Below are 144,179 nucleotides of genomic sequence, written 5' to 3' on the forward strand. Positions count from 1 at the left end.
AAAGAAAATTTGAAAAAAAAATATTAATTGTTATAATATATAAATTATTATCTTTTGGTTTAATTAATTTTTAATTAATTTTTGTATATATTTTGCAGCATTTATAAAAAATGTATTTATTTATAATAAATTATATAAATTAAATTTTTTGACAAATGATATCTATCCTAAAGTTACTAAAACTTGTGTCTTATATTTTTACAGCACTAATACGTGTTTATGCATATGAATTTATTTTCTAATTGTATTAACGAAAATTGTATATTATTTAATTGAAGTCATAATTATTATTTCTTGTTTTAGTTATTTATGAGTCAGCTTTAAAGGCTGAAAAAGAGGCTGTTGCTCAGAATCTGAAAATGATCGGGAATTGGGAAAAAGAAAAGTTAAATCTAAGAAATGTAATGATTATGTCGGTCCTCCAAAATTGATCTCATATACGTACAAGAAATCAAATAACACGGCAGGTAATTTGTATATGTATTATATATTCATATGTACATGTAAATTTTGTAATAATATCTAAAAGTTTATATAGAGTTACAGAATCGGACCTTGAGTCCAATATTGTATTCTATATGCAGCTACAGATAACTACTGATATCGTTAACTAACGACAGTTAATAACAATGACGAAAAAAAGAAAAAAATGCGTCTCTCATTGGCTGTTACTAAACGATACCGATAGTTATCGGTAACCGTGTACAGAATACAAGAATACCTAAAATACATCGCACTGTATTTCATCTTGCGATCTGTAACTACGTTCTACGTCCTGTATATATCGAGCTTAAGGCTCTTGAATAATCGCTGCAGCCAGGTTGGAATCGTGACGTCAAAAGCGATAAATGACTCGTTAATTTTACGTGTCATTTATCGCTTTTGACGTCATTATAAATAAAGATGATTTGGATAAATGTAAATGAGGTCGCTTTAAATACTTGTAAAAATGGACAAAAACTGTCCTTTCCTCTTTTGAAAGTCAGTAAATGGTCGTAAAAGCACGTAAAGTGAACCTCTTTTCGGACAAGAAACACGGTTTGACAGTTGTTGAAACAAGTGAAAAATATTGGGTCATCTAAAAAGTATCCGCGGTTTTTTGTCATTAGATGTGTGATGGTCATATATCTAGTAACAAAGTACCGCAGATACTTTTTAGATGACCTAATATTATTAAAAATCGTCGTTAAATAAAAAATCATTATTAAGCAAATAAAGTAATGGTGACACGTTATTGTCCATCCCTGAAAATTAATAACAATGTGTTTTGGAAGTGCATCAAGAAAATAGAATAGAATGATATTAAACAATGTTATGCCATCAAATTTTGTATCAAATTGAAAATAATAAAATAAAGATTGAAAAGTTAGGAAAGAGATCAAAACTTATCCTATGTATAAGTTTCTCATCCTTCAATAAACTTCTTATGCCATAAACGGAAAGTGCATGGGATTGGACTCGGTCATCATATAAGCCTTTTTTAACTTTTCAAATATTTGTGTAATACTTTCATTGAGTTTAACACAAAATTTGATAATGTAATATTGTTCAATATATTCTTTTGCTTTTTTGCTACGTTTTCCGAAGAACATTGTCACTAGTTTTGCAATTATTTCTTATACAATTAGCGAATAGAAACGCGAATAATCTCAATGTGTTTAGGATGAATCAGATTGTAAAAAGATCAGATGTAACATTGCGCATAATGATAGCTGAGTATAATTTAGAGCAATTTTTGATTAGTGGAAAATTTCTAATTGTGACTATGTGTTAGCTTAATTTCAGCCAATTTCTGATTGGTCACAAACGTCTTCATTACTTTGAACGTCTGCACATCCTTAAATTTAGATTATTTAACCTTCTTAGATTATTTGATCTTAGATTAAGCTTATGATTAATGAAATAAATTGTTTTTGTATTCTGTGCTGCTAAGTTTTAAAAAATTGGTTTCAGAAAGAGAACAAACCATTACATGTACATACATACATGCATACATGCATACATACATTGTACACGAAAAGAATTTAATATCAATTTATATTTTTGACACAGAATTTCTATGAATGAAATACATTTTATAAAATTTTTTGGCAGGTATTGATGAAAATGTGGCAAGCAATTCATTGGCGGAGCCATTGGCAGTTTCATTGACAGACAAAAACCAAAATCTGGAATGTAAGTGTAATAATGCGGAACAGGGATACGGTAATAAAAAAATTCTTTTAATAAAAATTTATATTTGTATTTCATTTATCTTCTAGAAAATGCTGTTTTAATTGATGTCATCAACAATGCAGATATAATATAATAATTGAAGAGACAAATGATTTCACTAGAATAATAAATGATACGAAAAAAATTATAACCGATATTCATTCTGAAATAGAAAGTTTGAAAAACAAATAAGAGCAATCATTTTCACTGATTCAGGAAACTGTTAATCTCATTTTGGCTAAAATAAATAGTGAACGATATTCAAGAGAAGTTATAATGAAAGATAATAAAATTGGAAAATATTTTCCACTAACTTCAATTGAAAATTTCCTCGAATTCGAGCATATATTGAACAACGATTAGGAAGTTTTAATATAAGTCGTGAGTAAATCTATCAAATATCATTTATTACATACTACAGATTTATTATTTTAATATTTTTTGCTAATAAAAGAAAAATGTAATTACATATTAACAAACAATTCGATATTCAATTATATTCTTATAAGCAAAGTAATGTGTAATTATAGCCAATTTGAGCCAGCACAAGATTTAAGGTGCGAATTACAAATCATTTAATTACAAGATGCGTAAACGTTTCGATCACTAATTCGGATCCTCATCAGTACAATTAAATAGTCAATAAAAAAGGAGTAATAACGTGTGCTGAGAGAGATGATATGTGTCTTATTCACATGGATGCAGTTAAATGTGGTATATCCGATGTGTTTCTCGAATATCAAATTTTCTTATTCGCTAAACAAACGATGTATTATTGAAACAGAAGTTTTTAACGTAAATTATTATGTTAGTTATTACTCCATTTTTATTGATATTCGACTTAATTGTACTGATGAGGATCCGAATTAGTGATTGAAACATTTTCACATCTTCTAATTAAATGATTTGTAATTCGCACCTGTAAATCTTGTGCTCAAATTGGCTACGATTACACATTACTAGATTTATTCATTATCTGATATTTTATTCATTACTTACAAGTAGAGAGTTTCTCAAATTATTTTGATGTGGTAATAATTATAATTATAATATTTTAATAATACAACAATATTTTAATAGTACAATAATTTTTACAGATGAATAAAGTTTTGCTAATTGGAGGAAAAAATGAGAAGGATTTTATTCGAAAGGTGCAATTTTTACTGATGTTTTAGCTTCAATATGTTAATGGACAAGACAAAAACAAAAATTTTAAAGATACACATGTTATAATAGGTATCAAAAATAAGTGCTTTTGTGACAATTATGACAAACACACGTGTGCATACACACGCTATACGCACACATGCACGCACGCATACATGTTTGTGCACAGATTATGTTAGCAATCCTGCAACTCGTTATGATTGATTATTTTTGACTTTATTTTTTTCTCTACTTCAACTTTAATTGACTTTAACTGAATGCTTTGCGTTCTTTCAGTCTAGAATAACAGTTCAAAGTATTAAGATATATTTGTGTTGTTGTAATGAAAATAAAATCGCATAATATCTCACAGCGACATGCCACCTTTTAGTGTCTTATAACTAACTTATAAGAAGTTTTATCAAGCTTTTTTTGCCAAATTGTCGAATTTTATTTAAAAAAAAAATGACATTTTTGTACGATATAACGCAATTTCAGACTGAAAGAATGCAAAGCCTAATCAATCGAAGTTGGAGTAAGCAATAATCGAAGGTGAAAATTAGTGACAATCGGTTGCAGAGTTAACTAACACAAGAGGAAAGTAATCTGTTTACTTTATTATCTGACGTATATTTCTATCGTATTTCAAAATGTATCAATTAGAATAAAATAAATCACATACAAATAAAAGAGATATTCTGTTATTTTGTATTCTTGGTTACGATTCAATTATCAAAGAGGATTATTTTTTCATTTATTTTTCTTATTGCATAAACTTTTAGAACAGTATTCCCTCGGATCACAAAAAAAGATTTCGAATACTTAATAATGGAATACTGAATAATGGTTTCGATTTGCCAACGTTCGTAAACGTAGAAAACAAATTTAAAAAGGAAAACAAGACAATATATAAGGATGAATATGTTACAGGTGCATTCGGGGAGACGCTATTTGTACTATTTATATCATATTCTAACTTTATCATTAAACATAAAATAAGGACAGAATGATGCAAATAGCGCCAATGTGCTAGTATATTTACCTTTGATTATTGGTCTCTTTTTTTATTCCAGAATTTTCTTTTTACTCTCTGAACTGGTGCACTTGATGCAATAAGTTAAAGTAAAAAAATATATACGATTGTTTTTTGCAACTTATTGGCTGCATTCAGCAGAGAAAACTGATCAGCGATCACTTAGTGATTCTTTATATGATTGGTTTTCGCCTCTAATTCTTCGCTGGACCTAAGAGCAAGAATCAATCATATTAAAAAATCACTAAACATCAGGTTTCTCTGCTGAATGCAACTATTGCACCGTGTGTGCAGAATAAAAAACGGTTTTTATGTGTTTTAATTCGTAGCTAATTCTTTTATTTTAAATTTAATCTCTTCTGATTAATATTGTAATTTTTCAGGACAAAATGTAGAAACTTTAATATTATAATTTCTAATTGTGATTTTCTTATATAAATATTTGATGGATCTCAAACCTGATAAAGAAAGATTAGTTTCATTACATATGACATAGTTTTATGTCATTTATATTCTTTAATTTAAAATATATATACATGTGATAATATCGTTTAATGATATACTTTTATGTTTGCAAATGTATAATATAAACTTTTAGTTTACCTTAAATGTTCATAAAAGATTTATTATCACTTTTAAATTTATATTTAGTCGTAAAGGTTTAATTTAGATTAGATACAGTTAGTACAAATATATGCAATATATCTAATACAGTATAATATTTAGATTTAAAATATTGGTATAATATAAAATATTATATTGTAAATATTTTATTAACATAACTAGTGTATACATTATTAACATATTAGTGTATACATTTTATTAACATAATCTAAATTAAACATTTACGATTGCATTTATAATGTTTATCTACAGACAGTTTATATTAGTAATACATATATTTGTACCTCTAATACACATATATAATAAATAATTTAGATATAAGAAAACTAAATGATATAACTTGTATCAAAATAAAACATTTGATAATTTCGATTTTCCTTATATTTTATATGTCCATATATTTTATTTCCTTATATTTTATATGAACAGCTGTTAAAAATTTATAAAATTTTTCATCCTCTTTTATGTATCTTTTATTGCGCTTTTTTAGTGCGTTTTTTTAGTTTGTGCAAAGTCGATCGCGTTCAGCGGAATATTTATTTTGCAATAGTTGAAAGTTCTCTTCGCCGAGATTGTACTATTTTTATAAAAGTATAATGATCTAATCAGTGAAAAAAAAACTTCTGACTGTTGTAAAACATCTTGTTAAACGCAATTGACAGCCACGTGCAAACCGGTTGCTTGCTCGTCGAGCGATTGAATTTGATTAATTAGATGCATAGGAAATATATCAATAATTTCATTGCTCGATGAACAAGATTACTACTTTATCAGAATGCACATAATGACTTGCAAAAATAACATTAACAATTAATTATTATCGCGTTGTACTAACGACAACAATTTTAATTGGAATGTAAAAACATCTCAAGTGATCGTTTGCGTATAAAAAAATCAAGCATCTACTCTTGGATTAGTGGACAGTCGATATATCACGACTCTTCATTTTTTTTTATCGTACTATCTGATGGTTCAATAAATCTAAATTCATATTTTCGATCCAAAAATAGAAAATGATGTACAGAGCCTTGACGTGCTATCGTATACTCATGATTCGATAATTAAAGACTATAAGTCGTTCTAAATATCACCAATTAATTCTAATTTACAAATTTGTAATTCTAAACTACTTTCATTTCGAGCCAGTAGATAGAATAACTGTATACACCTTCGTCGAGCAACAGTTACTTCGATACGTTCACGAGTTGCAAATTATAAGCATTGATCAATTCGTAGATATTAATAATTGGAAATAATGCGACATACGCCAAGTTACTCGTATCACCTCATACTACCGCCGTTCCCCTTCAGGGCCACCAAGCGAATGTCGAAGTCAATCATCGCGGAGTGTCCTCACCTCTCACTGTCCGCTGAGCGCCATCCGGATACCCAACCGCGTATAAAAAATGTTCACGGTTTATTTTCATTTATTCGTATTTTACATGATTTTTACAAACAGGTTGTACATTTCGCACTTTGCTTTGTGGCATTTTTGACTCTTGTCAATTCTACATTACTTTCGCGATTTTATTAAACGTAATTAGTAATTATTCGCGCATGTGTAAGATATTTTTGATTGTAACTTATATCAATTTTTATTATTCTTTGTAATAATTCATACTTAAATAAAAATTGATAATATTCTGTCCTTTGATAACATCTTTTATATCAAAATACATGCAAATTATCTTAACTTTTAGTACACATCTTAGTTTTAGGCACCTCTACTACGTATACGTTCGGTTACTCATGTTATGAATTAATTTTCATCACTTTAACAAGTATATAAAAATTATTAAATAATTTTTACTTTCATATCTTTATTAGAAATAAAGTCTTTTTAAAGTTGTGAATCTTTGTGAAGTTGTACAATATTGATAACAAATTGTATATAAATTGTCATAACTAAATATAATTAACAAAATGAGAAAAATGAATTTTTTCATACAAAAATGTAAAATTCTAAAACAAAAATATTTAAAGGAAAAATATGTTTCAATATAGTAAAGTTGAGATTCCAAATTACAAAATTTCAAACTACAAAAGAAAAAATAGTTCAATTATCGATTGTCCAAAAAATTTTATTTATAGTTATTTAGTTAATATTTTAGTTATTTAATTAATACTTGAAAATGATGTTTTTTTTAATATGCATAAATAGCTATAAATTGAAGATATATTGCATTTAAATTTCAAGCAATACGTTTTATTATTGCTATTGTGTTAACAAATTTATAATATAGAGAGTAGGAAAATGTTCTTTATAACGTTACAGACAACATAATATATATTAGGTGTTGGAATTAATTCGTAGCGTTTTACAAGAGATGGGAAGTACTTTCATTAATGTATTTTTTAATGCTCATGTGAAATAAATAACATTCTTTCATTAAAAAAACGCTACGAATTAATTCCAACACCTAATAATATTAAAAAAATATTAAATATAAAATATAATATTACAGACTTTAACACAAGGATGCTAGAAACCATTGTGTTTATTAAGGGTTAATAGGTTGTTCTAGAGTTAAATTCTTTTTTTTTTTTTATATAATACAATATAATAATTCGCAAAATATTTCCGCAATATAAATAAAAATTAGTTAAGAATAGAGAAAAAATAAAAATTTTTTTAGTTACAAAAATGTACACTTTACATACACGATGGATCATTTGTGACTCAGAAATGAACTTTGAAGTTATTCTAGTTAAAGGATAAAGCCGACAGGAAACTTATTCTCTAGATGTCAAACATTTTTTGGAATAAAAAAGAAATTGGTATTGGATCAAGTACTCTTACAATTAATATTTCAAAGAAAAGAAATGCGCAGGACATGAATAATTCAAAGGTGTATAGGGTTAATATTATGAAACAATTTACGCTAAATATACTTTTGGCTACAAGTCTTAAATATCTTATTAATCATTATTTAATTTTTCAGCTAAAAAATTAATTTATGGCGCTATTATAAGTGCAAATTATTTTGTGTTTAAAAAATTTTTTAAATTTACGTATTATAATACAATACCGATCAATCATGATTTAGTAAAATAACTGTTACAACTTTTTTAAAATAAAAAATATAAAAATAAATTCCGAAAACTTATTTAAAATATAAAATCATAGGAATCGACATAAAATTGATACGACTTATTTAAAATGAAAAATATAAAATAAATTCTGGAAATTTATTTAAAATATATTAAATAAGAAATAAGTCAGAATATAGTCATTTAAAATAATAAATTCTAAGTAACTATTTTATTTTTTTTATTAAATATATATACTTTAAATTATTACAATAAAATTTATTTAGGGTCATTGTCCACACACACTAACTGTCCATTAATTAGTACATTATTTAATTTACAACTTATATTTCAGAGACGTGTCTTTTAAAATATATAATTAAAATACTGTATATGCTATGTGTGTGTGTGTGTGCGCGCGCGCGCGCGTGTGTGTGCGTGCGTGCGTGTGCGTTATGAAGAAAATTGCATAGCATATTTGAATTTAAATTCAAATAAATAGGTCTGTAAACATTTAAAACACTTTCAATTATTCGATGTTAATCGCTATTTTAACTCTTTATTATTCACATGCAAGGCAGGGTTCGGTTCTATTCAAGAAAAAATTATTTAACATGTACATTTTAAGACGCCTATTGTTAATTGATATCTTTATATAAAGAATGTTTAGAATATCGTAAAAAGTTGAAGGCAACTACATACAAGTTTAAGATAGGGGAGACCGAGGTCAATTGATTATAGAGGTAAGTAGAATAATCGAAGCTACATTAAAAACAAAACACGTGGCACACGCGTAAATGTGTCTGAGCACGCAGCAGTGACTGTCGCTAAGTCTGCTGTAATATCTTGTTGCGAACACATCTATGATCGAAGTTATACAATTTTAAAAAAATTGTACACCGAAGTAAATATTTTTATTCTTAAAGTTTTTGTTTTACAATCGTATATGATTATCTGAAATATTTAATTTCTACTTAGATAGTAAGTGTAGTTCTTACTTAATATAGTCCAACAGTTTTTTTTTATTTATGTGTCTTTGTTATCGTATATTATTAATGTTTTTAAAAAATGAACGGATGGGGATAGTAGACTAACCACATGGATTGATTTAGTGACGATTCTTATAGTACTTACTCAAAATTTTATTCCTTTAAAGAGATTTTCAATGATAAATGTTATAAATTTAGTTCCCTTATGTCCAATCTCGAAAACTAGGTTTATTTGACGTGTTTTTGCACAAAATGAACAAATTTTGCAAAAAGAAGTATTGTTTTGTCCTGCGAAACGAATGTTTGTGTTTAAAATATATTTTTATAAAAGTTTTATTATAATAATATGTAGCCAAAGATGTAACTTAAAATACATTAATCTTTATTTTAATAATCTTAATCGAATTACCCCGGTCCCGGGGCTAGTTGAATCAGATGGAATGCATTAGAAAAATGCATTTTTTTCATATTAGTTATTAGTTTCTTCTTATTATTAGATAGTCAAATGTATGTAGTAACTGGTGTAGAATTCATTTTTTCGATAAGTCTCTTAATTTCGTCTGTAAAAATTCGAAACTGAAAAATGAGTTTATTAGTTCCGGTCTCCTCTACATATTTTCTACATTTTTGACGTCATTAAGTGATTTATTAATTTATCCAGTTTATGTTTATTGGTATCTAACAGCGAAGAGAAAATGTCTTATGTCTGCTCTCTGCTCCTTCTCTCTCTCTCTCTCTCTCTCTCTCTCTCTCTTATTTTCTCTTCTTTTCGCACTCCTATCTCTCACTTCGGCATATATTATTATAGATTTGTTCGCGTCGCATGCTCCAAATTAACAGAGAGTACTTGGATCACAGGTAAGGTGGCGGTTGGAGCAGTTACATGTGCTCCAATGTTCATAACACGAACGGATTTAGGACAAATGAGCACCTAGACCAAAATGAGCATGAGTCACCTAACCTAATCCGTGAGATCACTCGAACGGATCGGACATGTATTTCGTTTCGTTTCGGGTATTTTGTGTTACCTATTATTTGAAAAGCGGTTTTATATAAAATAAATATATGTTTAATAAATATAAAAATTATATAATATTTTTATATTATATTATATTATATTTCATTGTATTAATATTATTTTATTTTATTGTTTTAATTTTTCTAATTTTGTTTATTTTATTTATTTATTTATTTTATTTTATTTTATTTTATTATTTTATTTTAACAATATTATATTGTTATATTATATTTTTATATTTATATTAAAAACGCGTATTTATTAAATTTTTATATAAAATAAATAAATAAATAATCTGAAATACTTTATTCGATATAATATTGAGTCATCTAAAAAGTATCCGCGGTTTTTGTCAATAGATGGTGTTGACCATCAACACCATCTAGTGACAAAAAACCGCGGATGACCCAATATAATGGTTTTCAACCATTACGCATGCATGCGTAACATGCCCAATCATATCACCTTCTGAGGTGGGCAAATGGAGCGTGCTCTTAATTGATCCATGCTCTAACGCGACACATCTAGCCGGCATATTGGTTCCGATGACGCGACGTATTAGAGCGTGTTGGGCATGTTGGAGCGTACGACGCGAACAAACCTTCCGTCTTTAGTCGCAATGTTTCGCGACAGCCAATCAGAAGTATCAATAATTACTGTGAACGTTACTGATTGGCTATCGTGAAACATTGCGACTGTGACAGGGTGTTGTGACTTATTGCAGATTGCCTATTAAAAGGTCTCTAAATACTAAAAAATCTGGTACTGGCTGTTAAAAAGTACTTTATTCTTGTGATGCGATGCCAGAGCGCAGATTTAATTATTATTTAAAATAACTTAGAGAATTATTGTTAAAACCTATCAGAACTGTAGAACTCATCGAGAACTATAAAATTTTATGGTTTCAATTGATTTTTTCGAATCTTGCGGTATCACGGGACGTTAGCACCTCAAATTTTCAAATGTTATTTTTTTTAGTTAAATCAAATCAGAACTATTTATAAAACCTATCAGAAACTATAGAATTATTGCGAGTGCCAATGGAACTCTTCTCAAAACTTGCGATGTCAAAAGATGAGGTGCTAACTTTATACACGTCAAGATAACAAGTTGTTCTCCACGTGTGAATGATCCTGTAGAAGATGATACAGATCAAGTTGCTAACGTGTTGCCAATCATATTTTAGCTAATCATAGAGATTAATGGTATTAAAATAATAATATGATATTTTGTTTTTATTTTTTGATATATCAAATTGTTAATAATAAGTCTAATTAATTTTAAGTGCTTTAGGTTCGATTGCATCAATGTTACTTTGATTTTAAGCGAAACTTAAAACTCTCTCTGCCTCGTTTTAAAATTGAACAGAGACAAAGAGAGTTTTAAGCCTCGCTTAAAATTAAAGTAATGTTGGTGCAACCGAATTTTAATCAAACAATAATATATTAATCTAAAAGACTCAAAATTCAAAATTAAATGTAGATAGGACAAATTAGTGTCAAGTGCAGTTAGTGCGTAAATAGTACGTAATAATTCATACTGAAAAAAGATTTATAAAATTTGAATAAATATTTCTTTATTGATATCCCGGTGATTTCATATATAATATTTTTATATAAATATATGTATATGAATATATATATATATATATATATATATATATATATGCAATTCTATATAATTATATATAAAACATTTTTTTTCGGGTAGTATCTACCAATGTGTGGGACCATTTGCTTATAAAAAATAAATATTTATTTAATTCAAAAAATAATATTTAAATTTAAGTATAATTTTTTTAAACAATTATTTATTTACTGCAAGTAAATGATCCCATTGATATGTACTTAAACAAATATGTATTTAAACAAATATTTATTCAAATTTCGTAAACTTTTTTCAGTATACGTATTGGGTATTCTTCGAGCTATCATTAATAAAAAATACAATGTAAAACGTTATTTTAACAAAAGATAGTATAAAAGAAGGGCAAAGAGCCAATAACGTATAAAAGAATTATAATTTAAATAAACAAAACTAATACAAAACAATTAAAATAAAATAAAATAGAACAAACGTTTCAACTCCAATCGAGTCATTTTCAATGCTCTTACAATAATATAAATATCGTTCTAAATTAAAAATTCGTACATAATCTTACAATATTCTTACAATTCCTTAACAAAAAATTTCTTCTTTCTGTGTAATACGCTGCGAGTCATTTTTATCAAGAATTAACAAAGTCATAAGAAAATTCTGGAAAAATAACCGTAAACAAAAAAAATTAATATTAATCACATAAAAATTAATAATATGATAATATACCTTAGTAAATCTGTTAAGAGTCCAATAATACACAACGAGAAAAAAATATGGTCCATTTCGTGGTACAATAAAATAGTCTGTTTAATTTAATAGGTTATTATAAGCAAATTCGCAAAGGTACGAGCATCTGACTTACACGATGTCAAAAAACGAAATGTCAAGCAGAAAAACATTATCGAGAACGGAAAACGGAAAAATAGGGGGAAAAGGAAAGATGTTAGAAAGGAGAAAGAGAATGTATAATGTCAGAATACAAATCCGGCAAAGACTCCGTGTCATTTTGTCTATTAATCCCATGCTTCTGTTTTTTAATATGAATCATTTCTGATATCAACCTTTTGTTGTATGAAGGCTCTATATCCAATATTTCTACTTTATCCCATTTAAAGTTATGATTCTCCACCATACGATGGTTGGAAATCACTGATGGAGATTTTGAACTTATATTGATATCGGAAATATATTCATGCAATCTGGTCTTTAATTGTCTTTTAGTTTGGCCAACGTAACTGGCATCACACTCCTCATAAGATATTCTGTAAACCACATTTTGATTCTGAACGTGTTCCAAATCATCCTTTCCTCTCCTTATAAAACTTCTCAATGTGTTAAGAATAATAAAAGCCAATTTACAATTAAACATATTAACAATAGGTATAAATCTTTCTATCGTATTAACATATGGAATCGTAAAAAACCTCTCCTCAGTGTCATCCTTATTCTTATTCAAATTATTAATCTTATTAATGTGATATTTTATTCTATTATGAATAGTCGAAAAAATAAAACATAACGGATACCCATTCTGTAAAAAAAATCTTAATAGCGTCAATCAAATTATTTTATTGGAATTTCGGATGATACAAACAAAAAATCTTATCCACGACTCCATAAATTACACCTCTTTTATGACAAAGTGGAAGGTGTGAATGGGAATTAAGAAATCTGCCGGAAAAGGTTGCTTTACGGTATATATTAAAAATGAGATTCCGTTTTTCGATAATCAACATCGTATCTAAAAAACTTATTTTTCCATCAAGGCCAATCTCCATGGTGAACTGCAATCTAGTATGTAACGAATTAAAAATATCCAAAATATCATAAACACTCTCGGAAGGAGCGACTAAGATAATATCATCGACGTATCGGTAGTAAAACAGTCGACAAGGCAGCATTCCAATAGCCATTTTTTCAAAATCTTGCATAACAATATTTGCAACAATAGGTGACAAAGGTGAACCCATAGGGGTCCCAAAAATCTTGTATATTTTTTTATTAAAAATAAAAACTGTCGAATTCAGAACCATACGAAAGGCTATCAAAAACTCGTCCAAAGGAATTTTAGTCTTCTTGGACATAGCATCCCACCTTACAACCACACTATCAGATGCCAAATCTATAGGTATATTAGTAAATAGGGATACCACATCCAAGGAAACCAAAACAGAATCTGATTCCAATTTAACATTTTTAAGTTTATTAATCAAGCTGTTTTTTATGAAACTAGGAAAGTTATTTTAACATATCTCCAGTTTCATAATAAAATTTCATTATTAAAACGATTTTGACAATGATTACCCCATCAAGTTTATTTTTAATACTATTAACTATCGATTTAGATCTTTATTCAAACAAAAAACTGAGACAATCAAATAAAAAGAAAGATATTAAAATAGATAAAAAAAAACGTCATGGTTTACTTTATCATTCTTACTACAATATTTATGAAAAGTATAAGAACATCATTAAAAATCTTGATATCAGGTTATCTTTCTTTCTAATCTTAATAAACTTGATGGGATTTTTTTTTTATTAAGGCTCAAAAGGATTCACTTGATTATGATTCAAAGAGAAATGTAGTATACAAAATAAATTGTAAAAATTGCAACGCATTCTACGTAGGACAGACTGGGAGAAACTTGAATACTAGGATCAAGGAACACCGTAATGACAAAAAAATTGAAAATCTGTCAGTCATCTCGGAACACAGATTACAGTTTGGACATGAATTTGATTTTGATAACATCAAAATATTAGATAATGAAAGATATTTGGGGAAAAGATCAGTGTCGGAAATGTTCAATATCAAGCTATAAGATAATCGTTTAAACACACAAAATGATACCACTGAATTTTTACACTATTGTTATTTAAGCATTCTTAACAAGTTTTGAAATCATATTAGTTTTATTAATAAGGTTTTCATGAAAAAATAGAGTATGTTGACTTCAATTTTAATTTTTTGACAAATTAATTGGTGACTTGTCAAAAACATCATTATACATCAGTACATCATTATAATTTTTTAATCTATGACTTTTGAATATGTACATAATATAGACTACCATATGTGTGACTACCTTTATATATTCATGATTCAAGTGTCTTAAATGTTTATTTTATTCTATGACTTTCCTTCACACTCAATATAACGTTTTTAATGCTCATTTTTGAACGAATGTTGTTTAATATCGAATTGAATGGCTCTTGCTTAATTCACGTTCTGACACATTATTATAATGTTTTACAGTGTGCAGTAGGTAAGTCTTTTCAAGGAGTGCAGTAGGTAGTCTTTTCAAGATTCGCTTTCCTCTCCATCACTGTCTTGCTCTAATTCTTTTTTATCCTATAGCAATCGTTCAGTCATACAACAATTTGATAGTTACACTCTCAAATTTGATATTGAGAGATTCTACTTGCTACACTCTTTGATTTAATATATCACATGATGTACAACTAACAACATTAGATGTAATTACTTCATCATTGAAGATGACTCGAATGGAGCTGAAACGTTCGATCGATGTATGTGAGAATTGAAATATATTAGTGTGAAGATCAAACGCACCGACTTCTGAGCTATTATTGCTCTCAATCGTCCGGATATTTCTGATTGATGATTAAATTACATATAAAATTCTATATAATTGTATAGAATTATAAATAATTATATATAAAATATGTTCATTTATATATTAGGTGTTGGAATTAATTCGTAGCGTTTTTAATGAAAGAATGTTATTTATTTCACATGAGCATTAAAAAATACATTAATGAAAGTACTTCCCATCACTTGTAAAACGCTACGAATTAATTCCAACACCTAATACAAATATAAAAAAATTATATATAATTTTATATAATTTTATATAATTTTATATAATTTTATATAATTATATATAGAATATTTTTTCCCAGGAAATTGTTGATTTTTTAATATTTTTTAATGTTTTTATGTGTAAAATAACTGGAAGAATTAGGTGTATGACTTTGCTTATACCGTTTTCGTATAGATAGCTTTAGCGGTAAGTAGTGATCGAAATAAATAGATCATAGACTTCACACAATAAACTTGGGCATCTGTCAACATAACCCCATAGAAACATTAGTCGATTTGTGTCTGCATCATAAAGTTATTCTCGATTGAAAATATCAGTTTACGAGCCAAATTCTTGTCATTTGTGGGAGGTTTTAATTTTCTGCTTCAATATGAAGAAATCTGCGGCTGAGGCTCATCGAATGCTTTCAAATATTTATGGTGAAGCCGCTATTAGTGAAAGAACATGTTGTAAGTGGTTTCAACACTTCAAGAACGGTGATTTTCACGTCGAAGACCAGCATAGCGGTGGAAGAGAGAAGGTTTTCGAAGATGCAGAATTGAAGGCATTACTTGATCAAGACTCTTGTCAAAATCAAAAAGAATTGGCACGATCATTAGGAGTGATTCAATCAGCCATTTCAAAACGTCTCAAAACCATGGGAATGATTCAGAAGCAAGGAAATTGGGTGCCGTACGAGTTGAAGCCGAGAGATGTTGAACGGCGTTTGTTTGCTTGTGAACAGCTGCTTGAAAGGCAAAGACGGAAGGGCTTTCTGCATCGCATTGTGACTGGGGACGAAAAATGGGTTCATTACGATAATCCCAAGCGCAGAAAATCATGGGGAGTTCCCGGCCATGCTTCCACGTCGACGGTCAAACCGAATATTCACGGCTCCAAGATCATGCTCTGTATTTGGTGGAACCAGCTCGGCGTAGTATATTATGAGCTGTTAAAACCGACTGAAACAATCACAGGCGATCAGTATCGAACGCAATTGATGCGTTTGAGCCGAGCATTGAAAGACAAACGGCCGCAATACAATGAGAGACACGATAAAGTGATTTTGCAGCATGACAATGCTCGATCCCATGTTGCGAAAGTGATCAAGACATACTTGGAAACGTTGAAATGGGAAGTCCTACCCCACCCGCCGTATTCTCCAGACGTTGCTCCCTCTGACTATCACTTGTTTTGATCAATGGCACACGACCTGGCTGACCAGCACTTCCGGTCTTATGAAGAAGTAAAAAATTGGATCGATTCGTGGATCGCCTCAAAAGATGACCAGTTTTTTCGACGCGGGATTCGTATGCTGCCCGAAAGATGGGGGAAAGTAGTGGCCAGCGATGGACAATACTTTGAATCATAAATGTATAACCAGTTTTTTACAATAAAGCCTCGAATTTCGGAAAGAAACGGTATAAGCAAAGTCGTACGCCTTATATATTTTATGAAAAATTATATAAAATTAAAAAAAAGGAGGTAGCTAACCTAATTCACAAAACAGTTATATAATTCCATAAAAAAATGGATGCGATTTTGGTGATCTTCACTTGCAAAAATAATCAATATGATTAAAGTATCTTCTATTTTTAGGAACATAATAATAATAATGAGGTGAATCAATCGGTGTAAAAAAAATACTTATTTAAAAAATTATCCATTTTGCTCGCGTATTTTTTTTAAACTATTGGTTTTCTTTACACCAATTGATCATCAAGTGCATTGCATATTACATTATAAAAACACATCAAATTGAATATTCTGTACGCTTCTTTACTTTTTTCACTTTTAATATTTAACAAAATAAGTTTTTTACATTTATACATTTATTTTGAATTAGAGCTAAATGTTATTCGATTTATCTGACAAAGTATAATAGTTTCTTTCCCAACCATAAATACAATGATTTATTTTGCAAACATTAATAAATTATAAATATAAATTTTAAATTTTAAATTTAAGTATTAATTGGTAAAACTTTTACATTTATTAAAAGTAACATGTTTCGCTTATTAAATCGGCAATATACAATAATTGTAACATTAAATATTAATAACTCTATCACTTTTTCTAATTTTTAAAGTGACATTGTATATGAATACAGATCCTCGGCAGACGCTTCATGATGATCGGAATAAATATTATCGGAACAAAATGGACTGCTCTGCCTAATAGTCTTAATACTCATACGGATGTGGCAGAAATCTAAAGTTTATAATTTCTTTTGATCTTGTGGAATAAACCCTGACGTCCATACTCGAAAATAATTATGTTATATATAGTTATTATGTATAGTTGTATTTTGTATATTAATTATCACATTGGTAATTTATAAATTAGCTGGATATACACGATGTTTAAACCTTTTTAGTTTTGTAAATTTAGTTTTATGATCTTATTTAACTTGTTTTACTACGTGTATATAATATTATATAAGATGTTATTACGGCTTCTCTCGTATTTTCAGAAATACTATATAAAAATTGATTCACATTAAGTTAGATAATACTTTGTCATTTATTTGAAAGTTGACGTATACAAATAAATAATAACTTAAAAAAATTAAAATTATAAAAAAATTAAATTATAAAACAAAATGCCTATATGTGTTCTCCTTAAAATTATTTAAAATTTATAAATATAAGGTTGTCATGTGTGTGTGTGTGTGTGTGTAAAAAAATAAGTAAAATCAGTACATTAAATAAGTACAATTACATATGCATTGATTACCAAATAATTATTTTGAATTCAAATAAATTAATGTGACCTAATATAAATATGTTTCAAATAAATAGATACATTAAATAATTTCTTATTAGTTATATTATTTATTAAATATATGTAAAAATGCTCATAAAAATTATTGATACATATCTATGATTATATTAAATATTAAGTATTTTTATAATTAAATTCGTTTTTTTAAATTAATTTGATTTGTACAACTCGCATTATTCATAAAACGTGCATGTGTATCAAATAAATCATACTAAATATTTTATTCGTGGACAAAAATCGTGATATGTACATTAATTATTAAAGACATAAATATATACTTTTGCGTACTGAACACGAATGGCCAATTGACTATCGTCAATTTTCGAAAGAAACTGAGATGGGGATACTGATAAGTGAGGATCAAATAATATTGATTATCTGGTAAAATGATGAAATAACATTCAACAGGTATAAACAATATAAATTAATCATTTAAATCGTAGATCTCTTTCTAAATAATTACAGTTTTTGCTAAACTGCGATAATTAAACATGCGATAATTAAACATTAAAATTAATTAATAATTATATTGATATCACTTGTCATATTAATCATCACATAATATTATATATCTTTATAAATAGAATTACATGATATTTATAATTAATTATGATAAATAATTAAGAGTTAATTTTTAAGTATATAAAATATGTTCGCATATGTTAACATGATGAAAAAAATCTATATACTGTCATTTCGAAAACGGGAGATTATTGTTGAATATTGCATTGTAAAAATCGTAAAGCAGAATAGAGAAAGAAAAGCTACAATTCTCGCAAAAAAAGGAGGACCTACTAAGCTTTCTATATATGATTTAAATGTAAATAATCAAGATGTATAATTTTTGTGAATAACTATATTTAAAATAGATATATTTAGTACATTTAAATAAATATATGTAAAATAGATCCTATGAATCAATTTTTCTAGTTTCCTTCAGTTATGAATAGTACAGTATGAAAACATCAATATCGTTGTAACAGTATTGTGGGTGATAGAGCAAATTTGACATTTTGTTGTTTTTTTAATTTGTATTAACAAATTCCTATAAAATCAATATAAATTTTTTAAAGCAACTTCAAAAGTTTTGACTTTGTTTTCCCATTATTAATATTTAATATTCTTCTACACTTTTTATTTATTATTTAGTTTTTATTATTTATTCTTTAGTTATTCATAACTGTTTCTTTGGTATCTGAAAATGTAACTAAATTGAAGTTTTATAATAACGTCTTAATTTTTTACATATCCATTTGATAGAATTTATGCGAGCGTCCAAGTTGTCGTAAATAATAGTTTGTAATTTACCATTTATTAAATTATCTATGTTGAATAGTTTTTACACGTTATATTGCAAATAAAACAGAAGTAAAAGTTGGAATGGGACTTTTCCACAGGATATAATTAATTCCATTTGCCACGTATGTCCTATATACAGGGTGAATCAGAATAGTTGATACCATTTCTTTATCCTACGAGAAAATTATCGATGAGTGAAAAAATCGTCGATTATACACCTAATTGTGACTTAACGATACAGATCGGATGGATGGATAACATCGTGCGAATTACTGGGCGCACTGAGAAAAAAAGTACATTTTTAATATCTTGTCATAATTTTCACAACTCAATATCAAATATGTCAGTTTTCGCTTCAAATCAGCAGTTGGCATGATGTTATCCATGCATTCAATCAGTATCATTAAGTCGACAATTAGGTATGTAATCGATAATTTTCTTATAGGGTAAAAAACTGGATTAACTACTCTGATTCACCCTAATATTAAATACAAGTGTATAAACACGTAGTAGAACGTACAATAATAGAATAATCATGTATCCAATCTTTCACAAATTAATACATAAATGTCTAAATAATGTCATAATATCTAAATCATTTCTCATTTGACTGAGTTTATATATTTTTCAATGTTATTTTATATATTCAAGATCTTTTCTTACATTATTGGTTTCCAATTTAATACAACTATTTTCGTTAAGTATAATGAAAGCATTATACCTCTTTCGGTTGTAATAATACAATTTTGATCATTGTGGTAATTTTAATACAGATATATAATCCGTAATAGATCTTCTATTCTTTCTAATGCATGAGAAAAATAATTTAATTATGGTTTGACGTCAACTTCTAAAATTAAATGTATTTTGGTTAAACCATATAGAGTTTTTGATGTTATGACCAATTCAAAATTTTACAATTAGAACGTTTGATTTATATTATATTATAAGGGGAACAATATATTCTATAATATTATAAAAATATGTTTAATACTTTTCAGATTTATTAGATTGCATTTAGATAGACGCAATATTATCAGAATTTTGATTAACATTAACTTTAGCACAATCCGGCAGTTCAATAATTGTGTTCAACATAAGTCGAGCGAATATGCTGTATTCTTTTATGTCGTACATGTTGTATCCTGTAGTATAATGGAACGAAGTGATATGTGTTATAACGAGAAAACATCTTTTCGTGTCTGTCAATATAGTTTTGAGTAGTGTATAGAAGTTATTGCAATGAGTTAATTTGAATTTCTGTATGTCATATTGCTTTGTAATAAGTACCTGATGCACATAGATGATGATATATTCTGTTTCATCCATAATGCACATAATGTTCCATTTAAACTTGTTTACATTTGATGAACTACATAGATAACACATGCATTATGCATGAAATGAAAAACGTTCATAGTTAACAGGAAAACATTATTTGATAAATAATTCTGCAAATATACATGATGACCAACGGGAATTGAAACTAAATAATTATTTCTTTGTAACAAGTAGGTTAACAGGAAAACATTATTTGGTAAATAATTCTGCAAATATATATGGTGACCAACGGGAATTGAAACTAAATGATTATTTCTTTGTATTATAACAAGTAAACCGAACAAAATGAATCAAACGCGACTTTGTGGAGAAAACTTGTCAATTTTATTATCACCATATATATGAAAAAGATGTGTAATTATTTAACAAATGAAACATTATAAAAAAAAGGGCAAAAATATGTTTGCGCGCATGAATCAATAGTCCGATACGGATCGCGTAACAGAAATAACTCTCTCTTATAAACAATAAGAACTTTAATAATAGAAATCAAGCATAATGCCGGGTTCCTGTCCTGAACCACGAACGTGAACATAAGCGTCAGCAGAATTTTTTTATGACGGAGGAGGCGGGGGCATAAATCACAAACTACATAAGCACAAAGTACATAATGTATTTTGCCATTTTTTGTAATATTTCAATTGTTAAATAACTAAATATTATATATATATATAATATATATATATGTATATATATATATATATATATATACAGGGTGTCTTACAATTATCGAAGTTTTTAAGAATTTCTTTTTAAAAACATATTCTTAGGGGTAATCACGAAAATCAAATAACAAAAATCTAATACAAAAATGTCGAGGCTACAATAGCACACAATAGTTTTTAAATTATAATTGGTTAAAGAAGAAGTATGTAATTTGAATACTATTATAGCCTCAATATTTTAGAATGTTCAAAAAAATCCAGAAATAATAATAGAGGCTCTAAAAGTAAAATGATTTTTTATTTATAAGCATTTAAAGTTAATTTATAATTCAAAAAATTATTGTAGCGACATTTTCATACTAGAATTTTTATCTCAAAATTTTCTCAAGAATATGTCCTTAAGAGGAAATTCGGTAGTTGTGAGACATCCTGTATATATACACAGTAAAAAAATTTTTCTGAAATTTAATACGTTTTATATATCCTAAACGGTCCACTCAAATTTTTATATTAATTTAATATAAGATGAATATGTTAGAAAATAACACAAATATTATGTAAAAAATTAATACATGAAGCGGAATACTATAACACAATTTAAAAACAAATTTTATATTAAATTGACACATTTATAATGTTAAATTTAATTGAAATTAGATGCTGTTTTAACGTTTTTAGTTTAGACGATGCTTTTGTGATATTTAACATATGCAATATATAGATTTAACAAATATTATTGTTACAAAAAGAATATAATACAAAATATTTACAACATATACAAATAATACAAAATTTTTTTACATATCAAATCTGTAACTAATAATTATAATACAGAATATATTCCAGAATATATTCTCAGTTCAAGCAATGTTGAAAAAGGTATGAGATAACAAATTTTATAATATAAAAAGTATAACTTAATTAACGTTTTGTAATGCAATATTATTATTCGCATTAGAGCTAATTTGGAATTAATTTCATAACTAAATTATTGAAGCATAACTGACAGGGATTTTATATCGTTGTGAAGAAGGATTTTATTCACTTTATTTCGATGTGTCAATTTTTCTTTAAGTCTGGCGTTATTATAATGTTTGTTTTTGATTTCTACAAAGTAAAATAAGGCCTCTCTTACTGCAATTTTTGACCGACTCGCCCCGATTACTTGTAGGCGTGTTTCTCGTCCTCCCGCACCGTGACTGAATGATGCAGTCGGACGGCTCATTGAGCTGAAGAGACGTGCCCTTCTTACATATAGGCGATCTCAGTTTCCTGCGGACTGGCAGCGCTATAAAAATTGAAATGTGAATATTGCTATTCGTCGTGAGAAAAAGTCCTTTTCTACCTCTCTTGCAACTGATTCCTCGCTTCAATTCTGAAGAAATCTCCATATCCTTGGCGGTGCACAATCCTCCTCTACTTCTTCCTCTGCACCTTAGAAACTCTTCCTTCCTGAATAATCATTTTCTTGATACTCTATCTGCTTTGTCTTATTCCTCTAACTCTTTTTTTTTCTCCTTCTTTTTTTCTCTCCTCACGTTCCCTCGATCTTCAATTTTGCTTCAATTATGCTCTTATTGTGCCTTCTTCAATGTCTTGATTCTCTTCTCTATATGTTAAATTTCTCCCTTTCTCATAGTATTTTCCCCTCCTCCTGGAAACATTCAATCATTCTTCTCATTTCTAAAACTAATAACCCCTTTTTTCTTTCATCTTTTCGCCCTATCTTGCTTCCCCCTTTCTTCTCAAAGCTGCTTGAATGTATCTTACTCAATCTGCTTCTTACAACTTAGTGCCTTTGTCTCAAATTTTAATATCTTTCCTTCCTGTCAGTTTGATTTTCCTTGATCTCACAGCATGACGACAGAATTGCTTCATCTCTGACGTCGTGCTTCGTAATTTTGACAATAGCCGCCTTATTTTTATCATTGCGCTGGACTTTACAAAGGTTTCGATACCGTCAATCATGACCTACTTTTAGTCAAACTCAAGTTATGCGATCGTTCTCATTCAGCTCTCTCGCTAATCTGCTCGTTTTTTAAACAAACAACACGCATCCTCGCATATATATATATTCCTTTTTTTCTTTCCTCCTCTACTCGTGCCATTCTCTCTGATGTTCCCCAGGACTCATTTCATTCTCGGACTCTTACTCTTTAATATTTTTGTCTCCAATGTTTCTCTGTTCTCGTCATGTATGCAGATGACATAATTCTTCTCAAATTCTTTCATCCATTCGATGCTTTAAGCAATTTATTCTGCTTTGAATATAGGCTTAAAATCTATTGCCGAATTGGTCCATTAATAGTGCCTTGCATCTAAATCATCCTTCTAAATCATCCTTGCTGATTGTCGGTTCCTCAACATTGTGTTATGTATTCAATCTTTCGACATTTCTTTCCAATTCCTCGCTCCTCCTCTATTAAGATTCTTGGTGTCAATGTTAACTCGTCATTCGAGTCACACGTGGCCATCAAGTATCGGGCTGCTTATGCTCGTTTACATTTTCTTTATCCTCTTCGCCACATCTCTTTCTGTTCTCAAAAACTCCTCCCTTCTCAATTACTTGTTATTTCTCTATTTGATTATGCTGATATCGCTACGTTCCAGCTCTTAACCAACATTTGCTAAATCGTATACAGCGTCCAAAATTCTTGTCTTCGTTTCTCCTATTGTGTCCGTAAATACGGCCATATATCTCTGTATTACCAGAGATCTGGCTGGCTTAAGATTTGGCAACGTTTTATTCTGTACCTGTGCTGTCTTATATTTTCTCTCCTTCGCTCCAATACTCCTCTATTTGCGACGTCTCCTTCAGTTGAACTCTGAACATCATTCCTTTTTTAACTGTTTTGTCACCAAGTACCAAGATTACGTCTATCCTTCCTCATATTTACAGTCCATTAAATTCTCTGCCGTTTTTTCTTACACTTTTGTCAAATATTTTAATTCCTTCCTGATTCAATAAAAACCTCTCCTTGCCTGTCCTCCTTTCATTTCGCTGCCTCGCGTTTCATCGCGTCACTCACAGTATTTAAACGAGATTGATGATGTAATTGATGTTTGCGAGTGTATATACACGCGCGTGTGTATGATTTCAGCTACTGGTTTACCTTTTATTGCATTATTATCTTTTTCTGGTTTTGTTACTAGTAAGCTTTGTAACAGCAATTTTGCTGACGCCTATTTGCAAGTTACTATTGTCTATTGTATTTATGTTTATGTTAACTATAATCTATTGTATCATATTTTATGTTTATTACTTTGTTAACATGTAGTCTTTTACATAAAGCTTTACAATAAAAAAACAATATATATACATATACATACATATAAGAAAATGTAGAACTAAAACGATCCCCGAGAGTTGACGAAAATTTCTACTCTTCTTTAGTAGCGCCACAACATTTGCACAATGATATTACATCACTTGGTCTGTTCGAACTTTTTTTTGTGCTTTTATAAACTTGCTATGATGCAGCTACAGCATCGATCAGAATCGATCTGAATGAAATACTATATTTATAAACATATGCTCTCAAAACACGTCGATCTGTAAAAAGATAAAAATTTACCATTATATAATCCCTATTTATTTTAGTCAAGTTATACTTTAAGATTTTTATTAAAAGAGGTTGTATTTTACAAATTTTATTACAATAATGATTAACTAACTACATTAAAAATTATTAAGCATAACATTTACCACGATTACAATTAAATCGCGATTAGTAATCTAATACAAACGCAAGAAAGAGATAAGAAAAATTTAATTACCAACTTTAATTTTTTAAACATTATTGTAAGTAATATCTGCGATATTATGCTTTTATTGCAAACGATATTACACAACAATTTTATTATTTTGTATTAATTTAATATTATATCAATAATCTAGACTCAAAAGAACAAATTGCTCTGTCATATGGTAAATGAATTATTAGCTTTTTGACAATCAATTTCGAATGATAACTAGTCCCGATTTTATAACAGTAACATTATGTTATACATACGTTTCTTTTCCATAATCTATATAAATCAGTACCTGTGTCATTTTTGTTTTTCATTCGATATACTGAAAGTTAAATTTTAATAATGAGTTACAAGACAAAAGGCAAATCGATTTAAATCAAATTCTGATAAACGTATTTTCTTACTAAATAAATAAATAATTATTTATATCTTATAGGACCATATATAAGAAACACAATCTATAGAAATCAATACCTTAAACTAAAAATTCTAAACTAGAAAGTTCTAACTAAAAGTTCTAACTAAATCTAAAAGTTCTAATTAAATCTTAAGTGCTTGTATGACTCTTTGTGAATTTAAATGTAAAATACTTAATTAATTTAAAATGCGCGCCGAAATGATTTTTTGGTTTTCAAACACAAACTCTACTCTAAACTACTGCAGTAATATATTAGGTGTACAAATAAGTTTCCGCCGTTTGACAAAAGACGGCGCCACTAGCAAGCTATGGTTAAAATTGTCTGATGTAAAACATTATATCGTAAGGTTGGACATCTGTTAACAACATAATCTTGAAATACTAGCGATTTTGTATCAGCATCATATATTTTTTTTTGTGCGAAAATGCCGAGTTTTGAGCCGAATAAGCGTCATTTACGGGAACTTTTGATTTACTTCTTTAATTTGAAGAAATCTGCAGCTGAGGCTTATCGATTGCTTGTAGAAGTATATGGTGAGGCTGCCTTAAGTGAGAGAAGTTGTCGTGAATATTTTCAAAAATTTAAAAACGGTGAATTTGATGTCGAAGACAAAGAACGTAGCGGAAGGCCGAAAGTGTACGAAGACGCGGAATTGGAAGCATTATTGAATGAAGATTCGTACAAACGCAAAAAGTAGTGGCTAGCGATGGACAATACTTTCAATAAAACATTATATATCGTTCTTTCACAATAAATGCTTAATTTTTGATTAAAAACAGCGGAAACTTATTTGTACACCTAATAACAATAAATTGACTAGCAATTTGACAAATGATGCTTTTTTTATCTTAGAATTATATTAATAATGTTAAATGACACATTAAAATTCTGTAAATAATTAATTTCTGTTTCGAAAAATACTTTGATAGTGAGTCGAACTCGGATCTCTTGCATTCCGTGTGAGCGTCCTAAGAGATCTGGGTTCAACTCCCGGTCAAGATAATATTTTTCGCAACAAGTTACAGATTAATTAATTACTTACAGATTTTATTATGTCATTCAGCATTATTAAGATCGTTTTAAGATGTAAAAAAGCATCAGATTGTTGAATTGATAGTCAATTAACTCGTGATATTACTGCGGTAGTTTGCTTTTCAAGACTGAATAACTATTATTCTTAATTATAGATAATTCACAATAAATTATATTATTATTACAAGAATAATTTTACGTACCTTTAATTTACAAAAAATATATTATGCGCAATAACTACTACATACTAGTCATAAAACACTTTATCGAAGTTATTAGTTTCAATTCAAAACGATATGTCGTTAAAAGTATCGTAGATAAAAAGCATTTAATAAATACTTTAGAACCTAGTGTAAAGACATAATATTGCAAAGATAGTTACGTTTATAGTTGTTTATAATCTGTAATAATACACACGAATAAAAAAAATTCAGTGATATTAGCAAGCTAATCTAGATCTTCGGTGTGTTTATTCTGTCATTCAATACTTGTTAGTTAATATGTACATATTTCATTTTTCAATATAAGCACCTTATATAGTAATTCTTACAAAGTTTCTAGAAGGTTTGCAAAAACTATTTGTGAAATTCTTATAAAAAGTATCAATACTTGTTTGGGTTTTGTACGGCAAGAATTAATTTGAACTACTTGCCGACGACTGGAAATTATGACGAAGACGCTACAGGCTGCATTGGCACCATTAATAATCTTTGGCTCGTTCTTCGGTTTGGGTTTATTCGAATATCCTTTTGGACATTCTAGGCCATATCTTTCTTGCCTATACGTCTTGGTCATATGGAGCTTTCTTACGTACTTTGTTTATTATCCAGTCATCTACAAGTTTTTCTTGTTAAAAATAACTGAAATAATATTCTGGCCAGATTTCATAATATTATTCACCGCGATTGCATCGATACTTAACAGCTTCTTTTATTTTAAGGTAAAAGTGTTATCTGTACTCAATGCATCGAATTTATATGTAGTCCCTAATATTACTTTTTCAAAATTTCTTAACTTTTTTTTAACATTTTTTCCATTGAGAGCATTAAAGGCGTCTTGAATTCACAATTATGAGGAAATGCACAGGACCCTACACAAATCACAAAGAAAATAGGTTTCGGTTAAATTGCTTCAAATTTTAATATCTTTTAATTCATGTCAAGCTTTTCTCTCTCTCTCTCTCTCTCTCTCTCTCTCTCTCTCTCTTTCGATTTTGCTCCAGGATCTTCAGAAAATCGTCACATCTTGTACCGAAAAATAATCAAAATAAGTTTTTTTTATTAACATTAGTTATGAATACTGTGTAATACATCATAGATATACTACTCGTATATACAGATACGTCAAGGAAAAATCTGTCAGACATAATACAATATCGGAAAAGTATCATATTTTATAAAATATTATTACATCCAGTATAAAACATCCTGAAAAAAGTTCTATTTTATTTTTTAATTCTAAGAAGTGTGTTAGGATTTCCAAAGAGGCAAGGAGACTCACAAAAATCAAGCACTCTGTTCTGTGAGAAGAGCAAGAGAATTTATATAAATCACATATGAATGAAATACCTATTATATTCCTGTCGTTCATTCTGCGTAATACTGAGAATGAACGCAAAAATAAAATTATAAACATACCGTTTGATACATATACAAGTGTAATAAAAAAAGTTTAGTTCAATTTTTTATACTTATTCATATAAAATATGAAAACTCTCTGTAGTTCATAGAACAAAAAATAAGACACTTGAAGGCTTGTGCTCGTAAAGAATTTTAATTAGCTTGATATAAGCTATAAATTAAATATTAAAATTTAAAGCAATTTGATTAAAACCAATTTTCATAAGATTTGGGCGAAGTTCTTCATAAAAAGTTTTTGGATAAATTAATGTTTATATCATTATTTACTGTTATGTCAAAAACAGTTTAGTAAAATTAATGTTTGTGTTTATATTATTCTCCCAAATTAGTTTTCAACGTAACATTTTTTAATTTTATATTTCAAATACTAATCCTTCTTATAACTTTTTTATCTATCACATTTTCTATACACATTGCAATAATAATTTTTATTCAAATGTAACTTCCTTTTAAGTCGCAATTAATTATATTTTTTAAAGGAATTGAAAATGTGCTTGCATGAACTTTCCTTACTGGACGACATAATGAAAGCAGTCGGTTCGCCAAAGAAATACCAACGTCTGCGTAAATGGATAATTCGAATAATAATCGGATATATTGTATACGTGTTTTATCAATTTGCAGACTGTGCTTACATCCAATTTATGTTTTATAATCTGAATTATAAATGTTTTGTTGTTACGTGTATGATATTTTTGTTTTCTTATGGAGATTTTGTACATATATTAAGTGCTCTAATTTGGGGAACTATCCTTAGGTTAGTATATTTGTGAACATTTATTTCGTAAACTATTTTTTATTGATAGAGTGCATCAAAATGTTAACAGCCTGTGTGAAAAATGATTTAAACTATCTAAGTACTAAAATTTTACATAACATTTTGTCAGTATTAGCATTGAAATTATAAAGAATGTATGTAAGATAATCTAAATGGGAAAATGATAAAAGTTTACTTTATTATACACATATATATAATAAATATAAAATGCAGGGTAGTATAGTTGGATAGTAAATAGTTAAAACTTTAAAAGTTAAAAAGAAGTTAAAAAGTTAATAACATTTAACTTAACTTAGTTAATTTTAAATGCATTAAATTTTAACTTAACTAAGTTACTTTTAAACTTTTTAACTTCTTTTTTAAGTTAAAAAATTTTTTTGTCTATAATTTTTTTATTTAAAATTTTTTAAGTTAAAACATTTTTTTATCTCTTTTAAATATCTTAGAAAAATAAGATATAATAAGATATAATAAGACTAAAGGCGTATATTCGTAATCTGTTCATATTTTAAGACCATCTTAAGTAATTTCTTAAGATGCTAATACAGCCCTCTGGTTTATGTAGTTATGCCTTATGCCATAAGCCTTAGTCCGGATCTACAATAGGTGTTTTAAGTCATAAGAAATTGACCAATTACAGTCAAATATTCTTCTCACATTCGATTGTAATTGGTCAATTTCTTATGGTTTAAGACTTATTAAAAAGTAACTGATCTTATATCTTTTCTATGTGCTGGCTGTTTTTAAAGTTATATAATTTATATAATTATATCGTTATGTGTTATACATTATACTTACATCACATATGAATAAAAAAATTTAAAATTTAATTTACTTAATAATCTATATTGTAATTATTTAATCTCATTTTAAGAAAAATTAGGACATTTTGATCTAAAAAATAATTTTTTTCAAAATTAACTTTTTTTTAACTTAAGTTAATTCAATATTGACTTAACTTAAAAATTAACTTACGTTAATTAAGTTAATTTTTTATTCCTCCAACTTTTAACTTAACTTTATTAATTTTGTAAAGTCATTAACTTTATTCAGTTAAAAAAAAACATTAACTTACTCAACCCTGATAAAATATAGTAGTACATAAAAACAAATAACAAAATTCTAATTTACTGACTTCGATTATTTATTAACACAATGATACTATACGTATATAATGTATATATGTTAATTTTAATTAAAAACATAACCAAATCTCTTTCATTCAATTCAGATACGTAAGCTTTAGTTTTCATCAAGTCAATGATCATTTACATGTGCTCTATTCTGATCTTTTTGAAAATAATGCAGAGTATAGAAGAAAAAATAGATCTATTTTAGTATGTCAACGGATAACAGCTGAGGAACGCAAGAAATATATATGGATTATAATGTAATTTTTTAAAAAATATTACACACATATGCTCGCGCATATATGTATGCATGTAGATGTACAGTATGCATCATTTTAACTTTTACATTGTAACTCAAAAAGTACAAAAAATTTAAAAAAGTATTTTCTAAAATACAACAGTTCGGAAATGGCACATTTTGATCACGTTATTTTTAGTTTAAATCACAATTATATTATCTTTTAAATCAAATTCTATAAACGATAATAATTACTATTGACTGTTATATGATATAAATATGATTATTTACTGTTAGTACTACTCTTACGTGCTTTATGGTTTAATTAATTATAACAGTTATGATTTCTTTACAGGCACGTTCACCTACGACTATGTTTTATATCTCACAAACTAAACAAAGTATTCAAAATATCAATGTTACTTCAAATGCTTTGGTACTTCATAAGAGCTGTAAATATATGTGTCCGTATATATGAGATACTTTTATATAGAGAACAAAGATTATGGACACTAAAATATACTTCCAGAGTTATAAATCATTCATTTATTTTCATTTCGTACAGCATCTTATTTCTCACATTGAATTATGTATGTCAAACTGTTTATTATAAGGTATAGTAAAATTAAAACATTATTAATTATTTATAACTAGAATTACATATAACTAAAATTATAAGCACAAGCAACAATTTTGCAACATTAAAATTACACATATCGAAGTTTTCTTTTACATGACGCAATCGTCTGAGTGTAAATTTTTCAATTTTAGATAAACGACACAGTAACAATTCTTTACAAATTGTCCAATAATCTCGATGAGAAGTTACGTGATTTGGTAAATAATGACAAGATTTTATGTAGAATTTTGATTATTATATACATAATTTTATTAACGCTCATAGAAGTTCGGGCATGTGCATAAATATCATTGAATGATTATGTAAAAAATTAAGGCATAATAACAGTAATTGTGTTATTTGTTTTTGTTATTTAATTTGTCAGGCATTCGTTTTTTTGTTTATTATAATTAAAACAGAAATTGTGTTATTTGTTTACACACGTTAAGATACTTATTCACACATGTTAACGCCATAGGTAGGGTGAGCTAAGAAGTTTTATAAATTATTTTTTATTTTATACGCAAAAGCGAACATCTGTAATTTATTAATCTTATAATTTACTATCAGTTTCCTATAAAATAAATATTATGCATTTTAGCACATGAAATCAGAAAACATTTTATGAAACTTTTACAATTAGTGTTATACGTACAAGTATTCTAAAAAATATATAAAAGAATATATCTATTATTAAATTCATAATGTTAAATTGGATCTAAGTTGAGTTATTTTTAATCATTTCTATAGATCGCCACTGATTTTTTTCAATATACCGTTAACTTAACTAAAATAGTTAACTCAAGAGAATATATTAAATTTGTCTAAACATTAATTATTATTAATACGAACACTATTTACTCTGAAACTGAAAAATGGATAGGCTTTGACACATATTGAAATTAAAAATAAAATATTATTTAACTAACAGGATTGCTCTTTTGATATCTAACAGTGTAACTTATTTGATAAATTACACTTTATAACATTGTCTTAATTTTTTCTATAGACATTTAATAGAATTTATGCGTATATCCGAACTTTCTTTATGAAAGGTAATGTATATTTAACGATTCATTTATTTATTTAATTTTAATTAGATTTTACAATTTATATTGCAAATAAAACTCAGGGAGGTAAAATTTGGCATGGGATATTTCTACTATGGATATAATTTTATTTGCCAGGTATGTTCTATGTTGAATAAAATTGTAATCATGTAATAAACGTATACATATATAATATAATAGATCAAACACTTTTACATTCTATCCTGTAAATTACATTAATATCTAAATAGCAACATTATATTGGAATTAGTTCTTAATTTGTTATCTTATTAGTTCTGCATTTGTTTATTTTTCATTGTTATTTTATGTATCAAAATCTTCTTTTACTGTTATAAATAATTTAACATAAATATTTTCATTAAGTATAATGAAAGTATAATATATTTCTTTCAGATGTACAGTGGAGTTTTAGCCTTCTTTATCAATTTATTGCAGGTACATAATCCATAACATGTTATAAGAATGTTATAAGAAAAACCTCTCAGAAGTGCGATAATACGTTTGCTGAAGATTTTTTTGCGCTTAACATGATACCGTCGACAAAATTTGTCATGCACGTCAGGATTTTAAGTGAATCGAAATAAATTGAAGCAAAAATATTTTTGGCTATTTGTGGAAAGAATTCAGGTAACCCAGCGTGATTTAACATATTGAGCAAACTGATGCATTTTGTATGAATTGTCTTATATTCGGTATATATTTGCTGACATCAGAATGGGACACGTTATAAATACAGCAATATGATTGCATGCAATCAATTGATGAATTTCAAAAACAAACGGTCAGCAATAGCTATAAGTTATGTTGTCTACGAGATGACAGTAATATAACAACAATGAGTGATTAATCATTCCATCTTGAGCATTATGAAGAAAATATGACGGCAACAAAATATATGTGATATCCATTCATTGTTGCGTGTATGTCTTCAAGCTTTGAAATTTTTTAATCGGTTCGTAGTTCGTTGCTTAAAAAATGTTATCACGAAAATCATGCGCAAGCATTATGCATCTCTGTCGGCAGAGGACCACAGAGGAGATGCATTAATTCATAATTAAGAATCACATGAGAAAGAATATAAGGAGCGCAGCGTTTCGTATGTGAAATAATCCTCAAGGTTTAATGTGAAAATACCCATATTACAATGGAATCCTAATTCCAACATGATAGCAACGTGATGACATCTTGAATTTGTGTGTCAAATGATTTCAATTAAGGTATCATATTGCTGTTAAGCGTAGCAATAATACAAATGTCGACAAACTAGAGAGCAAGGTGCTTTCTCATTATGTGAAATATTCTCATATGAATTCTAATTATGGCAAAATTGATAGCATTTTAATGGCATCACTTCTAAATATCGTATTCAGCGCGAAAAAATCTTCGAGAAATGTACTGTGTAATCACACTTTGGATAGAATAAACAGTGATTTTTTTGTCGCAATGTCTCCAGGAACACATGTTGGTTTTATATACGTTTCTTAAATATTTATAGAGCATTAGATACGGGGAGATCCCATTTGCCTACAAATCGATTGCCTACAGTATCGTTTATCTACATCACTTTTGCCGACAGTTCGTTTGCCTACATGCATTTTTGCACAAATAAAAATTTTAGAAGGAGTTACTTTTGCCTATATGTATTATTGCCTACAGGTCAATTGCCTATATGCATTATTGTCTACAGTTCACAACCTTTCACGCGAAATAAGAGTCATCTCACACCAAAAAATGGGTGGATTAGATTTTTTTGGAAAAATATTCCAAGCGGACACCCCATTGTTCACGTGACAGATTTCCTAAAAATATAAATTATTTTCTTACTTAACTTTAATTTTATATTTGTGCGCAAAAGTGCATGTAGGCAATCGAGCTGTAGGCAATAATTTTTGTGTACAAACGAACTGTCGACAAAAGTAATGTAGACAAACGATACTATAGGCAATCGATTTGTAGGCAAAAGCAACTATCTCATTAGATATGTTAGAAAACATATATAAAACTTATATAATTTAAAAAACTTATATAAAACATAAGTGAACTAATAGATGTTACTTGGAGTGTAATAGATCTTCTATTCTTTCTAATGCACGAGAAAATGGTTTGATTATGTTTTGATATCAACTTACATAGTTAAATGCATTTTGATTAAACCAAATTAGATTTTCAAGTTGTTACGACAATTTTGAGATTTTACAAATAGAATATTTGGTATTCTATTGTATTATATTATAAAGGTTATGTTATATTATATTTTATAATATATTATATCATATTATAACTTTTTTTAAATATTTTTCAGTTGAATGTGCTGACAAACTTAGACATCTTTAACAAAACTTAATTAATTTTAACTTCAGCGCATTCTAGCAGTTATTGTGCCAGTCGACGCAAGCAAAAATACGTTACGCATACTGTATAGTTTATGACTTTTTTGTAGTGCGTATTGTATCTATACAGAACGAAAGATAATTTTATCCTTCTTTATTATTCGGTGAATAATAAAGAGGAATCATACATTATGTGTAACTCAAAATGCATCTGAAGCGATATTTGCTATGGCTGACGAGAAAATGTTTTCTCTTCTAATTTTTCAATGTAATTTAAAGTAATGTATAAAAGTTTTAAAGGTTATTGAAGTAGATTAATTCGAATTTTTCTATGTTATATTAATTTGTAAGTATCCGATAACACATAGATGATGGGTGTATTTCGTGCATATATAGATATTTCGCATATATAGATATTTCATTTATCTTTATTTACATTCAGTGGACAGCAATGATAATTCATGCATTATACATGAAACAGAATGCACCCATAATTAACATGAAAACATTATTTGATCAACACGAAATTCTGTGAAGTTTAATAAGAAGAATTTATTCGAAATACGAGTAGATTTAACGGAAAAGTGACATATACATATAATTCGGTTATATTACATAATTGTAAAGGTAAAATTATGCTTAGTTATACTCGAACATTTGATTGAAATTATTTTATTTAATATTTAGCTATAAGCACTCTTTTTCAGTGTGTCCTCTTTAACGAAAATACGAACAAAATACATAAAAGTTATGATATCAAAATAGACAAAAATAATATTAAAATAGAAAAATAGTACATTAAATAATTACAATCACATAAGTATTATCAAATATTTAAAAAGTTGATATAAATTAGGAATCTTTGTTCAATGTAAGTCTAAGTTCCTAATAAAAATATATTTAGAAAAAAATCTGTATTATCTGCAACTTTTAAGCCAAGAAGAAGACTTTGCTATATTCACGTTTTTTACTACTTATATTCACAGATCCATACAGATCCATTCTTTCCGTTGACTATCTTTTTTTTTAACCTATTTTGTAATATATTGATCTCAACATATATAATAATTTCTTCGGCGATCTCACAATGTTCTTATCTTATCCATTTACAATATGTCTAAAAATATTTTAAGATCAAATAGAGAAAATCTTTTTGTAAATTTCAGTGAAATATTTACCACTTACTGATTTAAAAGAAAAATTAGAACGTTAAACATGTGTCTTAATTATACATATATACGTTTCTGTATAATACATAGGCTCACAAAAAAGAAAGTGCACCTTGTGCTGAAGACCCAGCTATTCTTATATATTTTGAGTCGCTGAATATGAATCTGACACCAAAATTTTTTTACATCAGGATTTTTTTATTGAGTGCTGTACGATTTTTTTTCACCAAGTTATTGAACGTTGAAGCAACAATAATCATTTTTTGCTTCAACGTTCAATAACTCGGTGAAGAATAATCGTACAGCACTCAATAAAAAATAAATTGAATGTAAAGATTCACTCTTCCGACTTCTGTAAACTGCATTTTTGTGTAAATTTTAATTTACGTGTATGTTTAATTTACGTCAAAGATCTTCGTAAAATTTGTAAAAAATTTTCAGATTTAACGGATATCCATTTGTGTCCGTATATCTCCGTAAAAAATCAGTTGGATTGAAATATCAATTACCAATTCCGAAAGTAGAGAATTCAAGCTTTCAGATGCTTTTTTGATTTTTTATCTGCGATAATTTTTTACCAAGTCACAGTGTTCTGAATATTGCGCAATTTTGAGTGTATTCTAAAGTTTCCTATTTTTTGTTGAGTAGTGTATTATAAATATAGAGAAATCTGTACAAGTTGTGCGGATGACATGTGCAACGATACGAGCAGAGCCACGATAATATAAAATAGCCTCAAGAAAATTTAGCAGTTTTGTCCAATAATTTATACAAAAAACAGCAAAGGCTTTTTAACAACTAATTATTTTATTTATTCACAATATATAAATATAAAGTACATAAATTATATCTTGTCCTTTTCAATTCATTATAGTATTAATAACTTAATAAATATTGATAACTCTGTTTTACTTTTTTCCATTTAAAAAAATCACATTATTTGTAAATACAAGTCCGAACAAAACACTTCAAGATTAACGAAATATATTATGGATGCTCTACCAATAGAAATGTGACAAAAAGGATTTTTAATTTTTTTCTTTTCTGAAAATTGCGAAATTGACTCTGATCTCCTTACACAATCATAATATTTATATATACATAATTTTTCTTCTGTTATATTTCGTGCATTAATCATTTATTATTACGTTTTGACAATTCAAATTACTGAGTATATGCTATGTTAAACTTTCATAGTTCAACAGAAAACATTTCTTTAGTTCTATGCTAGAGTTGTAACAAATGATGGATTACTATTCTGTTTTGCTTTATCGGTATTTTTACGATTCAATTAAACACCTTTAATCGTGAAAATATTAAAAATGAAGGTAAATTAAAATAAAGGATCAAAGTATAAAACATAGACGATACTTTCCTGTTTGTCGAAATCACAGACTTATATATATAAATCGACTGCTGATTCAATGACAGAAAGAGATGAACCTGATTCCGAACTGTCCTTGTTTTAGTTTTAATATGCGTCTTGTGAGTATTGTGTGGATTAGCCATGTAATTTATACATATGTGAGTGAGAGATCTTAAACATGGAGGCGAATCTATTTATAGAAGTCTGTGGTCGTCGAAGTGTGTGGAAATCATAGATGTACGCCCCGGCCTTTAAACAGTTACGAAAATAATAATAACTTTTTTGTTAAAAGCGAATACTTTGCATATCGTGCGATCTAAACTATACTATAATTGCAAACGTGCGAAACAACAGGGTTAGTAAAATCATGATTTAAACCATGCTTGTTTAAAGCATGCTCAATCGATATTTTTAACGTATGTTTTAACATGATAATTTGTTTTTTTGTAATACTGATTAAAGGATATGTAAAGCATTAAAAATCGTATTAAAAAAGCATGATATTTTGTTCGTTTAAGGACGTTCTCCGAAAAGATCCATTTTTTCTTTAGATTTTTCTGAAACTTACAAAATAAGTTTGTTTTAATATCTTAAACATATGTGTTTTAAAACTCATACTCGGGCGGGATTAAAAATCAAAATATTCCACTTTAAAATTGAAGCGTTTAAAATATATATACATATGTGTACATACATATTATATATATACATACATATACATAAGTAAAATATATATATATATATATATTATATATATATATTATATATATATATTATATATATATATATATATATATATATTATAATATATATAGGATCACGAATTACATAACTATTTGCTTTATAATACTGCATAGTTCACGATTTTTATATAATATTTCGCAATTTATTGAAAAAATGTTTCAATTTCATTCAGTACAATATAGGTACGCAATTTCAGCGTACCTAAAATATGGCGCATCCCCGCCGTGCCGAACTCGCTTATGGTGTTCCGCCGCCCCTGCTTATATTTCTTTGTAATAAGTACCTAAAAGCACATAACGATGATGCATTCTGTTTCACACATAATGCGCATGATGTTTTATTTATACTTGTTTACATTTGATGAATAACGATAACAAATGCATTAGGCATGAAATGGAAAGTATCCATAGTTAAAACAAAAAAACATATTATTTGATCAATAATTTTATAGATATACATCAAAATACCAACGGGAATAAGTTAAAATTAAATGGTTATTACTTCGCAACAAGTACGTAGGTTGAATAAAATGAATCAACTGCGACTTTATGGAGAAAACTTGTCAATTTATTATTACCACATTTATGAAAAAGAACGTGTAATTATTTGATAAAATATTACAAAAAGGGGATTAAAGATATGTTTGCTCGTATGAGTCAATGGTGTCACGTCCAAGCATCATATTCAAACGACGTCCGATACGGATCGAGCACTCATCATCCGCGTAAACAGAAATAACTCTCTCTCTCTTTCTCTCTCTCTCTCTCTCTCTCTCTCTGATAAACAATAGAAGCCTTAATAATGGAACTGTCAGTACAAGTATAATGTCGAATTCCCATAAGGCGTGAACCACAAACGTGAACATAGGCGTCAGCAGAATTTTTTTCAGGTAGGAGTGGGACGAGGTAATGTTTTCATTGTTAAATAATTAAATATTTTATATATATATATATATGTATATACATATATATATATATATGTATATACCTATATATATATATATATATATATGTATATACATATATGTTAATAAAATGGAAAGTTTTTTTCTATAAAATGACGTTTAACTCATTTAATTCCACTTGTTGCAAAATAATAACCATTTAGTTTCAAATTGATCCCATTGGTCATTCTGTACTTATTCGATCAATATTAAATTCTGGTAGATTTCACGGGAAGGTAACATGTACATACAATTCGATTAACGAGATCGGCGATTATTCGATCAACAAGAAATTTTGATTTATTAAATGGAAAATTTTATTTGATCAACAAAAATGTGTGATACATTCAATAAAAATATATTAATCGTTCTCACTCGGAAATTCCTATAAAAATTTTGATTCCGTCCGTTTCTTAAAAGACATATTAGTTCAATTACTGGAATCAATTAAATATACAATTAACGCAATAATACTCTTTTTCCAGTGAGATTTTTCTGGCAAACACAACAATAGTAGATAGACAAATAAACAATGTTGTTCATTACGAATTTTAGAATGACATCCTAAACCAAAGAAATATTAATACAACAGAAATATTAAATAATAAATACTGCATTATTTTTTTCATTATAACGTTTGTCATTTCTGTATCGTTTCCCTCTCTCCAAGCGTCGTGCATTGTTTAGAGGGAAACGGTATCGTTATGTTATAGACAAATGTAATAATAAAAAATATAATCTAATTAACATTTTATAGTGCAATATTATTCGCATTTGAGCTAGCATTATTCGCTTTGGAAGTAATTTTATAAATAAGTTAAAGAAGCGTGATTGACAAGCGATTTAATAGCGATGCGAATAATGCGGGGTCTACAATAGAAGTCGTTGCGGTCATAGTGTTTTAAATCGTAGAAAATTTACTAATCATAGTCGATTATTCCTCTCATATTTGACTATGATTGGTTAATTTTCTACGACTTAAGACTCTACGATTGCTACGACTTCTATTGTAAACCTCGCGTAAGGATTTTATTCATTTCATTTCAATGTATCAATTCTTTCTTAAGCCTGACGTTATTATAATGATTATTTTCGATTTTTATGAAGAAAAATATATAAGAAAACATAGAATTAAAACGATCCCCGAGTAGTGATGAAACTCTCGAATATTTCTACCCTCCTTTAATAGCGCCATAACATTTGCGCAATGATATTTAAGTCATATGGCCCGTTAAAATTTTTCTTTGTGCCTTTGGGTGCGTTATATATGATGCATCATTTGTCTTTGTTGTTCACTAAATAATAAAGAAAGATATTCGCATCATGCGTAACTTAGAACGCACCCTATATAAACTTGCTGTGACGTCGCAGACTTTTGCTACAGCGTTGATCAGCATGAAATACTACATTCATAAATATGTTTTAAAAACATATCGATTTACAAAAAGATTAAAATTTACTATCATGTAATCTTTGTTTATTTTGTTCAACTTATCGTATGAGGCTATTTCTATTAAAAGAGATTGTATCTTACCAGAGTTGGCAAATAACGCATTATTTGTAACGTCGTTTCCGTTACAAAATACTTTTTTCAGTAACGAATGGAATAATCTTTACAATATATTTCATTTCTTAAAATAAAATTTTTTTCTATTAGGTGTTGGAATTAATTCGTAGCGTTTTTAATGAAAGAATGTTATTTATTTCACATGAGCATTAAAAAATACATTAATGAAAGTACTTCCCATCACTTGTAAAACGCTACGAATTAATTCCAACACCTAATATATTATATCTCACAAATTTTATATATGTGTGTGTGTGTGCGGTGTGTGTGTGTGTGTGAGGGTGGGTGGGTGGTGTGATGTGTGTGGTGTGTGTATGTGTGTGGGTGGGTGGGTGGTGTGATGTGTGTGGTGTGTGTATGTGTGTGTGTGGGTGGGTGGTGTGATGTGTGTGGTATGTGTGTGTGTGGTGTGTGTGTAATCCACATTTTATATATATATATATATATATATATATATATAATGTAGATTAAAAACAATATTATTTTTTTATTATAATATAATTTTATCCTTAGAATATTTACAATGAGTTTCTCGTAATATCTTGTTTCTTTTCTTCGAAATACTGCACTTGGCTAAATAATTCTTTCTAGCCTTTCCTTCTTTTTAAATATACAACTTTATAAACGTTTTTTTAAAGATGTTAAAATTCATAATTTTTGTATATTTGCAAAAATTAACCCCCACACGATCCATCATATTAAAAGAAAATTGTGTATGTATTAATGTAATTGTATAATTTACACATATCTTATTAAAAGTAATACGAAAAATAAATTTATTTAAGTGTAAAAATTACAAAAAATGTATATATATATATAATGTGATATGATAGTATCTATTTCATTCATGAAAATAATGCACAACGTTTACTATAGGCATATATTTTTTTAGCTCTATTTTATTAATAAAAAATAGAATTTTGACATCTTTTTTACATTTACTGCAAAAATCTGCATCTAATATTTTATTAGTATCAAGAAAAAAAAGTAACGAAATAGTAACAATTCGTTATATTTTGAGTAACAATAACGAGTACTTTTGTAATCGATAACGAGTAACAGGAACGAATTATATTTTAGGAAAAAGAACGATAACGGAGTTATTTTTATGAGGTAACGTTGCCAACTCTGTATCTTACAAATTTTGTTACAATACATAACGATTAACTAACATTAAAAATTATCTAAAGCATAATATTTTCCACGATACAGTTAAATCGATACATTAATAATATTAAAAACTAATAAAAACGCAAAAACGGTAGGAGAAAAATTTACCCACCAAATTTACTTTTTTAAAAATTATTATATCTAATATCCGTGACGTGACGCTTTTGTGGCAAACAATATTACACAACAATTTTATTACTGTATACATTAATTTAATATTGTATCAGTAATCTAGAGATCAGTAATCTAATCTAAAAGATTAAAATGCTCTGTCATAAGATAATTGAAGTATTAACTTTTTGACAATCAATTTCGAATGACAACCAATCCCAATCTCTCATAATAACAGAAATATTATACCATACATATTTCTTTTCCAAAATCCAAATTTATATAAATCAGTACCTATGTTATTGTTATTTTTCATTCAATATAGATATCGAAATTCAATATATTGAAAGCTAAATTTTAACAATGAGTTACGAAAAAAGGCAAATCAATTTAAATCAAATTCTGAAGAAATGGATTCTTAATAAATAAATAATTATTTATATTTGTATTATAGGACCATATATGTAAGAAACACATCTACGGAAATCAATACCTTAAACGGTCTAGCGGAACCTTAAATGCTTGTATGATTCTGTGAATTTATTTACGGATGTAATCCTTCAAAATGTGCGCCGAAATGATTTTTCGGTCTTCAAACGCGAATTCTAATAAACTATCACAGTAATAGCACGAGTTAAATTGACTAGCAATTTCAGAAACTGATGCTTTTTTCATCTTAGAATAATCTTAATAATGCTGAATGACATATTAAAATTCTGTAAATAATTAATATTTAATGCGAAAAATATTATCTCGGTCGTTAATCGGATCCTTTCGGATCTTTTGCATTCCGAGCGCTTTAAAAAATACGGATTCGACTTTCGGATTAAGATAATATTTTTTGTAATAAGAATTAAAGAATTAAACATTACACATTTTAATATGTCACTCAGTATTATTAAGATTATTTTAAGATGCAAAAAAAAGCATTAAATTATTAAATTGTTAATCAATTATATATATATATATATATATATATATATAAAACTCGTGATATTACTGAGGTAGTTTGCGTTTCAAAATTGAATAACTATAGTATTCTTAATTATGGATAATTTATAGTAAAAAGTATTATTATTACAAGGACTTTATTACCTCTAATTTATAAAAAATATATTGTGCGCATTAATTTCTACATAACAATCATAAAACATTTCATCGAAGTTATTAGCTTCAACTTAAGACAACACGTTATTAAAAGTGCCGTAGATAAAAATCATTCAATAAATATCTTGGAATCTTGTGTAAACATATAATATTTACATGAATAGTCACATTTATAGTTGATTATAATCTGTATACAGGAATAAAAAAAATTCAGCGAGAAGTAAGCAAGCTAATGATCATATGTGTGTTAATTGTCACTCAGTACTTGTTAGTTGATGTGTACATATTTCATCCTTCAATACAAGTACCTTACACAGTAATTCTCACAAAGTTTCTAGAGAATCAGCAAAAACTATTTTCCGAAATTCTTATAAAAAGTGTTAATACTCGTTTGGGTTTTGTGCAGCAAAAATTAATTTGAACTACTTGCCGACGACTGGAAACTATGACGAAGACGCTACAGGCTGCACTGGCACCGTTAATAATCTTTGGCTCGTTCTTCGGTTTGAGTATATTCGAATGTCCTTTTGGACATCCTAAGCCATATCTTTCTTGCCTATACGTCTTGGTCATATGGAGCTTTCTTATGTACTTTGTTTATTATCCAGTCTATCGCATTATCCTTGATAACAAATTTGGAATCACGAAAGGATATTGGAAGGGTTTCGTAATATCAATCTCTGCGATTATATTAATACCTGTTAGCTTCTTTTATTTCAAGGTAAAAGTTTTATATGTACTCATAATCTCTCATATTACTTTATTAAAATTTCTTATATTTTTTTAATCATTTTTTCCATTGAGAGATTATAGGCATCTTGATGACAATTATGAGCAAATACAAATACCAGGTGTATGCATAAGTTTTTTCCGGTTTAACTAAGAGATGGCGCCAGCGAAAAGTACGCAGCGTATTAATTTGACACATACGCCATTTTATTCGTCTGACATTTAACTACAAACACACACAAGTTGAGTCCGCCAAAAACTAGCGTCTTTGTTTTATCGTTCAGTGATCATGTCGAGTTTTGTGCCTGAAAAAGAACATTTGCGGCACGCATTGCTTTTTTTATTTAATCAAAAGAAAAAGGTTGTTGAAAGTCATCGTTTGCTGGTAGAAACATGTGGTGAACACGCTCCATCGATTAGAACATGTGAGACATAGTTTCGACAATTTAAAAATGGTGATTTCAATGTGAAAGACAGTGAGCGCTCTGGTAGACCACAAAAATGCGAAGACGAGCAATTGCAGGAGTTATTGGATGAAGACCCAACTCAAACTCAACGGCAATTAGCAGAAACATTACATGTATCACAAGAAACAATCAGCAGACGTTTACGAGCAATGGGAAAGATCAATAAACTCGGTAAATGAGTCCCACACAATTTGAATGAACGTCAAATGGAAAATCGCAAAGTCACTTGTGAAATGCTGCTTCAACGCTACGAAAGGAAATCATTTTTGCATCGAATTGTGACGGGTGACGAAAAATGGATTTATTTTGAAAACCCGAAGCGGAAAAAATCGTGGCTTTCATCTGGCGAAGCCGGTCCATCAACACCAAGGCTAAATCGCTTCGGCAAGAAGACCATGCTCTGTGTCTGGTAGGACCAGAGCGGTATTGTGTATTATGAACTCTTGAAACTCGGCGAAACCGTTAATACACAACGCTATCGCCAACAAATGATTAATTTAAACCATGCATTAATCGAAAGACGACCGGAATGGGCCAGAAGACATGGCAAAGTGATTTTGTTACACGACAATGCGCCGTCTCACACAGCAAAACCAGTGAAAGACACCTTGAAATCGCTTGGATGGGACATCCTTCCGCACCCGCCGTACTCCCCAGACCTGGCGCCATCTGACTATCACCTCTTCGCATCAATGGGGCACGCGCTCGCAGAGCAGCACTTCAGGAAGTTGGAAAATGACTCGACGAATGGTTTGCCGCAAAAGACAAGCAGTTTTTCTGGCATGGTATTCATAAATTATCTGAAAGATGTGTAGAAGCCGATGGCTAATATTTTGAATAAAAAAAAATTATTAGGTGTTGGAATTAATTCGTAGCGTTTTTTAATGAAAGAATGTTATTTATTTCACATGAGCATTAAAAAATACATTAATGAAAGTACTTCCCATCACTTGTAAAACGCTACGAATTAATTCCAACACCTAATAATTTCCCTTGAAAATTACGTGTTTTTTTTTACCAAAAAAACGGAAAAAACTTATGCATACACCTGGTAATCCTACACAACCACAAGAAAAATAAGTTTTGCTCAAATCAAATTGCTTCAAATTTTAATATCTTTCAACTCATGTTAAACCACGATTAAAAGCCCTTATAAGCACAAACTAAATGCCACATCACAAACATCTAAATTGTAGATTTTGCTCCAGGACTTTCGGAAAATCATCACATCTTATACAGAAAAATAATCAAAATAATTCTTTTTTATTAACATTAGTTACGAATACTGAATAATATATCATAGATATAGTATATATAGTTTATATACATATCATGGAAAAATATGTCAGACATAATATTACGAAAAAGTATTATATCATATTTTATAAAATATTATTACAGTATAAAACATCCTAAAAAAAGATTTATTTTATTTTCTAATTTCAAGAAGTGTGTTAGGATTTTCAAAGAGGCAAGGAGATTCATAAAAATCAAGCATTCTTTTCTATGAGAAACAGGGGAATTCATATAAATCACATATCTCAAAAGAAAATAAAACGCTCATCATGTCCAAATCGTTCATTCTGCGTATAAAATATTCTGAGAATAAAGGCAAAACTAAAATTATAAACATACCATTTGATACATATACAAGTGTACTAAAAAAGATTTAGTTCGATTTATTATACTTATTCATATAAAATATCAAAACTTCCTGTCGTTCCTAGAGCAAAAAATAGAAACATTTGAAGGCTTATGCTCGTGAAGAATTTTAATCAGTTTAATATAAGCTACAAATTAAATATTAAAATTTAAAGCAATTTGATCAAAACTAATTTTCATAAGATTTTCATAAGATGGGCGAAGTTGTTTATAAAAAGTTTTTGGATAAATTAATTTTTATGTTTTATCATTATTTACTGTTATGTCAAAAACAGTTTAGTAAAATTAATGTTTGTGTTTATATTATTCTCCCAAATTAGTTTTCAACGTAACATTTTTTAATTTTATATTTCGAATACTAATCCTTCTTATAACTTTTTTATCTATCAAATTTTCTAAACACATTGCAATAATAATTTTTATTAAAATATAATTTCCTTTTATGCATAATTAATCAATATGATTTTTTAAAGGAATTGAAAATGTGTTTGCATAAACTTTCCTTAATGGACGACACAATGGAAGCAGTCGGTTCGTCAAAAAAATACCAACGTCTACGTAAATGGATAATTCGAATAATAATCGGATATATTGTATATATGTTTTATGAATTTGCAACATGTGTTTACTTTCAATTTATGTTTTATGATCCGAATAACATAAATATTGCTGTTATATGTATGATGTTTTTGAGTTTTTATCCAGACTTTGTATATATCTCAAGTGCTCTAATTTGGGGAATTATCCTTGGGTTAGTAATTGTGAACATGTATTTCGTAAACTATTCTTTATTGATAGTGTGCGTCAAAATGTTGATAGCCTGTGTGAAAAATTTTTTAAACTAAGTACTATAATTTTATATACGATTTTAATGGTATTAGCATTGAAATTATAAAGAATGTATATAAGGTAATCTAAAATGATAAAGATTTATTTTAATATACACATACATAGTAAATATAAAATAGTACATAAAAAGCAAATAACAAAGTCCTATTTTAGTACTAATTTCAATTATTTATTAACACAATAATAATATACGTATATAATGTATATGTGTTAATTATAATTAAAAACATAACCAAATCTCTTTTATTCAATTTAGATACGTAAGTTTTAGTTTTCATCAAATCAATAATCGTTTACATGTGCTCTATTCTGATCTTTTCGAAAATAATGCAGCGTATAGAAGAAAAACCAGATCCTTTTTAGTATGTCAACGAATAACAGCTAAGGAATGCAAGCAATATATATGGATTATAATGTAATTTTTTAAAAAATATTATACACATGTCGCGTATATATGTATACATGTAGATGTACAGTATGCATCATTTTAACTTTTACATTGTAACTCAAAAAGTACAAAAAATTTAAAAAAATATTTTTTAAAATATAATAGTTCGGAGATGGCACATTTTGATCACGTTATTTTTAGTTTAAATCACAATTATATTGTCCTTTAAATCGAATTCTATTATAATAATAATATTTTATCTACTGTGAGTACTTCTCTTATGTACTTTATGATCTGATTAATTATAACAGTTACGATTTCTTTATAGGCACGTTCACCTACAACTATGCCTTATATCTCGCAAACTAAACAAAGTATTCAAGATATCAATGTTATTTCAAATGTTTTGGTACTTCATAAAAGCTTTAAATGTATGTTTCACTATATATGAAATACTTTTATACAGAGACCAAGAATTATGGACATTTAAATATACTTCCACGATTATAGATGAATTATTTACTTACATTCCTTACAGCATCTTATTTCTCACTTTAAACTACGTATGTCAAACTGTTTACTATAAGGTATCGTAAAATTAAAACATTATTAATTATTTATAACTAGAATTATATATAATTAAAATTACAAGCAATTTTGCAACATTAAAATTACACATTTCGAAGTTTTCTTTTAAATGATGCAATCTTCTGAGTATAATTTTTTCAATTTTATTAAAAATTTTCATATTGTATAAAAACAATTTTAGATAAACAAGACAGTAGCAATTCTTTACAAATTGTCCAATTATAATCTCAATGAGAAGTTACGTGATCTGGTAAATAATGACAAGATTTTATGTAGAATTTTGATTATTATATACGTAATTTTATTAAGACTCATAAAAGTTTGGGCATATGCATAAATTTCATTGAATGATTATGTAAAAAATTAAGGCATAATAACAGTAATTGCATTATTTGTTTTTGTTATTTAATTTGTCAGATATCCGTTTTGTATTTATTATATTTAAAATAGAAATTGTGTTATCTGTTTATACACGTTAGGACATTACAATACCTATTCACACAGGCTAATAGGTAGTGTGAGCTAAGAAATTTTATAAATCATTTTTTATTTTATATGTAAAACCGAAGATTTGTAATTTATTAAAATTTATCTTGTAATTTATCTTGTAAAATTTACTATCAATCTTCTACAAAATAAACATATGCAAATAAACTTATTTATTTTAGCACATGAAATTGAAAACATTTTATGAAACTTTTGCAATTAGTGTTATGTGTACAAGTGGTCTAAAATATAAAATAATATATCTACTATTAAATTCATAATATTAAATTGAATTCAATTTGAATTATTTTCAATCATTTCTATAAATTGCCACTGATTTTTTTCAATATATCGTTAACTTAACTAAAATAATGGAATTAAATGGTTTAACTCAAGAGAATATAAATTTGTCTAAGCATTAATTATTATTAATAATATTATTTACTCTGAAATTGAAAAATGGATAAATTTTGACTCATATTGAATATTTGACAAATAGAAATAACAACATGTTATTTAATTTAAGAGATAATTCTTTTGGTATCTAACAATGTAATCCGTTTGATAACATTGTCTTAACTTTTCACATAGTTGTCATTTAATAGAGTTTACGCGTGTACCCGAATTTTAATGGAAGTGTATATTTAATGTTTTATTCAATAATTTAATTTCATTTAGAATATACAATTTATATTACAAATAAAACTCAGGGAGGTAAAATTTGGCATGGGATATTTCTACTATGGATATATTTTCATTTGCCAGGTATGTTCTATATTGAATAAAATTGTAATCATGTAATAAACGTATACATATATAATACAATAGAACAAATACTTTTACATTCAATCTTGCAAATTAATATCTAACTGGCAACATTACCATATATTAGAATTACTTCTCAATTAACAGCATTTGTTTATCTTTCATTATTATTTTATGCATCCAAATCTTTTTTTATTGGTATTTATAAATAATTATTTATAAATAATTTAACACAAATAATATTCATTAAGTATAATAAATAAAAGTATAATATATTTGTTTCAGATGTACAGTGCAGTTTTGTCCTGTTTTATCGTTTTATTACAGGTACATAATCCATAACACAATGGTACAAGAAAAATCTTTTAGAAGTGCGATAATACGTTTCCTGAAGATTTTTTTGCGCTTAATGATACTGTTGACTTGTCATGCATGTCAGGAGAAAATTGAAATGAATTGGAACAAAAATATTTTTGGCCACTTGTAATATTTTTTGTGACAAAAGAAGGTAAACAAGCGTGATTTAGCACATTGGACAAACTGACGCATTGTATGAATTGTTTTATATTCAGCATATATTTGTTGGCATTAAAATGAGACATGTTACAAATGCAGCAATATGATTGCTTATGCATGCAATCAGTTGATGAAATTTCAAAAACGAACGGTCAACAATAGCTATATGTTATGCTGTATGTTATGCGGTAAAATTACTGTAACGTAACAGCAATGAATAATTAATCATTCCATCTTCACCATTATATAGAAAATATGACGACAACAAAACATATGTATAACGATATTAATCCATTGTGGTATTTTCAAACTAAGAAGTTTTTTAATCGATGCCATCGTAGTTTGTTGCTAAATAAATGTTATTTCAAAATCATTTACCTGCGAGCATTATGCATCTCTGCCGACAGAGGGCCACGGCATGCAATAACTTGTAAATAAGAATCACATAAAAAAGAACATAAGGAATACAATATTTCGCATGTGAAGTGATCCCCAAAGTTGAGCTTTAATATGAAATATAATTATACTATGATAGAATTCTAATTCCATCATGACAGCAATGTAATGGCATCTTGAATTCAAATGTATTCAATTAAGATACCATCATGTTGCTGTTAATCGTTGCAATAAATGTCGACAAACTAGAGAGCAAGGCGCTTCTTCATTATGTGAAATATTGTCCTCATATGAATTCTAAATTTGATTATGGTAAAATTGATAGCATCTTGATGACATCACTTCGTTATACATATAGTATATATAATCATTGTTTGGCAAATGTTGCCAAACGTATTGTTGCTGTAAACATGATATTAACTGACAGCATGTTGATGATAACAAGTTGCTTTAAAAAATTGCTGTCTTTAGAATTCTGTTCAGTTTAACGTGACAGTCATAATGCTGTCTCATCTTCTTTCGAGTTTATCAAAATTAGTTGCTGCAACGATTTTCGGGAACATATTAGCAAATTTTATGCATTTGGCTATCTAGAAAGTACTAATCTCTTAATAAACTCAGCAAAATCTGCCTAAATAGCAAGTTGCCTGCAGGTTGCAATTTGTTTGGAACTTCTTTTTCTTAAATTGCCTTCAATATTTAAGAAAGCGGCTTTCAATTTTGTCTATTAGATTGTCGATTTTTATTACCACTAACTGTTATGAGCAACTTAACAACTGTTGTTCTGTTATAAATTGACCGTATATGTTGTTAGAAATCACAAGGCAATGATGGAAACAGTTTCCGACTAAAGTTTCTCTTACTTCTATAAATTACGGTAATCTGACGTTTTAACGGAATGAGTGTTGTCGAGTTTTCTAAACGTGAATGAAATGTGATCGAAGTCATTATTAAGCGTAACAAGGGTGACAATATTTTAAAGTATCAGATAATTTCATTTACTCGGTAAATATTTCAAAAAAATATGCTTTTATGATAGAGCTCTTGAAGCTCACTTCAAACAAACAATTATTTAGAACCTTAGAACAGAACAGCTGAAAAATTTTTTAATGCTGTCTTTTATTCTATTCTACGTCAATTTTTTAAAATCGCGAAATTTAACTCGATGCATCCTTCTGTTTGCGATGCCGTATACTATTCAACACGACATTCTATTTCTATTCAATTGACAGAAATATATGGACTAAATAATATGTGTGGATAAAATTGTAAACATATGGAATGTTACAAAAAAAATCTAAAATTCGAACATATATCTATAACTTGATGAAAAACATCGTACGATTATTAACCGAGGTTCGATTGAAAAATCTTGAATTATACACTGATAGGTGTGATAGATAATGTTTTATACCAATGATCAAAGTTTTGTTACTGATACAAAAATTATTTGTTGATATATAATCAATCAAACTGTTGGTTATCACGACAATATCGATTTGTTCAATTTATTAAATGAACTAATAATTTAATGGTACAAATCTGTTTTGTATGATGTTTATAGATCTTTTATAGTTAAAAATAGAACATTTTGTTACCGGAAAATGAATAATATATATCTCTCACTTACAGAGTAAAATTATTTTGGCGATATTGAATTTCTTTAGCTTAGCAAAAATATAGATTTAGAGATATTGAGATTACTAATCGCTCTGAAAAAATAGTTATCATGATTGGTCATGGTGTGGCGAGGAAGAGTCCGAGAACTCCACGAAATTAGTCTCTAATCGTATCAGCTTTATATAGGTAGACGTTGAATTTCTCTTATGAGAAGACATCATCTCTGATAGCTCCGCGAAATATTCTTTGCTCTATCAGTGGATTATTTTGTTGAAATTACTAAAAGAATTCTTATTTTGTAATGGCAACCAATGTTATTTACAAAACATAAGTAATCAAATAAATTTGTATCGTTAAAAAAAATTTTGTTCTAACAAAAAAATATTGTATTGTTATTTTAACAAAATAATCAAATGATAAAGTCATTTGTGAATAATTGTCTTTTTTGTTACCATTACTATATCTTTTTTCTTAGTGTACTTATAAGAGTTACTCAGTTTATTTAAAAACCATTTATCTTTGCTGCAAAAAAATGTTAAGAGTGGCCAAAAACGTCCATTTTTGCCCATTTCATTCCATTTTACTCAAAATCCTAACGTGGTATCCAACGGTCAATTCTGTCAACATCATGTTCAACGCGAAGAATTTTTCAGGAAATGTACTGTCACGATTCGGAGAGAAAGAAAAATTAATTTTTTGTCCCCAGGAGCACATGTTGATTTTATATACGCTTCTTAAATGTTTGTAGAACATTAGATATGTTTAGAAAACGTATATGAAACATATATGAACCAATAAGTGCTACTTAGGGTGTAATATATCTTCTATTCTCTCTAATAAATGAGAAAAATGATTTGATTATGTTTTGATATCAACCTACATACATTTTGATCAATCCAAATATTATGTTTTGATATCAACCTACATACATTTTGATCAATCCAAATACAATAGAATTTCGAGTTGTTATGATAATTTTGAGATTTTATAAATAGAATATTCGATACTCTACTGTATTATAAAGATTATGTTAACTTATATTTTATATTATAATATATTATAAAGCTTTCAATAAATATTTTTCAGTTTGGTATGGTATTGGAAAAGTAAACATTACCAAAATTCTAATTAATTTTAAGCGCACTCTAACAGTTCGATTATTGTGCCAGTCAACGCAGGTCAAGCGAATATACACTATGTATATTGTATACTTCATACCTTTTATGTCGTGCGTGTTGTACAGTAGAACAAAGGGAATTATTTAGTGAACTATAAAGAAGAATCATACATCATGCGTTACTCGAAACATACCTGAAGTAATATTTGCTATGGTTGACGAGAAAACGTTTTCTCTTCTGATTCGTTATTTATAAAAAGTTAGTGTATAGAAGTTTTGAAGGTTATTGAAATAAATGAATTTTTGAATTTCTCTATGTTATATTGATTTGTAAGTATCTCGTAACACATTCCTGATAAGGTGCATTCTGTTTTACACATGATGCTCATGATGTTTTATTTATTCTTGTTTATCATTCACTGAACAACAATTACATTCAATACAACTATGACATTTCATGCATTATACATGAAACGGAATGCACCCAAAATTAATATGAAAACATTATTTGATCAACACGAAATTCTGCAGATGTACTTAATGAGAATTTATTCAATCACTATGAAATACGAGTAGATTTAACGGAAAGGTGACGTATAATTTGTACATACATATAATTTTGTCAACGAGATTGGCGATTATTCGATCAACAAGAAATTTTGGTTTACTTAGCGGGAAAAATGTATTCGACCAACACAGAATTTTGCTATATTTAATAGGAATGAATTAATTGTTCTCACTTGGTAATTCTTACAAGAATTCTGATTCATCCGTTTTCGAACAGACATACTGGTTTCCAAAATTAACTTAAAAAATAAAACTATAAACGAGTATAAAATATAGACAATATCTTCCCATTTGTAGAAATCATATTATATCATCTTCACAAAAGTAATAGAAGATAACAGTTTTGATAAAAACAAATAATTTTACATCGCGGGATTTAAACTGTACTATAATTCTAAGCGGACAAGATTGCACAAAAATCGTCCTTTAAAAATGTTTCGAACGGTTAATTTGCTTTATCGATGTTTTTAAACATTTCTTATACATAATTATTTAAATCATAATATAAAACATTATAAATGTGTTTTAAAAAGTTTGGTTTTTTTAGATAAGAATATTATTATATAATATATTTTGTCAACTCTACGAAACTATAATACATGCACCATATCACATATCGTTGTTATGAGTCAGAAGTAATGTATCCGTCATATTGTTTTTGTTAAAATCGTTACCTTATATTCGCCGAATAATTGATGATTTGGCATATTACTGGCAATACATAGAATTATATTGCTAATGTGTTGAATATTCGTAGCATTTCTATTCTGTAAAATTGTTTTACTATGCATAAAATATTATATATGATATTATATAATATTAATAAATATTAAATATTATAATTAATAAACTAAATATTACGAGATATATAAACTTAACACTGTCAATCTTATCCTATAATTCATACAAGTAATAACAAATAGAAAATGAGCAAACGTTATACTTTTATAACCTGTAACTGGTAATTAGACTGCGGATATTTGTGCAAAATACTTAACTGAATATTAATACTTAACTGAATATTAATCATCGGACAGTTTTAGCAGTCAATCGTTGTTCGTTAAAGAGATATTAAAAAGTAAAATTAAAAGGTTAAGATTGATATTTGTAAATATGCAATTTATGCAAAATATGCATTTTATGCAAAATATTCATGTTATCTGTTGATAATGTATCTTTGATAAATCAATATGATGTCAAATAATCATTTAGTTTAATTATCTCATCTCCAATGTTTAGAAAATTATGTTCATTAGACGCAATTTTGAATGAAATGAACGAATCTACCAAAAGAAAGCGTCATTCTGGTCTCATGAAGCGAGATTAAACATTAAAGTTGACCATTGTTCAGGATAGAATACTTAAAATATGTATATCCGTTATGTCGCTACTAAAACCCGTCAGGGAATCAACTTTGCAGGCTAATCTACAGTGACCCAATCACAAGCAGTCAATCTCATTATGATTGGTATTATAGATCGGTAGTTAAAATTGGCTATCGTTATACGTAAGTCGTTGAACCTCTGGGAAACGAATCCCGATATGATATACAGAATATGCAACATTATGCATCTACGTCAATAGGGTGATTCCTAGACAAAAACCTTATCAGGTCAGCGCAGGTTATTTACGGGAATCATCCTGTTACTAGAGATCCGCAACATTGTACACTCTGTATATAATACCAAAGTATTTCGGGAAACAACGATTCATATATCTGTGACAGTTAAAATCGATTAATAAAAAATTAATAACCTACTCATCTCATCCTGTGCGATACGTGAGCGCACGCGCTTAATTATATATATATATGTGTGTGTGTGTGTGTGTGTGTGTGTGTGTGTGTATCTACGTAATTTACTAATATCTTCCCGTTTTCATTCTTTCTTGAAACTATCCTCATTTACTGCGACATTCGTTGCGAACATTCACGGTAAAATTCTATGGGAGATACTACATAGGAATATTCGTATAACGTACTTAATTGATCGTAGAAACGTATTTAAATGATCGCATTATGTATGAGAATGTACTGAGATGATCGCATTGCACGTATTGCAATGTTCTCAAAACATTCTCAGAACGTCTATGTGCTGTTAGCAAGTATACCACTTTCCCCTACATTAAAATTAAAAAACAGTATATTAAATTATTATAATCGCATATGTATTATCAATTATTTAATAAGTTGATATAAATTAGAAATCTTTATATATCATAAGCCTAAGTTCCTAATAAACAGATATATTAAAAAAAAAATCTATGTATTATCTTCGACTTTATAAGCCAAGAAGAAGGCTTGGTACATGCTTTACATGTTATACACACAGATCCATATATTCTTCCTGTTGATTATTCTTTTTTAAATCTTTTTATTAAACATACTCATCTCGATGCATATAATATGTACTTCCTTTTTATATTTTTTTTTCTTGCGCGCTTGCACGATGTTCTTATCTTATCCACGTATAATGTACCTAAAAATACTTTATGATCAAATAAGAAAAATTTTCCTTTTTGTTCGGCAACTTAAGTAAATTTCATGTGTTTATCATTTATTGTATAATATTTAAAAGATAAAATAGAATGTTAAATATGTATACATACATATGATCCTGTGTAATATTTAATCTATTTATTTTTAAATGTCATAAGACTAATTAATAAATCTAAAAATAAAGGCAATGCATTAACATTAAAATTTATTCCATGTCACCAGTTTAAGTAATTTTTAATTCTAATATTTACAAAAGTTATATAAGTAAGACAATTTTTTAGAGTTTTATTTTTCTAGACGTTTTATTTTTCTAGACACCTTTCAATTTTATAGATTATATTATTCGTTGCTATTTTCTGGAGGAATAAAAAAATTGAAAAAGAAAAACTCAAAGAATTAAAATTAATATGGTTATTAAAAAAAGCTGAAACTTAAAAAGCAACAAATAGTTCTTAGAAAAATAAAAGTTGCAGGGTTAAAAAATCTATTTACTAATCATATTGATTTGAGTTTGGATGGTGTCGCCAAGATCAAGATCAGATCAATTCTTTTTAATGATAACCTATTTTTGATACCAGAATCTAATACTTGATTTCAAAAGCTTTTCAAAACATTGTAATAAAGTTATTTTTCATTAAGTACTTTTCAAATTATACGGCTTAAAGTTACAGTGCCGCCGATATAGAAGTACGCAAAGTATTCGACCGATGGCTAAAACCTCTTGAGCGTCATTCTAGATTATGTGATGGAGAACATTTGTTCAAGATCAAGATCATTAGTGGTTATATCTTTTATTTTCATTTTTGTATTAAAAATTCATTTTTATGTAAAAATCAAAATTAGAGGTATATATTCCAATAGCCTCGATTTTGACAAATATTATTCAGGACATGAACAACATTCAAGAGGTTTTAGCTGTCAATCGGACATCTTACGCAATTCTATGCCGGCGATACTATAATTCAAGCCTCATAATTTGAAAAGTACTTAATAAAAAATAACTCTTTTTTTTATCCGACAGATTAAATGTAGCCAGATATACAGAATTTGGTAAATGCTTACCTTTACACAGCCCGCTCTAAATATATAATTTCTCACTAAATAACCTTGATATTGACTTTGATCTTCAAGAAGATCAAGATTATTAATTTTTTTCATCACTCGTTATTTATTAAAATTTATGAACAGAACAATTTTTATGAGTAATACAATTTTTAAACATAAGGTATTTTAGCAGTTTTTTCCCTTGACAGGGGGCAAAGCCATTTTTTGTAGACTGACTTCTTTGATTATTTAGAAGACATTCACCTGTAGCAACAGATTGAATTATGGTAATATCAACTCAATGGGAGTCCAGCTCATTATGCAGAACTACTCGAACTTGGCAAACAGACATTTCCCAAAACAATGGATTGGACATGGAAGAGTAGTACCTTGGCTTTGACCCCGATCACCTGATCTGACACCACTGGACTTCTTTGTGTGGGGAATCCTGAAGCAGGAAGTTTATTCGTCGTAAATCAACCCTCAAGAACAATTGAGAAATCGAATTAAGGCAGCAGTGCAATCAAACCAAATCAGTGTTTAATTGCAACAGGAGTTGTCCGTATTAGATGTAATGCTTGCATTGCTGCAAAAGACTAATATTTTGAGCAATATTTAAATTAAGCAAGTGAATAAATACAACGTGAATAAGTAATGAAAAGTACGAAAATGAAAATTATATTGTTATAAAATAAATATGAAAATGGAACATAAAGCGGATAATTGTTGAAATAATATTGTATACAAAGTTCAAAAACATTAAAAATATTAATCATGAACTACATAAATCTTACCGCACTATTGATATGTATATTTTTTTGTATAGTATTATTTCCAACTATTGATTCAAATATTGCGGAATTAAAAATTTATGAGATATTCCCTTTTTTTCAGATCAAACTCTTCAGATTATTTCTTCAGAGTGTTATGAATTATTTACTTTAGAGTATTTGTCAATTAATTCTTTATTGTAACGTTTCCTAAATTCTTTTTGTAGTTCTCACATTTAAATTTTTTTTGGACATATTTATTTTCAAGTTTATCCACCTAAAATCGTAAGAAAATAATAATAATTTTTTAATAACATAATAAATTTTTTATCAAAGAAATTGTAACACAAAGATCGTCGTTAACGTAATTACCTTTTCCATTAGACAGTTTAAAACACTTTACAAAGTAACAGGTGAATACATTGTTATGAATATATTGTATATTACAATGTCTAAGCACAACCAATAACATTCACAACTTATTGTTAAGACATAAAATTATCAAAGATGCGTGTACTGGTTTTAGTGAATACCGAATTTTACGTTTTAATTATAATATAAGAACTGTATGAAATCTTTCAAAGTCAGCCACTATCATTTAATGTACTGCTAAATTAATTTTATTGTTAATAATACTCGATATGTAATTATATTCTACATATGAATGTTTCTCTATTTTTTTCTAATTTACGTAAATAAAATCTTAAGTAAAATGTAAGATTGAATACATGAGACGTTAAAAATTAGTAAAAATAGTTAAAAGTATTTCAAATTGACAATAAGTAAGAATAGGAACATGTAAATAAAAAATCATGGTTGAAAGCAACATCTTGTATATAAAAAACTAATAAGTATGAAAAAAGAAATATTAAGAATAAACCGTGTAATTGCTTGTCATTTTAAAGTCTAATAAATATAGAAATTAGAGAATTCTGCGAGCAATAGCCAATAGTCGAAATCTATTTTACATTCGACGATAAAAAGATTCCAGACAATAAAGTTATGATAAAATGATATAGCTGTCACAAAAAGTAAAAAGGGAGATACGGAATGATATATTAAAGGCAGACTAAATCTTAAAAAAAGAATTGCATTATCGTGGAAGTTAGATGTTCGTTACTTTTGCAAATTTACTTCAAATAAAAAATAATTAATGTGAAAGAGAGGCATATTATCATGAATTATATGTTATACGTATCAATAATAAAATCACAAACTAGTAATTATAAATATATGTATATGACTTCATTGTCATAAGCAGAAAATTTGCTATCTTAGAAAAACTGCATATTTAATAGAGAGGAGCAAATAATTTAAATGCAAATCAAATTAAATAATGGATTCGATTAGATTTGTTTTTGAAAGATTTGAAACAAAATGTAAGAGTGCCGATAGTCAGGGCTGGCAAAAATCCGGGTTTTTCATATTAAACTCAACTAATTATAACTATATATAAAACTAATTTTACCCAGTTTTTCCCTAGTTAAAACCGTAATAATTTTCCAGAAAGCTCCCCTTCAATTTTGAAATTATGCTTCGAAACATTTTTGCACGATATCAAAGAATTTGGCAGAAAAAAAAATTTAAATATGACTCTACAATTTGTCCGACAAAACGGTTGGATATTTTAATTATTTTAACAAATGCAATAAAACAAACAATGTGTGTGTGTGTGTGTGTGTGTGTGTGTGTGATAATGGCTCTAAAACAGAATTTTTATGGCAAATTTCTTTAGCTACACAGTTACATCAGCAAGTATAGATAAAATTTTCTTTACATTTGGTTATGTTTGGAATAAGTTAAGATCATTTAAAATTTATTGGCTCTAGAAAAAGTTAATAAACTCATTAAGATTTATAAATACGTAAATAAATAAACATTCTTTAATAAAAATGTTTTGAAAAATATTTTTATTTTATATATTTTATATATTTTATATATTATATCACATTTTTATTTTATATAATGTATAATATATAACATAAAAAAATGTCATTCTCAGAAAAATATTAAATATAAATAATAAGAGAAGGTCGCCGATATCGACGTGCCACTTTGTTTTTAGAAAATATTTTTTAAACGAAAAGTAAAAATAATACTTTAAATACATCAATACAAACTAAAAAGTGTTTCTTCTATCAGATAATATAAACAATTTTTATAATACTGTTTGTAATTTTGCAACAGTTAATTTTTTCGTAAGATAAGCAGAAATGAGCGTCTGACAAAATGGATTCCAAAACTGACACAGTAGGCAATAATGCTATGTATTCCTATTCTTTTTCTTTTACGGGAATTATCTGTATAAAGTACCTATAAGTGAATGTTTATAAGATATTCCAGAATCTTTTCACTTCGTTTGTGAAAAACATTGTTATTGAATTATATGCATATTTATTTTATGCTGTTCTCTCTGCAGAATGTAAATATGTAACGCGATAGTTTTTCAAGAGCTTTCCATATATACACGATTGTCTTTAACTCCAAGAGTTATTTGACATTATAAAGCAACATTATAAAGATTAAATTAGTTCATGATCTATTTTACAGGCAGATGTGACGGTTTACGCTGCACCCCAATTTTTAAATTTAAATCGTATTATGAACAAACTAAAAAAAAATAATGTAAATAAAACTGATTTAAGAAAATAGAAGCATTTAAAGTGACGTAATATCATCAATAATAGTCAATATTATTTAAACTACATAATTGGCATAATTTACATTGACATAAATATTTAAAATGACGTAATATTATTAATAGTATACTATTATTTAAACTACGAAATTTGCAAAAGTAATTATAATCGTAAGAATTTTATTTCCGCATTTGTAGAATTCGTTTTTAGCTGATTTAGTAACAAGATATAGAAACAAGTTACTAATACACAATTATGAGTTTGTACTTCTTTAATTAGCTAATTAGTTCATAATTTTATTAGTATTACTAAAGTGCAATAGCTAGTTTATGAGAAATAAGGACATGTTTACTTTAAAAAACCTATATCAGAATCAGCGATTTTCCTCTATAAATAAATAATTTTTGTTTTCTATGATTTACAATCATATTACTTTTAAGTTTCATTTACAGTTTCTTAGGCTTTAATAATAATGAATAGTAAACTAAAAGTAATAAAATCCATTTATTTCAATATGGATTTTTCACTTTGATTAAAACCGGTTTTAATTGGGTTTAACAGAGTGGGATAAAATTTTGCCAGCCCTGCCAATAGTGTGATTTTCAGAAATATAAATTATATCAATATGTGCATGTAAATATTTAGTTAAATGAAATGCATAAATGTATGTACATATACGTCCCATTGGCTCATTACTGGCTATCAACAGGTAATGACTTCCCTGACTCTTCTTGATAAAAGTCAATTAACTAAATGTCAATGAAATTTCGTACAAAAGGTTCGTACAGCATCATAGTAAAACTTTTTTACGAAAATTATTCATTTAACTAAATTAATTTAGTTCATCTTTATTTCTTTCAATGAAAAATACATGTATTTAAGTTGAATGAATTTTTGACTTATAAATGCATACATTCAATGAAAGAAGTAAAGCGAATTAAAATAATTTAGTCAAATATGTAAAATAATAAATATAACAAATATGTAAAATAATTAATATAATCAAATGAACAGTTTTTTCTTACAATTAGTGCACAGATCTTTGGAGAATAGTTTTACAACAATTATCGGATGTTATATAAACCATTTTTTTTCTATGTAATCAATCTACGTGAGTGATTTAGATATGACTGAAGCCTTCTTTATGTGAATATAAATCAGCAATGGCAGATGTACATTGAGTAACAAAGTCGCGTTCTGCATCAATTATGGACAGAAGTATAAGGTTTGTTCGCGTCGCATACTCCAAATTAACCCAGAGAGCACTTGGATCATAGATAAGGTGGCGATTGGAGCAATTACATTCATGTGCTCCAATGTTTAGTGACACGAACGGATTTAGGACAAGCATGTCACTTAACCTAATCCGTGAGACCACTCGAACAGATCAGACAGTGCCTCGTTTCGTTTCGGGTATTTTGTGTTACCTCGATTATTTGAAAAGCGTAATGATATAAAATAAATGTGTTTTTAATATATATAAAAGTTATATTATATATTTTTATATTATATTATATTATACTTTATTAATATAATTTTATTTTATTTTTTTAATTTTTCTAATTTTATTTATTTTATTTATTTATTTCATTTATTTATTCTTCTTATTTTATTAATTTTATTTTATGTTTTATTTTATTATTTTATTTTATTAATATTATTGTATATTACATTGTTATATTATATTTTTATATTTATATCAAAAACGCATTTATTAAATGCATTTTTATACTAAATGAACCTGAAATACTTTTTTCGATACAGTACGTTCATATAGTATGCATGCGTAACATGCTCCAATCGTACCACTTTCTGAGGCAAATGGAGCGTGCTTAATTGATTCATAAAGTATGCTCTAATGCGACGCGAACATCTAGTCGCCATATTGATTCCAGTGACGCGAACGTATTGGAGCATGTTAGGCATGTGAAGTGTGCAACGCAAATAAACCTATAGCATAACCGGTTCTAACTTGGATCCATTGACAGGGCGCGGGACGCGGAGGAAGGAAGGGGGAAGGCGCGGAATGGTCTCCGATCAGCGGCATCGCTATTTACATAAACATAGGATCTCGGTCGATGGATTAGTAAGCATGATGCGCGTGATAACATTCCACTATGCGTTCCGTATTCTTTTTCGTCCTGTCACCATCTTCAAAAATACATCGGTAATAAAGGCTTGCATACACTTACCGCATATATTTATCATCTCTCTTCCTCTTATATTTCGTCATTTTTCCCGCCACGTTGTCGCTCCCATCGTGTCTTCTCGCACGCAAAAATATTTTACCATACGTTTTTTAATTTAATAATTTAAAGAGAGAACGCTTAATATGATCGTAATCGTCTGTCGCAGTAGCGAAGATGCGGGCGGCGTGCATAATGATAGCGCTGCGATAATAAGAAAGGAATGAATAATGTCATAAACCCAAATATATAGTTTAAATATGCGTTTACTTTTATATATAACATAATTTTATAATATATAGTTCTTACAATATTTATAAGCAGGAACTTTAATTTAATTTAATTTAGTTAATTTTAAATCGAATTTTAAGCACCTGCTTTCGATTAGCAATAAAATGTACTTTACAATATTATCTAAAGCATAAACTATACGTATTAAATCACATTCTATATTTGATTTTTTATTATAAATTTTACACAAAAAATCTACAACATTACATTTATCGATGATACAATTTTCACCTAAAGTATTACAAAATATTTAAATTTTTCATTGACGATATACTGGTACATTTCAGAGTATATACGTTCTCGACACAATGTTTGAATTTGAACATGAAGAGCACGGCTTTATATACAGACATGTATCGCGTAGTTAATTTGACCACATTCACATCACGCATTTTTAGGATTTCTATCACAAGAATCATCTTGAATCATCTTGAACCGATAATGATGAAGGTGCGATTGAAGGTGCGTTGCACAAACCGTTCAATATCCGCGCGTCTTTCGATGAAACTGCCACTTTGTACGAGGCAAGATTATGTTGTTACCTTGGTTGTCGTCAATTGCAATTGCCACAAAAGACATAGATCCCACGATGATTCCGACATCCAGGTATTCGTAAGTTGTAGGAGTCAATGTAAATCTTCTTCCCAATATATGAGGTGTATGACAGGGTTTATTACAAGAAGATGCTCTGCAGAAGAAAGTAACATATATATATATAATAGAGAAAAAAGGAAAACAGATAAATAAACTGTAGAAAAAAGGTAAAAGAAATTTATAAAATGAAGACTTACTGTTTATAAAATTCTTCTTGAATAGGAACGTAAATCTCATGGAATCGTACATGCTTGAAAAGCATGCAGTAGTGGTCTGTCTGAACTACTGATGCAGTAACAGTACCTGAGCTCTTTCTAAGTTTCGTCCACTCCACCGCATTTCTTTAGGAATACATATGGAATTGTCAACCAACACAAACGAGAGATCAAAAATACAAGCGCTGATATATTCGACAGCTTTGTTAGTGTAATAAAAGATTTTTTTTAAGGATGTTCGACATGTTAATACGATATATTTCGCGATGACATCATAAAAAAAAATAATTTTGATACATTGCGACGTCGCCAAATAGTGCGTATAATGATATATGTCCTACCCATTATAGTCCTATACTCGTCATAATATTCATGCTCTCACTTCTACCCATCGTGATCCTATATTCATCATAATATTCGCACTCTCTCTTCTTCCCGTTATATTCTCTCTGTTTATGTTCTCTTTTCTTCTTGCTCACAATTTTATTAAATAAATATGATATTTGTTTTATGATTTTTTAATGATATGACTTAGTAATGATTTTAATTTAGCAACTAATTATAACAATATTTTTAATAACGTAATACAAATAGCTGAGCATTCCTAATTATCAAACATTATAAATTATTATTGAGTAGTTATCGAACATTTATTGTACTATTGAACAGCTGTCATATTATTAATTAATTCTAAATAACTATAGAGAAATAAGATTCTTTTCCACTCGCGGTAAAAAAAAAACAGGAATGTGCAGGTTTCAAAGTTACGTGACAAGTAGATGATGTCACAAAAGAGAGCAAAAAAATATTTTAGTATTGTGGAGGAAATCCAGAAAGAAATAGAGAATTATAATTTCTTATTCAATTTTTATTTTAATAATTTGATTAATTTATTTGAGGCAAAATTACACGCCTTCTTATCATATATAATTCTACTGAATAAAGGCAGGAAAAGAGGAGACTGAAAATAATTTAAAAAATTCAGTAATATATTTAAGTAGTTGTAAGGTAGATGGCACTTGACCAGCGATGGCAGCAGCGCCATACAGGATAGGAACCGAGGCACGAAACAATAAAGGCAGTTGCATTTCTGCTACACTGGCATATAGTCATTGAACTCTATAACCCACTTTACAGTATCATATTTTTTTATAAAACATTAATTTATTTCTTACTTTAAATGTAACGCAGTATATACAATTTCATCTAAAGCGCACATTACTAATTCACACTCCATGTTGAAATTTCATCATAAACTCCGCAATCTTTTAATATATCACATTTATTATTAATACAATTTTGACGTATAATAGTCAGAAATTATTGACATATATTTTCTCGCACGCAATTTTATTAAAAAGATATGACATTTATTTTATGGGCTTTTATGATGCGATTTTACAATAGGATGATACACGCACATATATACAGGGTGGGCCATCTATTGGTACGTTTTTAAAAATGCGATCAAATGAGCATACATTGATATTTTTTATTAATTTTTTTTTTGTTGTGAAGCTAAAAGTATCCGCGTCAAGAATGAAAAACGATTTCGTTCATGTGGCTCCCTCTACTGGCCTTACAGTATGCCATTCGGTCACCCCAATTATTAATGACATTTTGGACTACCTCGGCGCCAATTTCACTCAAAACAGTCGTAATATAATGTCATCCACTAACATCCCTTTCTCACGAACTTTCCTCACCAATTTGCGTATAGCTCCTTCGGTGGGTGCTCTATCACGACCCATATTTCTTTTCAAAATTCGTACAGTTTCGGCGACACAGCACTGACTTTGAAAATAAGTTTTTAAAATTTCAAAACGCTCTTCAAGAGAAAACATGTTGTTTTGTGCCGCGGACGGTATGACTAATAAACTGTCAAAATTTCGGGTCTGTAGCTCGTTCGGTGTTGCCACACGACGAAATTCAAAAACGTACCAATAGATGGCCCACCCTGTATATATATATATATATATATATATATATATACATATAATAATATTTTAATAATATAAGTCGATCTCTCTCTCTCTCTCTCTCTCTCTCTCTGTCAGAACACGCTTTCTTATTAAGTAATTTAATATCACGAAGATATATGAAGAAGGAATGATGAAGAGATTAGGGAAAAGATAAATTTTCAAAGAAATATATTTTTTAACATAGATTTATTTATCTAATATTTAATGCAGCATGTACAATATAATTTAAACAATAGATTATTAGTTCACATTCTATAAAAAAATTTTTATCATAAATGTTATGCAAAATGTTCGCAGCATCGCGTTTATTAGTAACACAACACATTTATTAGTAATACGTTTTGTTTTAAAAATGATACAAAATATTTGAATTTTTCATTAACACCATGCGTACATTGACTTAATTTATAATACGCATGCTCGATATATTGCTCGAGCTTAAATAAGAAAAGTACGAGAGAGTTGTATGAGAGAGTTGGATAATGTTCATAGCACATCTGCACCAGCGTTTGCGACTGTATACAATTGGGTGAATGAATTTAAACATGGTCGTACATCCACATGTGATGCTCATTCGGGACGTCCAATTGAGGCTGCTACGAAGAAATCATCGACAAAGTCCACGATATTGTTTTGACTGATCGATGAATGAAAGTGCGCAAGCTTGTTGAGGGCACAGTGATTTTAATTATATCACATGGCATAGTGATTTCAATTTTGCATGAACAATTGGGTATGAAAAAGCTATTGGCAAGATGGATTTGCTCACTGTGGACTATAAGCGCGACCGTGTGACGATTTCAAAACAATGTTTGAAGATATTTCAACGTAATCCAGATGAATTTATATGTCGATTATTGTGGACGAAACATGGATTCATTACTTCACACCTGAGACGAAGAAACAATAAACTTCGCCGAGTGAACCAGCTCCGAAGAAAGCGAAGACCGTGAAGTCACCGTAAAGGTGGTGGCCACAATTTTTTGTGATGCACGCAGTATAATTCATATCTTCTGTCGAAGCAAACGATCAATGGCGATTACTACGCAGCCTTATTGAACCATTTCAATAACATTTTAAAGAAAAAAACGTTCCCATTTGGCGAAGAAGAAAGTGCTCTTTCATCAAGACAATGCACGGGTTCACACGTTCCCGGCACTGATGGCCAAATTCAACGAATTCCGCTGCGAATTGTTTCTCCATCCAGCTTCCCATTCGCTAGATTTAGCCCCCTGCGACTATTTTCTATTTCCAAACCTGAAGAAATGGTTCGGAGGAAAGAGATTCACTACCAGAAAGCAGTTCATCGCCGAAACAGAGGCTTATTTTGAAGGATTGGACAAATCATATTATTCGGACGGCTTGAAAAAGTTGGAGAATCGTTGGATCAAGTGTATCGAGCTGAAAGGAGACTATGCTGAGAAATAAAAATAAATCGATAAAAAAAAATGTGTTTTACTAAAAAATATGTTTTTCTAAAAACTTATTGATTTGCCCTCGTATTATATAATATTATATTATTATATTATATTATTATTATATTATTATTATTATATTATTATTTATTTATATTTTTTATTTATATTAAATTTATATTAAAATAACTATAAATTTATATCGCAAATGTTGACAACAGATTATGCCCAAGCAGAAAAATAAGTCATTATGATATCAAAATGATGTCAAAATGTATAATTACGTATGACTTGCGATCATGTGACTTTTTTTTAGGATGAAAGTTGAAAAATTAAATATTATAATCAAAAGGAATCATCTACGTAAAATAATTTTTATGCTTATTTCAAAGCATAAAAATATTGTATAATATTGTTATAATATTTATAACAATTTTTAACTTTTGTTAATTATTATTTTTAACATTTATACCTATTTATTTATATTCTACCATAAAAAAATGTTATGCATATTTTAAAGTTTATTTTATAGTGTATCCTTTATTTCTTATTTTTTGCTTTAGCTTACACTTAGTTAAACAGTTAATTGACGGTTACATACTCTAGATTTGATAATCTGAGAATTTTCCATGCTGCACTCTATTACTATTTGTAGGACTATTTGATGTTATTATTCCAAGAATCCAAAATTTGCAAGAATGCTGAAGATGGCTCGAAACGTTCAGTCATTATATCTATGTAAGAATTGAAACTTTGTTGAAAATATAATCGCACTAATTACCGTGCTTTAAGTGCCTGTTTTTTCTTTTTAATATTATATTAATATCTCAAGAGCCCAACTTTGATTATCGTTTTTTACCTTTTGTTCTTTGACATTAGTCGATTGAAATAATCAATTTGTAAATCAATTTATAAAAAATAATTACAAGTATAATTTTTACATTATTTGTTTTAGAAAAAATCAAGTTTGAGAAAATATAAAAAAATCTTTATACATAGTGATATGCATTAGTAATTAGTTAATTTTGCTGTATGGCTATATACTGCTATTATGTTTAAATACATCTCTGCCAATATCCTCTAACAAGACAATATCTAAAGTATCGTACGAGGTGTTTCAAATATTCCGAAGAATCCATCATAAATCCTGAACTCAATACGATTAAAACAAGGATTGTAATTACTATATAGAAAATTGATTTAGAAGTAACAGGTAATTTTAGAAATTTCTAAAATTATATTTATTTATCTATACTTTATATTCATATATTTTGATTATAATATTATATTTTGATTGAAATATATTTTGAATCATTCCCATGGCTTTGAGATGGCGTTTTGAAATGGCTGATTGAATCACTCCTAATGATCGTGCCAATTCTTTTTGATTTTGACAAGAGTCTTGATCAAGTAATGCCTTCAATTCTGCATCTTCGAAAACCTTCTCTCTTCCACCGCTATGCTGGTCTTCGACGTGAAAATCACCGTTCTTGAAGTGTTGAAACCACTTATGACACATTCTTTCACTAATAGCGGCTTCACCATAAATATTTGAAAGCATTCGATGAGCCTCAGCCGCAGATTTCTTCATATTGAAGCAGAAAATTAAAACCTCCCGCAAATGACAAGAATTTGGCTCGTAAACTGACATTTTCAATCGAGAATAACTTTATGATGCAGACACAAATCGACTAATGTTTCTTTTTGGATTATGTTGACAGATTCCCAAGTTTATTGTGTGACGTCTATGATCTATTTATTTCGATCACCACTTACCGCTGAAGCCATCTATACGAAAAAGGTATAAGCAAAGTCATACACCTAATAGAATATTTCAAAATCCTGACGTGATTGAACAATTCTGTTACCAGATTTTGATTCACCGTGAAAAATTACGTAAGAGATAACTACTCTAATTTCTGTTTCCTAATCATCGCAGATCTGTTATTATAAAATATTATAATATTTATAACAATTTTTAATTTTTATATTAGGTGTTGGAATTAATTCGTAGCGTTTTACAAGAGATGGGAAGTACTTTCATTAATGTATTTTTTAATGCTCATGTGAAATAAATAACATTCTTTCATTAAAAAACGCTACGAATTAATTCCAACAACTAATAAATTATTAGTAGAGAAGAAAGTAATATGGCACCCCAATTATATTTTACACTATAATTTTGTTAATAATCAATATTTATAAGTATAAAACTTGACAATTACATTCCTTAAAATATTGTTAATTCGATTCTAGACTTTCTCAAAGTTATGAAATATTTATTATTTAAAATACTATTAGAAATGTGAAAGTGTACCTCAGAACCGTTCCGAAATACTTGAAAGTAAAAATGCGTTATAATAAGTTGAGTATTAGTAATATTAGCGTCATGATGTGACAGTGAGTTACTGAACCAATAATTCCAAAAGTATAAATTATTAGGATTCGCTATATAATAGTGAAAATATTAAAGCAGACCACAATATATACACTGGTCATAATATACTGACCATAATACCACCTTCTCCTCTAAACTATTACTTTTAACTTTTTTGTAAATATACATTTCTTTTACAAAGAAGAATATTCTTATATGATAATTTAATTTAAAAAATACAATTTACATTTTAGAATAAAATTTATAATTATTAAATATATTTATGTTAAGATAATATTTTATATAGAATAATGTGGATATTAATTTAAAAAATTTCTTTCATTTTGCAAATATTAAATTTTATATATTCCATTTACGATAGTATGCAATAATTGTTATGTATGTGTGATGTGGAAGTTGACTGGATACACGCACTTTTTATAGCTTTTGTCTAATCGCGATCGCGGACCTTTGCACATCTAGTGACAATCGCGGATACTTTTTAGATGACCCAATAATATATATTCAATAAGAATTTATAAAATTACACATTATTATTCAAAAGGTTGTGGCACGCACAGAAAATAAAAATGAAGAAAAGAAGATAATTTTCAATTTAACATTTAAAATCAAGGCCTGTTAAAATTTAAATAGCATTATATTCAATAAGTCTCTTTATATGAATGTTATTGGTTTTCTTAGGAAATAGATAAATTTAAATTAAATCTTTTTATAATCTATGATACATTTTTATGACCATTAAAAATTCTTATGAAATAGTTAAATACACACGATTAATGAAATAGTTAAATATAAACGATTAATAAGAATATACAATAAAAACAACATTTATGGAAAAACATTAAAGATTTTAAAAAATAGAGGAAAAGGTGGTATTATGGCATCCCAGTTATATTTTACACAATAACTGTCAATAGTCAATATTTAAGTATAAAATTTGACAATTACATTCGTTAAAATGTTGTTGAATCAATTCTGGACTCAAAGTTACGAAATATTTATTACTTAAGATACTATTAATCAATATGTGGCAACATTACATAATATGACTCGAAAAAAAAATGGATGATAATGTAGTCTTCCATAAAAATAGCTTTAAAATATTAATTTTGTTTAGAAAACAGTATTTGACAAAAAACAGTATTTTACAAAATTAACAAAAAAAATAAAACATTTTAAAATGTATACAAATGAATGTATATATTTTCACATAACTTCTGCATATAAGTTGCTCAGTACTAAAAATCTTAGTACTAAAAATAGTATACTATAGTATAGTATAGTAATATTAGGTGTAGTAAAAAGAAATCCATTATTTTTCCAATAGATGGCTTTAGTAATCTGTATCACGCGTAGACGAGATACAGATTACTAAAGCCATCTATTGCAAAAATAATGGATTTCTTTTTTACTACACCTAATATAAACTATAGATTAACAGTAGAGCTACAATTGAACAAATCAAATAATTACTTTGATATGAAAACCTTAAAGAAGAGGTCATGAGTCAATCAATATCCATAGAAGGCCACATTAGCAAAATGTCATGCTATTGTTTAAATTTATATAACTAAAAATATATACAGTCAAATAAAATGTTAAATAGCAAATCGCACACTTAAAAATACATATATTTATATGATAATATGCTCAAATTTAAAAAAAATGAGGAAATAGGTGTAATTAAATGCTCAAATGTATCTCATAAACGTTTCGAAATACTTGAAAGTAAAAATGCGTTATGATAAGTGTTGGCTATTGAGTATTGGTAATATTAGCATCATGGTGTAACGGTGAGCTACTGAATTAATAATTCCAAATAATCATTAAGATTCGATATATAGTAACGGAGATATTAAGGGAGACCACAATATATTGACCATAACACCTTCTCCTCTATCATATTATATTTTCGTCATATGAAAATAAAAACAATCTTTTTAGGGATTTTTTTAAATTAAACATATAAATAATTTATTATGTATTGTTAAAAAAAGTATATTTCCTTCTGTTACATATATGTAAAGGAAGTTATACATAAAATTAAAAGTAACGAATTATAGTAGCTTTAAATGTAGGTAATAAAGGTGTACATTAAATTACATATAAATCCATATAAAATTTTACGAAAAATCTGAATTTTATAAAATTTATAAAATTTCATACAATTTTATAGAAAGTACAGTTACAATTATAAGTTGATAGATATGAGAGTGGAATTTTTTATATTTAAATTTATAAATATGCTAAATTAAAATCATGTTGTAAAAAATATTGTAAAAAACAAGAAGACATATAACATTACCAAAACATACATTGTACCAAATTTAAAAATATAATAAAATCTAACTGAAACTATCTTCATTAATTTATATCTATTCTAACCCAAGTAATAATAATAATCAAATTAAAAAAAAATTAGTTTCTCCAAAAAAATGATAATAATATTTTGTTTGATGATTTTTTTGTTCAAAAAAAGTAAAAATTCTAAAAATGATATAATCACTTAAAAATAGAAATAATAGAATATGTTGATTCTTAAAATAATCACGTTTTGTGGAGATTAAAAATCTGAACTAATTATTCAAATTCCATTTAAATAATAGTATTAACAAATTTTTACTTTAGTAAATATGGAATCATGTTGAGAATTTTAAACATCGTATTACAACTAATTCGTATGTATTATAATTTTCAAAATATTACTTATTAGAATTTTGCCATCGTATTGGCAGCGGTACTGATAGTATCAGCATCGTAGTCAATATAAACCGTTCTGATATGCACAAAAAAATTTATAATTTACATCACGTATACTGTAGATTTTCAGTACTGGTACAGTGTATATCGGAACATGCTTACGGTGGCAAGAATTTATTCTAGTTAGCAACCTATATGTTGTACAGCTATATGTTATACAGCTAGCAAGTTATATTCTAGTTAACTCTCTCTCTACACACACACACACACACACACACACACACACACACACACACACACACACACACACACACACACACACACACAAAATCATTAATTATTTTGCAAATGTATTATTTCTTATAGTGAAAAAATTGAATAAATTGATTTCATAAAGTTATTACAATTTATGTGTAAAAATCTTAACAAATTATTCAAATTCCATTTAAATAACAGTACTAATAAGTTATATAGAATAAAGTCGTTTATTATGGGACAGATTCCTAATATAAGATAGCGAGGTTTTTTTAGCGAGGCTAAAGTAATAAAAGCATGTTGATTCTATTATGAATTTTTTATTCTTATGATGAAACTTGTTTAGTAGAAGTTTCATTATTAGATCATATGTGTAGTCGTTACAAAAAAGTTTGTGAAAGGACGTAGTCAAAGTTTAGTGAGGTTAGTCTTTAAATCTTGCTCTATTAAATAAAAATAAATATATTGGGTAATAAAGTCTACATGCACAGAGCAAAATCGTATTGTGATAGAAAAACATATGATATAATGATTTATTTAATTGTAAAGATTAGATTTGGTGATCGTATCGCAAGGCGTCGAAATCGTAATATGAGATACTCAGGATGTTCAGAACTAATATGAGAGCATCTATTAAACAATTCAATTCTAAAGTATGTTATCAAACGATATTATAAACGATTAAAAATGACGATTCTATTATTGTTGAAATTTCTCACGCATATATACACTCACATACACACACACACACATCGAAAATTTATATAATTATTATGTACAGCATTTAAATTTTTTTATTCCAAAATTTTATGTAATATAACAAAAAAGTTTTTATACATATGAAATTATATCCAAATACATAATTTCGTATGTTTATTTATAATATTATACTTAACCTCACTATAATACATACATAACTATCAAAGCATGCAATCTCAGCGATAAAATCAGTTCGCGATGACAGTCGCTCACGAAGTAAGCGCAGCGAGAGAACTAATTAGCATCGCGCAAAAATGGCAACATAAATTTTAAGAGATGCGAACAAATTAAACAAATTTACTGCTTTAAATAGACAAATTCTTCGCATTAAGAACAATTTTTCTGTTGAAACAGTAAACTTATGTTCGGGTGGAAAGTTTAAAAACACAAATTTTTTGTTTTAGACATAAAAATTATATAGGAAATTATATAAGAAAATATTTTGTGCTGTTAAAGCAGAGAATTTGTTTCATCGGAGCGCAGTCATGTCTAAAAGTTAGGCTTTATTGATGAACTTTTTTTGTTAATAACTTTTTAACAAATAACGAGCGACGACTAAAATTTGTTGAAGATCATTCAGGATCATGACTTTGACAACATATGTTAAAGTCAAGGTCATTGAAAAGGAGAGTCCCTTAAACAAAACTTTTATCTAAACATACTATATTAAATTAATATATAGAATGTATAAATATTAATATGTGTATTTTTTATGTGTATATAAGATATATAAATGACATTATTTTGTTTAAAAAATAAACATCATGTTATATCAATATTTTCAAATATTGTACTATTACAATTTTTCATAATATATTTGGTACAAGATGCTATTATATTTCTTAATTTATATGTACAAGAAGAATAATAATAAGAAGAATTTTACATTTAAAAATTATTATTATTATATGTATTATTATAATTGTCATTATTATTGTTATTGTGTGTTGTATCTGTTCTTGTATATATGAGTTAAGAAACGCAACAGCATCTTGTACCAAATATTGTATATACGAAAAACTATAGTAAACTGTGCTTCTGAAATGTTTCTGAAAGTTTGACGTTTATTTTTAAACAAAATAGTGTCAATCACACACATATATATATATATATTCATATATATATATACACATATATATATATACTATATATATATATATATATTAGGTATAGTAAAAAGAAATCCATTATTTTTTCAAGATAGAGAAACTTTAGTAATCTGTATCACGCGTAGACGAGATATAGATTACTAAAGCCATCTATTGGAAAAATAATGAATTTCTTTTTACTACACCTTATATATATATGTATATATATATATATATATATATATATATATATATATATATATATATATTTGAACGGAATTTGATCTTAAAAATAATCTTAAAAATGTAATATTCGATAATGTGATAAAAATTTATTTATTATTAAAACGTACAAGAAAATACACCAACGTTATACATATATTAATGTCTTTTGTTATAATTTCATTATATAATTATGAAATTAAGACACATATTTTCATTTCTCATGTTATTATAATCTTAATGTCATTTAATTAAATGACAATGAATTAAAGATTTGGTGTTATCGTATTCTTCAAAGAAGTGTAATTTAACTGTTAGCACCTCCTAACATTCACAACATTTTAGTCATAATTTTAATAAACAAATTCCAATAAAAATCTTTATCGGATATAATCTTTCCTGTCAATCCTTAAAGATAATATCATTTGGATTTTATTTTTTAATTTAGTATAACAATTTTTTGTCAAATGAATATTAATAAAGCTAATACTGTGTGTGTGTGTGTGCTTAGGTTTAAGTTTTTTATTTCATACAAATTTCAAAACCACGTCTTCTTGTAATATTAAAAGAATACTAATAGAAGAGAAGGAGGTATTACTCCAGTACATTTTACACAATAACTGTGTTAATAATCAATATTTAAGTTTAAAATTTGACAATTACATTCATTAAAATGTTATTGAATCAATTCTGAACTCAAAATTACAAAATATTGATTACTTAGGATACTATCATGATGAAATTAGAAAGATGAACCAACACGCATAATGGCAGAGGACCCGTCATATGATCTGAGATCTCGATCAATCAGAAATTGAGCTTATTTGCAGTGTGAACGAGCTATGTGCATCTCTGCAAATTAGCTCAAAATTTGATTGGCTGATAGATCCCCTCATTATTTTCAACCTACGCATACATCATCTTGGTTCACCTTGCTAATACCATTATGGATACTATTAATAAAAATGTGGTGACATTGCAAAATGACTCGAAGAAAAAATAGGTGGTAATATGGCCTTCCATAAAAATCCTTAAAATATTAGTTTTGTTTAGAAAACCGTAAGTATTTAGTTACAAAATTAACAAAAAATAAAACATTTTAAAATATATGCAAATAAATATATACATTCACACAACTTCTATATAAAAGCTGCTCAGTACTAAAATTCTTAGTACTAAAAATAGTACACGTAATATAAACTATAGATTAACAGTAGAGTTGCAATCGATTATGAAATAATTATTTTGATATGAAAATCTCAAAAAAGAAGTCATGAGTAATATTCATAGAGGGTCACATTAGCAAAATGCCATACTATTGTTTAAATTTGCATAACTCAAAATATATACAAATAGAATATTAAGTAACAAATAACACACTCAAAAATATATATATTAATGTGACATGCTTAAGTTTAAGAAAAATGAGGAAGTAGATGTAATTAAATGCTAAAATGTAATTCAGAAATGTTTCGAAATACTTGAGAATAAAAATGCTGGTTATAATAAGTGCTGGTGATTAAGTATTGCTAGATATATTAGCGTTATGATGTACTAGCGAGCTACTGAATAAATAATGCCATAAGTAATCATTAGGATTCGCTATATAATAGCGAAGACTTAAGGGAGGAATTAAAAAAAATTGTAATCTTACTGACGAATAAGACAAGACTGCATTGTACGAGTAGGAATTTAGAAGATTGATGAATTTGTAAATTTATTGTCCATAGAAGAATATGAAGATGATTTGTGAGAATCGAAATGTCTGGAATCTTTATCTTGTAATATATAAATATACAAGGGCAAGTCAATAAGTTTTTAGAAAAACATAGTAAAATACATTTTTTTCGGTTCATTTTTATTTCTCAACATAGTCTCCTTTCAGCTCGATACACTTAATCCAACGATTCTTCATCTTTTTCAAGCCGTTCCGAATAATATGATTTGTTTAATCCTTCAAAATAAGTCTCTGATTCGGCGATGAGCTGCTCTCTGTGGTGGTGAATCTCTTTCCTCCGAACCATTTCTTCAGCTTTGGAAACAGGAAATAGGGGCTAAATCTGATGAATATGTTGGATAGGGAAGCAATTCGTAGCGAAATTCATTGAATTTGGCCATCGATGGGCACGTATGAACCCGTGTATTGTCTTGATGGAAGAGCACTTTCTTCTTCATCAAATGGGGACGTTTTTTCTTTAAAATGTTGTTGAAACGGTCCAATAAGGCTACGTAATCGCCATTGATTGTTTTACTTCGACGGAAGGTAATCGATATGAATTATAACCGCGTGCATCCCAAAAAAACTGTGGCCATCACCTTTCCGGCCGACTTCACGGTCTTCGCCTTCTTCGGAGCTGGTTCACTCGGTGAAGTCCATTGTTTTGACTGTTCCTTCGTCTCGGGTGTGAAGTAATCCATGTTTTGTCCATAGTAATGAATCGACAAAATTCGTGCAAAATTGAAATCACTGTGTCATGTGATATGCCTGTGGCCTCAACAAGCTCGCACACTTTCACTCGTCGATCAGCCAAAACAATATCGTGGATTTTATCGATGATTTCTGGTGTAGCAGCTTCAATTGGACGTTCCAAACGAGGTGCATCACACTTGTGGATGTACGACCACGTTTAAATTCATTCACCGAATTGTATTATATATAGTCGCAAACGCTGGTACAGATATATATGAATATTATCCAACTCGACTTTGATTTCTTTCAGCGTTAAATCTTTATTTATTACAATATTAGAATTATAATGTTATGTTTGTGCGAATATATACATTATACAATGTAAAATTCTAATATTGATCTATAAATAGATAATATTTGCATGATTATTTTAACATGAGTAACTTTTATCTGTTTATATAATGCGTGTGTGTGTGTGTGTGTGTGTGTGTGTGTGTGTGTGTTCACATAGTATAATATATATACAATTTTCTATATTGGATATATAAGTCGACATGTTAGTAATGTAACTATAAGTATCTATCTTTTTTTATTAGACAGAGCAAAAAGAGTTACATTATGTATGTGCAATGTCATATTCATTTATTGATAATATATTATCGTAACTTAAAATGGCGTTGGACGTAAGGAAAAAGTGCTACTACGATTTCATATAAATATAACTATTAAATAGTTGAAAATCTGTACTTTATACATATTACAGATTTTTAGTACTGATGGTATATATTGGAACACGGCTTACATTGCATGTGTACATAATATAACTATTTCTAAGGCCCGATTCCACAAATATAAGATTAACTTCAATTCCGGTTTATTTTTTTCTCAATTCAAAAATCTCAATTTTCCAAAATAAAATAAATCTTACATTAGTGGAATCGAGCCTAGTACATGTTTCGTCCCTGCTAAGATGGTAATGGTAGGAAACAAAATAAAAATATTGATTATTGAATAATTAATCGATCAAATTTCCTACATGATCATATTAACTCAGAGGCCATAAACATCTTATATTAGGTCGGGGAAAAAGTTTCTTCGTATTTAAAAAAAATTTTTCGCAAAAGTTTTTCATTTGTTGCAAAATTTTCGTTACAATTATATTATTCGTTAGAGCAAAGTTTTAGCTTTAAGAATCTGTTTTTTAAATTGCGGTGAGATGATTTTTATCGGAGTTACGAGCAATCAAAGTTAGAATGCTCCTTTACTTAATTCGCGAATAACTCAGTAACAAAAAATCATAGGAACATTTTTAAAAAATGATTTTGTAGGAAAAGCTTCGAACTTTTACGATAGGTAGTCGAAAATTTTTGTAAATTTTTTTTGGACACGTGAGAGATCTTCAAAGTGAAAAGAAAAATTTTCATCTTTTTCAGCTCGCAGTTTTTTTGATGTAAAAATTATCAAACTCACTGAAAAAATATAGTAATTTTTCGAAAGTAGAGATTTCAAGCTTTAAAACTCTCTTTTTAAATTGAAATTTCATTTATTTTTGACGAAGATATTGTATATTACAATTTTGAATTAAAAAATACGAAGAAACTTTTTCCCCGACTCAATATATTGGCAATGAAAACCTGTATTATCGATTTTGATTAAATTCAGCTCTAACATCCTCTTAAGACGTTTTGGTTGAACATGTATTATATTAGATGTAGTAAAAAGAAATTCATTATTTTTCCAATAGATGACTTTAGTAATCTGTATCCGTCTACGTGATATATAAGTGAGTATATGTACGAGTAAATTAATATAAAATACACGTGAAAAATGACGGACAATATAACATAAATATGAAATTACGAAATTTTCATTTCCTATTTTAAAAATTTGTAATTTAAAGCCAATTGAATTATTATTAACATTTGTAATAACTTAATATACACTTAATCTGAAATTTAATATAAATTGAGAGAATTCAATATTTTAAAAAGTCTTAGAAAATATTTATTATCAAATCTACGAAGAATGTTCATAAAAATAATATAATAAAAAACAGATTATTGTCTTTACATTAAATTTCAGTATTTGTTTGTTTAAACAAATTTTCATTACATATTTCATAAAAATCGATACCTTTAAATAAAAAATAATTTTAATATATCTTTATTACAAAAAAAAAGTATTCAATGTAATCAAGATAAAAATAAAGGAACTTTTTTTTAATGTCGAAAATGATTTAAACATTTCATATTTAAATTCATGTGTTGATTAAATTTTTGCGTTAGTTGCTTTAAAAACTTTGTTATAAATACAACTGTTCCATTCATTACATGAATGTGATTTTAATTTATAAATCTTCTATAAATTTTGATATCTTAAATTTCAGACTTGATCTTATTCCAATAATCTTCAGAAAACCGAAGTATCATTATGAGATAATTCATATAGGTTTTGAAAATTATACTTTTTTCGACTATTTTCGAAAAAAAATGATGATACGGACGATCTGATACATCCCGTGTACAAAATGAATATATGAAGAAATAAAAATTATAAAAACGAATGACTCAAGGTACAAAAATTAAAAAATATAATAAAACAATTTATACGGAAAGAATTCGAAGAAAGTTGACTTCCTAGATATCACAGAAAATCCTTTTTAAACAAAAAAATCTTTTTTACAAAATATATTCTTTTTGTATTCCATTTCTGTCCTAAAAGTATTCTTAAGGATTTCAAAAGAATTCACTTTTATGTCATTAATTGTGAATTCTTTTTTCGTATTCAAAAGGTACCCTTTTTTAATCTAAATAAATTTGCAACGAAATTGAAATAATTTTTAATTAGTATTCTAATGGAGTTTTAAAGCTATTATTTCATGCTCTTTCTGGAATCGGAAAGTTAGATAGGAATGTTCCGCAATGTGAAATAAAAATTAATTGATTAAAATAGATGCTTGAATTAATTCTCGCTGTTGATCGGGAAAGGTCAATATTTGTACTATTTCAACATAGTCGAAAGTGATTGCTGATGTATATGAAAGTATTGTTAATAGGTTTTAATAATCAGTATGTAATATTTGATCGGATGCAAAAAGCATATTTTTTATCGCATTAAAAATGTCGAGTTTTATGCCAAAAAAAGAGCATTTGCGGGAAGCATTACTTTTCTGTTCTAATCTCAAGAAATCTGCTACTGAAGTCATCATTTGCTAGTGGAGGCTTATGGGGAGCATACTCTATCTGAAATAACTTGCAGAGATTGGTTCAGATCGAAAATTCAAAAACAACAATTTTGACGTGAATGGCAAAAAGCGCCCTGGTCAGCTGAAAAAGTTTGAAGATGGAGAAATGCAGGCACTACTTCAAGAAGATTCATATCAGAGGTTCAAAGAGTTATCGGAAACATTAAATATCGATGAGTCAACCATTAGCAAACGTTTAAAAGCAATAGGAATGAGTCAGAAATTTAGGAAACTGGGTCCCACATGAATTGCGAGAAAGAGACATTGCGAAACGTTTAGTCATTTGTGAATTGCTCCTTCAAAGACAAAAACAGAAGTCGTTTTTGCATTGTGACTGCAGGCGATGAAAAATGGATTCGTTACGACAATTTTAAGCGCAAGAAATCATGGGTGTGTCTCGGCGAACCATCAACATCAACGCCAAAACAGAATATTTATGGAAAGAAGGTCATGCTGTGCATTTGGTGGGATTAAGTCGATGTAGTGTATTATTATGATGAAAATTTTTTTCAAAATTTTTCATATAATATTTTAGAATTTTTATATAATTTTTCAGAATTTCTTTATAATTTTATAATTTTTTCTCATATTTTTTTACATGAATTGAAACATTTCTCAGAAATTACATCTTTTATCAGAATTTTTCATATATGTTAATAATGAAATATCACAAGATTTTTAAGATTTTTTGTAAGTATAATTTTTGATGAAATGTTATAAAATTTAAAAAATTTAAAAATACTTTTTAAAAATTATGGGATGAGAAATTTCAGAATATTTCATAATTCACTTGTATGAAAAATTCTGATGAAAAAAAGAGATGTAAACTTTCCAAATATCTCTGAATATTTCTGAAAAATGTTTCAATTTGTATAAAAATTATGAGAAAAATTTTCACCAGGAATGAGCTGCTGCAACTGAATCAAACCATCAATACTAAATGCTACCGACGTCAATTACTCAATTTGAATCGAACTCATACTCAAAGAAAAACGCCCGCAATGATATGAACGCCAAAAGACATGACAAAGTTATTCTTCTTCATGACAACTTATAGATCACATGTTGCAGAACCAGTGAAGAAAATCTTAGAGGCACTTGAATGGAATGTCTTACCCCACCCGTCCTATTTACCAGACGTTGCTCCTTCAAATTACTATTTATTTCGATCGATGCAGCATGGTCTTTCTAAGCAGCACTTTAGTTATTTCGAAGATGTAAAAAATGGCTTGATGACTGGATTGCTCCGGAAGAACCTGAATTTTTCTATCATGGAATCCATTTGTTACTCGAAAAGTGGGAAAAGATTGTAGCTTTCGATGGACAATATTGTAAATAAAATCATGTACCTTTTTGATGAAATAAACATGAATTTTTGTAGTAAAAAACAGCAAGAATTAATTCAAGCACTTAATATATTTTGCGACAAAAACATTTTAACAAAGAACATATTTTAAAATATAAATCATTTGTTAAAAGCATATATATTATATGTTTTTTTATATTGTCATATTTTTTGCCATAGTACATATTTTTATTAATTTATATTTCTGAGAGCCGGTTGTTCCATCTATAGATAAACTATGTGGTAATTTACTTATTGAATAAACAAAAGAGTAAAACATAAGAGAGTAAGAAAGTAAGACAATGAGAAGAAGTTTACGAAAGATGGAACAATCCAGCTTTAATTTTGTATAAAAATAAGTTAAACTTCATTTGTTTTTCAAATTAAATTTTATTTTTAAACACGTATGATTATGTATGCATAAGATAATATTATGGATGCATATATATATATATATATATATTGTACGTATTTTTTTATATACATGTATGTATACAAAATGCTATTGCAAAAACTAATTTCTACTAAAACTAAAAACTACCTACACTGTCATAATTACCTACACTGGCAGCTATCATTCAAGCATGATACAATTCCAGTGGCGGCAAATCATAACTTGCAGCGGGAATAATTTTATATAAATATATTGTGATCGAGTCAAAAATTAATTTTTTTTCGAACCCATTACGAATAAAAAAAGAATTTCTTTAAGTTAACTTCAATTTAATTCTGTAGAAATACTTTTATGGAGTCTTTTGTTAATCGTCGAAAAGGAATTCTTTTTGTCATTTTGAACAAATTACGCTAATTCATAAAGAAGTTAAGAAAATGAATTCTTTTTGAGTTCAAATGGATTAGTTGTGCTATCTGGGGGTCTGAAAATTAACTTGAATTTGTCGATTCAATTATAAATGACGTTAGGTCGATGTGTAATGTCTTTTTTTAAGTATTTAGATTAAACATTCCAGTTCAAGTCGTAATTGCCAAATTTAATTATCAGTCAATCTCAATTTTAATGGGACGCTTTAGAAAAGTATATAATTAATATATATGTATATCATACGGCAATTTGTTGTGCCCAGCACTAGCAATTTTGAAAAATATAATTTAATTAACACCTCTTCACTTATCTTCTTACGTCTATTACATTCTTACGTCGTTAGATATTAGGTGTTGGAATTAATTCGTAGCGTTTTTAATGAAAGAATGTTATTTATTTCACATGAGCATTAAAAAATACATTAATGAAAGTACTTCCCATCACTTGTAAAACGCTACGAATTAATTCCAACACCTAATATATAAAACCTGTCGCAACATCAGCACGCATTAGCAAGAAATCTTCACAGATCAAAAGATTGTTCTGCCATTGTGGTATTGGTGGTACTGGTTGTCTTTTTTTTAATAATGTCGCAAATTAAAATCGTCAAACCGCATACGGAATCGTAATTTCCATAAAAATTATATCAGGATAAATTATTATGCCATAATGGTGATATTGGCTGTAAGATTAGAAAACAAAAAGGAAGGAATTAACACAATGTAAACATTAAAAACTTATTGTTTTTACCTCAGAACATTCGAGAATCGACAGACTAAACAGGAAGACAGCTTACATGTTACTCGATACAAACGTAATGACATAAGAGGAACGGAAAAACACGACAACGTTTCGCAACAAATATGTAGAAGGGGGGTTGAATCAATCAAAACGAGAAACCAATAATGTCACTTATTGGCTAATAAATCTATAAAAGGCAAATATGCTTCTGAAAGAAATTCTGTATCATTTTGCTTGTTCAATCCGTTTTATTGTTCAATTATATGGATCATCTCAGAAATTAGCTTTTTATTATACTTTTCATTATCCAATATCTGAACTCCTTTCCAGTCAAAATCATGATTATTATTCTGTAATCCTGTGTAGAAATCACTGACGGTGAGCCGCATTTCTTTCTTATGTCAGAACTGTGCTCATCGACACGTATTTTCAGCTGTCTTTTAATTTGCCCCACATATGTAGCATCACAATCCTGACATGAAATCTTATACATCATTATGAGCCTTCTATGTCTTTTCCAGTTTTGAAAAAACTTTTAATGTGTTTAGAATTGAAAAACTGGTCTTAATATTTTATATTTTTTTGTAATAAATGACAAATTCTCTGAAATGTACTTTACTGGAAAATAAATCGGTTTTCTTTGATAATATTTCCATTGTTCAATTTGATTTTTACTCGTTTCTTTTTATTAGAAAACAGATATTTAAGTCTATTCCTAATTGTCGAGAAAATGAAAGCTAATGGATAAAAATTCTCAATCAAAAGACTAATTGCCTCCATAAGATTTTTCTTATGGAAGGATGAATCTGAAAGGAAGATTGATCCACCATACTATAAATAACTCCTCTTTTATGTGATACTGGGTGGTGAGAGCAAAAATTCGAATCTGCCGGAAAACATAGGTTTTTTTTATATAAATCAAAAGACAGTTTGCTATCAACTGAAATGGCAATAACATTAAGGAAATATAAACTATTGCTCTCACCTCCATTGTGAACCGTAATCTTCCGTGTAACGAATTAAAAGCTCTTAAAATATCATCAAGCGAGTTTGCAGGCGCGGACAAGAAAATGTCGTCAACATATCGCAGCTAAAATGGCAGTTTTATTGGAATTAGATTCAGTGCTCTCAATTCCAAATTTTTCAACGCCACGTTCTCAATAACATTGGAGACAGTGGAGAACTCATGGACCTATCATAAATCTATTTGTAAAAGATCAAATTTGAAATAAGTCGAATCCAATACTAGGTTTAGTTCCACCACATCTGAACCAAGAGCCTATGGGCTGACGAAAATCCATAAATCTGGATATCCATTACGCATAATAGTCTCATCCATCAATAGTCCATTGTATTATTTGGCGTTTTTTCTACACACTGTGATAAAAAAGAGCATTCCAAAAGCAGCTAGCTATGTCGCGAATAGTTTCCAGTTAATAGAACAGCTGAATAGTTTCTGTTTGAATCCTGATTTTAAATGTATTTTACTTTACTTTGGATATGGTGTCACTTTTTACAAATGTGCCCACTGATTTAGCCATTGACTGCATTTTGAAAAAATGGGAGATGATTTTTAAAAAACTATTCCATCATTCAAGAGGAACTTATTTTTACTATACGCCTAGTATTGGATTCGATTTATTTCAAATTTGTTAGTATCTTTTGTAAACAGATTTATGGTATGCCTATGGGCTCTCCACTGTCTCCAATTGTTGCGAACTTTGCGTTGGAAAATTTGGAATTGAGAGCACTGAATCTAATTCCAATAAAACTGTCATTTTATCTGCGATATGTTGATGACATTTTCTTGGCCGCGCCTGCGGATTTGCTTGATATTTTAAAAACTTTTAATTCGTTACACGGAAGATTACGGTTCACAATGGAAGTGAGAGCAATAGTTTAAATTTCCTTGATGTTACTGTCATTTCAGTTGATAACAAACTGTCTTTTGATTTATATAAATAAAACCTACGTTTTCCGGCAGATTCGAATTTTTGCTCTCACTACTCAGTATTACATAAAAGAGGAGTTATTTATGGTATGATGGATCAATCTTCCTTTTAGATCTATCCTTCCATAAGAAAAATCTTATGGAGGCAATTAGTCTTTTAATTGAGAATTGTTATCTATTAGCTTTCATTTTCTCGACAATTAGGAATAGACTTAAATATCTATTTTCTAATAAAAAGAAACGAGTAAAAATCAAATTGAACAATGGAAATATCAAAGAAAAACGATTTATTTTCCAGTAAAAAACATTTCAGAGAATTTGTCATCTATTATAAAAAAATAAAAAATATTAAGACCGGTTTTTCAATTCTAAACACATTAATAAATTTTTTTAAAACTGGAAAAGACTCAGTAGAAGTTATGGCTCATAGCGATGTGATTTATAAGATCTCGTGTCAGGATTGTGATGCTACATACGTGGGCCAAATTAAATAAAAGACAGCTGAAAACACGTGTCGATGAGCACAGTTCATAAGAAAGAAATACGGTTCACCGTCAGTGATTTCTACACAGGATGACAGAATAATAATCACGATTTTTACTGAAAAGGATTCAGATATTGGATAACGAAAAGCAGTATAATAAAAGACTAACTTCTGAGATGATCCATATAATTAAACAAAAAAAAGATTGAACAAGCAAAATGATACAGAATTTCTTGCAGAAGCATATTTGCCTTTTATAGATTTATTAGCTAATAAGTGACTTATTGATTTCTTAATCTGATTAGTTTAATCCTCCTTCTACGCATTTGTTACGAAGCGTTGTCGTGTCTTTCCCGTTCCTCTCATGTCATTACGTTTGTATCGAATAATCTGTTGACATGTAAGCTATCTTCCTGTTCAGTCCGTCGAGTCTCCAATGTTCTAAGGTAAAAACAATAAATTTTTAATCTTTACATTGTGTTAATTCCTTTCTTTTGTTTTCTAATTTTACAGTCAATACCACCATTATAGCATAATAATTTATCCTGATATAATTTTTATGGAAATTACGATTCCGAATGCGGTTTGATGATTTTAATTTGCGACATTATTAAAAAAAAAAAGGACAACCAATACCACCAATACCATAATGGCAGAACAATGGTTTTTTGATCTAAGAAGATTTCTCTAAAGCGTGCTAATGTTAATTGTTGCGACAGGTTTTATATACAATATCTAACGACGTAATAGTAGAAGATAATAATAGTATTGATGTAAGTTATGTATCCATAAAAATGATTCCGTTGTGAGCCGAAACGTATGGAGAATTTGTGTTTGTAATAATATATTTTATTGCACCGTATAACGTGCTTGGATCATTTAGCTCTTATACTCAATTTTATTGAATTTATAATTTAATTTAAATTTAAATAAATTTTATTAATTTCACTAACTTCAATAAAATTATAATTTAATATTGGTAGTTATTTAATACAAACAATTGAAAATTAACATTTAATGAATTTCTTTGACATGTACTGTAAGAAAGATTCAACCAAATGATTAATGAATTAATTAATACCAACTACGTTTATAGGTTTCCTGCAAATGAAGGTAGTTGTTATAAAACTTATATCAATATTGTCTACATTTACAAGATCTAATACCTTTGAATCTCCAGTATCGACAATTTAATGAGAATGAAAATGAAATTTGTTATCTTCATACTTATGCTTACTGTAGTGTTAATGCAAGCAAGACTAAATTTCTGGAAAGATTTAATGTTCCTTCAAAAAGCAATAATCAATTATCTATTTCCTAAGGATCCCGGTATAGTAAGAGTAAGAAAATCAGAAGAAGTCAAAACTGCAGTGAATAATGTAACTACAATGGATTTTGTAAGTGGTTGATCCTCTTTCTATATCTTATTTTACTATAAAGGCACACTTGAAAAAATATTTTGAATTAAATAAGAAAGTTATATTAATGTACGATATATCGAAAAATTAATTTTTATGTAAATGAAAACAACCTTTGTTTTGACAGTGTAGATCAATTATATGAAATTTTGAATAGAATTTTCTTTTATAAATAAAGCAATAATTTATTATTTTGCCTGATGGAAAAATTTTGCTGATATTATTCCACATTTTGGAACATTTCAACTGAATTTTTCAGCTAATATACTGAAAAATCGTAGAAACTGAATTGAAATTACTTTGAAATTTCTCTGAAATTTATTGAAATTTCTCTAAAATTTTTGCTGAAATTTTTCTAAAATTTTCCTAAAAATGAATTTTCAGCTAAAAATCGCTGAAATTAGACTGAAATTTTTCTGAAATGCTGAAATTTTATCGAAAAGTGTTTCAAATGTGGAATAATTTCAGCAAAATTTTTCCACCAGAGTTATGTAAAAAAATATATTACGTATAAAATATTATAATATAATAAAATTATTAAAAAACGAATTTTTCTTTAACACTTTATATGTCTATTACAAAGATTGATTTAGTAGAGAGATATGGTTACTCTGCTGAGGAGCATTACGTCACAACAGAAGATGGTTATATTTTGACGATTCACAGAATATCAGCAAGTCCTTTATGTAAAGGTCGACAGAAAAGAGGAGTTATATTCTTTCAAAATGGTATCCTTGCCTCATCTGATTTCTGGGTGTTAACCGGTCCTGACAAAGATCTTGGTGAGTGACCCTCAATATATGATGCATTTAATACAATTTTGATTAATATTCATTGAAAATTAAGTGTTTCCTAGCGACCAAGAAGAGCATTTTGGACAAAGAGGAAATATACATTGAACTAGTTTTGAATTGAATAAAAAAATTAGTTCAAAACTAGTTCAACGTATATTTCTTTTTTGTCCAACCTGCTTTTTTAGGAAACACTCAACTTTGAATGAATATTAATAAAAATCGCATTAAATGCTTCCTAAAAATTAAAACGCAAAAATTGACAGTATCTACCTGTCCTCAAAAAAGGATACAGTTTGAAATTTCGAAGATTTAAAACATATATCGGTAAAATTTCTGATATTTTAATTTTCCCTTAAATGTCAAAGGGGATAATAGTGCCACACTGTGCCATAATTCATAACACGGAGCTACGTCAACAGACACTATTTCGTGGCACTATTTTCAACAAATGAAGAAAAATTCAAATGCAAATGTAGCGTGTAGAATTCGCATGTAGAATATGAAATCCGTGTATAGAATACGGATATGACATTCAGCAAATTCCGCATTTTGCATCCTATATTTGTCCGAGTCAAAATTGTGACCTTTGGTTAAATCTTTAATCCTATTATATAGTAGGAGTTAAAATATCAAGATAGATTCAATTAAAATGACAGGTTCACTCCTACTTTGACTATAATAGTGTCGCAAATTTCCCTTTTCACTGTTTTTAGTGTTAAAATAGATTGATTTACAAGGAATTAAGATAGCAAAATAGGTTTGATCACAACCTCTATTGAAATTTCATCTGCTACTTGGAATATACACTATCGTTTATAAATTCGGAAATGCCTGCGATTTTCTCACATTTCACAGAAATTCGAGTATCTCGGTGAAAAAAAATCGTAGGGAAATTTAGATGTAAAGATGCATATCAAAGAGGAAAAATAGAGCTTTAAACTGGAGTTTGGATTTTGACTCTATGATATTTTCGAAATTACAAAAATTGAAACTTTTTTTAAATATTTTTTAAAAATGTTTTTGTCGATCTTTGAAGCGCTCAATGTGAATGAAACATTATCACACAAAATTTAATAAACAAATATTTCAAGTAGATTGTTTAAGCTTTGAAATGCTTTCAGAAAAAAAATTGCTGCAATAATTTTTCACAAATTGATTTTTTTATTGTATATAATTTTATTGTTTAAAATTTTATTTTTTTCTAAAATTTGAAGTATATTCTTTCTCTTTAAAATGTATTTTTAAAAACTTTTCTATGATTTTTTTTTTTTTACCAAGATACTTAAGTTTTTGTGAAATTCAAAAAAACGTAGCAAACGTTCTTGAGTATATAAATGATAAATAGTATAGTATAACAGGTTCTAGCCCAACAGTAAGCGAGAGGGGCACAGGGCGCGGGGGATATTCGTAGTTGAGGGGAAGGAGAGAGAAGACGCGAGGTAGTCCTGGCGCTATCAGTGTTAAATAAACATAGAACTCCGGTTGATGGATTACATAAATATAACACGCGTGATGACGTTTCGCCTATGCCTTCCATATTTTTCTCTCTTAAACAGTATAATTGCCAAATTTTTTTTCAAATATATAGATATAATACAAATGAAGTAGTGTTACGAACTTTTGGTACGATCCAACGCAATAAAAATTAAAAATTAGAAGAAAATTATAACTAAAATATTTTTATTTTTAAATTCGTTTCAGCAATATACGTTGACTAATTTGTAAAAGAAAAATGTTTTTATTAATTTAATCTATTATAATTCAACTATATTATTAGTATCACACAATATTAAATAAAAAAATATATCTATAATATATCTCTATAATAAAATGATGAAAATATATAATAAGTATCATAATTATTAATATTAATGAATGTTATTATTATAATTATGCTCTAATATAAGCAATTTTTAATAAATTTTAATAAATTTATGTTTTAATGTAATTTAACTGTCTGTTTCTGAGTATTATATTATTATTAATAATTTTATGGATGGAAGGTACATTATCGCAGTAGTATAGTATAACGAATTCTAATTCTACCAACGGTAAGCGAGAGGGGCGCGGGGCGCGGAGGGTACTCGTAGACGATTGATGCAGTAATATTGTCCGAGAAAAAAATGTTTTTATTAATTTAATCTATTAAATTCGTTTCCTCTATCACATTTCTTCAGGAATGCATATGGAATAATTCAACGAACACAAGCAAGAGATCAAAAATACAAGCGCCGATATACGGCAGCTTTGTTAGTGTAATAAAAGATCTTTTTAAAGACATTCGACATGTTAATACGATATATTTCGCGATGACATCATGAAAGTAATTTTATACATTGCGACGTTGCCAAATAGTGCGCATAATGATATATTATATATCCCACTCGCCGTAGTCCTATACTCGTCATAGTACTCGTGCTCTCTCTCCTATCTAGTATTCTATACTTATAATATTCACGCTCTCTCTTCTTCCCGTTATATTCTCTCCCGTTCTCTTTTCTTCTTGCTCACAATTTTATTAAATAAATATGGTATTTGTTTTACAATTGTTTAATGATATGACAATCGAATTAACAATGATTTTAATTTAGCAACTAATTATAATAATATTTTTATTAATGTAATATAAATAGCTGAGCGTTCTTAATTATCAAATCATTATAAACTATTATTGAGTAGGTATTGAACACTTATTGTACTACGTCGTACTACTAAACAGCTATCATATTATTAATTAATTCTAAATAACTATAGAGAAAGAAGATTCTTTTCCATTCACGGTAAAAAGAAACAGGAATGTGCAGGTTTCAAAATTACATGACAAGTAGATAATGTCATAGAAGGGAGCGAAAAAAATATTTTAGAATTGTGGAGGAAACCCAGAAAGAAATAGAGATTAGAATTATAATTTCTTATTGTTCAATTTTTATTTTAACTTAAGATAACTTGATTAACTTATTCGAGGAAAAAATTGCGCGCCTTCTTATCATATAATTCTATTCTTCCGCTGAATAGAGGCAGGGAAAAAGGAGACTAAAAGTAATTAAAAAAATTCAGTAATATATTTAAGTATCATACACATTTTTTAAAATAAATTTATTACATTAATTTATTTCTTACTTTAAATATAACGCAGTGTATACAATTTCATCTGAAGCGCACATTATTAATTCACGCTCCATGATTGAAGTTTCATCATAAACTTCACGCAATCTTTTAGTGTATCATTTATTGTTAATACAATTTTGGCGTATAATAGTCACAAATTGTTGACATGTATTCTCTCGCACGCGATTTTATTAAAAAAATATGATATTTATTTTACGGGCTTTTATTTTACGATGTGACTTTACAATAGAATAATATAAGCACAATTTTAATAATATTTTAATAGTACAAGTCGATCTCTCTCTCTCTCTCTCTTTCTCTCTCTCTCTCTTTCTCTCTTAGCCGAACGCGCTTTCTTATTAAGTAATTTAATATCACGAAAATATATGAAGAAGGAATGATGAAGAGATTAGAGAAAAGATAAATTTTCAAAGAAAATATTTTTTAATATTTATTTATCTAATATTTAATGCAGCATATACAATATAATTTAAACATGGACTACTAGTTCACATTCCATAATAGAATTTTTATCATTAAATTTTTACCATTAAATTTTGTGCAAAGTGTTCGCAGCATCGCGTTTATTAGTAATACAACTTACATCTGTATGGAAACATTGTTGTTGTCAACTGATCCCTTCGATAAAAATAAATACTTTATTTCTTTGAACGTTTGCACGGTCTATGTTCACTACTATAATATCAAATTATTGCTTAATAACGATAATCATTGCGATACATATAACGATACATACGCGTATTGTATATAAAAAGTTCTGCAATCAGAAAGATTTCAAAGACCCAAGTGAAAAAAGCAATTTCAGAGATCAAATAAACAAAATGACACACAATCATTGCCGGATTCATATCTTATAGTTTGTAATATCATTTAATTTGTCTGTATTTGTATTGAAAGTGATCCGATTAAGATCCAGATGTTTGTAATGGATTGCTGAATTGTTATTAGTATTAATTATTTAACTTTTAAACAATAATGTTAACAAGAATAAATAGGAAATTCAGTGGAAAGTGTTTTAACTGTAAAAAAATCGGACACAAAATTCAAGACTAGATTGAAATCTAAAAACAATTATTCTAGGAACGACGCGATGATAGTAGTGACATATAATATCGAAGCTTCACAATACCCTGTCTTGATAACGGTGACACAAAACATATGCTTAATGAGAAGGAAAAATTCAGTGCCTTAAATGAAGAAATACAAATAGATGTTTACACTTCCGCAAAACACTGTATAAGATCGAAAGGCATCGGTGAGATAGAATTAGGTCAAAATATGCAAGAATATGAAAAACCGCGTTAAGTTGAAAGATACGATTTACGTACAGAACTTGGAAGCAATTTATTGTTTGTATCTAACATCACCGACTATGGATACGGCATAGTGTTTAATCAAGTTCGCGCAATAGTGAAACGGATCGATGGCCCTAACGGCCTCAAGACAAGAACAATTATATGTCGTCGAGACAAGGAAATGAGCGCCATGCAAATGAAGGAAAAAGAAGATGACAATTTAATAAGACGACATCAGTTTTGGACATTTAAGTATAAATGATCTAAAAAAATTAAAACGAGATGAAATAATTATTAGTATGAACGACAGCTCAAAATCGGTTCATGTAAACTGTGAAGTATGTAACAAAGCAAAAATCCACAAATTACCGTTCAAACAATCTACACATCATTGTAAGGAAAAACTCGATTTGCATTCGCTTATATGTGGCCCAATACAAACTGAATCGGTAGTGTCAGATATTTTGTGACATTCATAGACGACTATACGCGATATACAGAGACAATTATGTTGTGTAGTCGTTCAGAAGTTCTTAAAGCATTTAAAAAACTACAAGCATCGTATCGAAAAGTAGACCGACCTTTTGAAGAATATTACTGTGATTAACTGAACTCTAGCATCTGCCGCTATCACCTTAGCGCTATCGCGAAAATTCATGCGACAATTATGGTCTTCTTTTTTATAACCTAACTCACATTTTAAACATTTTCTATTTCTAGTAGTCCAGAATTTTTCCCGATAAAAATCAATTATAGTGCTATAACTATTCAAAGCTTGGACTAGCCCGTATCATATGAAATAATATTTATAAATAATAATTTCTCCTAAATTCACTATTTTCTATTTGTACAGAAGAGTTAATAGTGCCTAGATACGGATAAATATCTTTAGCAATATTTTGTGACCTAAAAAGTTTATAAACACATGAATAAGAGAAAATAAGACTTTATTTATGCATATTCTATAATATAAAATAAAAAAAATGAAAATCATCAAAATAGCATAAATCTACATTTTTTAACAATTATTTCTTATTTTGTAGTTCATAATTATAACATATTAAATTTGTTCAATTATTCACATATCTTACAACTGCTCACACAAATTCTTAATATTTTCGATCATTAGCTTTCTTTTTTCTAAAGCAGCTCGTTTACAACTATCAGTTACTTCTGATTCAATTGCTGAACCAATCATTTTTTTATAATGTTTGTAGTCATTTGAAAAAATTGGAATATCTGCACATGCTAGGATTTTATTCAAGCTTGTGCTTCCAGAACCTGAATGTATGGCACCGAAAACATGACAAAAATAGTATATATTAATAAGGTTATTTTTTAAATTATTTCTTTATGTGTAATATTGAAATTTATATTAGTTCTTAATTAAAAAGCTTTCATTTAATTTTGACAATTAATCTTTGCGTTATTACATTGATACATTTTTTTTGAAATTTGCATAAAAAAACACTTATTTCAGTTTATTTTAAAATATAATTCAATTGTCAAAGTACATTCACTTAGATATAAATATTTTTAAATAATAGATACATTTAGATTAAATAATTACAGAAATGACTTACCAAGTATAACACCTGCATTAATGTGTGAAACATTATTTTCAATCATTCCAGTGTGCACTGAATTAAAAAAAATCACATTGATCGCATTTTATGTCAAAAACTGAATGGAGGCCAATTCGCTTTTCCTACGTCACTTTTTCTAGATCTAAAAGACTTTTGCATTTCAAGTATTTCAGATTTTTCGCTAGATGTTTCAACTGGACAATTCGACTTCCTTCGCCAATTTCTATGTGATCTTCATTTTGTTCATTTAAAAGTTGTTGAATTTTTTTCTTTTTTACAGTTAACATGCTGCTAAAGTTCTGGTATTTCTCGCATTTTTCTTTTTACTAATAAAGCATTCGTTTTTATTTGTGAATTCGACAGTATTTACAGTATAACCTCACTAACTCAACGCACGAGTATAAAGACGCGAAGCGAGAAATGCAGCATCGCACGAAGTGATCATTTTTGCGCCCCTGCGCATAAGGAGCAGAACCAAAGAGCGGAGTGATACTCAACTAATATTTTCTGTGTATGGGGGCGATTCGTGAACGCAAATAAACTTAGGTCGAGCACAACTGCAGTCGGAGAACGTCCTTAATGAAGAAATTGAGAAGTATGAGGAAACTCATGAACGTGGAGTTGGTAGATCTAAAATCAACAGGACAGAAAAGGTTGGTAGGCCAAAGAAAATTTACGCTAAAAAGTGGTACAAAGAATGACCCCGCGTCGGTTGATGAAGCAATAAATCGGTATGATATCTCTCAATGACTAGCTGCCATGAAAAACAAAATTGAGATCCTAAAGAGGAATCGAACTTGGATTCTAGTATCAAGACCATCGAATAAAAAAGTTTTAACAAACAGATGGATATTCAAGCTCAAGAGGAAACAAGAATTCAATTGAAAAATACAAAGCAAAATTAGTGGCACATAGACATGAGTAAAAAGAAGGTATCGATTATCAAGATACATTTGCATAAGTAGCATATGAAATCATACGTATCTTATTAGCGATAAACGAAGAAATACACATGTACACCAACCGAATGCCGTTTCAGCTTACGTGAATTAAAAGATGAATTAAAAGATGAGTATATATATATATATGGAACAACCTGAGATGTTCGTCGAATCAGATAATGAAGAAAAAGTATGTAAATTACAAAAATCTTTGTATAGTTTGAAGCAATGAGGACGAGAGTGGTATAAGAAATTAGACACATACATCACTAACGAAGGTGCACAACGAACAGAAGCAGGTCCATGCGTGTATATTTTCACGTTAATCGAGTAATTCTTATTAATTACGTAGATGACCTAACAATAGCCTCAAAGAAATTGGAAAGGATAAATGAAATTAAAGCCAAGCTTGAATTTCAATTTGATGTAATAGATCTATAAATAGTCCAATAATTAATATATTAGATATCAATATTGAAAAAAACAGATCAACTGGAAGCATTAAATTATCGCAACAGAAATACATTGAGGATTTAGTCAAAAGATTTAACATGGCGAACGCGAAGATAACTTTAACTCCAATCGAATCAAATACGAAGATCAAACAGATGGGACGAACAATGAAGAAAGAATCGAAATGAAAAAAAATCCTACAGAGAATTAGTAGGCAGACTTATTTATCTGGTAAATGCAACAAGATCCGACATCGCGTTCACTGCAGGAGTATTAAATAGATTTTGCTCAGACCTTGAAAAAGCGGACTGGAATTTAGCAAAAAAGATTCTTAGATACTTGACGAATATTTCGAATTATCGTATAAAATATAGTAAAAACGATGAAAAATTAAAGGCTTATACGGATTCCGATTGGGCAGGCGACGTTAATGATCGAAAATCATGTACGGGAACCATACTCATTTTAGCAGGTGAACTATTTGTTGGAAGTCCAAGAAGCAAACATCAACAATCGTTATCAATAATAGAGGCCGAATACGTAACATTGTCTAAAATAGAGAAGTGTTATACATAAAAAGACTGTTGTTAAACCATATGCAATTTAAGAATTATGTAAAAGACTATTCTTGTTTATTGTGACAATCAAGGTGCAATTGAGTTAACTAAAAATTTTTCATAAATGTAGCAAACATATAGATATTGCATTTCATTTTGTTCGTGAATTAGTTAATAGTAAAGTAATTGAAGATATTTATGCACCGAATTTATGATTGCTAACAAAACCTTTGTCAAGAATCAAACATGAGAAATGTGTTGAGATGTTAAAATTAACTTAATGTTAGTTTGACGAGTACATTGATTACTTTGTTTATTAATTTATTTGATCAGATTACAAAATCTATTTAAACTAACACATATCAATAGAGGGAATGTAGAAGCACAATCGCTGTGTGCGACATCTACTGGATTGTACCGTTCAGTTAGTTAGTCTCCATTATACATGTATTGATCACACATGTGTTTTTGGTCCTCCCCTTTTATTTTCTTGGTCAGATCTTTCCTGTGTCAGTCTACAATAAAGTCATTGTATTTACTTGCAAACTTTGCTTAATTTTTACATTGTCAATCATTTTATTAGAGATATATTATAGATATTTTTATTTAATATTATGTGATATTAATAATATACTTGAATATAATATATTAAATAGATAAAATTAATTGAATATAATAGATAATATAGTTGAATTATAATAGATTAAATTAATAAAAACATTTATAAATTAGTCAATATATATTGCTGAAACGACTCTAAAAATAAAAATATTTTAGTTATAATTTTTTTTTAATTTTAATTTTTCTTGCGTACCAAAAGTTTGTAACGCTACTTCATTTGTATCATATCTACATATTTTTAAAAACTTTGGCAATTATACTGTTCAAGAGAGCAAAGTTTCAAAAAAGCAAAATTTTACAGTTTCGATAGAGCAAATTCACAAAAATTCAAAAGAAATAATGATCTTTCAAAAAAAGAGAATTTTAAGCTTATATAAACTAATTTTTGAAATTTAAATTTTATTTATTTTTAACCAAGTTATTACTGTTTGAATTTTGCTATGAATTTTTATAGCAATATAAACTTTTGTTACGATCCAATAATTTCTAATTTATTTTTGTTCAAAAAATTGTATTTTTTTATTGCGTTCGTAGAGAGGATTGTTTCATTATTAGTATTCTTTACAATTTCGTAATTTTGGAAGTTATTATCCATAGATTCATTATTTCTTACGTTGTTAATAGTTTGTGATATGTCTTGATTTCCTTTTGTCTTCTTTTTCTTTTTAACTTTTTTATTTTTGTTCCTGATTTATTTGTCTCTCGGCATTTTTTTTGTTCGAAGTCATTTTATTAATAAAATCAATCAATTCTTTCTTTGTAACAGTATTATCTTGTATGTTTATCCATTCTAAGAAAGTCAAATATATTTTTTCCATTTTATCTGTTGAATTGGCCAGAAAGTTGTTTTTAGCTCAAAATTATATATAGAATATGTTTGTTGCGAAATTTTTTAATATCTAATACGAAAACTTAAAATTTTCCGTAAAAATGCGTTTTTACGTATTTTTGTCATTGAATTATTCGCGAATTAAGTGAAAAGAGCATTCTAATTTTAAATTGCTTATGACTCTGTTAAAAATCATCGTACTGCAATTAAAAAAACAGATTTTTAAAGCTGGAATTTTGCTTCATCGAAAAGTCAATTGTCAATTTTTTAAGGCTCCTGACTATTCAGCCAAGAACTCTGTGTTGACGGTGGAGACAGCGTTCTGGCAAAACGGTAGCCACACACTTAAGCACGAGTCTATATCGTGTGCTCGCCTGCGGCACGCCGAGAGTGACCAAGACAGCTCCTTCTCACACTAATCACTTGTTTCAAGCGACCGAAAATGCTTTCTTAGCAATCTCGGTCGCTCGACGGCCCTCTATAGGCATCAATAAAGGTCAGAGGGCATTCTAAATAACATATAAGTTTAATAAATTGTAGGAATAGTATACCTCTCTCATTAATCCAAAATAGTATAAATCATTAAAACGCAACAATTTACGAGATATTTAATTGTTTACGATTTTCTATGCGCGTTGTATAGTATACCTCTCCTTCATAAACTCAAGTAGCAAGAATAGTTCAATAGAAGTAGAATTTTACCGGAAAAAAATTATAAACCAACATTTCTTTTCAAAAAAGAAAGTTTCGAAAGAAAAGAAATGCGTATGTTCGAGACTCGAGATTTATGAAGAAAATATGCGAAAAAAATCGAATAGTTGTAAAAAGTTTCACTTAAAACGGAAGATATTAATTGTATGACAAAAAATCGATATAAAAAAATATATGTATTCGAAATAATACTATAAAATGAGACGTGAAACATTAAGATTGATCTATTACTTCAGTAGAAAAAATATTTAAAAAACCCCAAAAAGGCCTTTTTTCATTTGTTCTCTGTTCATTGAGATTTAAACGCAAAGCTTTGAAATTTTCGTAAAATGTAGCCCTCGTAATGACGAACAAATTTGAACAAGCCTGTAAAAGTTCTTTAATTTTTGCAAAAAGCCATTTGTTCATTAAAAACTAGTCTGCAGGAAATTTAATTTCTTCATCTTTGAGCAGTCGCACAGCAATTTACAGGGATTTTGCTTCTTCAAGAGTTGCACTATCACGTTCACTTAATAACAAAAACGATTTTTTTGCAGTTAAACTACAATATTATCAAACTTTAAAAAGTGGGTATCTTTTTCCGTATAAAAAAAAACGGAAATAATTTCGTTAATATGCATCATATCAAATAACGTGTGAAGCATTCGAAATCTGACATTTTTCTATCGACGCCGTATATCGACAATGATCTAGTCACAAACAAGTCTGGCGTAGTAATCAAATCAATATAACAGAATAAATTAAAATATTGTAGAACATGTGAATGCGAATGCTAAATGTGTTAAAATATTTACCATGTAATCCTTTAAATAACATATGATCAATTGCAGGTCTATTAGCTCTTTTTCCAGTAGCCGAATAATTCGCAATGTTTGAACCATATATGTCTAATATTACTTTGCGCACCATAATTTTCCAATCTTTATTCAATTGTGCTTTCATTTATTTAATATATATATTCCGCGTGCAGATTACGTATCCGCATTCCATATACATACAAGACAATATATTATATTTTAGATAATAATACATATTTGGAAAAAACAGATAATATTTTGGAATAAATAAAATATGTCTAACAGAAAATTATCAGAATAAATGTGTCTTGATAAAGAGATAATGATCGAATTTTTATTAAAAATAATGACTAAGACTACTTAATTCGGTAATATTATATTAGGTCGGGGAAAAAGTTTCTTCGTATTTAAAAAAAATTTTTTGCAAAAGTTTTTCATTTGTTGCAAAATTTTCGTTACAATTATATTATTCGTTAGAGCAAAGTTTTAGCTTTAAGAATCTGTTTTTTAAATTGCGGTGAGATGATTTTTATCGGAGTTACGAGCAATCAAAGTTAGAATGCTCCTTTACTTAATTCGCGAATAACTCAGTAACAAAAAATCATAGGAACATTTTTAAAAAATGATTTTGTAGGAAAAGCTTCGAGCTTTCACGATAGGTAGTCGAAAATTTTTGTAAATTTTTTTTGGACACGTGAGAGACCCTCAAAGTGAAAAGAAAAATTTTCATCTTTTTCAGCTCGCAGTTTTTTTGATGTAAAAATTATCAAATTCACAGAAACTGAAAAAATATAGTAATCTTTCAAAAATAGAGATTTCAAGCTTTAAAACTCTCTTTTTAAATTGAAATTTCATTTATTTTTGACGAAGATATTGTATATACAATTTTGAATTAAAAAATACGAAGAAACTTTTTCCCCGACCCAATAATAAGAAAATTAATGTATCATCTTATATTTCAGCATTTTTGTTTCTGATGAAGGATATGATATATGGCTCGGAAATTACAGAGGAAATACTTATTGCAGATCACATATAAAATTATCTTCACGAGATTGAAACTTTTGACAATATAGGTAAATCTTTAATATTTGCAAGTATTATTTAAAAAAAATAAATTTCTTGTCACTTTTGATTTTTTATTATCTCAATTTTTTAATATTATTTAAACATATTTTTTCTCGTATTTTATTTAATTCAAGTTAAGTTTTTCTTAAAAATTCTAAATAAAATCAATGTTTTTTAATAAAAAAATAGATTCATAATATTGTGCAAAGACGTACTGTATTTCTATTAAGAAAAATCGACCAAGCTAAATTACAAATTTTTTACCAAATATTCGATGGTTTTGCAGTACTATAAAGATATAATGATAAAAAAATAAAACTTATATTCTAAATCTGTAGCAATGAAATTTCACTGCATTATTAAAATTTCAATACAGACATTAGTGGCAATTACGCCAATGTTACTGCCAATGAATTTTATTACAATGGAAAAAATCCATTCAATAATTAGAGTGAAAAATTTACTCCAAAAAGAAATGAATTTGTAAGTTAAATAATGATAGAATCATGGCATTTCAAATTCAGATAACAAAGCCTACGGAGATAGATTTTGAATAGAACATGCTATCAATCTATTAACTTTATTTTTAATTATTATTATTTTATTTTTAATTATTTTATTCTGTTTCTTATATTTATGTCATATGTGTCTCAAGATGCATCTCGCTCGTAACGATGATAAACGAAAAACATACAACAAACGATGCGCTATGTTGCTAAATTCACTTGCAGTAACATTCAATGCATCTTGCAATGCATTATCAACTAATGCTTAAACCACTTCGATTAATCGAATGAAATAGTCCACTTCTTTATGTAAGAGTAGACAGACTAACTTGATAGCAGTGAAAATCTATACTTAAAGCAATGACTTTGCTATTATATTCATTTTTGTTAGCAGTAAAATTTTCATTGCTACAGATTTAGAATATATTATTGCTGTCTAGCTATCATGAGATAGGAACGAGGGATCTGCCAGCTATGATTGATTATGTACTTAGTAATACAAAACAAAAATTTCTGCATTATGTCGGTTTTTCGATGGGAACTACCGTATTTTTTATTTTACTATCCACAAGACCAGAATACAATGCAAGTAAAATTGGGAGTCTGTTTTGCTCCGATCGCTATGTCAAATGAAATGCCTACTCTTGTGGAATATTTGCATACATATAATGTACCGAAGTTTCTTGAGGTAAAGATTGTAAAGAGCTATTCAAATCGTATTTTAAGATATAAAAGTATATTTTACATATAAATTTTGTATTAATTAATAATATTCTAATGGAAAAATAATTTTTTATTATCATAATCCTTTTGTTAAAAAATATTCATTATTAATATGACTATAATTAATAAAGTGTTAATAAGGCTATTAAATAAATAGATTATTAAATTAGACATCATCTTTTATAATATTATGCATAAACTTTTTTTTGAATATTTGATATTCTCTTACAAAATTTTTATTGCAACTTTGTGGGTGATTATAGAATAAAATATTGATATTAATTATAGAACAAAATTTCAATTTTGATTAAAATGTTTAATAAAAACATCACATCTACCGTACATATTAATTTCTTGTATTACATAGAGTAATCGAGAACTCGGAAATTTCTCTGACCGCTTCGCGTATAGATATACCGTACTGTCTCGTTTAAACGCTACTCGTTTTCTTAACGAAACCTGCTACTGTATCTATGGATTTTGTTCATTTTAATAATTGCATATTAACTCTCGTTATGTTATTTTATTTTGATTATATAAATATTTTAGGAGTTAATACGTAATTGTTTTAATATTACATTTTCTTTTTATATCATATTATATACATTTTTATTACAATCTTTGTATTTATATTTTTGATATTTATGATTATATTTGTTTATTAGGAATTTTTTGAGTCTAATGAAATATATGAAATAGCTTCCTTATCATCAACGACTATAACGTTAGCAAGAACACTATGTGCAGATAAGACAATTACTCAGGCCGCCTGTATTGCACTAATATTTTTAATTATCGGATCCGATCCTGCGCAACTTAATACTGTATGTTATCAACTTAATACAATTTTGCTAATTGCAACTGCTAATTGCCACTGCTTTACATTCTTTAAAAATTATAAAATCCTATATGTTTCTTTGTACGAGGGTCATTTGAAAAGTTTTGAGCCTCAACATGAAAATAGCATTACTCATCAAAATTATTCTGGTACTACAATCGCACATGTTTCACAAAATATCTGCGGAAATTGTAGAACGCATTTTGTACGCTTAAGTTAAGCTTGATGTTTAAGAATCATTTGTGCCAGTCAGTGTCAGTGTTTGTTGAAAATCTGTCCTCCGAGCCTAACTTTGAGCCTAGAAAATAAGAAGAAGTCGTTGGAGATCAGATCTGGTGGATACAATAGGTAGTTAATCAATTCGAACCGCAAATTTTTCGTAAATTTTTGTTATGGCGATCGTCGATATTCGATTTTTTTCCATTTTTATAAAAATACTAACATCAATACAAACTGTCAAACATCAACTGAGCACCTACAATGGCATAATTTTTACAGATCTTTCAAAACACGATTGTAGACATGTACGATCAGAATGGTTTTGATGAGTAATGTTATTTTGAGGCTTAAAACTTTTCAAACGACCTTTGTATATTATTTTAATGATAAATCTAAATTGTTTTCAATAAAATTATTTGTTGCAGACGGCATTATTATAGACCGGAAATATTATCTTATTATCCAGTCGGCACATCCATGCAATTATTAATTCATTATTACCAAAATTTTGTTACAAGTGAGTATTTTTTTTCTTTTCAAACGTTTAACATAAACTATTATAGTTAATTATAAAGAAAAAAAATGTGCAAAATGTACCTGAATATTGTTAAGTTTTCTACTTTTTACTATTTTCTTAATATTTTTATTAATATAATAGGGTAAGATCGGATCCTAGTAAAGAATAGATTGAAAGAATGAATTGAAATAGATTCAGATTTTCAAAAATATTGATTCACGAATGTTAAAATGAATGCTTTTCAATCCTGAATGCATTTTTATTCATTTATAGGAATTGCATGGAGCATATCTCTATTCCTTTCAATTTAAAAATAATATTAGTTTTTTCTGTACACACAAACACAATTATGAATACTGTTCAATACAAAATTTTGGATAGGAAATGCAGTTTTTCAATCCAATTGCATCCAATTGAATTTAATTGAATTCAATTGAATCCAATTAAATCCAAAAAAAGTATTCGCTATTTAAAATACGCATTCGGATAGAAAAAAATTTCAATCCATTTTAATCCATTCTTGTTTACTGGGATATTATGAGTATTGCAGGTAATATATGAGCATCTTTTACATTTCTGTAATGATTGGTACTAGTAGTGCCAACTGTTATAGAAAGATGCATCTGTCTTCGTGACATTCCAATGCTGCAAAGTTTTATCTAAATTTATGTATAGAACTTCGATTCTTAATTTCCTCGGTTACTTTTTTAAAACTTCCAAAAATTCAGGTTATTTCGTCTTTACGTCAAAACTTTAATGGTAAACGGACATAATGTTTCATCGTTAATCGCGCACTAGACTAATGAGACTTAATGAAACGTGGTCATTTCTCAGTTTGTGAAAATTTCCGAAGCAATGAATCGAAGTCCTTGGATGTACTTCGGATATTTATCATATTAAATAAGTAGGTACATTATTTTTTTATTTCTTACGTTTTTTCCTCTAACTTCATAAGGTTCTCAATCTTGAGATAAGATATTTTGTTATACATGTAAAGTAAACAATATTTAGCCATTCTAACTTCATAAAGTCCCGAGACTATTATTGATCTATTAGACACGGGAATTAAAAAAGAACGTTAAACAATTACGTTAAATAAAGACGGTTAAATTAAAGAGAATGTTAACAATTAATCATTAGTCAAGAATTTAAAATGATAAAATTATATTTGTATACAGAAAAAAATAGTTAATAGTGTTAAATAAAATATCATTCTAGTGCTAAGAGAAAACGCAATTTTTATTTTTCTTTTTTTGAGTAACGATTATATCGTTACAAAGAATATTTTCTTGATAATATAATTTTAAAATACTCTTATTATTACTTGAAACAAGTAATATTTATGTAACATTTTTCTGTACGTACATATGCACGCTTCAGAACGAACTAAGTTGAACTGAGTTTTTTCCTATAGTCCTTGATCATTTTCCAATTTTAGCGATCGAGATATTATTTCTAAAGTGCCGAATATCCACCATCAATAGTGCGCGGGAAGTGGGGCAAGGGCACTGCTCACTGCCGTGAACATCACCTCTAAACTCGAACGGCATGGCACGATTGCTAGGCCATTCCCGCTCCTCGCGGTCGGTGAGCCGTATTTTCGGCAATAATGGGTCGGACAGACGTGCGTATTCGGCTTTGCGTATTTTTAAACGTTAACATCTCGTTAATTATTGCGAGCATTGCAAATGGTAGAGGACTTTTCGACTCAGTTTAGTCTGCTCTACCTGCTCAAGACGGGTGGGGTCATAAATTGATGCCACTCTGTATATTTCAATCTTTCATTTCTGCATAATTTCTTACAAAAAATTTCCTGTGCTCATATTACTCCTAAGGATGCTCATATTAACCTATCCAGAGAGTAACTGGGTGAGTAATAAGAGTACCCAACACCATTTCATAATTTGCATTAAAATAATCAATTTCAATACTAAAATACATAAAACATCAACAAATCTATTAAATGCATAAAATTTTTTTATTCTTCAATGCTAGATATATTAAAATGTTCCCTTAAGGTGCTCATAATACCCGATCATACTCTATATAACAGTTCTTCAAAAATAATTCTTTCAACACGTTGTTTACGTGTCATGATATTTTACGATTATCTAGATTAAAATCTTCAAATATCTTTTGCTTTTAATTCTATATTTATGTAGATAATTAATATTGACTGTGTTACAGAAAAATTTCAAACCTTCGACTATGGATATTTCGGCAATTACAAGCAATATGGACAGATGACACCCATAACGTATGATCTTAACAAAGTTACTGCGCCTTTGGCTTTATTTTACGGTGCTAACGATGTACTTGTTCCAGTAGCGGTAAGATCACTTTTGACTTTCTTATAAAAACTTCTTTTGATAAAAATATATATTGAAAAATAGAATAAAATGTTATTATGAATCTATACGTATTCTATCAGGACTTAGTCCTATTTCAAAGAAATTTATTTAAAATATATATTTCAAATAAAAAAAAAGAAATTAAAATGTTATTTAGTATTTGTTATTTTAAATAACTTTTTTTGACCTTGATTTTTTATTAAATATTTTAAATAAATTTTTGGAACAATTAATATTTGTTATTTTAAATAAGTTGTATCAGTTTTTTATCGATTTGTATTTTTTACCACTAGAACCGCCGATGACGTCAATTTGGCTTCGCTGATATAAAAATTGCTAAACTTTTGTAAATTTCCGTATTGGTTAACAGTTTTCGCTGACTTTTTATCATTTTAGAAGTTTGATTTACAAAAAAAGAATTAATTAATTCCACTCATGTTTACATAGTCTATTTTTATTTTCACTGTAAACTGCCAAAAGTCGCGAAAATAGCGTTTCATGTATATTCTGAAATAATGAAACATTAATATTTTGTCAATGTGAGTTAATCATCTGTATTGTATATGTCTATGATTCCGACATATTTTTTGTCTTGTTTTTCTCTTCGTAGTATTATTCATGGTAGAATCAGAAAGGTGAAGCATTCTGAAAGATGCGCAGTAGACAGTAAAATAATTGTGGCTTGGCCAGTCAGACGATTGGCAATGCAAAAAATAATCATATGGCAAAATATCATTTTCAAACATATAATTTATTAAATTATTTATTTAACAATTTATTTAATTAAAACATGATCTTTTCATTTCATATCGCATAAATCTGTTTTAAAATTAGCGACATGTCTGTCAGTGACTTGAGCCCTTTTCTCGATTTCTATCATACACATTTCTGTCATGACAACATCTTGAAACACTATACAATGTCGATAGCATTTGATTGGTCGAAATTCGCCTCATCCTTACCCTATCATGCACAATGCTTCACCTTTCTGATTTCACCATGGTATTGTTATCATAGCAAGAAGAATCAAGACGTTAATGGTAAAACTACAATTATTGTATTCAATTGTCTGTTTTTTTTTTCATACAATACAGAATATCGAATATACATACCGACACACACACACACCCGCGCGCGCGCGGATGCACATACACACACACACACACACACACACCACGCACACACACATGGTGTACCGAAAGTTTTTGCCAATCGCTTTTGTGTAGATAGAACGAACTAAACTGAGTCGAAAAGTCCTCTACTATTTTGCAATTTTCGCAATAGTTAACAAGATATTAATTACTAAAAATTGCCAAATATTGATCTTGAATAATTTTTTATTCAAATACTATCAACTTTATAGAAAAACTGCAAGAGACAAAAATTATTTATTTTCTTCTCATAAAGTTCTGAGAATTTTTTCAGAATTTTTTCAGAATTTTTTAGTATCGTATTTTATTTATGTATCGTATATTATTTTATTATGTTGATAAAATAAGAAAATATAGTAAAAAGTTGATAAAACATTCTGAAAAAATTCTTAGAGTTTTATGAAAAGAAAATAAATGATTTTTGTCTCTTGCAGTTTTTCTGTAAAGTTGATGGTATTTGAGTAAAAAATTATTCAAGACCAATATTTGGCAATTAATATCTTATTAACTATTGCGGGACTTTCTCTACCTACTCATGATGGGTGACGAAATATGTTAAAATCACTCTGTATATTCGTATATATTCAAATAAACGAAATCATTAAAATGTTTTGTATTTATTATTTGAAACGGTTATTTAAAATACATAATTTTTATTTTATATTTCAAGTAAGTTTTCGAAATCTATTAGGTGTTGGAATTAATTCGTAGCGTTTTACAAGTGATGGGAAGTACTTTCATTAATGTATTTTTTAATGCTCATGTGAAATAAATAATATTCTTTCATTAAAAAACGCTACGAATTAATTCCAACACCTAATATTTTTTATTTAAAATAAGAAATAGCCTTCGAAAACTTATTTAAGATAAAAGGCAAGTTATTTTTTTATTTTAAATAAAAGTTAGAAACGGTGACATTAAAAATTAATTGCTTAATGTGTGTGTGTGTGTGTGTGTGTGTAAATTACTCGCTTTTTAAATATTTATCGATTCCCTCAAATTTGAAAGCGATCCGTCGTCGTGACCTAAAATCATGATTTTCTCGAAAATACGCAGAGGTGCAATTTACTGCTTTAAAGAGATTATTTTTTAGTGTCCAAGAATAATTATGCAAAAGCTGATCAAAATCCGTGAAATACTTATGTGAGTCTCTCCTTGTTAGCCTCATTTTAGGTTATTATAAAATGAATTTTACGTAATATATTTTATTATTTTTTTTAATAACAATAAGTCTTTATATGAACATTTAATGATACAATTTTATAAAAAAACTTGTCTTATAAAAGTGTTTCATTAACTAATATCTTCATTTTTTGTAAACACTGTTACAATAAACTACTCAATGTGCTTTTCTTATTTGTTTAATATTTTCTCAGTTTTTCTTTAATTTTTTCAAAAAATGTTGATTTAATATTCTTACATAATGTCATTAAATAATAATAAATTATATATATATATATTTTGTGTGTGTGTGTGTGTGTGTGTGTGTGTGTGTGTGCGTGTGCGTGCGTGCGTGCGTGCGTGCGTGTATATAGAACAATCACTAATAAATAATATATACCTTTAACAACAATAACTTTTAACTGGGGTAGAAAACACGTCAAATCGATATTAATTCAATGTCGCTCGACATTAACTCGATAATTCGATTAATCACTTGTAGCTGGAGATGTAATAGGGTGTAAAGTAAGTCCGTAAGCAAAATGAGTGAAATCTATTTCGCTTACAGACTTACTCTACGCCCTATTACATACCCAGCTACAAGTGATTAATCGAATTATCGAATTAACGTCGATCGATGTTGAATTAACATCGATTTGACGTTGATCGATCAATTCTGGCTGAGCCAAAAAATCAGCTTATTCCCTATGTGTCTGCACCCTCTACTGTTCATTGCAAACGATGTATAAGAATTTCTAAGATATAAACCTCACTCTACTTTTCATTATATCTACGAATATCTATGAAAAATTAAGAATTTCTAAGATTTTACCTTAATTTATGTAGGTTTTTTTGGACCTCTTCATTTTTTTCCGCCAGTGTATTTCTTATTAGTGTATATCTTATTTTAAATAATTTCTTGTGATCTATTTCTTATATAATATTAGGTGTTGGAATTAATTCGTAGCGTTTTTTAATGAAAGAATGTTATTTATTTCACATGAGCATTAAAAAATACATTAATGAAAGTACTTCCCATCACTTGTAAAACGCTACGAATTAATTCCAACACCTAATATTTTAAATAAGTTCTTGCAACTTATTTTATATTTTTTACTGCAAATAAGTCGTATCACTTATTTTTACCGAGTTCAGTATATTACACACATAAGTATATAGTATATTTATAGCAAGAATTTGATCAGTTTCATACCAGCTATAATTGGATGAAAAATTGAAAATATTCTTTCTTTATAAATAATTTAAGATTACTTTGAATTTTTAAATAGAGTCGCAATTTCGTAATATTATATGGAATTTTTCTTTATTTTTTCTTCCTATCATCCATTTCCTAATTCCTCTTTTTCTTCTTTTTTTCTCACTTTGATCTCTCTCACTTTTCCAGCCTATATAATTATATAATATTATTATCTACCTAAATACAAATAGAAGAAATTCAAGAAATAATTGCATGATTGTTTCATGACATCAAATCGACAATCAATTCATAATTATGATATTTCATATTATTAGGTGTTGGAATTAATTCGTAGCGTTTTACAAGTGATGGGAAGTACTTTCATTAATGTATTTTTTAATGCTCATGTGAAATAAATAACATTCTTTCATTAAAAAACGCTACGAATTAATTCCAACACCTAATATTATTTAAACTTTAGTTTATAATTGTGTTTCCAGTCCGTAAGCGGCGTATAGTTTATGTAATTGAAAGATTATTATGAGTTATCTAGCTTTTATTATGAGTTATATTAAAGATATAGAATTTTAATATAAAAATATTATTAGATATCTAGCTTCTCTAGATTATATTGGCCTTTTCTTTATCTTTATTATTCATATAGTGATCTCGATTAAATTATTATTGGTTATAATAAATAATTGTTTTAAAAAGTAATTGTTTATATTTCATTATTATATGTCATTATTTTATCATTTTTCATATTTTCAGAATGTATGGGAAACGTATAAACGCTTGCCAAATGTTATCCTGCTAGAAGAAATTGCATATAAATTATTTTCTCATGCAGATTTTCTAATTGCCATTGATGTTAAAACTTTAATGTATGATCATGTAATAGAACTACTTCAGAAAATTGATAATAATTAGTCATGGAGAATCCATGATAAATTAATCTATGTCTAATATTTAAAATGGCTCCTCTTACTAATAAATCGATTGCCTATAGTATTATTTGCCTATAACACTTTTGCCGATAGTTTGCACACAAAAATTACTACCTATACTTGATTGTCTATAATGAAAGTACTTTTGCGCACAAATAAAATTTTCAGAGAAAATATCATGTTTGCCTACATACTATTGCCTACAGCTCGTCTATAAGCACTTTTGCGTACAATACAAATTTTAGAAAACAGAGTTACTTTTGCCTACATGTATTATTGCCTACATATATTTTATTTGACATTAAACTATTTTATATTTTCCCGTTTCTAAGCGAAGCGATTCTCACCCTACTTCCCTCCCTCCCTCTCCTGCAAGGGGCACACACTTCCATAATTGTACTGTTGCACATTTGGTATTCAAAAGTATCATTATAAATATTCATTCTTATGAACAGAACTGTTTCCGTTGTTGTCAATATCTACCACGACAAATTATTTTCTTACTTAACTTTAATTTTACATTTGTACGCAAAAGTGCTTGTAAGCAATCGAGCTGTAGGTATAGTATAAATACATACAGTATGGACACTGAGCGTCGGCACCTTTGATGTAGTGGGACCCGGGTTATATGACTCGCCGCCATATTGTGGATTGGAAAGGCGCTTATAAATATAAATTTAAGTTTTAATAAAGCTATAGAATAATTTTTCTAAAAAAAAAAAAAAAAAAAAAAAAAAAAATATAATTCGGTCATGTCATCAAAATTGTTTATAGCGAATATATTTTTAAATCAGAATTATATAATATAATGTACGAACTCATTATATAAAGATAATATTCACATTAATAATAATAATAATATTAAACAGTACTAAGTAAATTAAAAATAATAATTGATTAAATATTATACGAATTGTAATTGAATAATTATGTATGAAAAAATAATATATTGCATGAAAATTGTAATTAAATGTGAAGTTGTAATTTAATAATGTATGCACGTACACACACACACACACACACACGCGCGCGCGCGCGCGCGCACAAAATGCATACTTTATTACAAAAATACTTTATCGTATACAAATATAACAGTCTACACAATATAGCGTCTCTAAAAAAATTTGATTTAATTTTTTAGTAAAACTTAATTTTATTAACCCTTTACCCTTTTCTTTTAAATTAAAAAAAAATTAAGCTTTATACGAATGATCATGGCTCTCACTCGTGTACTCATGTTTGGCCCGATTTCCTTACCACGAGTCTCATACGATATTGTAGGCGAAAGGGTTAATTATATTTTATGGGAAGGAGATACAGCTAATCTAACATGCAATTTCAACTTACTGAAGGCAACCATTTTCCTGGTTGGAAATCGACGCATGCGTATTAAAAATTGGAGGCCACATCAAAAGTTCAGTGTCCATACTGTATGTACTTATACTGTAGGCAATAACCCAGTCAGAATGATAATAGAATCGACATCGAATCAACGTCGATTCCATTATCATATTTGACCGGGAATACATATAGGCAATAATACATGTAAACAAATGTAAAGCTCCGTTTCTAAAATTTTTATTTGTGCGTAAAAATGCATGTATGCAATTGAGTTGTAGGCAATAATTTTTGTGCACAAACGAACTATCGGCAAAAGTGAGGCAAACAATACTGTAAGCAATCGAAGAAAGAATTGTAGCGAACGGGATCTCCCCTAATATTTTCTTGTTAAAAATGTTTCTTTAGTGTACTTTCAACTATATAAAAAATACTTATCTTGGTTGAAAAATTAAATTATGGACCAAAAAGTATTACAAATTATTCTTTTATGGCAAATATAAAAAAAAAGAATTATTGTTTATCATGAGAATGTTATTCCTGCCAAAAAGTTTTTTTCTTCTAAAATTATAATATATTACTAAAAATTGTATTTCATTAAAATGTAATATTAAATAAGATCATTGTAAATTTCTTAATTCTTTGTATACATTTTTGGTACACAATGAATGTATTGACTAAATTGTATTATTGATAAATTTTTGTACTTAAATTGCGATTTTAAATGTAATGTTATAAGTATTTATAAATATCTTTTAATATTTATCAATTTATATACCATAAATATCAGTAATTTGAAGATGGTGATATAAGTAAGATCTGAAGATAATGTTATAAGTATTTATAAATATCTTTTAATATTTATCAATTTATGTACCATAAATATCAGTAATCAGATATTGGTAGTGTCTTGGCGTTAAGCTACGCGTAGCGACACTGCTGTGGGTACTTTACGTAAGTCGGCGAGTTGCGCCAGATTGAGATCTCAATAAGGGCTGAACCAGTCAAGTTCTAAGTGTGTTCAATCGATTGCAACCGCTCGGGATATATTGAGTCATCTAAAAAGTAAAATCCGCGGTACTTTGTCACTAGATATATGACCATCAACACACATCTAGTGACAAAAAACCGCGGATAATTTTTAGATGACCCAATATAATGAAAGTGTTTTTATTTTTTCTCTACGTGCTCTACGAGCGGAAATATTGTTATACAAAATACGAATTTGAAACTTTTATTAAGAAAAAATTAAGAAACGTCGCCGTCGTCGTCGTCATCGTCGTCATCGCCGCTACAAAGTGGGGATGTTCTTTTGGAATTTTTGGCGCAAGAGGCAAATGTGACGCTAGCAATGCATGGTCACATCACACATGGTCAGCGAGCGTTGCGACAGTTCTGCACATTTTACACATTCTACACTTTGCAGAGATTAATAAGTTGCAGCAGAGAGTTACAGTTATTGACATTATTGTTAAGCGACGTCTACATTGAAATTTTTAGGCATAAAACTTAAGCTTTAAACTTCAAGCCGTAAAAAAATTGACCAATTATAGTCGATTGTTCTCCAGACATTCGACTGTAATTGGTTAATTTCTTAAATCTATAACTTAAGGTTTAAAGCTTAAGTTTTACGACTTAAAATCTCATTGTAGACGCCGCTTTATTTTATGGTAACGCGATTGCGGAGGAGTTTAATAAGTGCGATTGTGGCTAAAATTATATTATATATAATATTAGGTTCCGGTTACCTCAAATATTGATAAAAATACTTTTAGTTTAGATGCATTTTCGCGTAATTAAATGTCTAGGTTATCCAAATAATATCAAAAATGTTGTTGAGAAACTGTGAATACATTTGTATGGTATTCTTAATCGGGTTTAATAATAGTATGAAAATATATCCAATCGATGCGCATCGATTTTTGCATCGTTAAAAATAAGTAAAAATTTAACAAAAAAAGTCGCTTTGCCTCATGAACCGTGATTAGTTATTGAAATCGATGACTATTCAAGTTAAGAAGTTGATCACACTGACGAAATATTGTGATGCAAACATACACTGCAGACACTGCAGTAAAATTTTCATTCCTCTGCTTTATTTAGATTTATTAGATTTATTTAGATTTATTTAGATTTATTTATAGAAATAGCGACTCGTATTGATTCCGCATCCGCAAATTCCGCTCAATGGGACATAGAAAAATGATTTCCTTGGATCAATTGCTGGATTTAGACTGGATTCGACATGCATCATACGTTCTGCAACCAATCAGAAAGCAGAATTTTATTTCGTGTCGATAATACGAAGCAAAATCCTGTTTATATTTTTTAATATTTTTTAATATGATTCTAATTTTTCATATTAATATGCTTCTTATTTATATTATTTTTATATAAATATATAAATATTACATTTTCTAAGTATTACATTCTTATTTTTCGTATTTTTTTAAATATTGGATCATCTAAAAAGTATCCGCGGTACTTTGTCACTAGATATATGACCATCAACACACATCTAGTGACAAAAAACCGCAGATACTTTTTAGATGACCCAATATTATATTTATATTTTATTATTATGTCAAGATCTAGCAGCGCCAAAGTGTTTTACACGAAAAATTTTTCTATTTAAATTAAATTTTTTCGTTTTATACGGTTAACTCTTTAATGTTTTGTGATAACACTTAAATTGAGCAAGATAACGCAATGTTGTGATAATGTTTTGTTTAATATTTTGAAGGAGAATTAAATAACTATTACTTCAGTTGGAAGAGAAAATGTCTTTGAATGAATTGTGATATAATAATTTCATTTAAGAAGAATTTAAACTATTTGGATTGGAATAGGAAAATCCTTCAATAAGACATACGTATACTTAGGTTTCATAAAAATTAAAGATAATACCATTTGGATTAAGTAAATAATAATAAAGATAGTATCACTTGGATTTTATTTTTTATTTTGTAGTAGAATTCAACTTGGCGCTACAATTGTTAATATCAATTCTTTTATACAAATGATACATATTATTAGATTAATATTCATTATTTAGCATGGTATAAAGAATTGGATTTAATTTTGCGCCAGTTCTTGATATCAAATCTTTTATAGGAATATCATTAAAGTTAATATTATTTATATAATTTGATATCAAAATTACATGGAATTTAACTTGGCGCCAATTATTGATATCAAATCTTTTTTATGAATAATACATAAAATTTTAAGGAATTTCACTTGGAACCAATTTTGTTGATATCAAATCTTTTATACAAATGATACATATTATTAGAGTTAAGTAAATAACAAGAGACAATACCATTTTTATTTTTTAATTTAATACAATAGAATTTAACTTCATTAGTTAAGATTATAGCATTTGAGTTTTAATTTTTCATTTGATATATTAATTTTTTTCGAAGAGTAATAATTTTTGACAGAAAATTAAAATTGTCATTACTTGGATTGGAATAATAAAATAACATTATAACATATTAAAATAACAATCTGAACTTAACATAATCTTTATATATACAAATATAAAAAATGATCTAAAAAAAAGTCACTTTTTATATTTTCGCCGGTTTTTTGCGCCCTCAAGTTTTTGACTGAACTGTATGCCAAATAATATACTAAAATGAGATATTAATTACAAAGAAGTTTTCAGGTTGATATAACAATCGTTATTATAGCTGCCCAGCAAACGAGAATGGATTGAAATGAATTGAAATGGATTCAGATTTTCAGAAATATTGATTCACGAATGTTAAAATGAATACTTTTCAATTCTGAATGCATTTTTATTCATTTATAGGAATTACATGGAGCATATCTCTATGCCTTTCAATCTAAAAATAATATTAACTTTTTCTGTGCACGCAAACACAATTATAAATACTGTTCAATACAAAATTTTGAATAGGGAAGCAGTTTTTCAATCGAATTGCATTTAATTGAATCTAATTGAATCCAATTGAATCCAATTAAATCCAAAAAAAGTATTCACTATTTAAAATACGCATTCGGATAGAAACAAATTTCAATCCATTTTAAATTCTCGTTTGAGTGGAGGGAAGGGAGGGGGGTCACATATTATGTCTATGCGAAAATTCGTGTGATTCCACCCCTTTCTGATAATAATTTTTACTTTATCTTTAAATCTCTTTGTGATTAATGTTTGAATATAAGGTAAAATTTTTGACACACAGTTCAGTTCCAAAATTAAGTGTCAAAAAAACGAGCGATTTTTGCGTCACTCTTTTTAAAAAACGATATAATCAAATGTAACATAAAACATTTACGAAGAAACGTATTGGAATATCTTTTATTAATGAAGATTTTCTCAAAATCACCACAGAAAAGCAATTAAAATTTAACATAATTCATATAAATTCACTGCTTTAATCATTGCTTTGCAAACACAAATTCATTGTTTTAAAAACATAAATTCACTGCTTTAAAAACAAAAATCCATTGCTTTAAATCAGCCTGAATTGTGTTTTTAAAGGCTGGTTTTATCAACGTCGATCAAGCTTAATCCACGCTAGAAAGAAACGAACTTTTTAGCGTCAATCATAGATAAAATTACATAGAGTGAATTAACTTTGACCGTAATTGGTGCGATCCCTTAATGCGGTCAGAGTGCGATCCCTTAGGAAATGGCGAAACGTTCTGATTGATCGTGGTTTCATTCCGCTGATTCCATCATTTTCTGTTGTCAAGTTTATTTCTTTGAATTCCGCCAATGCCTGCATGTGTGCATGTATATGTACTATATATGTATATCTATTAAAATTAATCTTGTCAAGCTGGTTTAATGGAGAAAACTGTCTCCTACAAGCGCATGATTAATCAATATATTGAGGCGTGTTCGGATTTCCACCTGGATGTTCTCTGAGTGTTATGTCATTCTTGTTTAACATTCGGTAAATAACAAGAATGGAGTGGGTATCCAGATACTTGGGTAGCACTTGGGAATCTAAATATTGGGTCATCTAAAAAGTATCCGCGGTTTTTTGTCACTAGATGTGTGTTGATGGTCATATATCTAGTGACAAAGTACCGCGGATACTTTTTAGATGACCCAATATAATCCTGAAGATAATTAATCAAGTCTCCAGATAAATATGGAGGTCGATATGGTCAGAACATGAATGTCATATATATAATATCCAGAAAAGCGAAAATATAAATTAAAATAAAAAATGTGGGTACACAAAATGAAGACAGAACAATGTTCCTATATATATTAGGTCATCTAAAAAGTATCCGCGGTTTTTTGTCACTAGATGTGTTGACCATCAACACCATCTAGTGACAAAAAAACGCGGATACTTTTTAGATGACCCATATGTATAATTTTCCGATTCACAGGAGTTTAGTTTCCTATGTCCTATGAAACTTGCAGATATGCAATCAATGCGAACCAATAACAAACGTTATTCGTGATGGATCTAATGAAAGTGATCTACGAGAAGGCTCTTGTGATTGGTCAGCTAATTAAGCATTCCGAAAATTCCGCTCCATAGGGACATCGAAAAACACATTTTAGCGGAACGGAATCGACTGAATGAAGCCACGAGCGTTCCATTAATTCCGCATCATGGAATCACATCGTCAGGGTGCGCTCCCATGAGATGCGGAACTGCAGAACATTCGTGATTGGTCGTGGTTTTATTCCGCCGATTCCGCCGTTTTTATTATGGCCACAGTACAGACTCTTGTATAACGCATAAAGGAATCAACTAATCGAAATTCTTCTTTTCCATAGAATGGAAGGAAAGAAAAAATTCTGATTAATTGATTCGCTTATACACTATGCATTATGCGTCATGCAAAAGTCTGTGCTGCGGCCTTATTTCTTTTGCAGATTTCGCCGATGCTTGTGTGTACAGCCGGTCCCAGAAAGGTTGCAACACTTTTTTTTCGATGAGTTTTGGAATGCAGCTTGCTCACCGAGCGATTGGTTCTTATTTATAGATCCATGAGTAAGAATCAATCATTCGGAGAACAAGCTGCGTTCCGAAACTCATCGAAGAAAAAATGTTGCAATCTTTTTGTGATCAGCTATGCATGTATAATATAAACTTATAAAAATTAAGTTCGTTAAGTTGATTTAAAACTATCTCCTACAAACGCATGTATAGTTACGCCCTGTGCACAATAGAAAGAATAAGAAATTTGGAATAAAGAATAAAAAAAAACAATTTTAACCTATTAAAAATCGGATACATTAAAATACACGGTTACAGATAAGTTGAAATTTATTCTTTATTTTTAAGGCATGTTCGGATTTTCACCTAGGTTTTCCGGGTGTTATATCATTCTTGTTTTCCTTATTCGGTAAATAACAAGAATAGAGTGATACTCGGATTTGGGTGGGAATCTGAACATAATCCTAAAGGTAATTAATTAAGTTTCCAGATAAATACGGAGATCAATATGATCAGAACATGAATGTCGTATATATAGAAAGGCGAAAATGCAAATCAAAATTAAAAATGAGTACATAAAACACAGTCTATAATGTCTCTGTATGTAATTTCCGATCCAAAAGAATTCATTTTCCTATGTCTCATTAAGCGGAATTTACGGATGTGAAATCAATACGAGCCGCTATTCCGGTAGATTTAATTAAAGCAGAGGAATGAAAATTTTGCTGCAGTGTCTGCAGTGTATGCTTGCATCACAATATTTCGTCGGTGTGACCAATTTCTTAATCTGAATAGTCATCGATTTTAATGATCTAGTTTCCATCAAGAGTTTAATCCGGATCAGAATGTAAGAACCAATCAACTACAGTCGAGCATTCCCCTGTCGTTCGATTGTAACAGGGGAATACTCGACTGTAGTTGATTGGTTCTTACATTCTGATCCAGATTAAATCTTCGATGGAAACTAGACCAATGACTAATCACGGTTCATGATGAAGAACGATACTTTTTTTGTCAAACTTTTACCTATTTTTATGCGAAAACGCATCGATTGGATGTATTTTCATCACTGGTCTAGTTTCCACTGAGATTTAAACCAGATCAGAATATAAGAACCAATTACAGACGAATATTCCCCTGTTACAGTCGAACGACAGGGAAATATTCGATTGTAATTGGTTGATTCTTACAGTCTGATCCAGTTCAAACCCTCGGTGGAAACTAGGCCACTGTTATTAAACCCGATTAACTCAATTACATCAATGTCACTTTGACTTTAAGCGAGACTTAAGACTCTATCTGTCTCATTTTAAAGCCAAAAAGAGATCGAGACAGAAAGAGTTTTAAGCTTAAAATCAAAATAAGTTGGTGCAATCGGGCTTAAGGATACAAATGTGTGCTGTACAAATGTGCTCACAATTCCTCAGTGACAATCTCAATATTATTTGGATAACCTAGACATTTAATTACGTGAAAATACATCGACTAAAAATATTTTTATCAATATTTGAAGTAACCGGAAGCCAATATTACATATAATATAGCCACAATCGCACTTATTCAACTCCACGATCGCGTTACCGTAAACTAACTAATGTTAATAACTTCAACTTATTATCTGTTTTACGTTGTATATTTATTACAATAAACAAACACTTTTATTTTTAGTTCTTATCTATGATTAATTATTGGCAATTAAAAATTCCAAGATAATTGAATTTGTTTTATCATTAATAAAAATATTGTTTATACGTCAAGTGGTTTCTGTTTTCTATTCTTGCACTAGACTTAGATTGCATTAGAAGTCTCTTTCTCGTTTTCGACAAATATCAAACACATACCTATTTCACTTTAAGTTCTAAAACACTGTACACTGGTTCAGCCACAGAAAACAGACCTAATAATTAAAAACTTACGTGTGTAAATGATTTTGACGAGTAAAACTTAACAGAATTTGGAGGATATGACCAGCAGCAGCGATCAAATGACTTACAGCTTTGTTTTTTCAATTTTAATATTCGTTTATACATATCTATCTATACATACACAATTTAATTTATAATACAATATATAAACGATAAATATTAAGAAGACCTCGGTCCACTCAAATTTTGATAAAAATATATTCAATCGATGCGTTTTCTTATGAAGAATCTACAAGAAAAAAGTATCGCTCTGCCCCGCGAACTGAGATATTTTAAGTTAAAGTTGACGACTATACAAGTTAAGAAATCTGTCATGGTCACGCAACACTGCTTTAAACAAATTATCGGAATTCTAACCTATGTAAACAGTGGGATGTGTAGACAGTAACGCTTGGATTTGCTGGCCTGAACAAAAAAAAAATATCCTACCCGCTTGGAACCTAACCTAAAAAGTTACAGCTGAGACAGTGTCCGCTTGGAATATTTCTAACCTATGAAGATGGGATGTGAAACAGTCTTTTTCACATCAGAGGCAATACAAACTCATTTGGAAATCCCAAATTCCAGATTTCCTAACCTGCATAATCGTCAACTTTAACTTAAAATATCTCGGTTCGCGAGACAGAACGACACTTTTTTCTTGTAGATTCTTCATTTTCATAAGAAAACGCATCGATTGAGTATATTTTTATCAAAATTTGAGTGGACTGGGGTCTTCTTAACATTTATTATAAAACAATAAATATTGCCTTTGTTTAAAGTTTATTTTTATATTTATGGAATAATGTCATGGCAACGGATATGACACTCTAGTGACGATATTAACATAATAAAACAATCATTACTTCAACATTTCTAGATCGAATTACGTTGTATATAATATGTACAATGTAACATATGACTACGTTTTAAAAGTTATTTTTGTCGATATTGTAGCTAAAATCTCTTTATGCTAAACCAAACTGGCAGTACCGATGTTAATGATAACGTTGTCAGCATTTCGCTCGTAAACTGTGAGATCATGTCTCCTTGGCTGTTCCAATAAGGCAGCAAGCTGTTCTCCACTTGTAAATGATCCAGTCGAAGGTGATAAAATCACATCACAGTCTAATTGACCTGCACAGAAGGAAAATAATATTTTATATAATATTCTATTTTTAACATATCAGTTCTTAATGACAAATCTACTTAATTTTAAGAATTTTAATAAAACAAAAAATATATTAATTTTAAGAAATCTCGAAGTTTAGGTTTAATCAATCTGTTAAAAAAAAAATTAATGTTTTATAGATACATCATTTATTATTTATCTACTCTAATGTTGTATCTTTTTATATTTACCTGACAACGAAGGCGATGCACCTTTGCTGGAGCCATACATACGGGTACTGTATCCAGAATCATTATGAGTATCATGTAGAGGTGGTGTTGGACTGTACACGGGATTACGTGATCTGTATGGCATTCTCGCAATACTGTTATAAGGCACATCTTTGGAGACACCCTTTCTACAGTTCATCTCCTTATATGTTTTAGTTTGTTCAACATCGTTATCTTCCCCTTCGCTGCTTTCGCTTTCGTTCTCTGCGACATTAATTGTCAATTAGGATTTACGCATTACATTATACATACATTTAAAGGATTCTTAAAATAAGGATAATTTACAGCGAGTGCCATAAATTAATTTTTATACTAAAAGTGCTAAAACTTTAAATAATAGTTAATAAGGTGGTTAATATTTTTAGCTAAAAATGTATATGAGATGTTATGATGGCCTCCAAGATAGTATTTCAATAATCTCAGTCAATATTATTAAATATTAACAAATTCGATTTGCTCATTATATGTATATAAAATTGCTTCTTTAATCAATTTTATTCTTCAAAGAAAAATTCTTATTTTGAGTAAGTAATGAGTTTGTAGTGAGTATAATTTAAGATTATTATCAAGAAAACATTCTTTGTTAAAAATAATTGTTACTTAAAAGAAAAAAAGTAAATTGAGTAACCACTTTTTTAGCAATAGAATAATATTTTTCTGTGCACATGTCCAAAATCGGAACATAAAAAAATATCCGTCTCATATTCTAATTTTGGACATTCGTATCTGGCAACATATTTTATTATTCATTTTAATTACTTCACCTTGAGAATGTACCCTCTGATTTTGCGAGCACTTGGTATGTTCTTCCAGACTGGCCTGTTCACTGTCTCCGGAGCGAATTCTTTGCCAACTACTATGCATATCAGGTACTTGCTGAAATCGCTTGATCATCTCATGAACGCTGCGACGATTCCAGTCCGTCATATTCCCGTCGCTAATCTTCTGAATCTTATTTTCATCCATGTTCATGCCATGCATGTCATACGACACGCAATTCTTAAAACATATTTAGATGAACATTTATTTTTTTTTAATTCTATATTATTTTAACATAATTAATAAATTGTTTAAATATCCAGAGTAGAGTATATTTTTTATTATAGAAAAATCTTATATTACATCAACAAATTGATGATCAGACAATCAACTGTAATCAAATACAGATTTTGCAAATGTTGTCTGATTATAATTCTTATCAACAATATGCCATGAAAAATATTTAAAAATATTATAATAGATATATTAATGTATCATAGTCATGTAATTTAATTCAAAGAATATAATGACAAAAATTGATTGCAGATTCTATTATCATATTTTGTCAGCAGATATGTCTGCTGACACGAACTTAACTGCAATTAATATCAATCTTGCCGCAATTTTCTACTCAAATTTGCTGACAAACAGCTTATTGAATTCTTTTATGAATTATAAAAACAATCAATAAATACTAAATCCCAATTTAAATCATTATAAATGACCAATTATTGTCTCATTATTCATTTTATAAAAAAATAATTATTATTAGTAAGCAGATGATAATATAGTTCAATCTTACTCTTTGTTGACGTCTCCCCTTCACAGGAACTGAATCTATTGGCGTCATGTCTAAGGACGAAGTTCCATCCGGCCTAACGGCTCCATCGAATGTTTCGTTCAATTTCGGAGGAATGTCCAACACTCTGAGCGCTGATTTGGCTATTCCAGGTCCCGAAGGTAGGTCCCTCATAGACGTACTAAGTCTAGGTATAGCCGGTATATCAAGATCGTCTAGACTTCCACGATGAACTGGCGTTTCTCCGGGAATTTCAAAGCTGCGATCCTGCGGTCGGTCATCCAACAGATCTTCTAATGATCTCGTTCTCGTTGGTAATATTACTTCCGACTGATTATAATTAGTTTTCGCTGGCCTCTCGCTATATCTGCCTCTACCACCTCGTTGTAGACGTTGCTGAAGATGCGAATACCTCTCGTCACACCTGGAACGCTCCTCTTGAACGCACCTAGTCAGTTCTGAGATTTGTCCCCTGGTCCTCCTTTCCAGATTGGCCACTTTTAGGTCCAGCTTCTCATGTGCCTGATCAATGTGTGCTTTCAATTCGGCCTTGTCTCGCTCCAACTTTGCTTCCATATGTCGGAAAAATGGCGCACAATAGCATGTATATCCGACACCCACCGGGCCCTTTCTGATATTGCCCGCCAAATCTAAGTAATACTGTTCACCCCGCCCTAAGGGATCAGAAGGTAATGAATCTAGACGAGGTTGAGGGAATGCTTCCGGGTCTGGGTAATAGTGGCAGCCATAGGGTGACCATTGTCGACCCATAATAGCTTTTTCAAAGCGGACTTTGTGCTGTTTGCTGTTGGACTTATACTTCTTTCGGTCTTTTTTCGAACTATCACCACCGCTGGTACCACTTCCGGTCTTTTCTCGCTTTTTATCTGACTTCATTACCTTACCTGATAAAATGATCATTTAAATATTTTAAATAATTAATTGATAATTTCAAACTACTTGATGCGAACCAAATTCTTTACAAAATGCAATATTCATGAATAGGCAATATCATAGTTTTTCGTAGCATATCATTAACAAATTAATCTATCAAACTAATTATCTATCTATCCAGCTAATTTTTTAACTAGATTCTTACCGTCATCTATTTTGCCATCTACCAAGTCTCTCTCACGGCTTTTGCTGCGCGTTCGGCTTTTACCGCGTGCCTTAGAAATAATTTCCAAGATTTCAGTATGATTCTTACGACGAGCAATATCCTTTGCCGTTTCGCCCTGTTTATTCCGTAGACTTCGATCGCAACCAGCTTCTAAGAGAATACGGGTCAATTTCCGTCGACCCATCGCTGCTGCTATATGCAAAGCAGTATCGCCATTCTAGAATGGATAAATGATTTGTATCGTAAAATAAAATGAAAATGAATAAACGTAATAATTGTATTATAATTGTATTATTTAATAGAAATTTATTATCTCATACTTACTTTATTTTGGTCAGATACTTTGCACAGAGCTGAGATCAATATACGCATTACACCAGCATGGCCATAACGTGCCGAAGTATGAAGCGGTGTATCGCCATACTGAAACAAGTAAAAGAAAGAATTAACTTTTTTAAGGAATAACTATATAATTTGTCTGGAGAAGAATTTTTTATTTTATTTTTTACTATTTATACTGCAATTACAGTTTAATATTCTTGTTATCCATCATTTATTTAATCTATTTATACCAACAAAATTTTTCCTTAAAATTTGATTATTGCTGCTAGTTTGTTTATTCTATTTCACATAAACAAAATTAATATACTATCACTATTTATTTTCTGCAATTATATCTCTGTATATTTATTATAATTTTATACATAATTATAAAATAATATATATATTTCTATATATTTGTACGAAAACGAATTTACGTATCACTGTCTGCAGACATTTTAATTTAAAAAAATTTAACTTCTCAGAATTAACGCTAAACCTCTTGTTTTAACTCTTATCTCCTGATCCACGCGCTGATAAATACGATAAAGCGATTGGAAGAAAAAAGATCGGGTAGATTGCTCACGTTGTTCTGAAGATCGGGATTGCTGCCGGCTAGGAGGAGCTCTCGACAGCTTTGATTATGACCGTTTTGACAAGCAAGGTGAAGCGGTGCAAATCCAGCGAGATTCCTGGCGTGCAGTGGGGCCCGTTGAGTCCCGAGGGCCTTCGCCAGAACCGCCACGGTCCGACTGTAACCACGCCATGATGCCTCGTGTAGTGCCGAGTTTCCATGCTGAAAACACGCAGACATATTCATCGACGGCTGCTTGGTGCCCGGCCCAAACTATAAGGTGTCTTGGAAGAGGCACAGACATCAATCTCAGACATAGGATTTACATAACTGTTCATATAATAATCCTCGATCTTTTAATCGAAAAGTCCATGTTAGTATATTTCCTAGTAATCCTTCTAACTGTATCGTTTAGATTTCAAACGGTTTGTTGTGTTTCAATTTTTTAAGGTACAGAATAGATCAAGAGCTGAAAGAGGTCTTATCCTATTCAATTTATATTTATCTTATTTTCTAGTTCGTTCTTTTTATCTCTAGAATAAATAAATTAAGATTTGTGAAAAGTAATTTTATTATATTAAAAGTAATTTTATATACAATAATAGTAATAAGGCTTAATAAAATTAAAAAACGAAAAGGAAAAGGGCTATGAGCCTAAGATTAATTATAATTTAAAAATTGAAAATGTTAGTAAATAAATATGTCATTTAAAAATAACACTTTAATTTGCCGGCAATAAACAAACAAACAAAAACAAATGTTTCGATCCTTATTGGATCATTATCAATGTTAACAAAAATTTTAATTCCTATTAATGATTTTTAGTGTACATTTCTTGTTACATTATATTATTTATTTATTTCTATTATTTGCTTCTTATTACATTATATTACTCTGACTACTTGTTTCTATTACATCTTTACATTATATTTGTACTTTTTAATAGAAACAATAATTATGTGTCTGTATATACATACTCTATATACATTACCAGAGGATTACATTGTTACCGATACCAACATTCTAATTACAATATTTATTAGGTGTTGGAATTAATTCGTAGCGTTTTTTAATGAAAGAATGTTATTTATTTCACATGAGCATTAAAAAATACATTAATGAAAGTACTTCTCATCACTTGTAAAACGCTACGAATTAATTCCAACACCTAATACTACATACTGAGCGAAATTATTGACAACGTTAATATTGCGATTGAGAACGAAGTATAATATAATTTTTATTTGTTTTCTCTTTGTAATAATTTCACTGTTATTTTTGTTAATATTAATAATGATCCAATAGGGATTGAAATATTTGTTTTTGTTTGTTTGTTTATTACCGACAAATTAAAGTTTTATATTTTTAAATAACTTGTTTATTTACTAACGTTTTTAATTTTTAAATTGTAATGATTAATCTTAGCCTCGTAGCTCTTTTCCTTTTCGTTTTTTAATTTTATTATAACTTTATTTTAATATAATTTTAATTTTATTATAGATAATTTTATTATATAATATATGTATAAAACGAAAACTATACGAAAAATTAAAAAAGATTGATACCTTTTTTTGTCTTCCTCCCGCCTTCTTTTTCAAATTTAAGATCATAATCGGCATTTACATAAATTAAAAAAATTAATTTTTCTGCAACACCCTGTATATTTTGAATATGAATATGAATATCTGAGTTGTGTTTTATCTCACGTTCTACGGATAGTAAGATGTAATATCTGTTAATGATAATTTGTTACCATTAGTAACTAAAATAACAACGGACACACATTAATCAATCCGTGCAAAGCAAATGTACCATTAATTTATGTACGTTTAATATGTTTTCTAGGCGTTTTATTATCTTTTTCGCTATCTTAATTATCTTTATTATAATTAATTTATTCCGTTAGTTCACACTTCAAGACATCATTAAATAGTATAACAAAATATTTTTACATAAAATTTGAAAGATTTATAATCTGTTTTTATCTATTTTTTTACAATATAAAATAGAGCAAGGATATTTTATTTAATCTTTATTTAATAATCTTTAGAAAATTGATTTCTTCAAGCTTGTTAGATTCAAAGTTACAAAATAAAAATTTTTACGATATTTAATAGATCAAACAGTTTGTCAAATCCAGGAATTTAAAGAGACACATATTCGGCGAGGTTTTAAAGTATTTCATGAAATATTCTGAAGAAATTTATCAAAAAAGCATTTTTTGTATACTTTATGATATTGCGTAACTTTGGTGATACAATAATTACTACATTTTTAAAAAATTGAAAAGACAATATTATTGTATATAGAAAGTAATAACGAATGAAGTCATTGCAACAATTTTAGTTACTAAACTTAAGTTACAAAATAATAGCTATACTTTTAATCTAAAATCATTTTCTGACTTTTAAAAGTAACTTACTCTTTTCACTATAATTATAATACCATTCAACCAGGACAGCTCTCAATTCGTAATATCAATTTTCAAGAAATTTATTACGTCGTTTAATTGAAATCCCTGGTTCGCCAGCGACTTCACAAAAGTCGCCATGACATGCCGTGCGCACAGCGCGCGATCGCGCAGCTGGTGCTCACAGAACTGGTGTACGGTATACGGTGTAGTGCAACAAAGGAAAAAGGCGGATGGGCAAAAGAGGATGACCGAGAGACTTACAACTGCTCGCCCATACTCGGCGAACAGTCGCTGGTCAATGAACCGTGCCATGCCACTCGCGACAGCATCGCCGCACACATTTAACCCATACGTGCACAATGCTGCCCAGTATATAGGGTGTTCTCGTTGAAAACTTTGAGAATCACGTAACTTGATGTTAATTATTTCTGTCTAAAAACCAGAGAGTAAATCTCTAATAACGGTAAATAATCAAAGCGTGGAATTAAATTATATAGTTTATTCTGTATATGTATAAAAATCCAATAAATATTTAATATATTATATTTTAACAATCACACATAACTTCGAAAAAGCGGAAAAAAATGTAGTGCTTTATACAAACATTTCTTAACTTTAAATAAAGATAATTAAAAAATATATTAGTAGTATTTTTTATAAGTCGAGTTTTAATAACAAAGAAAGATAATAGAAAAAGAGAGGAAGAAAAATGTAAAAAAATGTTCAAAAGTAAAGAGATTGAAAAATTATCTTCGCAATTTTTTGTTCTCTTTTGTTGTCTCTCCCTTTTTATTGCCTTTCTCTTTTATCTAAATTAGTTTTATCTTTCATTCCTCCATGAGATTTTATTTCTGTAATAATAAGTCACTTTTTTTATTATACAAAAAAATATATAAAATGATGAATCATAGTGAAAAACGCCCGTATTTACAATTCATGCATTAAGAATCGAGCTAATTGATGAATGAATTTAATTTTTTTACAACTTTAGTTTATAACTAAATAAAATTTTTAAATGTGTTTTATATATATATAATTTTTAACCAAATAATAATAAATTTTTTAACATTGCTAAAATTGTGAATTAAAAATTATTTAAAAAATTTAAATTTGTTTTAAATTTGTTATAAACTTAAACTAAAAACAATTCATATTTCACTTGTTATTGCGATCGAATTGAAAAAGCAATTGATAATATAGAAACAACGATAAGATTTAAAAATATTTTATATATATATATATATTAATAAATTAAGTTATCAAATTATATTCCCAAAAATCATATTATTAATTTTATTTACTAATATAATTATATTAATTATCAACTAATTTTTAATAAAATTATTAATTATTCTTATATATTTTTTAAATTTAGAATGTTATATATTATGTATATCAATTTCTATGCGTAATAAATGTATCTATGCGTAAAAAATTTATCAGAATTATTGATTGTAACTAAATATTGCTAAAAATCGAAAATGGTTGTATCAATTATAAGGTCAGTTCGTTTTTAACGATCACACGCAACATGTCAGGATGGCCGAGCGGTCTAAGGCGCCAGACTCAAGGTTCATAACCTTACCCGTCTATGACGGGTATACGGAGGTTTCTGGTCCTCTCTGAGGGCGTGGGTTCGAATCCCACTTCTGACAAATTTTTTTTTTTTCGTTATTTACATCGCATTATTTTGATATCATCATCTTGGCGTCCAAATATCCCGCTGTGAAATCCAGACAATTTCGAATGATACGAGTTCAAATATCGATAATTTAAGCAATTTTATTTTTTGGTATTTTATACTTTTTTCACGTTGTTACAAAATATTATTACGTGCAATTATTTTTTATAGAAGAATTATTTTTTGGAGAAGAATAATGTATTGACAAATGTATTAGTCAGCAACAGTCTAATTACAAATAATAAATAATCATGTTTATTCAATAACGATTTTAATGAAACAAATAACATTATTAAAACAACAACATGACATTTATTTGTTTCATCAATATTAACAAGATTGAAAATTAACAAGATTGAAAATTAACAAGATTATTTTTTAATTAGGTGTGACTATTAATTATTACATAATTATTATAAACAAAATATGTATACAAACATTCTTTTTTTCTTTTGTAAAATTCCTGGTTGGTAGCTCTATTCTTAATAAAAAAAATAATGAAAAAATATAAAAGAATAATTAAAACAATAATTTTCACATTGTTTCTTTTACAAAAAGTCAAGTTTAAAGAAATGAAGAAAAATTGCTCACATATAAATTATTATGATGTAATTATATGTATATACATATAATTACATCATAATAATTTATAGTTATATATAAATAATTTTTTCTTATTTCTTTAAACTTGATTTTTTTATAGAAGGAGAACAATGCGGAAATTATTCTTCTATTTTTTATTTTCTCATAATTATATTATTATATTTCTTACACCAAACAATAAATAAATTTAAACAAAAGAAAAAGAGATATATGTATATAGACATATTTCACATACAATTGAACATGTTCTTATATGAAAAATTCTTCGAAGTGGTTTTAAAAAAAAAGAAACAAATGTTTCAATTTAAAAGACACGGCTGACGAAAGAAAGAAGTATTTTAATTTAGAAAAGTCGGTTATCGATGAATCAGATATAACTAGATTTTTAACATTACCGGTTAAATAAACGAGTTAAGCAGCTAAACACTTAATCGCAGCGATACTATCGGTCCAGCCTATTATTTTCTAGAATATGGCGAATGTGTAAGTCTCATCGATAGATATTTAATAACGTCGATATAGTTGAGTACCATGGTGAACACCGCTGTTCATTCAAGGTCATGGCGTAATAACGGATATCAAGTATTCAGGTTCGTAACTACGCCGGTTGTGTGTACATCACTCAGTCACACATTTGCGGGTATATAACGCTTCTCCCACGCGTACATTTGCCGAGTATCCGACGGGATGTTGCTGCTCGGAGCATTTTAATGTATTCACCCCTCCTAGGAGGAGGAGAATCGGATCGGGCATGCTAATTGCCTGCGGAACAATAGTGGGATTCTTCGACGAGTGTGCGATTCCCTGGCCAGGTTGTATCATACATCGGGAATAATTTCGTTTTATTTCAACCCACGTATATGTATATGTGTGCAACATGAGCGCGTATTCTGGCACTTTTATGAGTCATGCCTACATGTTCGATTCAGCCATGATAATCGAATATCAATGTACTCCCTAAATTCTTTGAAATGGAATCTCACTTCAAAGAGTGAAAATTGAGCCAGTCGTGAAAAAGAATAGCTCAATTTTCAATCTTTAAGAACGAGATTTACTTTGCAAATTTGTAAACATATACACGAATCTAAATAAATGTTATATATTACCATTTTATAGATAAACTATGAATTGCTTGCATGGAGAATGAATATTAATGCAATTATTATTAATCTGCAATTACTTATTGATAGAAACATCAAAGTGTGAAAAAGAGTATAAGAAAATTTCTTTGAAAATTTCCTCAGAATAATCTTTAAAGAGGTAATAACTCTATACTTTTGCAAATTGTAAATAAAAATGTAAGATATAAAATAATATGCGTATGTATTAAAAAAAATAGTCTTCAATCAAAGTAATAATAAATAATAAATTCATTTATGTATGAAAATGTAATTATCTCAAAGCCATTATAATTGAGATTACTTCCCCCTCTGCGTTTAGTATAGCAGTATTGATTTATTCTATAATTTGCGACATTAAATATAGTTCTACAATACGAAGAAGAAAGATATGAAACATATACGTTTTACAAAACTGCAAAATAATATTTATGTCTAATTTGTGTCAAAAAGTTATTATTATTTATTATATTATACTTTTCTCCTTATTGCATAATAGATTATTTTCTCTTTTAGGTTTTTGTAAAAAAATAATTGTATAATATTATTAAGAAGAAGATAGAAATTACACATTTTGTAGAACTAAATAATTTTTCTATCTAAACATCGTGTCAGTAAAAGTCATTAATCATCGACAAATATTTTCCTTCTCAAATTTTTAATGCATAATAAATTATTTTCTCTTAATTTTTCGTATTAAAATAAGCATAAAACTGATGTTAATGTAAAAATAGGGTAAATATATTATGAATATTGGTTTTCATAAAAGTTGATCATAGGTCTTCATGTATAGGGTAGCTACCCTTCACAGACCGTGTGGCCTAACGGATAAGGCGTCGGACTTCGGATCCGAAGATTGCAGGTTCGAATCCTGTCACGGTCGGTATCTTTTTTTCTTTCTTTTTTCCAGAAAAATGTAATAAATTGTATAAAGACAGATATTGCAAAGTAACGCTTGAAAAATATGTATGCAAAAATAAGTACATTAAGGAAATTGAAAATGGTATGAATTATATTTTAATTATTCAATTAAAAATAGTACAAGTTATATTTTATCAAATTAATATAGTTGATAATTAATTATATATAAATGTATATATAAATGTATAATTAATTATGTATCTCTTAAAACAATCGTATTTTTTTTTTCATAATTACGAAAAGTTCGATTTAAGAATAATATAAAAAAGTAACATTTGCAAATTTAATACCATAATAACTTTGAATTACTGCAATTATTATTTAAAAAATGTAATCTAATAAATTACTAGAAAAAAAATTAGAAAACATAATCAAGGGGGAGATTATATTAATTGTAAGAGCAATATCGAAATTGGAAAATAAATGTATGAGACAAGGTTTAAAAAAACTGTAACATCTCTTTTATAATTTTTAAGCTTATTTCGCGAGCAATAAATTCAAAAACAGGATTCATGACATAAATTCAAAAGAAAGATTTTGTAAGCATTTGATTTGCGCAGGTGAGAAACATTGTTTAATTTACAATCAATACTAGAAAAATGCTTATTATAGTCAAAGTTAGATCTTCATTGCTTTAAATAATTCAATCTTGAATTTCTAATATACACTGTATATGTACTTGCATATACCATATTGTAGTCTTTTTAGAACTGCTCGCCGAATTGTTTTTCCGTATAATAACGTATAATAATAACGCAATTAAAACTACTCTAGTAATCATGAATTAAATTGACAAGTAATTTAATAATTTGCTACCATCAAGCATCATGTTATAAAGATGTTGAAACTGTTAATAAATTTATTGTTTAGTTTATTATTATATTTAATTTATTTTAGTTTATTATTATATTTATATACAATATAATAATAAATTCATAATTAATTTCTTTTTTATTTTTCTGCTTTTATGCAGTTACAGTATTATCTATATCAGTATTATCTTATAACCTGGTAAACATTTTTTTCAAAATTTTTCATATAATTTTTCAGAATTTTTTATATAACTTTTCATAATTTCTGTATAATTTTTCAGAATTTCTATATAATTTTATAACTTTCTCACATTTTTTATTGAGAATTGGAATACTTTTCAGAAAATTTATATCTTTTTTTAGAATTTTCCATATATGATAATTATGAAATATCGTAAGATTTCTAAAATTTTTTGTAAGTATTTCTGATAAAATGTTACAAAATCTAAAAAATTAAAACATATTTTTTTTTAATTGTGGAATGAAAAATCTTAGAATATTTTAGAATTTACATATGAAAAATTCTAAGAGAAGATGTAAACTTTCCGAATATTTCTGAATATTTCTGAAAAATGTTCTAATTTGTATAACAATTATAAGAAAAATTTTCATCAGGGAATGCTTAGAAATATTCAGTTACTCACTATTTTCCTCCTCTATTCTAATGCTTACTAGTAATAATATTTAATATATCAGTATTATATCGTCGAAAATTCAATAATTATTTATTGTCTTTGCTCAAAAGAAATAGTTTCTATATTTTATACAATACCTAAAATATTTAAAATGAAATTTATGCTGCACTACTCACCTCGTCAGTGGCGCTAACGTCAACGCCCTGCAGCAACAGGATCTCGCACACTTCCACGTGACCACCTGCCGCGGCCAGCAATAGAGGCCCCCGGCCATTCTGAAACACGACAGGAATCTTGAATATTTTTGTGCAACTGTGTATGTTCGATAAAACTTATTAATTAAGAGTCGTGCGCTGAAAACATTAAAAAATGTATCCCTTTTAGTAACGCCCGATAAAATTTCTTAATCAGCTACATTTAATTTCTTTAACATAAATGAACGTTATATAAAAATCTCTTTTTCACAGTCAATCTTATAATGCACATTTGCTTTCATATAAATAAATTTATAAACTAACTCCTTCAATTTTATGTACGCAATAAAACTATTTTATATTAATTTTTTCCTCTATCAAAGATTCACAGAATACTATCTTTTTCACGATTTATTATTTCGTAATATTAACTCAAAAGTTAAATTAAAAAGTTCTGTTTATTATTTTAAAGTAATTCCAAAAATTCACTCATATGTATATACATACATATAAACGAATTATATATTTATATAGTAAAAGTATATCGCATATAAACAAATGCGTTTTATATGTACACTCAAACTTAAAAAAAAAATAAAGATTCACTATTTGTTAGCAACTATGAAATTTATTATTATGTGCAAAAAAAGATTTTTTTCCTATTTTAAATAGATTTAATGTAACTTGTTGCAAAATTGCAGTTATATGTTGTCTAGGAAAATTAATAAATCAAATCTCATGCGATGGAAAACATAGTGATAAATAATTTAATAGCAAATAATTAATAATTTTAATCATAAGATTACAAGTTATCAATTAATTAAAGTACAAGCAATCTTAGTATGTACATTGATCAATCTGATGATCTATTTCTATTCTTTTATATTCAGCAGTGCAAAAGATAAATGTGTATTGCGCCTATTTGCATTCTAAATCTAATCTAATCGATGCAGTTACATACATTACATAAGGAATCTTGCCGCATACGAGAGCGAAGTAAATTAATAGCTGAAATTAATATATTTCTGCCAGCTGCCCACGAGGCCGTTAATAAAGTATTCCAGACGGTATCGTAAATAATTACAAGCGGAATTCAATTTAACGCCTTGTGGTAATTTTAAACTTTTTCTTAATAATATTGATTTATTTATTGAGAATTGTTTTTTAATTTTATTTCTACAAGATCTTTAAAACATGAATATAATCATAATAAAATCTAGGTAACTGACATTATTTATTGACATTTTGACAAAATGACATTAAAGACATCATTTTAATGTCGAAATGATAAAATAATATCAACTTGCTATTTTAGCAGTAAAATGATGTATATTTTTTTACTTTTTAACATAGAAACTATTTGTTGATCTAAATTTTGGAAATTTGTGATTCGTTTTTCGAAAATACTCATAAAAATATATCAAAAGAATTACATTTCTAAAGAATTTTTTGTGTTAAATGAATTCTGTTTATGTATATATTGTGGAAAAACTTGAAAAATTTGAAAAGTTAAAAGTCATACTTCGTCAGGCAACGGTTTAACATTTTCGTTGAGCAAGCGTGCAACTCGATCAACGTCACCATGAGCAGCTGCCTCGCGCAACTTTTCTGCCATTCCAATCGCACATCTGTAATCAGAATAATGCATATTATTTTAAATAATAGCGAGTAACATATGCCTTGAAATTGTTTTGTAACTTTAATGAACTTATTGTGTTGTATGTGTTCCATTTTATAAACAACAAATCATTATTTAAACAAATTAAATCATAAAAAAATTGAAATCTTTTTATTTTAAAATATAAAGAACAATATATATGGTATATAAATATATATACATATAAATATGTACACAATATATACAAATATTCATTCAATTAATTTGTATGAACACAAATATTCATTATAAATGTTTTTATACATTCTGCCTAAAAAAAAAACGGGGAAATTTTAAAGAAAATTAATAGATCTTTTTAAAAAGTCGAAAATATTTTAATCGGCTATGTTAATACATAAATAAAGAATAAATTATAAGAACTATACAGGGTGTCATGTAATTCATCCGGCAACGTTCATAGGCAGGTAGAGCGGACTAAACTGAGTCGAAAAGTCATCTATTACCATTTTGCAATTTTCGCAATAGTTAACAAGATATTATTTACTAAAAATCTGAATATTGGTTTTCAATAATTTTTTATTCAACTTTACAAAAAAAACAAGAGATAAAAATTGTTTATTTTCTTCTCATAAAGTTCTAAGAATTTTTTCAGAATTTTTTCAGAATTTTTTAATTTTAATCGTTTTCATGTTGGTAGAAATAAAAAAATGCAGTACTAAAAAGTTGTTAAAAAATTCTGAAAAAAGTCTTAGAGTTCTATGAGAAGAAAATAAACAATTTTTGTCTGTAACTGTTTTTGTGTAAAATTGACAGTATTTGAAAAAAAAATTATTGAAGACCAATATTCGGCAATTTTTAATAATCTTGTTAACTTATGAAAATTGCAAAATGATAGTGGACTTTCGACTCAGTTTAGTCTGCTCTACCTGTCCATGAGTGTTGTCAGATGAATTATGAGACATCCTGTATTAGTGTACAAAATTATTTTTAAATAAACTTAATTTTATTTAAATAATAATGTGTTTAAAAAATAATATGTTTTAAAAAAACATAATTTTTTATATAATTAAATATATTAATAAAATCTATTTTATAAATTTTATAATTATTATTAATAATAATTCGCCAAAATAGATTACTAAAAATTGATTTTCAAAGGATGTCCAAGATAATGGAATTTTTTAAATGAACTTCATAAAATTTAAATGTCATTTCTTTATGGAAATAAACTTAACGCGTTAAAGAAGTAAACCAAGATAGCGTCTAATGGAATTCTCGTTGAGGAAAAATCAATTTCTCTTTTTTTCGAGTTAAAAAGAGTGTCCGTGGGCGAAGTTTATACATTTGCAGTTTTTTCGAGTACTCAGCATTTATTTTTATCTCTTTTATTTACATCATATAATCCGTGTAACGTGTGGACAGTAAATTATCTTGATGCCTGGCGTAGCAATATATGATCTAGGATCCGAAGTGCGTTCGCTAATGAGATAGATATACTTCCCTGAGCAATACTTGTCGTCCGTTTGTAACATTAATCTCGATCGTGGTTATTTCTTTATAGCGACTCTCTATAACGACTCCAGGAATAACGTTGATGTGAACCAATGATAGTATGTGGCGAGAGAATTTATGAGCGTACTCGTGGAAATACCATGAAGCGCAAACTGATATGTAATCCAATCGAAATGAAAACTTTCCACATAATTTCTGCATTTTTTAAACAATATACATTAAAAGATATGTACTGAAATTTTTCTCACTTCCAGTTTCTAACACATTTGTCAAATTTACAACGATTATAACGCTACAAGCGAATCGAGAAAAAATACGACGTGCAAAACTCAATTTAATCTTCATCTTAAGTTATTGAAACATGAATGTAGCCAAGGAAGCAGGGAGGAAACCGTGACCAAATCTTAAAAAAGAAAAAAAAATTAAGACCTCTTAAACTGGACTTACGCTTAATGAGTATTCACAAGAAATTAATTTTGGAAAGAAGAAAGAATTAGAGAGATGAAAGTTATAAAAAGATTTTCTGAGAGTGTTACAAATTCAAGTTTTTCCAGTTCGAAGAATCAGTTTACAATTTTAAGACAAACCTAAAGTAAATTAGTAAGTTAAATATGTGTGATTTTATTATTTACGGTGGTGATTAATTAAAAATAATAATATAAAACAAAAAAATAAGTCCAACAGTTTATACCACTCGACTACCAAGTTTGTATCAATTATAACGCTACAAGCAATTCAAGACACAATGACGTACACGTATAAAACCCAATTTAATCTTCATCTTAAATTGAGACATGAGTGTAGCCAGGGAACAAGAGGACTGCGGTTAAGTCTTAAAAGAGAAAAAAAATAATTAAGATCTCTTAAACCGGACTATGCTTAATGAGTATTCACATAAGAAATTGATTTTAGAAAAAAAGAAAGAATTGGAGATGATCTTCTGAGATGGCACTCCAAGATGACTAATATTATATAAATTTAAGTTTTTCCAAAAGTTTTTGAAAAAATCAATTTTACACAATTTTAAGAGAAACATAAAATAAATTAATAAATTAAATATGTATCATTTTATTATTTACGTCAGTAATTCATTAAAAATAATAATATACAAAGAAACAAGTCCAATAGTCATGTTTAAAAGTCTCTAATTTGGCATTCCTTCCTTAAATAAAATCCTGGCTATGCCGATGTATTGAGATGTATGATATACTCTATATATATTTAGAATATATATTTAGAACATTAATTTTATACATTAATGATTTCAAGAAATGACGTCATAAGCTAAAAAAAATGTATCGACCTGAAAATGTTATAATTATATTTTCCATCATATCGTGGTCAGTGATTCGATTACGTCCATGTACTTCCGCGTCTCGCCCTAAAATAAGAGACGCATCTGGACTATCCTAACTTATTAGTGTTGTAATACCATTATGCGTGGCAGCACTAAATTCAAATATCAAACGGCACCTATACATAGGAATCACGCTTTATCGACCGTTTAAACACAGATGGGAACGAATTACTGTGAACACATGCGTATACGATGTTTTCCTTTATTGACTCAAATTGTAATTTTCTAATTTACTCTAATCGAACAATCTGTACTTGGCAAACAGACAGATGTCAATCTGAAAAATCAGTTTTTCAGAAGAAATTAAAGATGCAAAATCATGATCGCCATTTTCAGGATAAATAAATAAATTGAATAAATAAATACAAATGAATCAGATTAGAATTAATACCTTTAAAATTACTTTAGCTGTTATAAATATAAAATTTCGATCTTGACTCTTATTAGCCTTGAAAGGATTGTTTATTTTTATTTAGCTGTTATTGTAAACAAAACAAAAAGTAACGAACAGCAACAAGTTGAATGTAATGATTTATGAAACTGTCTTTCCAATCAGAGTCCAATCACAAGTCTTATATTAATTATAGTAATCAAATTATCAAAATTTTTTAAATTATTTATTTGATGCTCTAATTTGATATTAAAATATATGTACATTATACACAGATTAACTTTATAGATTATCTCTTGGTACCAGAGTACAGATAGAATTAAAATATTTCAAATATTATATTATAATTATACATATATTTATGTTATCTTTTGTTTTCAAAATTATAAACTATTGCTTCCTTATCCATATATTCCTTATATTATACATATTACAGACATTCCATCTTTTTGTTCATATTACGAATCTAGATATAAACGGTTTCTTATTCTCTTTGCATTGAATAAAAAGACGGAAAAGAAAAAATGCGGTTCTTTCCAATCATCCTGATTCCTATCCTCTCTCTTTTTATAGATGACGGAACTTAACTTCACTAACCGGCACTACGGCGGATGAAACCAATAATTTTATCATATTTATTTTATATGTGATGCATCTCACGCATCGCCATATTTCCTGTAGCGCGATCACACCGCGATATTATGACAAGCAGGACTGATTTCTGTATTTCGTTTGCATCTTTCTGAATAGAGAGATGTGCACCCTAAATAGACTGAATGTATTAAGTAGATGAATATTATTAATATTAAAATAAATAAAAATTTATAAGACGCTGAAAAATTATCGTATAAACTTAATTTGCGAATTTTTTTTATTCACTTAAAGTCATTTTTAGCAAAAAATATGATTAAAAGTTATCCTTTTTATTTCTTTAATTTTTAAAATGTTTTGACGATTTATATTAAAATTCTTTAACAAAAAAATGCACTGCTAATTAAATAAAAAATAAATATTTATAATTAATAATAATTGTGAAAATTTAGAAGGAACCTATATTTCTCCTTATAACTCAAGAAAAAGAAATTTTTTAAAATCATTTATACAAAGACATTTCTTATTGCTTTTAAATTTTCAATGTGATAATTAAAAAATTATATAAATGTATTTTTTATATAAAACGAAGCAATAATAATTCTAAAATATTCTACAAGTTTTTAACAACACGATTGGAAGGTATAGAATTTACAGCGTTTCTAAAAGAACTTGTTTAAGAGAACGGTCCTATCTGCAAGATCATAAACGGCAGCTTAACGAAATCGCTATCACATTTCCAATTAACCTAACGACTTAATATTATGCCAGTGATATCAAGATCGATATTGATTATTATCCAATAGAAAGCGCATTGTTAATTGAAGAAAAAGATTTTAAAGAAAACCGATCTCCGTTATTAATGATTATACGCATCAGTTACCTCAAAAGGAAAACGAATAATATCTAAACATTAACAGTTATATTGTTTCTTTCTGCATTTTTTCGAAAATGATAGTAAAATATAGTATTAACGGAATATGCTGCGCATGAGTTTAAGTTTTTTCAACATTTTATAAAAAAAAATTATATATGTATTAGGTTATTTAAAAAGTATCCGCGGTTTATTCAATTTTTGAATGAAAAAACCGCGGATACTTTTTAAATGACCAATATATATATATATATATATATATATATATATATATATATATATATATATATATATACAATATATACATTATTTGGAAAAGGTGACAATATCTTTCATTATATGATTTAATTAAAATTTTAAAATAGACAAACAATAATATACATTTGCAATCAAAATAATTTACAAATTTCTTATCTAAAAATATATTTATACACACAAAAGTTTAACATTTTTTATTCGTGAACTAGAATAATATCTTGTTATTTAATACATTACATTATTTTATTTGAATCGTATTTTTCATAAAAAATGGAAAAAATATTGTAATAAAAATTAAATTGTAATAGAATTATTTAAAAAATTATAACATTACAAGAAAAGATTCCTGAAGTGTTCATATAACAAATTATTTTGATCGTTAATTGCTCAATCGTTTAATAAAAAGATTCTCATTGTTTGCATTTAATTAAGATATAATTTTATGCGCGCACGATTGTTAGCGACAAGAAAGATATACTCCGGGCTTTCAACGTTGTGCACATCCTAACTCGGAAAAATACATGACAATTATCTACTCGTCTCGCTGGCTTCAACCGACCGTCCCATCTCGTACATTCCTGCACATTTCGTCCATTATTCGGCGTTAATAAAAAACGATTCCATATCATAATAGGGCCGAGTTCACTTTATCAGAAAATTAAATGTACAAATTACATCTGACCTCTCATTACAAAGTGGTTTGCAACAAAATAACTAATAATTTAATCTAAATAATGATGATGAAGCAATGTTGAGCACATGTTTGTGTATATATTTAGTGTTTCAAGATAAGATTTCTTGTCTTGACGATTTCTTGATATTGTATTTCTTGTCTTGAATTCAAGAATCTTGAATTTCTTGAAATTTCTTGATTTTTTAAGCAGGGCTCTTATGGCTCTTTGACTATGTCACATCGTAAGAGATAATAAGAAAACATAGGTACAAATTAAATGTCGAGTCGTCTCGTAGTTTGTTATGTTTAAATTCATGGTAAAAGTGAGTCTATAATGTCTATTATGCACAAATTTATTAATAAAAATTAAAAATATTTTTCAAATTATCACTTTTATTAATATCATGAGGTTACTGCTAAATGTAATTCATTATTTTAGATTATTAGATATAATTATTATTATTATAATTATTATATATTTTAATCATTCCTAATTTAATTGATACTATTAATAGAAGTACGCGAATGTTTATACATAATATATTTTTGCCAGTAATATCGCAATATTGATTATATATATATTTCTTTATATAAATGTAAAAGTTAATATCTGAACAACAAGGATCGGTGAGTATAATTTAATTTAATTAGATCAAGGACTTCACTTTTTCATTAATCGATTTACACTCTGCTTATATGCTATTTTACTATTTAGTGAAAAAATATGAATATACATTTCTATATTATATAACCTGCTATAAATACCAATACAATTTAAAAATACAAATACAATTAAAAATATTGAAACCTAATTTATTCAAAACTTTTCAAATTAGAAATAAAATAATAAAATATTAAAATAATAAAGTATTAAAAATAAAAACTGTCACGCAAATTCAAGAAATTTCTTGAAATTTCTTGATTTATTATTAAAAAATCTTGATCTTGACAATAATTTCTTGTCTTGTCTTGAAATCAATTTCCAATTTCTTGTTTTAGTCTTATCTTGATTCAAGACAAAACCAAGACAAGATTTTTTTAAATTTCTTGATCTTGATGAAACACTATATATATTATAAAAAGAGGAGTCACAAATAAAAATGCTTAGATTCTAAATTCAAGTGTTATATTCGTTTGAACATAAAAAAATTATCCACGGATTCGAGATGGATTTAATTAATAATGTTAATGAGAAATATTTTATAAATTACTTATAGACATTGAAACTCGATTTATATATTAGATTTAAACGAGTTACTCTTACTAGTTTCCTTGGCGAAAGTTCTTAAAATTCTCTTTACATAATTTCTTCATATAATTAAATAAATCTGAAGAAGCTTAAGATATTAAAAATCTTCGTAAAATATAAAAAATTCTTAAAAATATTATGAAAGAGGATTTTATCTCACAGCCTAGTTTTATTCCGAAGTATAAACTTGCCTTTATTAATATCAGTTAACAATATAATCGTATACATATTATTACGATTATTGAATAATTTGTTTGTGGCGCAGCATTGCGCGATCATTGTCGGATGGATACCGGCGCCGCCACGTGTGAACATACACACGTACAACCATGTGTGTACGAGCAAATACTTGCGTCTAACTTGCACGAAACCGGTATTTGCGCCTTCTAGTAAAACTTTACAAGAATATACAGAGTGCTTCAACAAAGCTCATAAGCATTAAAAGCAAAACACTGAACGCAGACGCTGATAAAGCACATATACGAACTCTAAAGATTATTATTCTAAAGAGACTCAGAAATTAATATAAACTATTAAAAGTACACGAACTTTCGCGCTAATCAACGTCTGTAGGTGAAAGATTGTATAAATTTCTTATTCTTTTTTTTAATATAATATTTTTTTTATTTAATAAATATAAAAAGATATGTAAGGAGGTAAACATAAAAAATAAAGAAAAATTGTCAGATGTAAAAATACAGCATATTTTAATTAATTCTAACAAAAAACTTTTTCGCTTGTTGGATGCTTTCTCATTATAGGATATGAACAAATGGAGCTTTTTAATATGTTTCTGTGATCATTACACGCCTTTACCGCTCACAAAGGCTCACAAATACACTTACCGGCCATATACGCTTACCCAGAGGGCGTCACTTGCGAAAGTAATCGTCAATCCGTATTGAAATCCGTTGGATAGTATGTCTTTTGCAAAATTTACCTCCAAGCGAAAAGCATAAAGGCACACATTGCTATTTTATTACACTCCGAATGAACTATCATACAAAGACTTGATCTTCTTGTCGATATCACAGCAGTACAGAAGTCATTGAACATCAGATATAAGGGATCATCATCAATGTAATACTTTGTCCGAAGAAATTTAACTTAAAACAAAATTATTTATCACAAAATGGCATTCCATGTCTTTTAATGTTGGAATTTAATGAAGAAGATAGAAAATCCATTATAAAGTTCTGTAAAAAAATAATATTACTATTATTTCAGAATTAGCTTCAAAACAAGTCAATTATTTCAATTTAATGAATTAATGCATAAAAATTTATCCTTTTCAGTATAATAATTTATATAGGATATAATCCAGATTTAATCCATATTTAATTTTCAGGTAATTACAATAATGGAACTTGATGTGATAAATTATTAAGAATTTTCACATCGCACCTATATAAATAGTTTATTAAATTTTTTTATTAAAATATAAATAATTATTATCATTTACTGATAATTGTAAATCTTTAGATATTTTTATCAAATATATTAATATAAAGTATTATTACTTAAAAGTATAAATTATTTATATTTATTGAAATGTTGTAATTGATGTTAATAATATGTTAATATGAGATCTTTTTCACTTTTCCTAACTCTCTTTTTCCCTCCTTTTTTTAAAATTATTCGTAAACCAATCAAAAGCTATGTTTAATACAAACAAAATCTCAACAAATCAACATATTTAACGCTATCAGATTCTCTTTATTTGCTGGAGATTTTAATGCCCACAGTTCAAGTCGATTGCGTTACTAGAACACACTTTGTAGAATTGCAAAAGATTTTGATTTACCAAAAATTTTCTTTTATGCCTAATAATTAGCAATTAATTGAAATAAAAACTTTATTCAACACACATACATATCAAATATTCTTTCTAATATATCTTCTGCAATATGTACGGTAGAAAAATTCCGCGTGATCCGTCGGCAGTAATTCTGTACTATTTTCGAACAATAATACCAATTCTTTAAGTAAGCTTTGTTATAAATTTAATTTTTTTTAATTTTGCAATTAAATATTTTATGCAGCAACACAAAAACACACAAAAAATTTTAAAGTTTACAATTTATACTGATTCAATAAAAAAATGATATTTCGTCATAATCGTTTTACAAGACTTTTTTTACTCCTTGGAAAAACTTTAAAACAGAATTTAATTATCTATATCTAAATAACACGCTTTATGGTTGTTTTGATACGCATATTTTCAATCATAATTATCGCAGTTCGTTTACTTTTATTGCAATAATTATATCCTCAGGATTATATAAACAAAATTTATTGAGTTTAAAATCTTGAAAAATTTTCTACAATTACATTTATGATTTTTTAATCTCACTCTGTAATCACTTCCGATGAATCGTTTCCATTTTCTCCCTCAAATTCCCGACATTTTCAACACAAAGATCACAGATCATTTGAAGCTATATCTACGAGTACACGCGCGGGTCTGCGAGTACATGCACGATCTCTCTTGAATTGTTTCACTTTTAATAGTACATTTTGATTTGCGACGTACGTTACATCGACATTTACTGATACAATTAATGTTTTAGTGTGCACTTTCGAATGGACGTGTTCTTTCAATCGGAAGACTCGAAAAGGCGGCCGCATTGAGACTGGTCGCATCGAGAGAAAGCTGCAACTCGCGAGCGAGTAGTTCTTCAGGTACCCAGTTCAGTACCGTCGCAAGTTATCGACTCCATAAGATTTAAATGAAAAATAGAAGGTAAAAAGAATATAATGAAACAGCATTTAATTAAATAGTCTAACAAAAAATAATTTTCAAACTTTATCAAATTTCACTGTAAATTATTACAAATTAATACATCTACATTTCTGCTAACATAAAATCAATTAGTATCCGTTATATAAAGTCAGTTAATATGTTTTTTTTATTTTTAAATGTTTACATTTAAATATACATGTATATTTTTTTACATAATTTACGGATTCTATTAAATTAATAAATCACATTTAGACTATCATAAATCTATTTTTAATTTGATCAGAAAATATGTTTATTATATTATTTTGCGTTTGTGTATGAATTATATGTGTAACATAAATATTTTTGCATATCGTTTAAAGATACTATTTGAAACATTACTGATAAAAATTATTGTAGTATACATCCCAACAGCATTTCACAAAAATTGCAGCAATATGTAATATTGTTGCAACTTTTGTACTGTTGGGATATATTTTTGTATTTTTATTGCAATATCACCTAAAAATATTTTTAGGATCTAAAATTTTAGATAATAGTTTAGATAAATTCAGTAAAAATATATTTTCATTTTTTACAATAATTGATAATTTTTCAATAAATAAAACTTAAATTACAATGCAAAAAACAACATTACATACATTGTTTAAATGACTGAGTATGTACTTTATTTAGATATAGGTAACTAAAAGTTTGTTATGAGCCAGCACTGATCCCTGCTACCGGAGCAATAGCCCTCCTTCCACCGAGCGCTACGATAACCGGACTATCCTGACTATAGTGGAAGAAACTCAGATGTCTTCTTGCGCATACATTTCTAATAGCCAATGAAAACGTGATATCATATACTGCCATGTTACCGCGATTATTTGAATTAAGTGTCTATTATTTTATTTATTTTTGTGTTTTTAATTATGTTTGCTTATAATGTATAATATAATGAATTTGATTTTATCTTTTGCCATAATAAATTTTCCATAAGCTTCTTTCTGTTTTAATATTATAGTAATGCTTTCTTTTTTAGAAAGTGACAAAAACTCTAATAGCACAAACCTCCATGGGATGTCCTGAGAACGTCCGTATGTCCATATGTCCTTTGAATATCCAGGATATGTTGTATCCCGAATAAAGTATGTTATTAAGGATGTATATTTCTCAATTCTTTTTCATGATCATTTTTATATTTTTTTTATTTAGTAAATATTCATTTAATTTTGATCTCTCAAATTGTATCATTTCACAATTACCGCGGTGCAAATGTTTAAATGGTCGCATTTGAAATTTGCATAGAAACGTACAAAATTTGTCTCGAGAACACCTGAGTTCTTACCATAGACATAGTATATTTCTATGGTTCTTCTACCATGATCCTGCTGATCATACTATAAACCCCCCCCCCCCCCCGTTATGTCTTGAAAAAATTTTTCTTCTATCATGATTTTAGCTTCATAAAGAAAAATTTTAAATAAAAATCAAATTTTAATAAAAAGAATATTACAACAAAAAATAATTATAATAACATAACTAATGCGATGACATTAGAATCGAAGTTTATTCGCACGTAAAGAAAAATTTATGTGATCTCTTCTTTTAAAAGTAATTCTGCAAATAATAATCAATTA

General features: G+C 28.1%; 5 protein-coding genes, 2 long non-coding RNA genes, 2 other non-coding genes and 2 pseudogenes across 14 annotated transcripts; 9 read left to right on the plus strand and 2 right to left on the minus strand.

Moving 5' to 3' along the window:
• Positions 1–989: 989 nt before the first annotated feature.
• On the plus strand, positions 990–6,031 carry LOC105146072 (uncharacterized; annotated as a pseudogene). Its single transcript, XR_015548047.1, has 5 exons — positions 990–1,059; positions 2,095–2,175; positions 2,285–2,595; positions 3,312–3,459; positions 4,133–6,031. The product of XR_015548047.1 is annotated as an uncharacterized LOC105146072 (transcript).
• Positions 6,032–25,779: 19,748 nt separating this feature from the next.
• LOC147906953 (uncharacterized) lies at positions 25,780–35,672 on the plus strand. Of its 2 annotated transcripts, XR_015547983.1 has the most exons (9): positions 25,780–27,710; positions 28,890–29,167; positions 30,420–30,578; positions 30,912–31,170; positions 31,328–31,393; positions 32,276–32,362; positions 32,639–32,680; positions 34,548–35,202; positions 35,283–35,672. XR_015547983.1 is itself a non-coding variant. In XM_087415168.1 (8 exons), the coding sequence occupies exons 1-8, from the start codon at positions 27,438–27,440 to the stop codon at positions 34,587–34,589; spliced, it is 1,206 nt and encodes a 401-aa protein (XP_087271294.1). In that variant the 5' UTR covers positions 25,780–27,437; the 3' UTR covers positions 34,590–35,672. The 2 variants fall into 2 exon arrangements, 1 of the variants encoding a protein (XP_087271294.1); XM_087415168.1 differs by having other exon boundaries at positions 34,548–35,672.
• Positions 35,673–43,598: 7,926 nt separating this feature from the next.
• On the plus strand, positions 43,599–53,116 carry LOC147906954 (uncharacterized). Its single transcript, XM_087415165.1, has 7 exons — positions 43,599–44,733; positions 46,084–46,874; positions 47,176–47,434; positions 47,617–47,685; positions 48,600–48,686; positions 48,972–49,013; positions 52,305–53,116. Coding segments are annotated over exons 2-7 (483 nt in total). The 5' UTR covers positions 43,599–44,733; positions 46,084–46,872; the 3' UTR covers positions 52,329–53,116.
• A 7,871-nt stretch (positions 53,117–60,987) lies between these two features.
• On the plus strand, positions 60,988–62,048 carry LOC147906955 (uncharacterized). Its single transcript, XR_015547948.1, has 2 exons — positions 60,988–61,077; positions 61,841–62,048. It is a non-coding gene; the product is annotated as an uncharacterized LOC147906955 (long non-coding RNA).
• Positions 62,049–86,938: 24,890 nt separating this feature from the next.
• LOC105149389 (gastric triacylglycerol lipase-like) lies at positions 86,939–109,502 on the plus strand. Its single transcript, XM_011061766.2, has 3 exons — positions 86,939–87,152; positions 104,142–104,284; positions 108,587–109,502. Exons 1-3 carry the CDS (start codon positions 86,939–86,941, stop codon positions 108,743–108,745), a joined length of 516 nt encoding a protein of 171 aa, XP_011060068.2. The 3' UTR covers positions 108,746–109,502.
• On the minus strand, positions 88,783–95,088 carry LOC147906956 (uncharacterized; annotated as a pseudogene).
• Positions 93,772–101,198, plus strand: LOC147906957 (lipase 3-like). Its single transcript, XM_087415252.1, has 4 exons — positions 93,772–93,905; positions 99,046–99,127; positions 100,078–100,345; positions 101,046–101,198. Exons 1-3 carry the CDS (start codon positions 93,772–93,774, stop codon positions 100,288–100,290), a joined length of 429 nt encoding a protein of 142 aa, XP_087271378.1. The 3' UTR covers positions 100,291–100,345; positions 101,046–101,198.
• An 8,530-nt stretch (positions 109,503–118,032) lies between the features above and the next one.
• On the minus strand, positions 118,033–142,407 carry dgo (ankyrin repeat domain containing protein 6 diego). Of its 3 annotated transcripts, none has more exons than XM_011061762.2 (11): positions 142,168–142,407; positions 140,660–141,010; positions 132,814–132,919; positions 131,274–131,372; positions 122,927–123,136; positions 122,344–122,442; positions 121,999–122,236; positions 120,903–121,804; positions 120,106–120,340; positions 119,303–119,545; positions 118,033–119,077 (listed from the first exon to the last, which is right to left on the minus strand). In XM_011061762.2, exons 3-11 carry the CDS (start codon positions 132,904–132,906, stop codon positions 118,914–118,916), a joined length of 2,283 nt encoding a protein of 760 aa, XP_011060064.1. In that variant the 5' UTR covers positions 132,907–132,919; positions 140,660–141,010; positions 142,168–142,407; the 3' UTR covers positions 118,033–118,913. The 3 variants fall into 3 exon arrangements, with proteins under 3 accessions (XP_011060064.1, XP_011060063.1, XP_087271096.1); XM_011061761.2 differs by having other exon boundaries at positions 142,146–142,407; XM_087414970.1 differs by lacking the exons at positions 131,274–131,372; positions 132,814–132,919; positions 140,660–141,010; positions 142,168–142,407 and adding an exon at positions 125,337–125,906 and having other exon boundaries at positions 122,927–124,646.
• Positions 118,924–122,979, plus strand: LOC147906958 (uncharacterized). Of its 2 annotated transcripts, XR_015547894.1 has the most exons (8): positions 118,924–119,047; positions 119,315–119,417; positions 119,498–119,627; positions 119,707–119,865; positions 120,155–120,210; positions 120,929–121,060; positions 122,358–122,451; positions 122,892–122,979. It is a non-coding gene; the product is annotated as an uncharacterized LOC147906958 (long non-coding RNA). The 2 variants fall into 2 exon arrangements; XR_015547895.1 differs by lacking the exons at positions 120,929–121,060; positions 122,358–122,451; positions 122,892–122,979 and adding an exon at positions 120,647–120,811 and having other exon boundaries at positions 119,498–119,865.
• TRNAL-CAA (transfer RNA leucine (anticodon CAA)) lies at positions 126,861–126,982 on the plus strand. Its single transcript has 2 exons — positions 126,861–126,898; positions 126,938–126,982. It is a non-coding gene; the product is annotated as a tRNA-Leu (tRNA).
• On the plus strand, positions 129,540–129,612 carry TRNAR-UCG (transfer RNA arginine (anticodon UCG)). Its single transcript has one exon. It is a non-coding gene; the product is annotated as a tRNA-Arg (tRNA).
• Positions 142,408–144,179: the final 1,772 nt, after the last annotated feature.

The sequence above is a fragment of the Acromyrmex echinatior genome, chromosome 17, assembly GCF_024713525.1.
Source record: "Acromyrmex echinatior isolate Ae372 chromosome 17, ASM2471352v2, whole genome shotgun sequence".
Taxonomy (NCBI): Eukaryota; Metazoa; Arthropoda; class Insecta; order Hymenoptera; family Formicidae; genus Acromyrmex; species Acromyrmex echinatior.

What these genes read in the sequence shown, in the direction of transcription:
- dgo (XM_011061762.2), bottom strand. Translation starts at nt 132,906, where the DNA reads ATGGCAGAAAAGTTGCGCGAGGCAGCTGCTCATGGTGACGTTGATCGA. An exon ending in ATCCCGATCTTCAGAACAAC is followed by an intron (nt 122,443 to 122,926) that starts GTGAGCAATCTA and finishes TACTTGTTTCAG; the next exon opens with TATGGCGATACACCGCTTCA. An exon ending in TCAGAGGGTACATTCTCAAG is followed by an intron (nt 119,546 to 120,105) that starts GTGAAGTAATTA and finishes TTAATGTCGCAG; the next exon opens with AGAACGAAAGCGAAAGCAGC.
- LOC147906954 (XM_087415165.1), top strand. An exon ending in GATATATTTTCATTTGCCAG is followed by an intron (nt 48,687 to 48,971) that starts GTATGTTCTATA and finishes TATTTGTTTCAG; the next exon opens with ATGTACAGTGCAGTTTTGTC. An exon ending in GTTTTATCGTTTTATTACAG is followed by an intron (nt 49,014 to 52,304) that starts GTACATAATCCA and finishes AATATTTTTCAG; the next exon opens with TTTGGTATGGTATTGGAAAA.
- LOC147906957 (XM_087415252.1), top strand. Translation starts at nt 93,772, where the DNA reads ATGAGGAAACTCATGAACGTGGAGTTGGTAGATCTAAAATCAACAGGA. An exon ending in GTTGATGAAGCAATAAATCG is followed by an intron (nt 93,906 to 99,045) that starts GTATGATATCTC and finishes CTTATATTTCAG; the next exon opens with CATTTTTGTTTCTGATGAAG. An exon ending in GCAGATCACATATAAAATTA is followed by an intron (nt 99,128 to 100,077) that starts TCTTCACGAGAT and finishes CTACAGATTTAG; the next exon opens with AATATATTATTGCTGTCTAG.
- LOC105149389 (XM_011061766.2), top strand. Translation starts at nt 86,939, where the DNA reads ATGTCTATTACAAAGATTGATTTAGTAGAGAGATATGGTTACTCTGCT. An exon ending in CGGTCCTGACAAAGATCTTG is followed by an intron (nt 87,153 to 104,141) that starts GTGAGTGACCCT and finishes ACTGTGTTACAG; the next exon opens with AAAAATTTCAAACCTTCGAC. An exon ending in ATGTACTTGTTCCAGTAGCG is followed by an intron (nt 104,285 to 108,586) that starts GTAAGATCACTT and finishes TCATATTTTCAG; the next exon opens with AATGTATGGGAAACGTATAA.
- LOC147906953 (XM_087415168.1), top strand. Translation starts at nt 27,438, where the DNA reads ATGACGAAGACGCTACAGGCTGCATTGGCACCATTAATAATCTTTGGC. An exon ending in GTCAAACTGTTTATTATAAG is followed by an intron (nt 31,171 to 31,327) that starts GTATAGTAAAAT and finishes TTTCAATTTTAG; the next exon opens with ATAAACGACACAGTAACAAT. An exon ending in TCTTTATCAATTTATTGCAG is followed by an intron (nt 32,681 to 34,547) that starts GTACATAATCCA and finishes AATATTTTTCAG; the next exon opens with TTGAATGTGCTGACAAACTT.